Source organism: Schistocerca serialis, chromosome 11 (assembly GCF_023864345.2).
Source record: "Schistocerca serialis cubense isolate TAMUIC-IGC-003099 chromosome 11, iqSchSeri2.2, whole genome shotgun sequence".
Taxonomy (NCBI): Eukaryota; Metazoa; Arthropoda; class Insecta; order Orthoptera; family Acrididae; genus Schistocerca; species Schistocerca serialis.
The window spans coordinates 108,607,291-108,746,646 of NC_064648.1; the positions used below are offsets into that span (position 1 = coordinate 108,607,291).

Genomic DNA, 139,356 nt, shown 5'->3' on the forward strand with positions numbered 1-139,356 from the left:
TACATTTTATTCCATTGCAATAATCTGTAACACCTGAGGGCATAATTACATTAATCCTCAGGGGGGTACACGCTTACTTTGTGTACCATGTGTTTGGCAAGCACAAGGAGCCCTAGCTAATATGGTATTTGCTTATACAACTTCACACATCGGTACCATATTTCTCTAACACAGAATTACACAGCTATCTGATCATTTAACTGAGAGAGACAAATATTTAATTTACTACATCAGTGACAGATATTTACGTAATTACACAGTTGGATAACTTCACACTTATGAAATTGTATTTTGTCTGTACTTTGTGAAATGCTCATATTTTTCTGGAACCATTGTGATACTATGAGAGCTTTGAATGATGTATTTGGTAAAGGAGCATGATTTTTAAAGTAAGTTTGAGGTAAATGACACTACTGACATGAGCAGAGAATTTTTTTTGGGTTTAGAAACTATTGGAGGAAGCTACGACGATTTTGAGATTTGGCTGAGGTTTTATGATGTTATTATTACGATGATGGTGTGTATTATGCTGTTGCCATATGTTTATGATCAATAAGCTGATGCTATATGAGTTATTTGATTATGCTACGTATCTGTTATGATGAAATACTGAAGAAGTGTCGACGAATATTTATATGTGTATTAAGGTAAGGAGTAATGAATAGTGGTTAGGGACTCTGACTTGTGAAAAAGGAAGTTGGAAACCAAGAATCATACTTTAAGAGTTATGAAATGTGTGTAAATGCGTGAATGTATCACAATGCCGGCGAAAATTTTTTGGACACTGTTATATTCATAAGATTTTGTATCTACACATTTGCAACACAAATTCTTGACCCGTGAAATTTTGTATGTGAGACTGCCACTGTAGTGCAAACTGGTGTTGTAAATACACTCCTGGAAATGGAAAAAAGAACACATTGACACCGGTGTGTCAGACCCACCATACTTGCACCGGACACTGCGAGAGGGCTGTACAAGCAATGATCACACGCACGGCACAGCGGACAGACCAGGAACCGCGGTGTAGGCCGTCGAATGGCGCTAGCTGCGCAGCATTTGTGCACCGCCGTCGTCAGTGTCAGCCAGTTTGCCGTGGCATACGGAGCTCCATCGCAGTCTTTAACACTGGTAGCATACCGCGACAGCGTGGACGAGAACCGTATGTGCAGTTGACGGACTTTGAGCGAGGGCGTATAGTGGGCATGCGGGAGGCCGGTTGGACGTACCGCCGAATTGCTCAACACGTGGGGCGTGAGGTCTCCACAATACATCGATGTTGTCGCCAGTGGTCGGCGGAAGGTGCACGTGCCCGTCGACCTGGGACCGGACCGCAGCGACGCACGGATGCACGCCAAGACCGTAGGATCCTACGCAGTGCCGTAGGGGACCGCACCGCCACTTCCCAGCAAATTAGGGACACTGTTGCTCCTGGGGTATCGGCGAGGACCATTCGCAACCGTCTCCATGAAGCTGGGCTACGGTCCTGCACACCGTTAGGCCGTCTTCCGCTCACACCCCAACATCGTGCAGCCCGCCTCCAGTGGTGTCGCGACAGGCGTGAATGGAGGGACGAATGGAGACTTGTCGTCTTCAGCGATGAGAGTCGCTTCTGCCTTGGTGCCAATGATGGTCGTACGCGTGTTTGGCGCCGTGCAGGTGAGCGCCACAATCAGGACTGCATACGACCGAGGCACACAGGGCCAACACCCGGCATCATGGTGTGGGGAGCGATCTCCTACACAGGCCGTACACCACTCGTGATCGTCGAGGGGACACTGAATAGTGCACGGTACATCCAAACCGTCATCGAACCCATCGTTCTACCATTCCTAGACCAGCAAGGGAACTTGCTGTTCCAGCAGGACAATGCACGTCCGCATGTATTCTGTGCCACCCAACGTGCTCTAGAAGGTGTAAGTCAACTAACCTGGCCAGCAAGATCTCCGGATCTGTCCCCCATTGAGCATGTTTGGGACTGGATGAAGCGTCGTCTCACGCGGTCTGCACGTCCAGCACGAACGCTGGTCCAACTGAGGCGCCAGGTGGAAATGGCATGGCAAGCCGTTCCACAGGACTACATCCAGCATCTCTACGATCGTCTCCATGGGAGAATAGCAGCCTGCATTGCTGCGAAAGGTGGATATACACTGTACTAGTGCCGACATTGTGCATGCTCTGTTGCCTGTGTCTATGTGCCTGTGGTTCTGTCAGTGTGATCATGTGATGTATCTGACCCCAGGAATGTGTCAATAAAGTTTCCCCTTCCTGGGACAATGAATTCGCGGTGTTCTTATTTCAATTTCCAGGAGTGTATTTCAGTAAGAAAGGTAAGTGACCTTGATGTAATGCGATTTGGGCGCCGATCTGAGAGGTAGTCGTCTGACAAAAGAAAGCCATTAGGTGGAGAAAAAAAAAAGAGGCCATTATCCTCGCCATTGACATTCCTTTAGAGAAAGCATCGCAAATACGACACGCTTATTACTTGGAAAGATACTTACATCTGCACACCTGATTATGACAAGCGTCTTTCTACGAGAGTTGAGAGAATTTCTACTAACTTATGAAATGTCACATGACTATTGAATGATATTTTTATGCTTTGCTTTTCATAGTTCCTTATTTCATCTGATATCTAGTTTCCAGCTGTGTTGCAGCATTGGTTTTATAAAATAAAATAAAATGCATTTGCTAATGTGAACACTTTCTGTCAACAGATCTATTAAATAATAATTTTGTGATCTACATTCTTCAAAAAAGGAGCACTTGGAAAGGAAAGAACAATAAGAATGGACTAGTAACAGTAACTGTATACATAATATTCTTTTCAAGTACATGGTAATATTTTTTTTACAATAAGTTGTTGTGGTGCACCACTTTAATTACATAGACACTAAGATGTGACACAGGTATTAGACATGGCCATTTTTAGTGTAATATTTCTTCTGCTTGAGCTTTGTCATGTTTAGATATAAGTTTTTGCATTGCTGCTGCTGCTTGCCAGGCATAGTGTTACTGAATTTGAATTTGTGTTACTCTGCTAAGCCAGTTTACTGATTTATTTTTCTTGTTTGCTGCACATTGCCTTATATTAGCTGTAATATTGCAATTGCTCTGCTAATTTATTTTACTGCTGCTTGCTTTGACAGTGTCCATTTTTTTTCATTGCTCTTTGTATTAATTGTTTTATGCTGCTGCGTTGCCTCGTCCCTTAGTTTAGCATCTGAGCTCAGTAGATTTAAGTTAGCTTAAGAGAGGGTAGACTATATAAGAGAATGAGTTGCAATGAATTGAAAGAAATGCATTGAGAAGTTACACGAAAAAAAGTACAGAAAGCAGGTATAGATAGGACTTTTGGGAATAATGATGAACCAAGGGAGATCTCCATGCAAAATACTGCAGTAAAACAAACCCTGTCCTTTCCTTTTGTACTATTTTGCTATGTGTGTATGTACCATTGTGTATTTGTCTTTTTCCTGTCTTTAAATGTTTAGCTAATAAGATTTATGTTGTAGAATTTTTCAAATACTATGTTATTTATCTTGTAAAGATGCTTAGACATTATTTATTCTGTTTTGTTTTAATGCTCATATGTGAAGTTGATGTTTCAAAAGTTATTCTGATCTTTATGTATGTACTTATGTCATAATTCTTGTAACACTGATATGCATGTTTATTTCTATTCTTTTGTAAAGCCTGTTTTACTACAAATGTTATCTGCACTATCATTTTCTTTAATGATGTATTTTGTACCTTTGTTATTGTTTTCTTATGTTATAAAATTGTAATTGACACCAGTTCATCAAATTAAGTAACTTGTAAGTTACATTTCACTGCACACGTTTCTGTTGGTCATAGTATATGGACAATATGTGAGAAGTAGGGACTGTTAGTGTCTGCACGTGTGTTAATAATTCAGCAGGGTACAGGATAACAGCATTGCTGGTTCTAAGGACATTTCAAAAAAATTTTTCTGTGCGTGCACAAGTGGTGGTTTATGGACTTGCTATATTCTCCGCAAGACTCTTTGATGGTGATTGTGCACCTGCACAGTTGCAACAGATGGCTGTTGGCCGTCTCTACAAGGACTGCACTGAGTCGGCACCTTTGATGACCCACCAGTACCATTATTTCTACAAGGACTACAGTGGGTCTGCATCTTTGATGGCCCACCAATATCGTAATCTCTACCAGCACTACAGTGGGTCTGCGCTCTGATGACCTACCTACCAATATTCTTCAAAACTTCGACTGACTCTGCTGTGGGTTTGCTCTGTTGTGGCCCATTACCTGTCTGCATGTCAAGAGTCAGCACTGTCTTTCCGTTGGAAGGACAACACTGCTTCTTCAAGACAGCATGGAAATCCACTACTTCCGTGTGCATTTTCTTTTACTGCTAAGACTTTGAGAAAAACACTGCAATTGTACTGTGATGAATGATCAGGACTGTCTTTATGTACTGTGAGAAAATTTTAGCTTTTGACCAACATTGTATCAATAAGTGGGGGCATTTGATATCTTTGTTATTGTAATTATGAAAAATTTTATCAGATCGTTATTGGCCACTGCCCAAAACAATTTGTAAAATTTTTTGTGGGGAGCATGGGGGCTATGTAAGTAGGCTGTTTCTGTTTTCTTATTGGCAACGTTACGTAGCGCTCTGTACGAAAATCACTGGCTGTCCTGTGTGCAGTCTGTGGCTAGTTTGCATTGTTGTCTGCCATTGTAGTGTTAGGCAGCTGGATGTGAACAGCGCGTAGCGTTGCGCAGTTGGAGGTGGGCCGCCAGCAGTGGTGGATGTGGGGAGAGAGATGGCGGAGTTTTGAAATTTGTAAGACTGGGTGTCAATTATGACTATTAAGGTAAATACATTGTTTGTTCTCTACTAAAATCTTTCATTTCCTAACGATGCCTATCAGTAGTTAGTGCCTTCCGTAGTTTGAATCTTTTATTTAGCTGGCAGTAGTGGCGCTCGCTGTTTTGCAGTAGTTCGAGTAACGAAGATTTTTGGTGAGGTAAGTGATTTGTGAAAGGTATAGGTTAATGTTAGTCAGGGCCATTCTTCTGTAGGGATTTTTGAAAGTCAGATTGCGTTGCGCTAAAAAAATATTGTGTGTCAGGTTAAGCACAGTCATGTATAAATTGTTTAAAGGGGACGTTTCACACGGACTGCCCACGCTGCATCGCGTGGAAACATCCTCCCTCATCACCGATGGCTCACTTCCCGAGTCTAGTAGACAAGGAACTGCAAGCCCATTAATTGTAATGCTGATCGTAGGGCACTTGACCGAGTTTACTACCACTGTCTCCTCCAGCAATACGTCCCGTATGTCCTCGTACTCCAAGCACATTGCACTGACATGGTGAACTTCACCACTCGGCATGACAATGGTGTAAGCTCCTGTCACCTCTTGTCACGCTTCTCCGTCTCCGCGTTCCGTATCACCGCGGGATTTACGTGGCTCCTCTGACCTCCCGCCTGCTGCGTGGCGTGAATTCTGCTCGTTACGGTGGAACCGCTCTTCCCTAGAGCGTCCCCAGCCTCTGCTGCGTTGTCGCGGGCTCCAAGAGGCCCGCCCACGCCTGTCATGGCCACGACCGTGATTATTATTACCGGAAAACTGAGGTCTCCAACTCTGGTTGCGCCTTCGCCCGACATTCTCGTCGCGGTTACCTTCAAACCTAACGGCGTTTTGCTGCTCACCTATATTTCTTTCAGTACCCAACGCTTGCAGCAGGTTCTGAAACCCACTAACTTCGTCCATACCTCTTCCCGCAATTGTAATTTCTTTAGGCAATTTGCGCGGGAGTTTAGTAAGACAGATTCTATTGAGTTCCTTAGGATCATACGGTGCATCAAGGAAGTGATTGCTCTTGACCATGTCTTTGTAGTACTCTACCGGGTGTCTGAACGTACTGTAAACGTAGTTCTCTCGCGTTTAGTTGCCCAATTTCACCCGCTCTTGCATGCTCCGAGACCAGAACTCGCTGAGGAAAGCCGCCTTAAAGTCCTCGTACGTTCGACAGTCCTTAAGCTTTATTTGTAATCGGGGTAGCCGCTTCACCTCTCGGGTGGCTGCACGCGAATTTTATTCTTAGCACATCTCCCCAGGAGCGAGGCAGCGAGTGTTCAAACTGATTGAGCCACATCGAGGGCGCTACGTCGTGGGTCGGGTCGGGGAAAAGAAAATAAGATTGCACTGAGACAAAGTGTCTCCTGCATTCTTCCTCGTCAGTATCAAAATTCATACCATGATCAGTCGTCCGAGTAGGCGGCTCCGGATTACGCCTTAAATTACCGAGTCTCCCTTCAAAATCACGGTATTCCTCTTCTTCTCTGCGTCTACGTTCACTGCTGGAACTTTCTGCTCCCCTAGCCGCATTACTGACAGAATTACTGCCGTTGGCGCTTTGATTTTCCTGCAGCTTATTATGCAGGTCAGCTATCATGTCCCGATTGCATTTGTTAATATCGGCCTGCACCCTTTTAAACTGCAGAAGTGACTGAATTTCTGCGGATTCCGCGACAGGTACTGGCCGTGTCCTATCCGAGTCCGTTCCATTATTCAGCGCGATTTCCTCTACCGTACTCGTCAGGACGCCTACCTGATTCACGACCTTATCAGTCTCGTCTGCTTGCGCCGTTAGCTGCTCACCCTGAGCGGCCACCTGTTCGCTCACACGAGCAACCACTTCTCTCTGTTCCGTGCAGACGCTCTCTAATACTTCTCTAACTTGCGAGTCGGAAGGAAGCACTATTTCTCGCAGGGACAGATCACTTTCAAGCACTGTGACCCGGTTTTCGAGTCTGCTTGTGGCCTCGCTGACTTCGGTTTGCACAGACTGTATCTTCTTTAACATGGAGTCAGCCAGTGCCTGGTTTCCAGCAGTGGCTGTTTCGACTCGGGTTTCTAACGCTTCTAGGCGTTCCTGTTGGTGCCCTAGTTTGCGCTCTTGTTCGTCGAAACGGCTATTAATTGCGCCTATCTGTTCATCTAATTTTCTTGTTAGTTCCTCGCGTAATGCCTTATTTGAGCAATTAATTTGTAAGGTCAAATTATATTATAACGCCTTGTTTGAGTCCAGTAATGTCTTATTTGAGTCTTCTAACGCCTTATTTACCCTCTTCTGATCATCGGCTTGCTGCTTCATGAATTGCAAAACACTTGCCAGCAGTGGGTTCTCGTGACCCGTATTTCCTGCGCTAGCCTGTGCTGTGGAAGTTGGCTCGGATGCACATTCCTGAGTCGCACCCTCACTCGTGCTGGTGGCTTCCAAGGTCGCCTCTGCACTACCTGCCTGGGGCCCGAGTCCCGTTACGAACGCACTGGACTCCATTTACAGAAGCATGCTGAAGATTAGATGGGTAGATCACATAACTAATGAGGAGGTACTGAATAGGATTGGGGAGAAGAGGAGTTTGTGGCACAACTTGACTAGAAGAAGGGATCGGTTGGTAGGACATGTTCTGAGGCATCAAGGGATCACCAATTTAGTATTGGAGGGCAGCGTGGAGGCTAAAAATCGTAGGGGGAGACCAAGAGATGAATACACTAAGCAGATTCAGAAGGATGTAGGTTGCAGTAGGTACTGGGAGATGAAGAAGCTTGCACAGGATAGAGTAGCATGGAGAGCTGCATCAAACCAGTCTCAGGACTGAAGACCACAACAACAACAACAGGCTCCATTGTTTGCGCGGTCAGCTCGCCCCGGTTTGGTACTCCGCACCAGCCGGCAATCCCTGCGTGCTGCACGCACCACCGTTTTCGTCGTGCAACATATCCATCTCTGCTATGCTTTTCGCGCGCACTCTAGTAATAATCTGACTCATTACCTATGTTTACGGTTTTAATCACTGTCCCCTACACACTATACAACGTACAATAAAATAACCCAGAAATATCTAATTAACCGATCTCATGTACCAAAACACCCGTAAATTCAACTATAGGCCAAGACACAACAAAATCAGCAGAACACAACATAGATAGAAGCAACGCTCTATTCAGCACAAGCAGAATTGTGCTCCACTGTACAAGAAAAAAAATTATTATTTCATTCAATTTTGTTAATTTAATGCAACCTAATTACTGATCAAAACGACCTGTGACTCGATATCCAGGCGGGGTCGCCACGTGCAACATAACCTTCTAGTACTGGTGCTGGTAAAAGTCTACCTACGTAGGTAGATTACCGTCGCTTTGACATGTCCTACCGCTCCTGCAAGCTACCATCTATAGTAAATAGTTTCTTAAGTTCGTGTGGTCCACGAAATTACTGGCCCCTGCGAGTTATTGCTGGGTATTAATAATTTCTAGCGGAAGGTTTTAACGGACCAGTAGAAATTTGAACGCAACGGATAACGCATTTTTTTAACCACTACAGAAGGCACCTATACAGGGCTTAATAGGCAGTATATAGCTTTTATTTGCTTTCATGACCCACAATTCGACTGTGGTACTGACTGCCACCTATTCTTTATGATGGACGGAGTAAATAATCAGTCGAGGGTAGAGATTAATTGATATTTATGCAATACCGATGGTATTTCAACAACTAGTCGTGTTTCTCTTGCAATGTACATCATCAAAACCGGTCTCTAGTTAACATGGTTCAGTTTCGCCACGTAATTATGAAATGGGACAGAAGAGCGCAGACCTGGCTTCAATGTAATTTTATACAACCGCACAATTATACCTAAACCCTCGGTTATTACGTTCAGTTGCTATAGATTACTCAGAACAAGTTCCGCAAAGACAATACAAGCAAAACTAGGTCAGGGTGGAAGAGTATTTCGCAAATTTTTATCAAATCAGTGGGCGTTAAAATCCGATACTTTTCCTACTGGCACGAGTATTTTACTTAACGCACAACATCGCCAACAAATCAGATCGTTATGGGGGTGCACGAGAAACATCACTGCAACGCAGTTCAACCCACATGGCCAAGTTTCAGTAGCCAACAGAAACCCAGAAAAATATGGACACACACGATTATTCCTGCCCTATTTTACACTCGCTCACTATCGTATGATTATTCATCGTGTACAATATATTTTCAGACCGAAACTACAATTTATCAATGCGGCGGTTGCTCCAACCGACCACGTGGCGCGAAACCAATTCACAAAGAAAACATATGGAAAATAAATAAAAATCCCAAAAATATTACTGTAAATGGAAGAGCTGATTAAAATACATGGAATGAGTGAATTTCCGTTAAGCATAGAGCAGTAACGTGACCGTGAGCTTAAGGCACATGGTGCGTTGCCTGAACAAGGCACTAACGCAAGGCCTACTGAAATTCGAGTAAATTAAGAAAATCAATTCCCTTATGGTGTTCAGTGGTAATCTTGCATCTGATTTCAACATCTGGACTTCATTACAGAGCAGATTTGAGACAATCTAATACCTATGTTAACATTACCAAAACGGGAGCTGCGTCTCCATGTCTGTCCCGCACCACGACCCAGGAACAAGTGCTCTTCCAACCGAATTCGCCTAACCGTTCCGCTTACAAACGTGGTGTGGATGGCGTGTCAACTTGACAGAGACAGTACGCGCGCCTACGTGTCATCTTTGCCCTGACCTGCAAACTTGGTCTCTGCTAAACTTGTTCACGCTTGGGGGGTTGGTACTACCCTAAGCCAGGGCGACCATTCGTGCAGTGCTACAATCTGTGCCTAAAGCTTTCTGGTAGTTCACACATTCACTCATTTATACCGTCCAGGCCGCACTAAGGAAAAGAAAATGAGAAACGTTGTACACAACATAAAAAAAATCAATAAATAACACTGTTTAGTCCATTCTCTCCTTTTGGACACCAGCTATTACCTGCAAGAGAAGAAACTCTTGCAAATAATTTCTGCGTGCTAGCAATTTAATAAAACATTGGAACGGTACAACAAGTTCCGTTTCAATAGGAACAATGATACATTTCTGGAAGTCTGTCGGTATCTCTCCTGTGTTATAGATGGACCTAATATGTTTAAGCAGCATCATTTTCGTGCTGTCACCAACATTCTTTATTAGTTCTGCAGGAATGTCATCAATACCCATTGCTTTGTTGTCTCGTAGTTCTTTTAGAGCTCTGTAAAATTCTTCTTGCAGAATGTCTTCTCCCTTGTCACCTTCATCTTCTTGCTCTTCTCTTCCTATTACTTCCTCGGAATGAGGTGTTCCGGCGTACAACTCCTCTATGTATTCTTTCCATCTCTTCACTAAGTCTTCACCGAACAGCAATTTCCCCTCTTTATTTTCTATTGTGCCTAAGAGTGTTGTTTTACGTTTGTTAAAAAACTGATTTGCCTTTCTGTAGGCTAAATAAGTTTCTTCCGTTTTGCATATTTTCTTCCACTTCCCTGCACATTTCTGTAGAGTGAAAATTTCATTCCAGAAACGTCCCCCAGGCTGTGGCTAAGCCATGTCTCGGCAATGTCCTTTCTTTCAGGAGCGCTAGTTCTGCAAGGTTCGCAGAGTGAAAATTTCATTCCAGAAACGTCCCCCAGGCTGTGGCTAAGCCATGTCTCGGCAATGTCCTTTCTTTCAGGAGCGCTAGTTCTGCAAGGTTCGCAGGAGAGCTTCTGTAAAGTTTAGAAGGTAGGAGACGAGGTACACCCAGAAGTAAAGCTCTGAGGACGGATCGTGAGCCGTGCTTGGGTAGCTCAGATGGTAGAGCACTTGCCCGTGAAAAGCAAAGGTCCCGAGTTCGAGTCTCGGTGCGGCACACAGTTTTAATCTGCCACGAAGTTTCAAATTTTCATTTGCTTTCCTAGATTCTCTATTAACTAAATTCCTTAGTCTTCTGTATTCAGCTTTTGTTTGTTCATCAGTTGCATTTTTGTATAATCTCCTGTTTTCTATAAGCCATGTAGTGCTTCATTAAAAAAAAGAAACAGAAAAACAGGGGATACTGGTAGTGGTCAAAATCACATATACTTGTCTGCAATTGCAAGTCAAACCATGATACATGAAATCAGCCCCTTGAGTATGGAGCATCCAAACTGACAACGTACAGACAACTGTTTGGATGTCTACCACCAGTGCTGGTGCTATGGTAATGAACTGCTAACTGGTTTTAATCAGTCATTTTTAGCCTACCATGCAGTCTCATTATCATTCTACATTTTGTTTGACCAGTTCTTTAATTAACGGCTAGTTGTCTCATCGTTTCCAGTGTAAGAAACCGCCTGCTCTAATCCAATAGTTTCTGAGTCGCTGAGTTACTTTTCTGTGATGGACATTTCTATTGGTAATTCCGCACCTCTGTGTGATTGGCTGTTAAGAGGCGGTTAACTAGATTATGTGATCAAAAGTATCAAGATACCTGGCTGAAAATGACTTACAAGTTCTTGGCACTAGCCATCGCTAATACTGGAATTCAAAATGGTGTTGGCCCACCCTTAGCCTTGATGACAGCTTCCAGTCTCGCAGGCATACTTTCAATCAGGTGCTGGAGGGTTTCTTGCGGAATGCAGCCCATTCTTCACGGAGTTCTGCGCTGAGGAAAGGTAGTGACGTGGGTCGGTGAGGCCTGGAACGACGTCAGCGATCCACAACATCCCAAAGGTGTTGTATAGGATTCAGGTCAGGACTCCGTGTAGGCTAGACCACTGCACGAATGTTTCCGTCGTGAACCACTCCGCCACAGACCGTGCATTATGAACAGGTGCTCGATGGTGGTGAAAGGTGCAATCGCCATCCCCGAATTGCTCTTCAACAGTGAGAAGCAAAGAGGTGCTTAAATCATCAGTGCAGGCCTTTGCTGTGAGAGTACCACGCAAAACAACAAGGGGTGCAAGCCTCCCCTCCCGCCATGAAAAGCCCGATCACACCATAACACCACCGCCTCCGAATTTTACTGTTGGCACTACACACACTGACAAATGATGTTCACCGGGCATTCGCCATACCCACTCCCTGCCATCGGATTGCCAGATTATGTACTGTGATTCGTTACTCCACACAACGTTTTTCCACTGATCAATCGTCATACGTTTACGCTCCTCACACCAAGCGAGGCGTCGTTTGGCATTTACCGGCGTGATGTGTGGCTTGTGAGTAGCCGCTCGACCGTGAAATCCAAGTTTTATCACCTCTGACTTAACTGTCATAGTACTTGCAGTGGATCCTGGTGCAGTTTGGAACTCCTGTGTGATTGTCTGGACAGATGTCTGCCTATTACACATCACGACCCTCTTCAACTGTCCGTAGTCTCTGTCAGTCAACAGACGAGGTCGACCTGTACGCTTTTGTGCTGTACGCGTCCCTTTGCGTTCGAAAACATTGGACTTAGGGATGTTTAGGAGAGTGGAAATCTCGCGTACAGACGTATGACACAAGTGACATCTATCACCTGGCCATATTCGAAGTCCGTGAGTTCCGCTGATATGGAGTAGCTGGCAGTAGATAGCAGCACACTGCACCTAATATGAGAAACGAATATTTTTGGGGGTGTCCGGATACTTTTGGTCACATAGTGTAGCAGCGCTGGCCCGCCGCAGGACCGACTGACGTCAGCTGCAACGAGGGGCCGGCGCCACGTTTGAAGCTGCCGCTCCCGTCTCTCTGAAAACGCCGAGCGTCCACCGTTGTTTTCTCTCAACATACAATGGCCGCCCCCACGCCCTGACAACTGTGTTCCCCTCGTCTCTTTTAAAACTGTTGCTGTCCACTCTAATCTCATTCCAAAAATGGTTCAAATGGCTCTGAGCACTATGGGACTTAACTTCTGAGGTCATCAGTCCCCTAGAACTGAGAACTACTTAAACCTAACTAACCTAAGGACATCACACACATCCATGCCGGAGGCAGGATTCGAACCTGCGACCGTAGCGGTCGCGCGGCTCCAGACTGAAGCGCCTAGAACCGCTCGGCCACCCGGCCGTCTAATCTCATTCATCTCTTTTATAACGGAATCCCAGTATGTTGACGCGTGAGCTAGGGCTCTCGTGTTTTCGAACTGTAGTTCACGTCCGTTTTCCAAGTAAAGGTCAGTTATGGTCAACTTGACAAGCTCCCTTTGTTTAATATCTTATGCTCAGTACAACGCTCTGCAACTGTGAATTGTTTGACGCATGTAAATGCTGCCACATTTACAAGGAACGCCGCACATGCTGGGCACATGAACAGGTGTGCTGTCTTTATGGGGGTAGGACGTCAAACGGGCCGACTTGTAAGAGGAGAGGCACCACAGGACATTTTATTCAGAAATCACACTCATAGCAGTGGAAGTTCAAAAACATAACAAAATAATTTTCTTTTTACATGTGGAATTTCAACATTTTTCACCCACTATTGGCTGCATTTGTTGCTATAGGTATACTTTTCTTCATAAGTAAGAGAGATTCTACTATGAATTTGGGACAGCATACAAACCATACTTACAGCTGTATGAAGCTCTAGAGTTTACTTAATTTATGAAAAAATGAGTAAGCTGTTACATTTTAAACTTTATGTTTAGATAAAAAATCTAATTTTATTGTCAATTATCTCAGTTTTTACCAGAGTTTTTATAGATTTGGAAAATTCTAGATTTTCATACACCTGTAAGCATGGTTTGTACGCTGCGCCAAATTAACCGAAGAGTCTGTCTTACCTATGAAGAAAAGCCAATAGCAAGTGAAAAAATGATGAAATTTAATTACTTTATTTTTTTGACTTTATCAGCAATAACAAAATTAGGGCGACAGTCTTCGTATTACATTCGCATGTTCTGCGCGGGGTCCCTGGAAGCGCTGCCCCCTGTGTGAGGCCCCGTAGCAGGCTGCAGTTGGTACCTGCCGGCCTCGCAGCCGTTGGCAGCACTGACTGCGTGCCACAGCCCTGCCGCTTCAGGCGTCTGTCGCATTTGTAGCGAGTCGTGTCCAGTGTGACGTTCTGCGTTGGGATTTCGTGCTGGTGTTTCTGCGCCGAGAATTTCTTCTGCTACACCCACATCTTTAATAAGGTAAGGACGACTGTTTTCATGCGTTCCCACAGTACTCAATTATTTTCTTTGTTTTCTTTTGGTTTGTTTTTGCAAAGTCACGATAGCTGTAAGGTTTCATTTAGGTTCACTATGGAGACTATCGCGTATAAAACAAACCGCGTTCGTTTATTACGTTCTCAAAATACTATCGAATTTCGTATTACAAATCTTGTTATTTTAAAGTCCTACCGACATTCCTATTAATTCTGCTGTTCATGGACTTTAGGCATGAGAGAAAAGCATAGGCTCGGACGAGATTTAGACTCGTATTCGCGCCATTTTGTTGAATTTTTTTTCCCCGAAATGTAGGTTCGTATTTGTACACATGTGATCCATAAAAGGATTATTCTGCTTGTTAGGAATAACAGAACAGAATGATGGAACACTGCTTGTGCAAGTAGATAAGGTGCTATGGCAACTTCGACTATAGAGGAATTAAACAATTACTTTCCGTCAGGATAGTGCGTAGACCTTGGGACAGTCTGATCCTACTCCTAATGGCTTGAAATCAAACCAAGCGAGACGCATTTTGACAGTTCCATAGTGGAGCATTGAATCAGATATTTCCCGAAGCAGTCGGCTCCACGAAAACTGCCGAATTTAGTACAACTAATCTGTTCGCGTCTTTCCCCCAGTCCTGCATTAGCAATCGTCAGCACGGTAAGTCACGCAAATGTGCTTTAGTACAGAATGCTGTCCCATTGAATTTCGATATCTTCACTTTTCTAGAGAAATGTTTTTGGTGACAAGGTAGTCTGTTGGGTAGTCAGTAAGACAGATAATGTTACCCTCCATTTCGTCTTTGTTCTATATGTGTAAGTGCAGAAATGAATGAATTCTTACGTTGACCTAAAATTGATCCTCTTGCTAGAAAAGTCGTCAAAATTCCCGGCGTTAGGGGCTTAGTCTTCACTTCTGTTAATAATCGTGCACCTCCAGGCAGTGACTGTGCCGTACACTTACCAAAAAAGTAGTCGGTTTTCTGCTAAGGGGGTATCTGGACGAGTGAAGCAGTGCCCCACGTAAAGGACCAGTACTCAAACACTTTGGCAGTAAAACCAGCCATCCTCAGAATCCTTTCTGACAAGTGTTTGTCATTGCTCAGAACGATATCAAAATACAGAGTATCAGTTACAAATCTCACTGCAGAACTCAACTATTATGCATATTCTTGATGGAACAGTCCATAGCTGTACTTTCGGTTCATAGCGTGCACGTCGGACACTATGAACAGGCAGTTCACCTGTGAACTGTTCCATCAAAAAATAAGCTGGGAGAAACTGAAGATTCACATACATGTTCCTGTCAAACCAAACGGGTGCTCCTGAGTAATACTTTATTACGACAAATAAAGAATTATTCAAATGTTGTGGCTTTAAGAAGAACGCATTGTTACATCTGTAGTTACCTACAGTATAAAGTGTGTTGCTGTTGCGTAGAGAAAGGAATACACAGTTTATATCACAGCAAGCGGATCTCTTGACATTAATACGTTAAGAGTAATTTCATCGTCTTTTGTGGAAGTAAATGAAATATAGCAATGCAGGTGGTTGTAGACAAACTTCCACAAAGAAGGACTGATACGATAGCCACCTCCTCACCTCCCTGAAATATGGGTTGTGTTGACAAATTGGTCTGCATACATACATACGTACATACATACACACATACATACATTGATTCTTGTTGCATAGAGCATTAATACATTTCGTAATGATGTGGGATGTGTCACTTTAACATAAGTTTTCTTTATACAAAATAGTAAATATTTTTATAGTTAATACTTCATGTCTAAAGATTCATCTATTCAGTAGGAGCTGTCATTCAGGAATACTTTTATTTTCTTTTAAATGTTGTTTAGATATCTGCCGGATTTTTAATGCTATTTGGCAAATGACCAAATATTTTTGTGGCAGCATAATTCACACCTTTTTGTGACAAAGTGAGATTTAATCCAGAGTATTGAAGATCTTCGTTTCTTCTAGTGTTGTAGCTATGCACTTTGGTGTTATTTTTGATTTGGGGTGAGTCATTGACAAATGTCATAAATGAATATCTCAAGTTCATTAAATAAATGTCCGCAAGGTCATCTTCGGTGGGCTCCAGCTGTTAGCCTGATGCTATGAATACTTTTCCTCTTAGTGACGAATTGCCCCCAAATACGATACCATGTGTAAGCATTGAATGAAAATAGGCATAGTAGGCTAATTTAATGATATTCATCACCAATATTTTGCAATAACCCCAGTAGCATAAGTAGCTCAACCTAATCATTTCAGCAGATCACTGATGTTTCTTCAAATTCAATTTCTCATCAGTGTACACATCCAGAAATTTTGAATACTCTGCCTTAGCAATAGACTTGCTTTCATAGCCTATATTTATCAATGGTGTTACGCCATTTACTGCACAAAATTGCATACACTGTTTTCTCTCAAAATTTAATGAGTGTCCATTTGCAGAGAACCACTTAATAATTTTGTGAAAGACATTATTTACAATTTCCTTGAGTGTGATTACTGTACTTGTATGATTAGCAAAAAGAACTAGCTTTGCATCTTCATGAATACAGAGTAGAAAGTCATTAATGTATATTGAGAGCAGTAAGGGACCCAAGACTGTGGGACACCATTCTTGATACCTCCTCAGTTAAAGGACTCTGCTGATTTTTGCAGACAATCTGTAGTGCTAATTTCTGCCTTCTTCATTCTTCCAGTTAAATATGAATTAAACCATTTGTGCACTGTCCCATTCATGCCACAATACTTAAGCTTGTGTAGAAGAAATTCATGATTCACACCATCAAAAGCCTTTGAGAGGTGACAAAATATCCTAATGGGTGATGTTTGATTATTCAGTGCATTTAATATTGATCAGTGAAAGCATATTTATAACATTTTCTCTTGAAAAGCCTTTCTGAAAACCAAATTGACATTTTGTTAGTACTTCATTTTTACAGGTACGTGATGCTACTCCTGAATACATTAGTTTTTCAAGACTTTTGAATAAACCTATCAGAAGTGAGACTGGCTGGTAGTTGTTAGCATCAGACCTATCCCCATTTTGGAAATACGCAAGCGTCCGATCCCGCCCATCTGCTTTGACGTCACAAATATGGCGGAAAGGACCATAAACCACGATTCCAATATGGCGCATATAAAGTCGTTACGTACACATTATGAGGACGAAAATACATCGAAAAACACACACACACACACACACACACACACACACACACACACACACTTTCCATAAAAAGCCTAATGACACTAACGGGACAAGCGCGGGAAATGGGGTGTTTTTGGGTGGAGGGTGGGGGGGCAAACTAAATATAAACGAATTTAGACGCCCACCCCCATACAAAACCACACAAAACTCCCCAAATACCACTAAACACAATATTATCTGGAATCGGACACTTCCCTTGACCTATATAGCTCAACAGCAGCTCCCGATCCCATAAATTAGGATCAAACACGTTCCTCGGCCTATATAGCTCAAAAACATCTCCCAATACCAACATACACAGCCATACATTGGGATCGAACACTTCCCTTGACCTGCGCACTGTTAATTTTATCCGTCATATCCATTCCTGAACAAAAACAACCGATTAATTTTACTAAAATTACCACACGATGTATAGCGAACACTAAATTAACCTTCACACAAAATCGTTAACTCACTGAAACGAATTCCACCACAAACACAGCCGACACTCGAACAATTCTGGATAATGAGCAAAAGCAAACTGAGCCCATTACACCACACAAACTAAAACCCTGAACATACCACCAGAGAGCACAACAAACCACAACACGACGACATCTACAAACACGCCACACTCACAAACCAAACTCCGCGCCGTCGTGACGTCACACACAACACCCTTACGTCACGGGTCAAAGCCGACGCGTGGGATCGGACGCTTCTGTCGACCTCTCATTTTTACGCAGTTTTTGTACAGCGTATTTCAGTCTGTCTGGAAAAATACATATCTGGCTGAGACTCTTATTTGTTGGGAACAAGATTTCAGTACTCCGTAGCACAGCGAGAGGTCTAGGTTGGTGTGGAGTAAGGTGGTATGGCTGTGAGACGGTAAGACAATGAACGTGAATGCGAAATAACGGGTGGGGCTACGGGGTTCGTATGTAGCATGTACTTCATCATAAGAGCAAACCAGATGTAAACAAACGCAAGCGCGGTGACTGGCCAGCAGCCGTAGCTCTCTTACCACTGGTGGTGGTCCGCTCTTGGAAGTAGGTCCAACTTAAGTGTTCGGTAGCTTATTAGTATGTCAGTGCGGAAGAACCTTTCAGACATTCTGACGTATTAACAGCCATCAACGTCTATCTTAATCGTACTTTACCTACGTAACTTTTATCTTAAAAATTGTGTACAGTCACAGTCCCTGTAACCAGTACTTGTGCTCTGATTGTCTCGCTGTTCATACGTACCGCGAAAATGGACGACACTGCTTCCTGCTTCGTAGTGAAACACGCGCGTGGAACACCGTTAATGGCGAGAAACAAGTAGTTAATGTTCTTCACAAGATTACAGACAAAAATCAGCTTTTGACTTTTCGAGTAGGACTATGTATCAGAAATAAGGGAGGTGTTAACTGTATGCGTGGCGTGATGGACAGGGTCGTAAACTGACCATCGTGTGTGCCGGCGGGCGGTGGTTCTACGCTCCACGTGGTGCGTAATTTTCTTTGTTTGGTTTGAATACCTAAAGCATATAAATATGAAACTCATCACATCTACATATACATCTACATGGTTACTCTGCAATTCACACTCTAGTGCCTGGCAGAGGGTTCATCGAACCATTTTCATACTACTTCTCTACCATTCCACTCTCGAATGGCGCGTGGGAAAAAAGAACACCTAAATCTTTCCGTTCGATCTCTGATGTCTCTTATTTTATTATCATGATCATTTCTTCCTACGTAGTTGGGTGTCGACAAAATATTTACACATTCGGGAGAGAAAGTTGGAGATTGTAATTTCGTAAATAGATCTCTCCTCAATCAAGACTGCCTTCGATTCAGTGACTCTCAGCCCAACTCGCGTATCATATCAGTTACACTCTCACCCCTGTTTCTGCTCAGAGCTACATGCTCTGCTGCCCTCTGTTCACTTATCGTTGCTTCAGCCTCGCCCGCACTCACACTTAGTAAATTGTGCACTCGACCCGAAACACTGCTAGCTGTGAGTGGAACAGGCTGTGCACATCTTTTAAATCTAAACATCTCCGCTGCACCCCTGAAGTCTGGCTCACTCATTTGCCTCGCATCGGAGGAATCTACTGTTTCATTTTGCACATTTTCGTGGCTAAAAGTGGGGAGCATCCATCTCCCACACGTCTCTGTACCGTCGCAGTCTCTTTTTTGGGCATTTCGTCTACTGACTCCTCACCACCTTTCTTCTTTTCTCCTCGTACTGCTTTTGGAGCGACTACACGTAATTATTTTCGAAAAACGCAAATGAAAATCTTATACAGAAAAAACACTATCTGAAACAGATTCACTTAAATAACATGCTAAATTTTTACTAAGTTCATCACACTGGCTAAACAAGAGTATTCATCACAAGCAACCTAGTAGAATGAAAATGAGCTTCACACGCAATTCCCAGCGCAAAATCATTGTCGCACCGAGGATTAATTACATTTAAACTCCCCAATCAAAAGGATTACGACGAAAAGCTCCCAAAGTACCATAAACACACTTCACACAAAATTCAAAACAGACATCAAAGACGACACTGTTTCATAAAGCAAGCAACAACGCTGATCAACCACAATGAAGAAATTGAGAGATCTGTAGAAAATAAAATTTACGTGTTAGTACACCCTAACAATGTCACAGCATCAACATGAGATCCCTGGGGTGACCGAAATCCTGTGCAAAAGGGTCTCGCCATTATGAAGGCTACCTGTTGTCCGCAAAATTCAGATTTAATGGCAGAGTCGGTGTTCCGAATGAAACCTGTTGCTGACTTCAAATACCAACAGCCACCAGGCAAACAGAGGTTATTTTCATTTCATTGAGCACGCACCAGACACACAAACTTAGATTGTGGCTGAAATTCGTTCATGTACTGGAAAAATAGCCGAGAAAACCACCACCTGCCAAGCTGTTGTATGAGCTAAGGAATGAAATATCCTCGTACTGGATACACAAGGCAACATATTACAATTTTATTGATTGATCGCTATTAAGGGAAGATAAGAACTGAATGATTTTAGGGAGCTTGACTAGGAAGCAGAGTGGCTCTATGAGGTGGTATGTAAAGAGCCACTCGACATTTATGTCTGAATTAAAATATTAAATGGTGCTTAAACTTCGACATATGGTACGTCTCTCTCGAATGCAGCCTCCAAATGTGGAACCCAATCTGCCAAATATGGGGTAGGATTTACTTGATGCAGACACTGACCATCCATACATTATATAGTTTTGAAAAATGCTTGCTTGTTCTGCTTTTAAGTACACTGGGACAGAGAGCAACTACTTTCGACAGTCAACTTCTGAGGACAAAGACCCGTTGCAAGAATTCACTATAAATCCAATAATTAGACAGTACAGTTACCGAGTAAGAGCACCTCTACTCTGTACTTGACAAAGAATTTTATGTTCGGTGTTGGCCTCTAATATGAGACACACTAACACCTGTGCGGAATGAAGTGGTTCTAGCACTACAGATTCCACCCTCCAAAGGGAACTCACAATTGAAAATATTCTTTCCACAACAATATTTGTCTGGTACAGCAGGAGCAAAACTCACAAGCGTGTCTATATTTTTACATGAAGTACCTGTACTTTTAAGTGTGTGGAATATATCGCACAGTCTCTTAACTGTTTCCAAGTTAGCTTTTTTCAATTCCTCAAGTTTCTGGGATACAATGTTGTTCACGCATCCTATCTCGTCTGAAATGTTGCACATGAGTCTACTGCCTTAAGAAATATCAGAAAATTTAAAAGTTCAGCCCAAGAAACAGTATTTTTTTTTGGTGTTCTCCAATGAAATATCGAGGTTGAAGTGGAGAACTCTACTTTTCCAAACAAGTCACAAAAGTGTCGAAGTGTCTTAGAATTGGTAAAAGGCTCGTATTTTGACAGAGTGAAAGTACCTTCCTTTTCCAAGTTAATTAAAATGGTATTGATTATTTCTTGAAGCAAGCTGAAACCGTGGTTATTTCCTACTTTTGGATTGAATTTAAAAACATTTTCAATGGGCATTGTGTGAAATGAAGCCAAAGAAGTGACTGTTGGTTTTCGAAAATTTGTTTCAGCAACGTGGGACACCTATTCTGAGATAGAAAACAAGATTTCAAAGGTTCAATAACTTTCGTAACTCCTGGCAACAATGACAACCATCTAGTTTTAAAACTACCTAGAACTTTGCCGCATCCGGTATCAACGAAATCACAGAATGATTTCAGTTGGTCCACACGTTGAGGGTAAATGTGTGTCGTGCTCAGTGTAACTTATTTTAAGTTAAAGTAGTACGTGAGCCCAGGCACCGATGACCTCAGCATTGATATCCCTGTAACGTTCTTTAACGAAAACTTGTCACATTCGTCCGTCATTTCTGGAGTAGCAAATGATCGATACGAATCGCGAAGCCCGCTCGTAAGTCACTGGCACTCAGCACGATGACGGAAGATGTTGTGTTCACACCTCTCCTCATCCCGTGACCAAAATGCAGCGTCTTTGTTCCATCTTTGCGTTCACCAAAAGCGGTACTGGAGAATCGGTTGACGAAATCCGGTTTTTGGGGCGCCAGGCGAAGGGTGTGTGTGTTGGCAGCTGTATAGCGCGGTTCGAGATAACTGACTGTGGCGTGGGTGGGACACAGGCGGTCCGGCAGTGCCGACACAGACGTAGACGCCCTGCTGCAGCCGTTCCCTCGCCTGCCGCGCGAGTTGGCAACGCCGCCCCATGACGTCAGCGCTGGGTGGGGCAGCCGGCGGTCTGTGCGGTCCAGTTGTGACGCAGCAGCCTGGAGGGAAGCAGCGTGCGACATTGTCCTGCCTACCCAGACAGAGTTTGTGTATCTTGTGTCTCCACGGGAATACCACAGAAAGGTAAGGCAGGAATTTATGGGAGCGGCGGGTGTTCTGCACGCTTTTGTGTGGTTTTTGTCGCGTAACTCACTGCTCTTGTCTAATACTTCGTCTTACTTTGAAAAATTACGACCGCTACGAACAAAGGGGGTGGCTAACAGTGTGTTAAATTACCGTTTTGAGTGTTCAGTACTTTATAGGTCGTTACTTGTGGTATTGCTCCAGTCTGTGAAAACTTGAGCGGGAATAACTTGGAACGAATGGAAAATGACGCCACATTCAGTCGGCTAGTGTTTCGAGGTGCCAGTGTAGATTTCCACGGAATTCACGTACAACAGGCATTTAAAATGAAAACCTCGCGTTCTTGATTATGTTCGTAGGACGCAATTTTACGAAAACCATCAAACGCAGAACTTTGTAGTAAGAGAGTTTTTAGTGCGACAAGGCGTGTAGTGGCTTGCAGGCGTGGCAGAAATTTATTTTTTTAAGGTTTCGCGTAATGTGACCAAATTCAGACATCTAAAATGTTGTCAAGATGTACTCATTCAGAGGTATAATCTTAAATTGCGGTTGTCACACAGTAAGAGGAGTACCGCAGTTGGAAACATTGCGCGTCGCGAGGTAACGTGACTAAGGGCGCCGAAATACGCGGACGTTATTCAGACAGTATTTCAGAATGAGGGCAGCTACTGACTTCCAAGAAACTGCACGCAAGACTCCAAAAACTGGAGCGAGTTTTTCGATCCCCCCCCCACAGCCACGTTATCGCTGTTCATGGAGTCAACTTGGACATCAGACGTATCGTTGTAGTTTATCGGTACCTACCTATTCGCGACGCCGTTTGCAGACAGTATCCCCACACCCCTTAGGGTATCTGCAAAAATTACATCGTCGTACGGCCCACACTTCAGTAGACATGACGTGTCAAAAATTTAGACGCGCGATAAACGGGCTTTTCTTTAAAAAGCGGCGCAAATTAAGCAGACTGTGTTTATCCAGTATTTCAGAATGAGCACTCGCTTTCGAACACACATTAAGAACAATTTCAAACCGTTTGTAAACTTTATCTCGCTTACATGCTTAACGTCAGATGTTACACACGTAAACTCGTCTGCAATGTAATGAGACGTCGGAAGCTGTTTCGTGCGCGGGCGTTGCGGATCCTGAAATCCATTCGCGAATCACAAATCGTGGCGTCACGCCGACACGCTTGTGGCGATGAGACGCAGCACTCGGGTTCATTTGCGTATTTCCACAATGTTCTCGAATTAAGGTTATGGTCAACGAGCAATCTGTAGCTTTCCCCAACACCCTCATTACAAACAGGCGACCATATGCGTAGTAGTTGGCGAATTCTTGAGAATTTATCGTAATGTTTGTACTTCACGAAATAAACATTTCGTATTTTTTATCGCCCTGTCACGTCTCCTCGTTTGTGATTTGCTGATGAAATTTTTTTAGCACTCTACAACGCTGCATCGCTTTGTTGGGCTGTTCTGGTGTTACTATTTGTCTGATGAGAGAGCCCGGTGTGTCGACAAAGCAACGCGTCAGCGATCTGTGAGGCGCGCCGTGTTGTGTGCGGCCTGCGCTTCAGTCGTGTATTATGTGAGGGAGGAATGAATGTCGGTGATTCTGACGCCGTCACTTACCAGCTTCTTCATTTGACGTTGAAATGACACGATTAAAGTGCAGTGTAGATTTCTATGTGCAGCCTGTAACGGCGGCAGAATCTAGATTTAATTTGTGCCATTTCCAGTGCAACAGTTTCGAGAATAGAGGTAGATTTGTTGTTAGTTTCCGTCAGAGGGCTGAATCACGTCAAAATTATAACATTTGTGGGGGCGTTTGCTAATTATGTTTGACAGAAACCTACAGTAAACATTATTTCGTTTAGCCAGATACTGTTACAGAAGCCTTACCCGTTATCGACGGTAAGTCACAGTTTCGGAATCGTGGGTGGCCACCGACGTCGCATTTACAGACACTTCGGCGTGACAAAGTACTGAAGACGACCCGTCTTGAAGAGTTCAAAAATGCCATGTCAGACTGCACATCGTCGTAAAACGCAAATTTGAATACCAAAACCATAAAATTGACAATTTTCTTGGCAAACAGGTAGATCAACACGACGACTGTTCAGTGTGCTCCCCTCATCCACTGCCAGCAAAGAACGCGTGACGTCACAGAAAAGTGACTGTCGTCACACGTGAGGGACACGATGATTTGATAAAAGTTGCACGAATTTTATGTATAATAAGTAACCCGGAATCGGTGCTCTAAATGCCCTTCACTTTCGTGACGTGGAACTGTGTGTGGTGGTTTTCGTATTTATACTCGCCTATCACAAAATATACAACGCAATTCATGCACGCCGTATTAAAGACCTGTTCAAAACGTATCGTGTGTAGCGAGGTAAGATTTGCTGAATTGTAGAAAACTGTGGCGTTCACGGATGAACAGTAGCGGCAGCCAAAAGTTTCCTAAAAAGGCCTCCATGTAATCGCGATTGTGTGGAATCAGCTCTTTAGGTCACACATAGATATCCAATAATAAAGGAGTAAGGTCACTCGTGACTTGGGAGTGTGTACAGTGTTTCCGGGTGCTTTCAATGCATTAGGTGTTCTGTCCACCAGTAAAATGTGATGTTGCATAAACTTTCACACTGTGGTGTCTCAGATGATACTTGGGCTGGCAGTAAACGTGACGCAACGTGGAGACGGTGGCGAGGTGTCGCCCTGACACGTGGCTGAGGGTAACCTGCGTGCAGCAGTAACCGTGCTCTACCACTGGCTGCTTGCAGTCTCAAGTTGAGCCACTCGCAGAGCTCCATCGTGGGCTGTGACTGCTGTATGGCGGCGAAACTCGGTATGCTAATGCGCCCTTGCGGAACCGATTTACACTGGAAAGAAATGTTCCCATATCTAATGCATTGGGGACGGAATGTGGACAGGAAGGGACAAACAAGTGAGAAAGGCAGAATGTCGATATTATTAACCGCCACTTGCAGAACTTGTTCAGTCTGAGCACCGGAGACTTCCGCGAGGTGTTGCACAGTGACAGATTCGCACCTGCTAACCAACATTGGAATTGATTTCCTCCGGCGCCAACTGGTTTCGCGTTAACGCTTTAGCATGTCTACAGTGTTTCGCTGCCTTACCATACTCAGACCACAGTGGACTTGGGTCAGTAGCTGCATTTTACTTACAATCACCCGGTACTTGAATGTCTCAGACGGAGAAAAAACGGTTCGTGAAAATTTCGCTGTCGCCTTGGTGGCCCATGTGGTCATAAACGATTTAGTAGTTAATCAGTTAAAAAAAAAAATCTACAGTTTTCTCAGACTTCCGTCGTGTGTTTCACTTTTCTCAAAGCATCAAGGCTCTGCAAGTACCCGTATTTCCAGTACAGGCGGCTGCCTAAACTGGAGCAGCTCGCAGCTGCTGATAGCGGCCGTCGACATTGACCCGTGGCGTAATGGTGTGCTGCGTGACGTCACACACACTCACGGATACAACAGAACGCGTGGCTGCTATATTATTTTTTGTAAAGTGTGTTGTGGAGAAGTGATGCGTTGCTTAGCCAGAGTTCTGGTACAGGTTGTCAGGTTACAGTATGGTTGTCACTCAGCGGAGCCAAAGAAATGAAATGTTACAGTAACAATTTTTGTGTGGCACGTATTTCACGCATGTTAGATTTCGAAGAGTGTTGTATGTCCGTTTTGGTGACGCACAGTTGTAATCGGCAGGTTCAGTGTTGGGCACCGCTTGTCCCTAGTGTGGAGGCAGGTTTACACCTGTGCAACTTTGCGTGTGCGAGAGACGCACGCAGCCTCTGCACGAAGAGGCGTCTGTGCAGCCGGCCGGCCAGCCGCGCACGCCCCCGACACGTGAGCACGGCGCCCCGCGGGAGCCCCCACTCTCCGGACGAGTACAGACCGCGCTCTCCCGCCCGCGGTGTTTTTCTGTCTGTTTTTTGTACTGCGTCTCACGGTTACGTTGCTGTGTTTCGCGCCCTTTCAAATTTTCGCAAGCCCATTGGCCGAGTGGTCTAAACAGAAACAAAATGGCTCTGAAGATCATCGTGCATACATACCTGTGGCGCGAGTTCTCTGTAACATCCATTATGGCCTCTACTTTGTGTAGTCAGTGATAGAGTGGCCTTCTGCTAATATTTCAAGTTCAGTTGAGTCAGCCACAGCGCAATGAAACCCTATTTTAATCGCTAGATTTTCGAAAATAAACGTTAAGAGAAACAGGGCTGTACTAGAATTATAAACATTATGACTTAAATATAGGAGACAACCGCAATTACGACACACACAGTTTAATTACACAAACCGTGACCAGTTTCAGATTTTCAAACATCCATTGTTAAGTGCTTTTGCAAGCTGGTCAGTACTTGCGTTAACCGCCTACGGCCAATCCAGCGATGCCAAATTTCGTCGTTTAGGTAGCAACAAACATCGATGCTCCCTGAAGGAATGAGTAGTCGAAACAACCACAAGTGCAACATATCGAGGTAAGATGTACCCGCCACAGTTGTCTCACAGTATTAAAACGGCCCATTCAGCTTCGCCAGTCACACTGCACAGGATACATTAACCCTCGGCGAATCTCCTTCATGCGTCGAAATGTGGTGAGGTTTTTCAGTACGGCACACGCTCACATTGCGGAGATAAACTTTTTCAGAAAAGTGTTAGTTGCTTTGTCGCTGAATATCAGCGTGGGGGCGAAATGTCCATCCTCAGTTGCTGCCTCCAATTTGGCGCAAATCTGAAGGCGCCGGCCGTAACAGTCCGCTTTTAATTGTTGTAAGGGATCCAGACGGTACGGTTTGGAGTCTAACCGCCGACGCACTGTCTTCCACACACTTTGCTGCGGCGTTCAGAGTTCGTGGCTTCTGCGTGCTGTTGACTTGTGTGGACTGCGTACAGAAATCTCGTTCAGCCCCCCCACCCCTTACACGGTTTTTTGCAGCTGCCACATTTGGTCAAATACCTCGCATGTTACAACACACGAAAAGTCTTCCCTTGCCTTGTCGGCATTTTGGCAAGGCGCTGAATTCGTAATGGCATGCAATCATATTCGTACATCTAATACTGCGGAAAAATTCGAATTCTGGAAACGAGTGAATCGTTGACGGTAGCCCGCTGTCTCGCCTTTTACCCGTCGTCTTTAGTTTCTGCACCAGTACGGTGCTGAGCAGCCCAACTCATGATCTCGATCCCCTTGCTCATTTTACACAAGGCCAAGGATTCTTTAAATTCTTAGTCAGTCTGGTTGACAACATTGCATTTAAGAATTATTTCAGTAACGTACGTAATATCTGTACACGTAATGTGCCTCCAAGAACACGTGCGAAATGTTAACCATCAAAGTACTTCTGTGCCCTTACAATTAATCACTGCTGCCCCTAATTTTAATTCACAGAATCTGGTACTTTCTGAACACGCTTGGTTACACTTCATGTGCTGACTTCAATCCCAGTACATACACTGTGTACCTTAGTGTCGGGAATCTTTCCGTAAGCAATGAAAGATAATGTACGTAAATGAGTATATGCCTACTTCTATTGAACCCATATTACTCCTCTGTGGTACACAATTTAATTATGTACGTACATGTAACCGATGCAGTTCCGCGTGTAACTGACGTATACAAAGACGCGGTATCGTTAATACGTCGAGTGTAAGTGTTTGAATTCTAAAATTGGATGTAGAAGTTCGTTATGTGGAGATCCAAGTACGGAAAACCACTGCACAATGGCTTTATTCTCCTTTCAAAATAATGCTGAGAAATTTATACACAATTGCTTTCTAACGCGTAAATACCTAGTGTATGGTGAGCTGTCAGTGTTGCTGTTCATTAACTTGTAATTCACGCCCTACCTACCCTTAGTTCATTTATAGTATCACTGAAGCGTCGTTCCTTTCCGTACGTAAAATTGCGATTACAAGTTACGAAATGCCACAGTAGGTGAAGTAACGTCCTCTATAAAGCACTGCAGGACCTTTGCTTGTCTCTGAGTTGCACAGCTGATACAATGAATTTTCGTTACCACTCACGAATAATTCCGTCTCCCGTTTACTGACGATTAAAATGCTTAATGCTTGGGCAAATCTGCTGATAGCAAATGTCGTTCTCCTTACTGTTTATCTAAATATGCCCCCCGACCTTCATGCCTTCTTTCTTCTGTCGTGTAAATTTTGCCAACTCCAAGGAAACAAGACGACCGGCAAGTCAGGGATTTTTGTCTCCTTATCTAGGAGTTTCAAACAGCTGTTTCTCTTTCTTTTTCTCCTACAGAAATTAGTATTGCGTATTTACTTATACTTACTGCGTGTACAAATTATTTCCTCTTTTTACTTATTTACATAAAAATATGCAAATAATCATTACCACCTAGACGGACGTAAAACATGAAAATTATATCTATGGACGGTTAGTCTCTAATTTGGCTAAAAGATAATTACTACCATCTTTGTAGCCTCTTTATTGTAGGTGCTTCAAAAATATATTAATTACATCATGGACGGTGCAGTTTTTATAAACTCACGCAAAGCTTTATTAACGTGGCTTTTCTCGACCGAAATATTTCAGACAGGACTAAAGAAAACGATGGCGTCAACTCTTACCAGTTTTTGTGTGGTGATCCACAGTGCGGACCTTACTGTAGTTAGTTTCTTACTGTGCTTAGTTTGAAGCGTCAGAAATTAAACTTGGTATTTGAATCTAAAGTAAGTGCAGTTTGCGGGGATGACGTCATATAGCGATATTTTGCGCGGTTATATTGTAAGAATTCGTACCTGTAGCTACGAGATTTCGAGGGATTTTTTCCTTGCTCCTGGTTCAATACAAAGCCACTAAATGTGGCACCAGTGCTCCGGTAGTATCAAACCGAATACGGCGACCGGTCAGTCTCTTCCGCATCAACGAATCAGAGCGCAGACAACAGCCACTTACTGGGAACTGTTGAAAGTGACCAGCGCAAATATATAAGGGTTACTGCAAAAAAACAGCCGCCATAAAATAAGTCTGACCATCGTACTCGGCGCAGCACAAGGGAACACACAGGAAAAATTTAGGTTCCTCTTCCGCCCACGAATGGCGCGTGGGTAGGGTGATCCTCGGTAAGGCGTCTGTATTGGCCGCAGTTTCTCGATTTTTCTCGTCGTCGCCATTTCGCTGCAAGCCTGGAAGCTTCGAGGAGACGCGCTGGCACGGCGGAACAGCGGCTTGTGGGCAGGAAGCGGGCGTCCGCGCAGTGCAGACAACTGCGGGTCGCCAGTCCAGGGTCAGCGGGTGACGTCACGCGGCGAGGCTGGTGGAAACCGGCTGCTGCGAGCACACTGGGAAAGGGGGGGGGGGGGGGGCGACGGCGGCAGCAGCAACACTGACGTCACGGCGCAGCGAAGAAAGGCTTCGGTGAACAAAGCACCCACCACCACATTCGGCAAAGTCGTCTCAGGTTTGGATCTGTTGGTGGTTTCTTAGTTTTACTGCATGCCCCATCACGATATTAATTTTGTGGTGCTTTAGGTTTAGATTTGATTGATACACGACAAGTGTGTTGGAAAAGAGCACTGTAACGTATTACGGTTATGCACATGACGGTATACAGTTACATTCATGACGGTGCATTTTGTGTGCTTCATATCGTTTGAAAGCGATGTTTCACGCTGAGCCGGGAAACATTGGCGCGTAACAAATGTGTACGCCACAGGAAGTTTTCAGGCAGAAGAACGTTTCCTTCAACTTGGCCGATCTGCTCGGCGGTCGAGATGACCCGAAGTTACGGGGGGGGGGGGGGGGGCGCACAAACACCGAGAGAAGGTAATTAGCGACTCGGCCGGGAATCGAACCTGGGACGCTAAACACAGACTGCGGACACTGCTGCACCGACCGTGAACACGAGTCTGTCTAGGATACGCCGTGTAAGGCTCACCACCTCTCTTTCCTGCTAGAAGTAGTCAGTGTTTCGAAATTCTTCCGTTCATTACCGCCTTAACAACGTCGCATTTTGTCTCTGGGGGGGGGGGGGGGGGGGATGCGACGACGTTCTACAAAACAATAATCTACTCGCATTTTGACCTAGAACATGCGAATTTCTTCTCAGATGGGTCTCTGATAAAAGCCGTGCTGTCCGTTCAACGGAAACAACGATTGTGTTTTGCGGCATGGAATATCCGCTAGCAAACTTCGGGGTCACGTTATTCTGTTTACACTTGTTTATAAATGAAATGGCCACGCTAGTACTCCGAATTGTGTAGGGAAATCATATTACAAATCGCCTACTTTCAAAAAGAAATTCATAGCTCAGATCCTCAATAACAGAATTGCGGAATTGTATACAAAGAAAGGTTGGTTAAACGAGAAAGTTTATTAGTTGTATCTTGAAATATCGATGCACTATTCGAAGTCTTAAAATTATCGAATAGATAATGATTTCATTGGTAAACAGAAAGAAGAAATCGCTGCAAGGCATGCGAAAAAACTGTCAAATTTGTCCAAGGGTGTTACCAGAGGTAACCAACAAGGATGTTCCAATAATACAGGTTTCACACGCACGTTCTGTGAGCGTGTTATTAATAAAACTTCTATAATGTTTTCAACAGCTAAGACCCAGTTACTGTCAAAAGCGCTGAAATTCAATATCGCACCTGCGATTAAAGAACCAGACGTGGTAGACAATTTCATAGCAGGCCTTAAATTAGGTTTGGAGTGTACCAAAACGCCAAAGAATGTTCAAACGCGGTTAGGCTAAGAATTCTGTGAAATCTTGGAAAATGAATTGTCTGTCGCTCAATCAAAGCATTACGTTATAGACCGGTGAAAAGTATTAATGGTAAACTGGAGAATAATGGCGCCCTAGTTACGAAAGCCGATAAGGGGAACTCGTTAAATATAGCTTCCAAAGCGGAATACATAGAAAAAACAGGCATTTTTCGATCAAAATGGCAGTACTTCTATCGAATCAGATCCTACTCAAGCGTTGCAGAAAGAGATAAGAACAAGTTTGCAGAAAACCAATAAATTAATAGGAGTGTTTCTAAAGAAATGACTCCTGAATATGAACCCGAAGCCGCCCGTACTAACGAGACAATTCAAAGTTCACAAAAACTTCCATCCGATACGTCCGATCGTGGACAGTACAAATCGTACGTACCACAAGCTGGCTATCTGTTTACATTACAAAATTAAGGACAACTTCGCTTTCCAGAAAAATTACTTTCAGAAACTCTGTCGAATGGTAAATAAACTGAATAACGTAATCTGCCATGCCACATCTGAGCTGGCCCCCTTTGAGGTTTCCAGCCTCTGTACCAACGTACCTGTAGATCGGACTTACACTTCCATAAGAAATTGTCAGATATTGAAATTGATGTGCTCATGAATCTCCCGCGCATTGTTTTGAAATACAATTACTTTTCTTTTAATGACAAAATACACCCACAACCGTACGGGTTAGCATTGGGTAGCCCTCTAGCAGGGATTCTTTCCGATATATTCATGGATACGATAGAATCTCAATATTTTGTTAATAATATAGAGATGGCGGAGAAAATAAAGTTGTATGCCGAGATACGTGGATGATATTCTCTTGGTAGTTGACTCGTCCCAAGAAGACACAGATCAGATACTTGTACTGTTCAACGATGTCCACGACAGAATTATTTTTACTCTTGAAAGCGAGTCACCCAGTAGGACGTTGAACTACTTATATCTTACGTTATCTATAGTAGATGATCACATTGAATATGACATCGGTTGAAAAAATGCCACACCTGCCGATTCTGCACACCCGCTGGCGCATAAAATGGCACTTTTTCATTCTAGTATACGTAGAGCGATATCCATTCCCCTATCCGCAGAAGCCTTGGAACACGAACTGGCAACCCTTGAAACAACAGCCCGAAATAATGGCTACGAGCTTGAAATAAAGAGACGGCTCTATGACAGGAAAGTAAATAATAATAAAAGTTCCGCGTTAGGTTATCGTGCTGGAAGTCAGTCCCTTCATAGGTAAAGTTTCATATTAAATAGGGCGTCTTCTAAAGAACCAGGGGTTCAAGACAATTTTGCCTACTAATAATAGGCTGCAGAAGAACCTGATTCACTCTTTAAAAAAGCCTAAATTGTCATTATCCGGAGTTTACAAGATTGCATGTGACAGTTGTCCGAAATTTTACATCGGCCAAACAGGAAGAGCCTTAGTAACGAGATAAAAGGAGCCTATACCTCTTAAAGTTGCGGATGGCAAGCGTGGTTCGACATTCGCTGAACACTTGGTGCAAACGGCTCACGCACTCAACCCTCCGAATAATACTCAGCTCCTGCATTGCGAAGTTCCCGTACTACATGACAATAAATAACCTTAACGACCAGCTGCAGCTGCGAAGCAAAAACTTTTTTGAAGGTGTTCAACCGTTATTCCATCCGCCATAATCGTAGGGAGTAATCAACATGTTTTAGCACTCCCGTTTTGCCGAATAGCTGGGATTATCCGGTATTTCAAACCCGTAGTTATCCCCATGCGGTCAAGTTCGATGTTTAGCTCAAATATGCTAGGTTGGCTTAAAATAGTAAACGCATTGGTCCCTTCACTTTTGACGTCCAACAAATTATTACAAATGTTAAGACAGTCGCTTTGTCTGTGCTCCTTACTGGACAACGTGTACGTCAATTTCGTTAGCCGCACCTGGTTGTTCATAAAATTTTAAGTTTAGGAGTACACGTTGGTACGAGTGTTAACATAGTGTCGCGCATGCGCTCTCGAGGCTGTGGACAGTACCAGTACAACGTCCGTTGCTGCCGTACTGCGGTCGCGGAGTGGGGCCGTGGCTGTTTCCCGGGTAAGTTATTACAATGTGGCGACGTATTTCTGTAATATAGTTTTTAGTTTCTGACGTTGACCAGTATGGACAAATCGTAGTTCCTTTTATTCTGAAGATGGTTGGGTTGCCCCAACTGAAACCTAGGTAAATTTAGGTAAACATTGCAACTGAGGCTGTTGTTAATTTCAAATTAATATTTATACAGCTGCTGACAGGGCCGCGAAATGTTGAAAATGTTGCAATAACCTCATCTCCTCTTCATTACTGCTCACACATAAAGCAGTTTATTTTCTGGAGTTGGGCTTTAAGAGCGTCGTTGGTGGCTGCTCCACACGCCGGGCAGGGCGGCGTGAGGCGCACACAGATTGTCCCTACAGCTGAAAGCAGCGTCGTGCCGTATTCGCGGTGCGCACTAAACGCTGCCGACACAGACTGCCGCATATCGGCGGCCATATTTGTCTGTACGGCATGCAGCCCGTGTTCTTCTCTGGAGTGCGTTAGCTTTTTTCACAAAAACGTAATACCTGGTTTTGGTAGATACATGCAGACATCAGTTTGAAGAGGTACGGGCACAGACAAATTTCGAAATTACCGATACCGGCTGTGTTTTACACATAAGGACGACGTCGTTTTGAGATCTCGTGATAACAGAAGACAGGAATGTGCTGCAGGAAACTCTCGTGCCGACGTCACTCGCTATTGCAGTTCGCTGATGAGCTCTGAATAGAAATGAAAGAAAACTACAGGTTCCCTTAGAAACGTCCTTCCGTGCAAGAAATACAACTGCGTCTTTGCAAAACAAAACGAAAGCTAATCCTACCGCTGATGAAGAGAGCATACTTTTAAACTGGGCCAAGCCATAGATCCAGTCTCATGTGTACGCCGTGACAACAGTATTGTGGGAAATCGTAACCCAGTAGTCTCCGTCAATGTACGATAATTCCAGTTGCATATTCCAGTGTACTCAACGAGATTCTAAATCGAAATACAGTGATACGTAGTTCTGAAATAAATTCAACTCCATGTTTGCAATGTACGTGTTAATTTCATCTCCGGATCACACTTCAGTGCCCTTGAGAGATGCAGACACACTCTTCTCACGATTGCAGCTGTGGTAAACATTACCAAATGGTTTCGCATTCTACGAACCCGGATTGACGTGAGCTGTGGAAGTTTGTGCGGCATTCGGGTTAGAGTTCAGATCCGGCCCAAATTTTCGTTTTTCGCAAACAGCGGCGGTCAGTCCGGAATCGCGAAATTCTAATACAGTACCCAATAAATGTAAAACTGTTTCCCATCTACACGAACCTACCGTTATATATAGGGATATGTTTGTCAAGCCCTAACAACTTCTGTATCGGAAAAAAATCAGAATAAATGGCGATTTCGTAAGTTTTTCATTACTGTGTCAGATGTTACGCTTGCACATGTTCTGTATAAAGGAGATAACTTAAAGTGAATCATTACCACTGCCGGGTTGCTTATACTATTGTAAAACTTGCTGACACTTTAGTTTTGTGAAGCACGATGGATGTAGCTTGCGTATCTAGACACGTTGAAATTTGTGCCGTAAGGCGTGGGCGGATACCTCAGCTGGCAAGACTGAAGGCGTGGGCGGATACCTCAGCTGGCAAGACTGAAGGCGTGGGCGGATACCTCAGCTGGCAAGACTGAAGGCGTGGGCGGATACCTCAGCTGGCAAGAGTGAAGCTTCCACGTTAGCATCCTCATGTGGGGCGTAAACGTCTGGACAGCCTGAATACGCGGGTGTGGTTGACGCTTTGCTGAGAGGCGCAGAAGCAAATACTCCGGCTGCGAGGCTGAAACACTGAGGAGGCACACAGCCACTGAAAGAGAGAGAGAGAGAGAGAGAGAGAGAGAGAGAGAGAGAGAGAGCTGTCTGCCACCGGGGAGCGGCCGCCCGCCGCGGCCAGCCCAGGCTCCACAGAGGCCGGGACTTCCCCGGGCAGCTGGCGCAGTGCGGCCACACCCGCGGAAAAAAAGTACCTTTTGCTGTGGGGGAGAGGAGTGTGCGGCAGCAAGGCTGACGCGGCGACGGAGCGCAGAATGGCCTTCGTGCCCCGAGTACCCTCCGCCACACACCGTAAAGTGGCCGGAAGTAGCTGTTCTTTTTATTTTTGGATCGCACTCCAGCTCAGGACTCATTTTGTACTGCTAGATGAAGAATGTCGTGTCAGAATCAGTTTATCGACGAAGCGTGTTCGTCATAAACGATAGTGAAATTCAAATATAGCTGTGTCATTGCTTAAAAGAGCTATTTTTGTTTCAATTAAATCTTGCGGTCGCTTTAGTAGCTTGCTAACTGTTGACTTTGCTTTAGTGACTTCACATTTTTTTCAGTAATTACAAAAATGGTTCAAATGGCTCTGAGCACTATGGGACTTAACTTCTGAGGTCATCAGTCCCCTAGAACTTAGAACTACTTAAACCTAACTAACTTAAGGACATCACACACATCCATGCCCGGGGCAGGATTCGAACTTGCGACCGTAGCGGTCGCGCGGTTCCAGACTGTAGCGCCTAGAGCCCCTCGGCCACTCCGGCCGGCTTCAGTAATTACAGTTTTTACGTAATTACAGTAATTACGTAACCCAAAACCTGAAAGACGGTAGACATTGTGCTGCACATTACTTTCTATCCATCTGGTCATTTTACACTTTGCCCATAATTCCTTCACGTCCAACATATCGAAAATAAATGATGCACATTGTCTTAAGATACTAACACCTGCTTAGCTACTCTTTGCATCGTAAATATTCTCCTAGACTTGGTGAAGGATGTATTGGCTTCAGTAACCATCGCCCCTACGTTGAAATCGTGATCGTTAATCCCTGTGTCTGTAGTCTAATCGATTCCCATTCTGTGTGGGTTCTCGAATTAGCGGTTCGAGACAGTTGTCGGAAAATGCGCAGTGGCGTTATCTCCTGTCTGATTCCAGTTGCTTTTCTATCACATGGTCGCATCTTTCGATATCCGCCATTCTGATATTCTTCCGATGGTTAAAGCGGAACTAGGACTAACACCGTCAGTAAAACAGTTTTCTGAGAAGACGTTGGGGCCTCTCTGTGTAATCGCCGTTTTTATACCATTGTGCTAAAATGTAATAACTCAGATTCCAAACAAAGTAGGTGCTGACAGGTGTGAATATTACCAAAATAGTATCAGTTTAATAAGTCATGGTGGCAAAATGCTGATACGTAATATCTGCAGAAGCTTGGAAAAACTGGAAGTCGTTGACCTCGGAAAAGATGAGTTTGTGCTGCAGAAAATTGTAGGGACGTGACAGTAGTGACCCTATGACTCCTCTTCGAAGATAAAATTAAACAAAGACAAACCTGTTTTTATTACGTTTTTAGACCTACGAACACTTGACAATGATGACTGGAATATTCTTTGAGATTGTGAAGGCAGCAAGAGTAAAGAACAGGGAACGAATGGTTCTACGCCACTTGACCAGAACCCAGACAGCAGTTACAAGACTTGGAAGGGAAGGACATGAAAGGGACGCAGTGTTTGAGAAGCGACTGAGACAAGATTATAGCTTATCCCCGATGTTATTCGGTCGTTGCACTGGACACTCGGTAAAAGAAACCAAAGAAAAATGTGGCGAAGGAATTAAAGTTCGTGGAGCAAAATGAATGTTTTGAGGACAAAACGGAATGGACAGTGTCGTGGAAGGAAGATATCATCAAGCGATGCAGTGTAGCCGAATAAAATTAGGCAATGCTGTGGAAATTAATTAGGAAACGACACTAAAAGTAGAAGGGTTTTGCTATTGATTCATAACTGATGAGGAACAAGGTAGAGAGGACATAAAATGGAACCTGGTGTGGCCAAGAAAAGTATCTCTGAAGAAGAGAGAGGTTTCAAATTCCAATATAAATTCAAGTTTTTGCAGGTCTTTTCTTGAAGGTATTTGTCTGGCACGCAGCTTTGTGTGGAAGTGAAATGTGCACGATAACGCGTTAGAGAGTAGGGAATAGTAGGTTTCGGATTGCAGTGCTGCAGAGGAATTCTAAAGAGTTGATGGGTAGATGACGTAGCTAATAAAATACTGAAGAGAATTTGCGAGAAAAGAAATTCGTGGCACGACCTTACTAGAAGAATGCGTCGCTTAATACGGCACATTGAGACAGGGGGATCGCCAATTTAGTAATGGAGGGAAGTATACAAGGGGAGGGGGGGGGGGGGCAGCTGGACAGATGGTTTCGACCTATTTGTTGACTTAAAACGATCGACAGAATTCGACTTGTAAATTCGTTGAACGCTGCACATAAGGCTCACCGTACGCTAATTTAATTCTGCTGTGGGGCTTTGGCCGCGTGTAGTTTTGCAGTTGAGTTGTGTTGCTTTCTAACGCTGATGTGGAACCGCGGCCGGTCTTCGCCCTCCCCCACTACTCTGCCCGTCACACACACACACACACACACACACACACACACACACACACACACCTGAAGCGTGTCACACAGGACTCTAGAACTTTTTCCACTGGTGTTCAACACAGCCACCTGTGGTGATATTTTCATGCTGACCCCTCAGATAATCTGCCTTTCTTTGTATGCGCATTTACAGCCGTACTCAGTGACGCTGTAAGGTACAGTTACCTGTTTGATGGCTGGCTTCAGAAATTGTTGTGGAACAAAACAGTGCAGTGGTACTTCAAAGGTGATTAATCCGTCATTTATTCAGTATTCTATTTTGGCAAAGTAAATGTTGAGTATCAAGGCACGTCCCTTGGACCTCATACAACCGCTCTCTCGACGAAAGATCCGTAGCTAAAGGCTTGAAAGTCGCACAGGTCACACCAGTATTCAAGAAAGGAAATGGAAGTAATGCCATGAACTACAGACCCATATCACTGGAATTGATTTGCAGTAGAATTTTGGAAATTACACCTTGTTCGACCATGAGTTACCTCAAGGAAAAGATATATTGACTCACACATATAACACGGATTGAGAAAAATTTTCTTGTAAAGCACAACTAGCTCTTTATTCACAAGAAGTAATGAGCACTGTTGATAGAGGATCTCAAATTGATCCCATATTTATAAATTTCGAGAAGGCTCTTGACGGTGGCCAAGCGACTGGTAATCAAACTGCGCACCCAGGGAGTACCTTCTCAGTTGTGCGACTGGATTCGTGGTTTCCTCTCACAAAGGTCGCAGTTCGCAGTAATTGAAGGAAAGTCGTGGAGTAAAACAGAAGGTGCATCTTTCGTGCTCCGAGCAAGTGTTCAAGGCGCTCTGCTGTTACTGATCTACGTAAATGCTTTAGGAGACAATGCGAGTAACCATTTTAGATTGTATACAAATGATGCTGTCATTTACCGTCTGGTAAGGTCAGCAGAACATTGAAACCAAATGCAGAATGATTTGGAGACGATAACTTGTTGGTGAAAAGTGGCAACTGCTCCTAGGTAAGGAGAAGTGTGAGGCGAAATAGAGAACCGACTGTAATTACCATTACGAACAACTTAAATTGGGAAGAACACACAGAAAATGTTGTGGGGAAGCCGAACCGAAGACTGTGTTCTATTCGCAGAACAGTTGGGTGCAACAGGTCTACTAAAGGGACTGCCTGCGCTACGCTTCTCCCCTGCCTCGCTGGGAGTGTTTGCTGTGCGGTGATGGACGCTGACCAGGTGCGACTGACTGAGGACATCGAGAGTGTCCAAAGAAGGGCAGCTCGTTTGGTTTTATTGCCAAATAGGGGAGAAAGTGTGACGGATATGATACGCGAGTTGGGCTGGCAATAAGTAAAAGGCCATTTCGTTGCGGTGTCATCTCTTCACGAAATTTCAGTCACGAGGTTTGTCTCGCCAATGCGAGAATATTCTTCCGACCCTCACCTGCACGGAGAGAAATGATCAGGGTAGTGAGACAAGTTGTCGTGGGACGTTTTGAAGTGTCCGCCGTTCTCGCGCGCTGTTGGGAAGTGGAACGGGAAAAGAGTTAGTCGGAGGGTAATTCGATGAACCCTCTGCCAGGCTCTTACGAGCGAATTGCGTGATACTCATGTAGATGGAGAAAATGTGGTGTGGCTTAAACTAGATGAATACTTCAGCTGGATAACTTAGTTTTATATTGCATAATGAAATACACGTAAGTTTTTGCTACGAAACATCTTTCTTGGTGCCACAGCGCACACAGACTGATTCCGCCATAAGACGAGAAGCTCATATATATGCCACAGTAGGTGATGCAACGTGCTTTTAAGCGCAGTTGGACCTCTATTATATCGCAGAGTTGTACCGGTAATATAATTTTTCGTTACCACTCACGAATGATACAGGCTCTCGTTTATTTACGCTTAAAATTCTGGATACGTATGCAAATCTAGTGATAGCAAATATTGTTGTACTTACAGTTTATCAAAAAATGGCTTCGATCTTCACGTCGTCTTTCTTTTGTCGTGTAAATTTTGCGAACTGCAAGCCGACAAGTTAACTGGCAAGTCAGCCGCATAATTTGTCTCCTTATTTAAGTTTCAAAAAGCTATTTCTCTTTATCTTTTCCTATTATGAAAATTAGTATTGAATATTTCTTTCCATCTACCGCCTCTACAAGTGATTTCCTCTTTTTACTTCTTTGCGTAAAAGTATCCAAATGATCATTACCGCCTAGCTAGACGTGAATCATGCAAATTGTGTCTGTGGACGGTTACTCTCTAATGAGGCCAAAAGAGAATTACTATCATCTTTTTTCTGTGTGGCTCAAGATTAATAATGGAGGAATCCTATGTACTTAAATGAGAATGAGTCAGCTTACTTATTAATCACATGCTTATTTGATGTTTATTATAGTCACAGCAGTTTATCGTCGCCTATTAACGAGTATCGGGATAGCTGAATACTCGGACCAACAGCGATGGTGAATAATCACGAAAAGTGCGAGGAGAAACCCGGCGCAGTGCAGTCAGGACTAAGCAGCCGACACGGCGGTCACGTACTGTCCCAAAACGTGTGCAGTCGTCACCCAGGAGCTCTCGAAAGAAGAAAGTGGGTGTGGCAGTGTCCGTTCTCACAGTATGAGAGATGCAATAGCCAGCCTTGACGTGACGAATGGCGCTGTTTTCATAAGTACATGCAAAACTTTACGATCGTATCCCGTCTACAAGTAATTCCTGTATTGTCCGGAAAAGAGGTGGACGGTGCAAAGCACAGTTTGCAGTTAAACTGCAAAGCAGGGCCTCCGGTATTAAAACAGGCGCTTACGATCTCAGTCGTGTCGTTACTGAACAGGGCTGAGCGGCGGTAGGCGCAAGCAGAGGACGGAGTTGTTTATTCGGAACGCGGCGTTCTGTCGCGGGAAGCGTTGCGTGTGCTCGCTACGTGGAACAAAATAAGACTACACGAAGCGCGAAGGTCACGGCTTGCAGTGTTCGTTGCTTGTGGTAGGGTCAGGGTGAGGGGGGTCACGTGACGTCAGAGCGGCTGCCCCGCCCCGCCACTCGCTTTCCTACGGCAGGGCGTGTTGTGGGGGGGGGGGGGGGGAGCAGCAGGCGGGAGGGAGACTCCCTCTGTCCTGGAGACGGGAGCCTGGACTGGACTGGACTGGAGTGGGACAAAGGAGCACGTTTTCGTAAGGCGCTTCGCAAAAATCGAAAAGTTTGCAGTGAAAAATGGGCTCGCTATGATTTTATGTTTGGTGCGTATGAAATATTCCTCGGTATCAAATTTCGCTTCGCAAAAATCGAAAAGTTTGCAGTGAAAAATAGGGCTCGCTATGATTTTATGTTTGGTGCGTATGAAATGTTCCTCGGTATGAAATTTAGATGGAAGTGAAACATGCGCGATAACTAGTTTGGACAAGAGAATAGAAGCTTTCGAAATGTGGTGTTACAGAAAAATGCTGAAGATAGATGGGTAGATCATATAACTGATGAGGTATTGAATAGGATTGGGGAGAAGTTTGTGGCCCAACTTGACTAGAAGAAGGGATCGGTTGGTGGGACATGTTCTGAGGCATCAAGGGATCACAAATTTAGTATTGGAGGGCAGTGTGGAGGGTAAAAATCGTAGAGGGAGACCAAGAGATGAATACACTAAGCAGATTCAGAAGGATGTAGGTTGCAGTAGGTACTGGAAGATGAAGCAGCTTGCACAGGATAGAGTAGCATGGAGAGCTGCATCAAACCAGTCTCAGGACTGAAGACCACAACAACAACAACAATGAAATTTAGTTAACAATTTGAATCTTTGTTTAGACTTGTTAGGCGGTCTCGATCTCGAGAAAATGGATCCTGCGTAGCGCGTTCGTTCCCTATCTCTCGCCTCCAGGAATGAAATATTTAGAACGTGCCTCATATCTCATAAACCGCTACAGACATGGAAACGAAGTATTGGCGAATGATCGCACACAAGGAGATTACTTTACCTTTACCGGTTCGTAAACACATCGAACTTTCTTATCTGTGGCGATTCATCTGAAGTTGTGCTTTCTATTTTAGTTAATAGATTCCAACGACTGTAAATCTGTAAGAGTTATCGCAGCTAGCGAAACAAGACATTCCTAGTATGAAAATAAACAGGAAATTTCTTCTCTTATGCTAAAGTGCGCGTCATTTACGATGGCGGCCGAGTTTAGGTTCATTCTGCGCTTCTGACGTCACAAAACAAGTCAGCCAATGAACAGAGAACGACGCTGCCAGAGTTCGACTGCAGTGCAGAGCACGGACGAGTGTCTTCAGTTTTAGAAACGTTCAGTCATAAATAAAGTAATTGAACAGAAGCAATGTCTTGATAGCAGACTTTCTATAAAATAGTTTGGAAAAAGCATTCTTTATACCAATTGCTCCATATTCTATTAATTAATTACACCAAACAAGCAATAAGCCTCCTAATTCAGGCAATAGCAAGGAAATTCTCACTAACCGCTTTTTCACTATAAAGAACAGCAGTAATTATTTCCTATTGTTCAAAATGGTTCAAATGGCTCTGAGCACTATGGGTCTTAACTTCTGAGGTCATCAGTCCCCTAGAACTTAGAACTACTTAAACCTAACTAACCTAGGGACATCACACACATCCATGCCTGAGGCAGGATTCGAACCTGCGACCGTAGCGGTCACGCGGTTCCAGGCTGTAGTGCCTATAACCGCTCGGCCACCACGGCCGGCTATTTCCTATTGTACTTGGATGAAACGTGAATAATTCATAGTCATACCAACAGTGTTTGTCGGTATTTTGCGTGATACTTTAAAGTCCTCCAGGAATTATGTTGAATGACGAGCTGCGTTAGCGTAATGGTGAAGGTGCTTGGCTGCTAAGCAAAAGGTTCTGAGTTCAAACATTGTGCGGTGTTTAATATTTCCTTTATTTAAAAACAATATCGAAGTGTCTTCATGAATTTCATTCGTTTGGATGTAATTATTTGAAATTTCTAGTGGCAACTAAAATCGACTATACGGAAAGTATGCGCTGTGGACTTTTGCCTCTGCAAACACTTCAAAATTTCGTGCAATGATTTACTACACTTAATCTGCGCAATAACTGCGTTGAACATCGAAACAAAATAGTCAGTTGTGGGGGGAAGTTATCAGTGAAGATGATGTGTTAAAATCAAATTTTTGGGCCAGATAGATTATGTGAAATCGAATAAGTGTGTCAAAGCAGTGGGAACACCATGTGTCTGCACAGGCGAGCAGTGCAGTGATGACAAAATCGCGCACAGCGCGGAATGCGGGGAGCACGTCTCTGTAGCAGCGAAAGGGTTAATGCGGCCGTGGTGGCTTTACTTCATAAACTGCGCGCTCCTCCCTAAACGTAAGTTTGCGAACTATACTATACTATGGCGCTGCTTCTCTTGGCGCGTGCAACTGGCAATGCAGCAATCTCCCGCGTCTGGGCGGGCATGCGCGAGCCGCCAAGATAAAAGAATTGAACTATACCACAAATAGACACGATGAGGTTCTTCGTAAGCTATTGAGCTCTCTGGTCGCCAATTACTTGTTTAATGAGACACTTTCAGAATTCTTTCACAGTAGCTGTTCCAAAAATGAATGTTAAAATTATAGTGTGTTTTGGCAAGAAGTACAATTAAACCGGTCAACAAGAGGAATGTGACCGTTACTCACAAAATAGTGATGCTTCTTCGAATTAGGAAAGGTTTACAATTGACACAAAAATAAACCGCCAATGCTGTTGGAATTTTGATTGAATCCCATAACCCATCGTATTTTTAACACTGAGCGACTGGAATGGAAACTTTACAAAGTATTTTATTCCTTTTCTTCATCTGACGAGTATTAAAACTAATGACGAGCGTAGCCGTCGGGCAATACGAGACGCACTTGCCATATACTGGTTACTGACTTACGGCTTGAAAACTATGAGAAAATGTGATTCGGGAATAAAACGGTTGTTGGTGAGAAAAGTAAACAGTTGATAGTTGACACAACACATTGCTCAGTGAGCTGAGAATAATGCGCGCGACAGGAATACGGCTGCTGGCCGTTTGTGTTTTGTGAGAGGAAGAGATCACGTCGTTCGAAAGACATCGCCATGTAATTAGATCTGCCTTCATTGGCAATACAGTTCAACAAGTTAAATACATCAAATCACCACAGACTTTCACGATACTCGTACTTTCGAAATAATACCGACCACTACTTCATTTGTGTAGACTGTTGTATAATTACTTTATTAATGCTGTGTGTGTGTGTGTGTGAGAGAGAGAGAGAGAGAGAGAGAGAGAGAGAGAGAGAGAGAGAGCATAAATGGTCATGAGTAAGCTATCGTTAAAAGAAATATGTCGTATGTCATAGTCCCGCTTTCCTGTTTGACGATGACAATTACCTTTTATTTGTTTTTCCTAGTTCTTACGCTTGGAATTGTCGTAATGCATGCGATCTAATGCGTAGGATTTGGGTCTAAGAATGTAGTCGCTGTCATGTTGACGCCAGGTACACTCAGCTGTGTAATGTCCCTGAGCTGTGGAAGTCATTCCTAAAGCTGAAGACAGCGTCGTGTTTTATTTCGAGGCTCGTCTAAATGCGCTCTGACCTGCAGCCACAGAACATCGCGTATCCAGTGACATACGTACTGTTCTATGAAGTGAGTAAGCTTTACTTTGCAGTTGTTGCCGGTAGTAATACCTTGAATTCAGTATAAAGAGCGGCAAAGTAGAGACTACTATTACAATTACATAGCCGCCCAGAACAAGGTTGTAACAGACAAAACTAAATTCCTTTTTCAGGAAGAAGGAAACATTCTGTTGCACACAGGTTTATACAGCGAATGACAAAGTTACAATGAAACAAGTGTACTGACCTCGTTATTTCACTAACAAGCACTTGTAAGGGTCACATGTAGATTAAAAAACAAGTACTTGAAAAATAATCTTGCTCTACATACCTCATCTGGTGATTCTGCCACTATTAACACCTTCTTTGATACCTCTGTACACTACTGGCCATTAAAATTGCTACACCACGAAGATGACGTGCTACAGACGCGAAATTTGACAGGAAGAAGATGCTGTAAAATGCAAATGATAAGCTTTCCAGAGCATTCACACAAGGTTGGCGCCGGTGGCTGACATGAAGAAAGTTTCCAACCGATTTCTCATACACAAACAGCAGTTGACCGGCGTTGCCTGGTGAAACGTTGTTCTGATGCCTCGTGTAAGGAGAAGAAATGCGTACCATCACGTTTCCGACTTTGATAAAGGTCGGATTGTAGCCTGTCACGATTGCGGTTTATCGTATCGCGACATTGCTGCTCGCTTTCGTCGAGATCCAATGACTTTTATCAGAATATGGAATCGGTGGGTTCAGGAGGGTAATACGGAACGCCGTGCTGGGTCTCAACGGCCTCGTATCACTAGCAGTCGAGATGACAGGCATCTTATCCGCATGGCTGTAGCGGATCGTGCAGCCACGTCTCGATCCCTGAGTCAACAGATGGGGACGCTTGCAAGACGACAACCATCTGCACGAACAGTTCGACGACGTTTGCAGCAGCACGGATTATCAGCTCGGAGACTGTGGCTGCAGTTACCCTTGACGCTGCATCCGCAGACAGGAGCGCCTGCGATGGTGTACTCAACGACGAACCTGGGTGCACGAATGGCAAAACGTCATTTGTCGGATGAATCCAGGTTCTGTTTCAGCATCACGATGGTCGCATCCATGTTTGGCGACATCGCGGTGAACGCACATTGGAAGCGTGTATTGGTCATCGCCGTACTGTCGTATCACCCGGCGTGATGGTATGAAGTGGCATTTGTTACACGTCTCTGTCACCTCTTGTTCGCATTGACGGCACTTTGAACAGTGGACGTCACATTTCAGATGTGTTACGACACGTGGCTCTTCCCTTCATTCTATCCATGTGAAACCCTACATTTCAGCAGGATACTCCACGACCCCATGTTCCAGGTCCTGTACGGGCCTTTCTGCATCCAGAAAATGTTCACTGCTGCCCTGGCCAGCACATTCTCCAGATCTGTCACCGATTGAAAATGTCTGGTCAATGGTGTACGAGCAACTGGCCTGTTACAGTACGCCAGTCACTACTCTTGATGAACTGTGGTCTCATGTTGAAGCTGCATGGGCAGCTGTACCTGTACACACCTTCCAAGCTTTGTTTGACTCAATGCGCAAGCGTATCAAGGCCGTTATTACGGCCACAGGCGGTTGTTCTGGGTACTGAATCCTCAGGATCTATGCACTCAAATTGCGTGAAAACATAAGCACATGTCAGTTCTAGTATAATATATTTGTCCAATGAATACCCGTTTATCATCTGCATTTCTTCTTTGTGTAGCAATTTTAATGGCCACTAGTGTACTGTTTTCCAGCAGCCGTGAGTCGTTTACGCTTCACGTAACGCCACCCACTCACACGTTGTTTACACTGTTTGCCTCTGTTCGTGTGTTCCTCACAGTGATATCTGTACTTCCTCCATGTTGAACTTCAGCTGTCAGGTCGTGCCAGCCGTAGGTGCTCCTATTTCGTTTCTTGCCAAACTGCAACATGGCTGCTAGGAAATGTCACTAGAACACGAAAAGAAAATACTTCCGGAGTCGGCTTCCACATCAGGCTATTACATCACATGTTGACATAAAGTTCAAAACAAGAAATGGGTCTGCAATTCTTTATCACGTACGGACCGATGGAAATATGTTTGCCGAACTACAACATGGCGGACGATGCAAAGCACATGAATCGGCAGACACGCTACAGTTCCATACTCAAGAGACCAGACCTCTACAGTCATGTATAGAGGTGACCGGTTTTTGAGTACTGACCGTAATGAGTGTACCGGTACTTGCTGTGTCCGCCATCCTGCGTATGGATACACCCTCGTTCTGTGCAACGCAAACTTGGCAATCTGACGCCAACACAAGAGTTGGTAGACAGTTCCAGTATCCCTACCTTGCGCCAATTACTGTTAGGAACCTTATTCCATGTAAAACCCAACTTCTGTAAAAATGAGGGTTGCAACCTTGTTCTGGGCGACTATTCTATGTGCTCAGTTTAATCTCAGAACGAACGAGTTTTCTCGTTGTTTTGGTGATACCTGAAGGCAGCGACATGCAGCTTTGACCTTTATACAGGTCATGATGTAGGTAGGATAGATTCAGCTTGCTATTAAGTGGCAGAACAGAAACGAGAGAGAAATACGGGTTCCCCCAGGAATGCTTTTTTACGAAACAGATGTTATTGTACGTTAAGAAGTCGAACTATGACAGTGTTGACGATCAAATAGGTAACATAGTTTGGAGTACGTGCTGACTAAAATACCCTCGAATTTCTGGTCCTGCCCTAGAATGCAGCCGATGTAATACTGTAACAATTACCAACGGAGGGGGGACCCTGTCGGTTTCTGATAGTATCACAGCGGGCATTAGTGGCAACTAAAATACTGATCTCGACAAGATTTCTCTTGATATTATCTTTTCACTCCTGTTACGCTAGCGAATGGCGCGTGGGTAGGGTGATCCTCGGTAAGGCGTCTGTATTGGCCGCAGTTTCTCGATTTTTCTCGTCGTCGTCATTTCGCTGCAAGCCTGGAAGCTTCGAGGAGACGCGCTGGCGCTGCGGAACAGCGGTTTGTGGGCAGGAAGCGGGCGTCCGCGCAGTGCAGACAACTGCGGGTCGCCAGTCCAGGGTCAGCGGGTGACGTCACGCGGCGAGGCTGGCGGAAACCGGCTGCTGCGAGCACAGTGAAGAGGTGTCCACATCTCGCGGTCTTGCGGTAGCGTTCTCGTTTCCCGCGCACGGGGTCCCGGGTTCGATTCCCAGCGGGAATGTGTTTGTAAGGTGCAGTAGCTGCTGTTAATTTTTTCCAGAGGAAATCTGTTTCTACCATGTAGAACACTCCAGAATGATTGCAGCTTGCCGTACTTCAGACATTTGGTGGGTGATGTGATAAATATAATTGATACCTCTTGACTAGCTTTTTCCACTCAACTGATTAGTCATTCGACGGCTCTTCACTGATGAGGGATCTGACTTTGAGCCACGAATAGGTTTTAAGCAGTCCTTTAAGGACTGCATGGTTTTCGGAGGTTGGTGGTTTGAGTGGGGAAGCAGAGCCACTTTGCCGGAGGACAGGAGAATCTCGCGCGTGTCTTTTTCAGCAGGAAGGGCGTCCTGCTTTTTAGCCGGGCGACGTGTCTCATATGTCACCTACAATGCAATAGTGTTGCACAATCGCAGTTCCCCGACTAAGTGCATAATGAAACTCATCGTATGTGTCAGTATGGGCACTGACTCTGTTGTCAGTAATTCTGCCCATTGATCACTTTACGATGTCTGCATACAGGGGGAAAAAAAAACAAATGACGAAAACCGACGTTTGGTAGACACACAGCCGTCCATTTATGTAGCCTCACAGTTGCATTTGTGTGCGCTGATGACGTGATGACGTTCAGAGGGAGCACATGGTCGTAATAAGGACTGAAAACGCCACACACTATGGGTTTCTTACAGTATTTAACGACCGTTAAGTTCTAAATGTTCCTTTCAGCTCTGCAGGAAGTTTCAGTACAGTAATGCAAAGTCTATAGTTACCGCAGATGGATGATGTATTGCTCATAATTACGGACTCGTTATGTATTACCCGAGTTGTTTACGTGTGAGAGCAGCAAGGCTCTTATATTTACTGGAGAAACCAATCAGTTACAGTCTTTTAAAAGGTAGTGTGATTCTTCCTCCTCCCAAACGGAGTCTCATTTATCTACACCATTGAAACGACTGTGAAGTGCATGGCAGTGGGTACATCCATCGTATCACTTACTAGGAGTTCCTCATGGTCCATTCACGTTCAGGGGTGTGTGAAGAATCATTAAAGTGCCTCTGTGTGTGTGTGCAGTAATCAGTCTAAACTTGTCTTCGTGATCTGTGCGAGAGCCATACGAATGGAGTTGTGATGTATTCGCAGAGTCCGGATTTGACGTTGGTTCTACAGACTTTCTAAATGTGGTTTTATGGAATATTGTCTCCTCCACAAATAACCTGTACTCAGTGCAGTCCTTAGCTCCTCGAAAAGCATGCAGAATGGCAATGTTCTGAGCTGATTTAACAATTGCGGCAATCACTCACCCAGACGCAGTATAGAAACATTCCTATAATGCATATAATGTCTCGTAATCCGCACGAAACACGCCGCGCAATGTTTGTGTACGAAATAAAATGTTCACATGCGAATATCTCCTAAAATAAATCACTCACAAATCTCAGGCTTTCACAAAATATTCAGTACTGTAGTCGCTCTTTGTCAACGGCAACAGAAGCAATAAAACCCGCAAATTTCTTTATTTTGGAATAAATTTGATCAGCGCGATTTAACACAGGCGTTTACCAGAAGATGGTTCCCGAACAACTTAATCGGCTCCTAGATCGGAGGCACAAAGCCATACTCGTACGCACGGGATATGCTTAATTCCTATTGGCTAATATGTTAAACAGCCAATCAGATCATTTCGAGCACTTGTGTACTTCAGGTATTTTTAATAACAGCCAGTCAGATTACTGCAGGTAATTTAGACGAGAAATCGCGTAATTCTGAAACAAAATAAAATTTAATGAAGACAAAATTAGATTCCATTCCGCAACATAAATTACTTACAAGTTTAATACTCAACTCCCCTTCTGGATGCCTTTTACAAAACCAAACTAAGTCGGGCATACGCCACAAATTCCACTATTGTACAAGAAACGTTCTCACACGTACATTTACTTAATTTCCATAAAATTTCAACGTATCTCCTCAGACCCTGCGAAACACGTGCGTAGCCGAAACACGTGCGTAGCCGAAACACGTTCAGATAATAATTTTCCAAAGTACTTTTTATTTAGTCAGAAATCTGTGGTAATGAAACGAAAGAAAATTCCGGACAATTAGATTTTATGGACCTGTACTTCTGGTTGTAGTTTCAATTGATACTATAGATGAATCCATCACAGTCGTCCCTTAGGTAAAAATTTATATCTCCGAAAGTACTGAAGTTATTCACTTGAAATCAGCTGGGCCAGCGTGAGAACCAAAATTCTGCTCTCCTCCCAGCTCCGCTTTCGATGTAAGATGACAATTCGTAATAATTAGCTACATTGCAAACCCAGAGAGTGGTTGAAAAAGTGTTCATATAGCTGACATGGCCAGTTTCATCTGGTTGTTTCATTCAACTGATAAAACTGACAGAGTGAGTAAACAGTTGATCAGCCACTCACGTCTTGCTGCATCAGTGACCTGCCAGTCATCCGTGTACTGCTTGCCGTGGAGTGCATCCTTCGTTGGACCAAACAGACGGAAGTCGGAAGGTGCGAGATGCGGGTTGTTCAGCTATGAGTGATCCACCGGTCACCCTGAATGAGAGCACGTCCCCACATCGCAGGAGTCACAGCCGTCTGCAGCTGACCGACACGTGGAGGTCGGCCAGATATGCACAACCCTGCTGCGACGATGACGCTGCTAGGCCAGGCGTTGATCACCAGTAAGCCCTTCTGACGCTGACAGACACCTCGCACTACGACTCACGGTGCTTCTGTTCACTGCCAAATCTCCTCAGACATTCTGCAAGCGGGTATGAACATCTCCGATGCTCTGGTTTTCATCCGAAAGAAACTCGGGTGACCGCTCTCAGCTTGGGTCGCACCTCCTTTACGGACGTCATTTTGGAGGCTGCATACGGTGCTGTCAGCTGATGGAATTCTATGAAGCTGTAGGGGCTGAAGTGGAATATTCCACGATGTCTCACAAATTCCGCATTTTCCCAACAGAAATTGGCCGAGAAAAAAGTGTAGCGTTGCAGATCGAACGCCCCCGTTGGACGATGATTGTGCTTATGTATTTTAGTCTGGTTCCTTGATCTTTATGTGGCTAGATTCTTCACAATGCCTGTCTTCTTCTCAGCATCTGGTAGCAAGAAATGCGTGTGTTTGAGAATAGCTCCTCCTTAGATTTCTCCCTGAGGTCACTGGAAATTTAATATCGATCTCGGCCGAAAACACTAACGTCTTACTGCTATCTGAGCAGCACAGTGAAGTCGCTACCACAGCCAGGACAGACACACAGCCAAACCAGTTACAGAAGTACTGGCTTGCACGTCAACTAGTTCCGAAAATGACGAAGAGATTAAGGAAATGCTTTTTGAGAGAGGAGAAATTGCTCAGATCTTTAAGCGAGATGAAAACTTGTGATGCGGCACTCGAAATTGATAGTCGGAATACGAAGTGGAAGAAAAGTTGGAGGAAAAAGAATTGAATTAAGGGAATGAAAGGGGAAGCTGCCTGGCAGAATTTTGCACAGAGCACAATTTAACCACTGCTAACAGTTGGTTTCAATCATGAAAGATAATTGTGTACATGTTAGGAGTCAGAATGCACCTCACTATTTGAGACATACTATATAGTCCTAATATTTACTATTATTTGGCAAATAAAAATGTGCTCGGATCGAACCTTGTTCTCTCATAATGACTCTGGAAGTTGCTAATGTCCATTCCCATCAGCTGGAAAATTATTTCCTGAACCAGAGATTACGAGTTGCAATTTTCATTTTAATCAGCAACGTGGAAAGAAGTCCCCTCTTAAGAAAAACTAAGAAAGACATTGTTACCTAACAATCTATCCGGAGTACGATATATTGTCTTAGAAATATTGGACCATGGAAGGCTGTCTATTCAGAAAATACTGTCTGAAAAACTAGTTTCGTCGATTATTTGACTATTTCTGGACCAGTTGGTTGATAAAGACCAGATGCCATCAGACATGTGGAATTACAGTGGAAGGCCCCATCACATCAAAAACGCCTCTCAGGGGTGGAAGAAATTGATAATATATCAAAAGCTCAGCCAAATGTTTAGTCATTAATAAACCAAGAGGGCGTAGTTCTTTCGCTGATTAATTGCTAATTCGGATGGAAAAAGAATAAAGAAGTCTGCAATTCATACTGGTTAGCGACTGTAATGATTCCAAATTGATGGCACCGTGAAATCGTTTCTGACTGGTGTGACCCACACACGGAAATTACACTGAAGAAGAAAACATGACCACCATTGGAAATTATATAATATTGAAAAGTAGTTTAATGCAAGTCGTACTCATTGGAAAGCTTGTAAACAACTTTAATGATGGACGAAATGAGACCACTTCCTCACGGTTTTCCTGGGAAACGACACACCGACAGCTAAATACCTGTTGCAATTTGTGGAACATTCGGTAATGAAGACCGGTAGGGCTACCTTAAAGGTCATGCCTCTCCTAGGGCACCATCACGGCACTCCTATTGAGAGAGACTCTATGAAGAAAAACCTGTGTGGGTGGACAGCAAACAGAAAACCGGTGCAGAAGACACAAATGACAAGCAGCCACGTCCACTCATTCGCCCTTCGTCTGCAGACCTGCTGCAGACCACTGCACGGTGTGTGGTCGAACCACTGTTCTCCCGAATGTGAGTCCAGAGTGTCTCACCGCCGCGCCCTGCATATCTACATCTACATCTGTACTCCGCAAGCCACCTGACGGTGTGTGGCGGAGGGTACCTTGGGTACCGCTATCGGTTCTCCCTTCTATTCCAGTCTCGTATTGTTCGTGGAAAGAAGGATTGTCGGTATGCTTCTGTGTGGGCTCTAATCTCTCTGATTTTATCCTCATGGTCTCTTCGCGAGATATACGTAGGAGGGAGCAATATACTGCTTGACTCTTCGGTGAAGGTATGTTCTCGAAACTTTAACAAAAGCCCGTACCGAGCTACTGAGCGTCTCTCCTGCAGAGTCTTCCACTGGAGTTTACCTATCATCTCCGTAACGCTTTCGCGATTACTGAATGATCCTGTAACGAAGCGCGCCGCTCGCCGTTGGATCTTCTCTATCTCTTCTATCAACCCTATCTGGTACGGATCCCACACTGCTGAGCAGTATTCAAGCAGTGGGCGGACAAGCGTACTGTAACCTTTGTTTTCGGATTGCATTTCCTTAGGATTGTTCCAATGAATGGCATCTGCTTTGCCGACGATCAACTATATGATCATTCCATTTTAAATCACTCCTAATGCGTACTCCCAGATAATTTTAACTGCTTCCAGTTGCTGACCTGCTATTTTGTAGCTAAATGATAAGGGATCTATCTTTCTATGTATTCGCAGCACATTACACTTGTCTACATTGAGATTCAATTGCCATTCCCTGCACCATGCGTCAATTCGCTGCAGATCCTCCTGCATTTCAGTACAATTTTCCATTGTTACAACCTCTCGATACACCACAGCATCATCTGCAAAAAGCCTCAGTGAACTTCCGATGTCATCCACCAGGTCATTTATGTACATAGTGAATAGCAACGGTCCTATGACACTCCCCTGGCTTACCTGAAATCACTCTTACTTCGGAAGACTTCTCTCCATTGAGAATGACATGCTGCGTTCTATTATCTAGGAACTCCTCAATCCAATCACACAATTGGTCTGATAGTCCATATGCTCTTACTTTGTTCATTAAACGACTGTGGGGAACTGTATCGAACGCCTTGCGGAAGTCAAGAAACACGGCATCTACCTGTGAACCCGTGTCTATGGCCCTCTGAGTCTCGTGGACGAATAGCACGAGCTGCGTTTCACACGACAGTCTTTTTCGAAACCCGTGCTGATTCCTACAGAGTAGATTTCAAGTTTCCAGAAAAGTCATTATACTCGAACAGAATACATGTTTCAAAATTCTACAACTGATCGGCGTTAGAGATACAGGTCTATAGTTCTGCACATCTGTTAGACGTCCCTTCTTGGAAAACGGGGATGACCTGTGCCCTTTTCCAATCCTTTGGAACGCTACGCTCTTGTAGAGACCTACGGGACAGAGCTGCAAGAAGGGGGGCAAGTTCCTTCGCGTACTCTGTGTAAAATCGAACTGGTATCCCATCATGTCCAGCAGCCTTTCCTCTTTTGAGCGATTTTGTTTCTCTATCCCTCTGTCGTCTATTTCAATATCTACCATTTTGTCATCTGTACGACAATCCAGAGAAGGAACTACAGTGCAGTCTTCCTCTGTGAAACAGCTTTGGAAAAAGTCAGTATTTCGGCCTTTAGTCTGTCATCCTCTGTTTCAGTACCATTTAGGTCGCAGAGTGTCTGGACATTGTTTTGATCCGCCTACCGCTTTGACATAGGACCAAAATTTCTTAGGATTTTCTGCCAAGCCAGTACATAGAACTTTACTTTGGAATTGATTGAACGCCTCTCGCATAGCCCTCCTCACACTACATTTCGCTTCGCGTAATTTTTGTTTGTCTGCAAGGCTCTTTGGCTATGTTTATGTTTGCTGTGAAGTTCCCTTTGCTTCCGCAATTTTCTAACTCGGTTGTTGTACCACGGTGGCTCTTTCCCATCTCTAACGATCTTGCTTGGCACATACTCATCTAACGCATATTGTACGATGGTTTTGAACTTTGTCCACTGATCCTCAACACTATCTGTACTTGAGACAAAACTTTTGTGTTGAGCCGTCAGGTACTATGTAATCTGCTTTTTGTCACTTTTGCTAAACAGAAAAATCTTCCTACCTTTTTTAATATTTCTATTTACGGCTGAAATCATCGATGCCGTAACCGCTTTATGATGGCCGATTCCCTGTTCTGCGTTAACTGTTTCAAATAGTTCGGGTCTGTTTGTCACCAGGTGGTCCAATATGTTATCGCCACGAGTCAGTTCTCTGTTAACTGCTCAAGGTAGTTTTCAGATAAAGCACTTACAAAAATTTCACTGGATTCTTTGTCCCTGCCACCCGTTATCTATGTTTGTCTCCCAGTCTATATACGGCAAATTAAAATCTCCACCCAGAACTATAACATTGTGGGGAAATCTACTCGAAATATTTTCCAAATTATCCTTCAGGTGCTCAGCCACAACAGCTGCTGAGCCAGGGGGCCTATAGAGACATCCAATTACTATGTCTGAGCCTACTTTAACCGTGGCCGGCCGCGGTGGTCTAGCGGTTCTAGGCGCGCAGTCCGGAACCGCGCGACTGCTACGGTCGCAGGTTCGAATCCTGCCTCGGGCATGGATGTGTGTGATGTCCTTAGGTTAGTTAGGTTTAAGTAGTTCTAAGTTCTAGGGGACTGATGACCACAGACGTTAAGTCCCACAGTGCTCAGAGCCATTTGAACCATTTTTTTAACCGTGAGCTACACCCAAATCATTTCACATTCCGGATCTCCGTCAATTTCCTTCGATACTATAGCACTTCTTATCACTATAAACACGCCTCCCCCCTTGACTGTCCAGCCTGTCTCTGCGGTATACATTCCAATCAAAGTTTAGGATTTAATTACTGTTTACGTCTAGTTTCAGCCAACTTTGTCCCTAGTACTATATGGGCGTTATGACCGTTTATTAATGAGAGCAGTTCTGGGACCTCTCTATAGACGCTCTTGCAGTTTACTATTAGCACATTAATATTGTTATTCCCTGTTGCATTTTGCCTACTCCTACCTTGCCGCGTCTCAGGAGGCATCCTATCAGGCCTAGGGAGGGAATTCTCTAACCTAAAAAACCCCCATGTGCACTCCACACATAGTCCGCTACCCTTGTAGCCGCTTCACGTGTAGTGCACGCCTGACCTATTCAGGGGGGCCCTACGTTTCTCCACCCGATAGCGGAGGTCGAGAAATTTGCACCCCAAATCTCCGCAGAATCGTCTGAGCCTCTGGTTTAAGCCTTCCACTCGGCTCCAAACCAGAGGACCGCGATCGGTTCTGGGAACGATACTACAAAGAGTTAGCTCTGATTCCACCCCGCGAGCGAGGCTTTCTGCCTGCACCAATTCCACCAACCGCCTGTACGAACTGAGGATGACCTCTGAACCCAGACGGCAGGAGTCATTGGTGCCGACATGAGCAACAATTTGCAATCGGGTGCACCCAATGCTCTCTATCGCCGCAGGCAGGGCCTCCTCCACATCTCCGGTGAGACCCCCCGGCAAGCAGACAGAGTGAACACTGGCCTTCTTCCCCGACCGTTCTGCTATCCTAAGGGGCTCCATCACCCGCCTAACGTTGGAGCTGCCAATAACTAATAAACCCCTCCCCCCGTGTGCCTGCTCGGACCTTGCTGAAGGAGCAGCCACATGTCCACTCACAGGCAGATCGGGCGTTGCCACACGGCCAGCCTCCACATTGACCCTCCGCCTCGTGCGCCGCGAACGCCGCTGAAACCGCCGCTCCCCTTGGGGAGAGGGTGGCCCAACCGCGCCCGGTACCCGCGAAGATGTCTCGACAGCAGGGACAGTGGGTGACGCATGTGTAACACCTGGGGTGTACCTTGCGACGCACCAGACTCCCCACTGCCGCTACACTCCGAGGCAGCAGCCTGAAGACGGCTGACCACGGCCATCAACACGCTCAGCTGTTCGCGAACAGTGGCCAGCTCCTCCTGCAGGCCACTACTTGCATTTCACGCACGTTTCTCTGCCAGTTACATGGCGCAGACACGTACGAAGATTGTGTCTCCAAAATATGCTGAAGGTGATCGGGATCATGGCTCTCTGTCTACTGATAATTCAGACGCGATCCCGCTCAGTATCTTGGCAAGTTTGTGATTACCTAGAAAACCGTTTGAGTGAAAGAATCTGCGAAAGCTCAGTCTAAACTACAGTCGCATTACGAGTGTCACAATAAAGTAGAACACTACACCACTGATCTCCGGATACATTAAAGATTTATAAGACAATGACGTCTGTTTCTTAGACGAGGAACATGTCGATGCTCGAAGACTGTATGGAAATGTGAACGGCTTTACAGCTTTTACCACTTAGTTTATTGACATGCAACACCACTTGGGTGTAGGAAAATACGGTAACAACACCTTTAAACAACAGTAAAAAGTCGTTCATTATGCGATTACAACGCCAGTGTCCAAATTTTTGAGCCTATAACATTGAGTGCATACTTTGTATGGGGAGGCGAAAAAACCACAAAGCGACATAAAACGGAAACAAATGTACAACTAACTAACGAGGGATGGGAAAGGAAGACTCGGGTTGGTCGGGTGGCTTCCAGAAGCCTGCAGTGTACGTGTTGGCCTGCGACCCTGCGGTGACGTCCGGCGCTACGCTCTGTTCAGCACTGCCTCGGCGTCTCGATCCAAGTCGGGCGGGCGCGACAGAAGCCTTCGGACGAATTCTTAGGCGCTCTGCTAGCACCGTAACGGTCCGGCAGACGTCTTACGCTGGTGGAATGGAGATTCTGATTCGGCACGTTTCGAAAAAAGTGGACGCCGTTCTCGCAAAACCCACTTGTCTGAATTTCGGAAGCCAGTTTACACTGTAGGGTGTGGAACTATTTCACTGACTCCGTCGTTTGCCCCCTCATACGACCAGGAGAGTCAAGAGTGATGTCAGAGCTGTGATGGAGCTTACTTTGGTTTAGCCGTGACGTATCTGTCATCTAATAAGTACCCGAACGTTCTGTGGGGCAAAGATGCTCTACAAACACGTCCACGCCAAAAGGAGATGCTAATTTATATTTGTGCGAAAGTTCCACAACACACGTTCTGGAAATGGAGGCAACGAGTTTCATTCCTAAACTGCTCAACCTGGAAATACCTGGGTACACCATAGCTCGCAACAATCGGATAAAATGGCGACATGATTTATGATTGTATTATGCAGCATTCTTTACCACGGAGGTGGGCGCTGCATCTTTTTCTGAAGAAAGAAGACGCAGGTATCAATCTGTTCAAAGGAGAGTTAAACATACCAATGAATTTAGACTAGTGGTTCAAAACCGCTCAAATGGCTCTGACCTCTATGGGACTTAACATCGGAGGTCATCAGTCCAATAGAACCTAGAACTACTTAAACCTAACTAACCTAAGGACATCACACACACCCATGCCCGAGGCAGGATTTGAACCTGTGACTGTAGCAGGCGCGTGGTTCCGGATTGAAGCGCCTAGAACCACTCGGCCACGGTGGCCGGTCAAGTTTAATCGTGCCTACCCTGAGACATTCACCGAGGAAACTGATTTCTGCATTACATGTACATTGCTTCTGATCAGGTGTCACGGATCTGAGGAACTTGAGATAAGGAGGAAGAAAATTTTTCCTAGTTAGAGGTGCCACCAACTTGGATTTAAATATAAGTCGTGTAACTTTATGCCTGAAACAAGTTTGTTGCTTTGCCAATTTTTTTGCTATGACATAAATAAACCATCTTTTGACTGAGAACGATAACATTTTTAGAAGGTGAAAGCAGTCTATCGTAGCACCGCGCTGGTAGTCACAAACCTTAGGTGATCACGAAGCAGTACGGACCCTTGTCATTTGAAGGAAACTGGTGACGTTGCAATTGATTTAGGGTGGACAACACTTTAACAGCTGTTGTTTCGTACATGTATGCATGCGCCTCGTACAAGTGTTGAGGGTGCAGTGTGAGGGCTGCTCAGTGGCACTGTGTTTCAGGACCACCCACCATGTCGGCAGTTACGGAGGTTCAGAACAACACAACCGAGGCCCTGGCCGCCCTGGTAGATGGGGGTGAAGACGCCCTGGTGACGCTGGTGGCGGGCGAGACGAGGGTGGCGGCTCACAGGGCCGTGTTGTCGGCCGCGAGCCCCGTGTTCGCAGCGATGTTCGCGCACGACATGCTGGAGGCCAGCTGCGGCCAGGTGAGCATCGACGACGTGGAGGGCCCGGTGCTGAGGCTCCTGGTGGCCTACACGTATACCCTGCAGGCCCCCCAGCTGCCCGACACGGCCCACCAGTTGCTGGCAGTGGCCGAGAAGTACGGCTTGTCGGCCCTGAAGGCTGCCTGTGAGCGGCAGCTGATCTCGCAGTTGGCCGTCGAGACCGCAGCGGCGACGGCCGTCACGGCAGTGAGGCACTCGTGCCCGGACGCCACCAGGGCTGCCGTCGCCTTCATAAAGGACCACCTGCAGGTGATGGCCACGCGGGGCTGGGCGGACGCTGTGCTCGAGTACCCGCAAGAAGTCATTGAAGTCGGCCGTCTGCTCGGTGAGCCACCGGCAGAAGCCAGGTAAGCACGATTCCCTTTTTGGCAGTGCTAGTGTGAATTTGACGTCGTCCTTGCTTTGTTCGTCATGGGTTTCTTTGCTGCCTACATTGCATAGCACCTTAACGTCATCTACTTAATGATCGTCAGTCACGATGCTAAGTCTCTCACTGTTTCCACTTCTACTGCTTCTTATCAATTTCGCCTTTCTCTGATTTACTCTGATTCCATATTCTGTACTCATTAGACTGTTCATTCCATTCAGCAAACCCTGTAATTCTTCTTCACTGTCACTGAGAGAATCGGTCATCAGCAAATCTTATATCATTTCACCCTGAATTTTAATTCCACTCTTCAATCTTTCCATTATTTCCGTCATCGCTTCTTCGATGTATAGACTGAACAGTAGGGGCGAAGGATTACATCCCTGTCCGACACCCTTTTTAATCCGAGTACTTCATTCTTGGTCTTTCACTCTTATTTTACCTTCTTGCCTCTTGTACATATTGCAAATTACTTGACTTCTCCTATAGCGTACATGTATTTTTGTCTGAATTTCTAACATCTTGAACCACTTGATATTGCCGAACGCTTTCTCCAGGACCACAAATCCTATGAACGTCACGGAACTTCAATTTTCTTTTCATTCTCCTGTGTATTATCCTTGTCAGAAACGTGGATGCTTCAGCTGTTAAGCTGATTGTGCGATAATTCTCACACTTCTCTGCTCTTGCAGTCTCCCAAATCGTGATGATTATATTTCTTTCAAAGTCAGATTGTATGTTGCCAGACTCATACATTCTACACACCAGTGAGAATAGACCTTTTGCCACCTCTCCCAATGATTTTAGAACTTCTGATTGAATGTTGTCTATACCTTTTGCCTTCTTTGATCTTAAATTTTCCAAAGCGCTTTTAAATTCTGATTCTAATCACCAATATTTTCCATACCGACTCCTGCTTGTTCTTCTGTCACGCCATCGGACAAGTTGTTCCAATCAGGGAGGCCTTCAGTGTACTCTTTCCAACTATCTGATCTCGCCTCTGTATTTAACACTGGAATTCCCATTGTGCTCTTAATATTACCACGCTTGCTTCTAATTCTGTGGAAGATTGCTTTGACTTTTCTATATGCTGCGTCAGTCGTCCCAAGAATCATTTCTTCTTTGATTTCTTCACATTTTTCGTGCAGCCATTTCACGTTAGCTTCTCTGCACCTCCTATTCATTTCATTCCTAAGTGACATATTTCTCTATTACTGAATTTTCCTGAATATTTTTGAACTTATATCTTCGATTGATCAGCGGAAGGATTTCTTATGTTTTCCATGGTTTCTTCGCAGTTAGCTTCTTTGTACCTACGTTTTTCTTTCCAACTTCTGTTACTGTCTTTGTTAAAGATATCCATTTCTCTTCAACTGAACTACCTATTGAGCTGCTTATTATTGCAGTAACTGTAGCCTCAGAGAACATAAATCTCATCTCTTCTTTCCTTAGTACTACTGTATTCCACTTCTTTGTACATCGATTGCTCCTGACGAGTCTCGTAAAATTGAGCCTACTCTTAATCACTGCTAAATTGTTATGACTCTATATCTACTCCTGGGTATGCTTTACAGTCCAGTATCTGATTTCAAAATGTTTGCCTGACAATAATATGGTGTGACTTTAAACCTCCCATATTTCGATTCTTTTCCAAATATACCCCCTCGTCTAGTGATTTTTGAACAGACTATACCAGCTATTACGAGGATAAATTTACTGTACAACTTAACTAGCCTTTCTTCTCTCCTATTCCTATTATCAAGTACATATTCTCGTGTAACCCTTTCTTCTACTCCTTCCCCTACGATGGCGTTTCAGTCCCTCCATGACTATTACATAGTACTGAATTACCTGTTCAATATCCTCACTTTTTCTCTCTCTCCACCTTCAACTTGCGACGTCATCATGTATACCTGAACTATGCATGTTGTTGGTTTGCTTTTGATTCTCATGAGAACATATCTATACTCACTTTCTGCCCTGCCTTTCTATTGATACTGAATCCTACTGCTGTTGCTACTACCCTAGTCTCATGTGACCAGAAATCCGTTTCTTATTTTCTGGCTCCCAACCACATTCGAACTCCTAACTTTCCAGCTCCAGAATCATAGAACGTTATCCTTTCGTTGGTTACTCAACCTTTGATCATTGCCAATTCTTCCTCATTTAGGAGCAGTTTCAGACCTCAAGGGAAAGAGAGTGCCCTGAACCTCTGTCGGCCCCTCCGCCCTCTGTGGAAAGGTTGTTGGCTGAAAGAGGGCGACACCTGATGCTGGAAGTCTTCAGACACCGATGCTGATGATTCTTATTCAAAATTCAACTGATGGTGAGGTTCAAACCTGGGACTGAGGATTTTCCTGATTACTAAAAAAGACGCTACCCCTAAGTGACTGGCCCCAAAGAGCAGGGTATGTCTCCCTGAGATATCCAGTAAAGCAGGAGCTATGAGCACTGGAGCTACTCATGCACACTGGGGGCAAACAAGAAGAGAATACTCCAGCCAGCACAGTAATATTGTCACACTCGATGCAGTGCCTTACAATCACATTTCCTTCTTGTCTCTGTTCAGCTATCGCCCTGAATATTTTCCGTGCATTCCCTTTAACAAAGCAGACAGGAAATCTCTGTCCCCCTGTCTTTTTTGAAGTTCCTTGTGGCGTTACCAGAGGTCGTCCAGGGAATCCTATCAGGTTTCCTGCTACGGGCATACAGCAGATTATATTCGCTGTTCATCTACAGGTGTACGACATATCTCCCACAATGTCAGTATTGATGTGACGTTTTCATCCAGCTATCATTTGTTGCCTCTCTCTCTCGGATACATATGCTCCAGACAAGTCTATTTTGTTTCTTTTTAAATTTAAAAAAAAATCCATATTCAGTAGACTACAGGTTACTTCGCAAGTTTTAAACGTTGTCCATCAGATAAAATTGCATACACTGTGTAATCTATTTTTTTTCTTTTAATGGTGGCCTCTACTGCAAACTGCTCAACACGAAAATTGTTGTTTATGAAACACATCACCACTGCTGTCTTTTCAAGGAATCGAATTGTGGAGACATTACATGCATATATACAGTTCTATTTGCTTTACTGAAATGCAAATTTTGAATATACTCTTGATAACTTTTATAGCATAGCTCTTGTAATTCTTGTCCATCTTCTTCATTCCCTTGGGCTTCACATCAAATAGCCCTTGCATATCCATGACCATATAGTTTCAACAGTAAGTTGATACCCCAACTTATCTCTCTCTCTCTCTCTCTCTCTCTCTCTCTCTCTCTCTCTCTTCCTCCAGTGATATAATTCAGCATCCATATATCAGTTTTCAAATCACCTCACAACCAAAAGTAGCAGCCAGATGACTTTAACTGCTTCTAAATTGTGTCTGATAGTTGTTCTGTCAGGGCAGCAAAATTGTTGGCCCTGATGTTTGGGATTTGGTTTGTGCTTCATTGTGAACAATTTGTTGTTTTGCATCTCAAGCTATGCCATTGGGGTATATAGCAGAAGTGGTGCAGAAAAAGACCAGTTAATTGGTGGTACAGTCACCTTAAGTGAGGGGCTGGTGTTGTTGGCACTGAGTGTTCTGTTGCCCTGGTGGACAGTCCCTCAGCTGTACCGCCTGCAGTGAGCCCCTGTGTGAACACGCCCACCCACACAGTGTTTCTCTGTGCAGCTCGCCGACCGCCACAGGGGGCGGGTCCACCCCCAACTCTGACAGTCAACCCCACAGCGGCCACAGCCGGTCTCCTGCTGCAGCTGCGCCTCCCACGTCTGCCCGACACACCCCTCCACCTGATGACGCAGCCGTCTCTCGCTTCCGGTGAGTTGTGTTGCCACACGTGCCCAAGTCTTACCCTCACAGTACTGCTTATTTTGGCATTAACCAGCCGATATAGTAAATAAAATAAAATACAGATTCCTTCAGTTTTTGGATAGAGGTTACAGTTGCCATTAAACATCATTTATTTCTCACTTTTTTGGCTATGATATTTTGAAGATTGAGCACATGTGCAGAAGATTTCTCGCTCTCTGTATTTGCCGTGAGAATTAAGTTCAGTTCAGAGTCGCTCAACTTTAGCTACGTAGGAAGTGTCACATACAAATCATACCCATTTCCAAAGATTCTTTATATATTGATGTGTTGAATCTAGATTTTGTTTTTAGTGATGATTGTGTCTCTTACAAATTGATTCTGAATTAAATGGGTATGCAAACGGGATGTTTCACACAATTCCACTCAACAAAACTTACGTGAATGGTTGTAGATATAAGTTATTGAAGACACTCAGGAAGAAATGACGAAAGAAAGGTAAACAGAAATAAAAGTAATAATTACAAAGTTATTATTTAGTACCGGTATGAGGATGCAGCTTGTTTCGGGTTTGTCTTAAAATGTAATTTGAATATTCCTTAAATGGTTCCCTAGTGAGTTACATCTGTAGTGACTATTGGAAATCTGTGCCGCACTGGAACAGGAACCCAGATTTGCTGCTTATTGCAGGCAGTCTCCTTGACCAGTCGGCTGCCTGAGCACACCTCCACTTCTGACTCAGCATCTCATCGACACTTCCACTAGAGTTTATCCCGGGGGACTTGTGGGAAGAGTAGCAAAAGGGAAATCGAATCGGTGGATGTTACCCTACTGTAGAGGATGTACATGAGAACCTCTGGCGGTAGTGTTTGCAAACCATGGGTAAAAAACATGATCCACAATGGTAATTCCATCTACGCCAGCGAACGCATCAGCTGGTCTAATGGTTGAGATGTTACCCTACTGTAGAGGATGTACATGAGAACCTCTGGCGGTAGTGTTTGCAAACCATGGGTAAAAAACATGATCCACAATGGTAATTCCATCTACGCCAGCGAACGCATCAGCTGGTCTAATGGTTGAGGTATCTGCTCTCGAGAAGGGAGAAATGCAGTGGGTGTGGCTGAGTGGAGATGCGTACAGCACTGTATGGCTCGTCACTCGTAAACAAACTCCTGTATTCGATGGATGATGGAGGTCACCAGGTGTGATGAGTAGTGGATTTGATTCACAGAGGAGAAGTTTTGCATAATTGCATGGTATAGTAAACTTCTAGTTTCAGAAATGAGCAACTGACGTGGGCAAAGATAGTTGGTCCTACTGAAAAATATATTGACATCTCACAGTGAACTGATACATTTGCAAGATGACTTCATAGCCTGTGGATTTCAGTATCAAGTATGGACCATTTTATACTTCAGTTTTATATATACCCAACAGCAGTTTCCTCAGTGATGGTGCCACTAAACCGGAGTTACTAAATACAGTTTTCCTTAATTCCTTCACGAAAAATTATATATATTAGGTGTTGTGAAACAACTCAAATCACTTAAGAAAGGCAAGTCTTCTCGTCCAGATGGAATACGAATTAGGTTCCTTTCAGAGTATGCAGACACAATAGTGCCTTTCTTAGCAATCATATACAACCGTTCACTTGGCGAAAGGTCTGTTCCTAAAGACTGGAAAGTAGCAAAGGTCACACCAATACTCAAGAAAGGAAATGGGAGTAACCTATTGAATTACAGAGACATATTACTGACCTCAATTTGCTGTAGGATTTTGGAGCATATACTGTACTCGAACATTATGACTCACCTTGAAGAAAATGACTTAATTGATACATAACCAACACGGATTCAGAAAATATCGTTCGTGTGAAACACAGCTAGCTCTTTATTCCCATGAAGTAATGAGTGCTGTCGACAAGGGATCTAAGATCGATTCCATATTCCTAGATTTCCAGAAGGGTTTTGATACCATTCCTAACAAGAGACTATTACATGGTGTATACGGCCCGGAAGATCCCGGAAAGACGCAGGAATTTTTTCATCCGCAAGAAAACTGGGAAAAACGGGAATTTTCTAGAATCCTGGGAGTTTTTCATTGATGTAGTTTTCAGTTAATTTTTTGTCATTTTGACTGTTAATAACCGATACTCTAACTAAGGACATTACTGTATCCCGCTGCTGGAGAATAATACTGCAGCAACAAAATATGAATGAGGGAATGCTTTATATATAAACGAAACAGTGCTCATACAAGTGTCTGCCAACAGCAAAATGTGTGAAAGGCTGTAGGAAGACAATGCAGTGCTTCGTAACAACAAATTACCTCTGATGAGCATTAAGTCACAACTGTTTACATTAGATTCATTTAAGCAGTTACGAGCGGAATCACGCGCATGCGCAGTTGAGTCGCGTCAGAGTAGTACCTTCTCCCGCTTCTGGAAACAAATGTCGCTGTTGGTTCTGCACGCAGCAAACCAGAGTATCTGAACCGGGCTCCAATTTCTGTGGCGAGGGGGGGAAAATTCGTATTGTTGAGGAAAAATAACCTTGTTTCACAAAGGACCTAGCGTCTAGAGCACATTGGTCTTTCGATTATTCAAAAGAGTTTGAAGCTCATCGCTGTTGATTTGTGAACATTTTGGATCACATTCTAAGTTGATTTCTGAATGAATCGTAAGTTGATTTTTGAATGCGTGCATAGTGTACGTGATGTACCTGCCAGGGGAATCCTCGTCGCATCTGGAAATAAACTTTCCTGCAGACAAAAGGGGACGGGGCTACACGAGCTGAGCGGAGTAAAGCCGCACGGGTGAATGTAGTATGTGTGTGTGACTGACTGGTATGCAGATTACGAGCGTATAGCTACGTCCATAGATTCAGACTACCAGAGTGGTAATGAACGACCAACAGCAATAACAGATACGAAATATTAACGTATTATCCAGATACGAAATATTAACGTATTATCTTGTCGCTGTATCAGAGGAAATGAAAGTTTGACAGAAAGTTTTTGACCAGGTCACTACACTAGAGAGGGCAAGTTGTACATTTCCTGGTTAGCAGCCGCTTAAGTTCCATTCTGGGAGTAGCGCGGAAAACGCGTTGTACGAACACGTAATAACGCCTAACCGGAGAATAATCGCTGGATAATCACTAAACCGGTGATTCTGGCAGAGTCAGTAGAGTTAACTGGAGAATGAGCTTTGACAATGATAGGAATAGTTACAGAATTAGGGATGAGAAGATTTTGTTAGAATGAGGAAGGAGAAGAAACGGGGCGGTTCCAAATTTATACAAAACTTTCGTACTACTACTTTTGTACTTTTCGAGCTCATGCTTAAGAAACTGGAGCTTATGAATGAAACATGAAACTATTTCCTAACACAAAGCCTTTCGCTTGTGGTAGGCCAAACAGGCATTTCATATTGGTACTTGGCGAGTTATATTCTGCCATATTATAAAAACGACCATTATTACCAAAACAATCTCGCTTGTTTGGTGTGTGTTACAGTTGCTGCAATATTAGTAAGGCCTATTTTCTTTCGTCCTGCAAACAGTGACAATAGACGTAATGAGATCGAGAAACCACACCAGTCTTTGGTACATTTTCACGTAGCAAAACATTTGACGAATTTTGATGAGGTAACAGATTCTTCCGCAGAAAGGAAAGCACGGCATGTAAAGCTAGAGCAAGATTAGTGAGAAAAGAACGCAAGCATTGAAGAAATATGTACTGTCTTGCTTGTCTCTTGTCTTATCTGGTTTTGTGTATCCTATATTTCATTTTGTCACCCAGAACAGAAAGTTATTAGCTATTAGGCAGTAAAGAATCCAGATTTTCTGAAGAGTTCTTCTTCCGGTTACAAATAATTCCATCCAGTATTAATTGCGAGCTTATTTTGTTTAAAATCAAAGGACATTTCAATTTCCGCTGTCCTGAATGTAGTTCGATGGCATCCGTTACAAAATAGACATTTGAGTCCCACAGTGCGAAGTGCAGTGATGTGCAGTGCAGTAAGAGAATGCTGTGTGAAGAGGCGTGGCACTGCACTTCGGCACACTTAAGACCAAATAACGCGTCTTATATTTTCTCGAACACGTATGTTTTTGTTTCAAATTTTTCAGAATGATGTGTTTTACAAGATGCCCTAGGGTACTTTTGAAAATTCGATTTTTTTAGTGTTCACCGGTTCGCAAATATAGTAGATCCGAGGCCGATGCGCATAGAAGTCTGATTTATAGTGGGCAGTCTCCACATGGCCCGTGTTAACGTTCAGTGATTTTGCTTTTTCTCCTTCCGTTTACTCTCGCGTCAAATGAAAGCAAAGCGGATATCTTTGGCCGGGAGGTATCAAGTGAATTAAAATACATTCACATAATTACTGAAGGCTGATATACATTATTAGTTTCAGACTTTATTTTATTTCCAAGTTTCTGACAGTCAAGCACTAATCGCCTTGCAGAACAATAAGCTATTTTTGTCTGTTTGCTAAAGAAATTTGGCTTTTATTAACCTTTTCTGCAGAGGCATCCAATGTATTTGAAACGAAATTTTTAATTCCACAGTACTGGCTAGTTTAAACTGGTCGCTGCATTTCAAGTGCAAGTTTTCATCTTCTAGCACGTATGGCATTATTCCATAATAATGAACCAAACATGAGATAATGCAGCACTGGTACTCCAAGAAAATTTACATCTGAATCTGGACATACGAATGTGCGCTTTAAGTAGCAGTTTAAATGTGCACATTTTAGTATGGTTCACGAAATTCTGATCTCTTGGAGTACCCTGGGACGTCTTACTGCTTTTACAACGTAATGTAAGATCTTTCAATGTTGTACACGTACGCACATACGGGCTTCCTACGTCATGTTAGCTGCGCAAGCTCGGGGCACCTCTTACCTGGCGCTCTCCGGCAGCTGCTGGAACCAACCTGTTTCCAGCAGGTCGTGGAAAAATATTGCGAATGTTGATTTGAAAAGCGTTAATTTCAAAGTAAATATCCTTTAAGGTAAGTTGCACTATGCGCGAGAATGTACCATGAAATTCTTAAATCACAGTGTTTGACTCCATTTAAAAATCAACTCTTTGATGACAAGCCATGTAGAAGAATTTCGAACCCTGGAGATCAGACATTTATGTCATTAAATATTTTACTGCCACATTTGTGTGATGTCTCTTAAAGTGTAACACGCGCAAAAAATCAACATTATATCGAAAGATTAGCTTCTCTTGCAGCTTATTAACCTTAGTGACCAATATTATATGTGGAAGCTTTGCTTTTCATGTAGCAACACTATGTATATTAATGTAAGCCATTAACTCGTGTGTTACCGCTGCTTAGCAGGGATGTTGCTATTGGCTGACTACATCACGCGTCCTATGCTCTGAATACTCGCTGTCATGAGCTGGCGAGATCACGTGACATGAGCTGTGACTGGCTTACAAAAGCGCATCGCAATCTCGATTTCAGTGATTCGGAAAGTAGCATGCGGTGTTTGGTGGAATTCCATTGTGTGCTGTCGTAATACGAAGATACACAACGCACATGTTGCTGCACATCAAAGATATTTCCAAAATTTGTCTTTTTTCCCTGAGTTTCGTTTTCTAAAGTGCCAGGAAATTCTACGCCCATGTCCAAAACCATAACCATTCAAAGGACTGATAAGTTTTGCACTTCCGAGGGAAAATATACTGTCACTTAAGACGGAAAAAGTGTTTTCACGCGGGAGAAAGTGTATTTTTAAGCGGGAAATCCAGGAAAAATCCGGGAACTTTTTTTCCTTGTCCACGTATACATCCAGTATTAATCAAATTTGATACGTATGAAGTATCGTCTCTATTGTGTGACTGGATTCTTGATTTCCTGGCAGAGATGTCACAGTTCATACTGATAGACGGCAAATCATCGAGTAGAATAGAAGTCATATACGGCGTTCCGCAAGGTAGTGTCGTAGGCCCTCTGCTGTTCCTGATTTACGTAAACGGTCTAGGTGATAATCTGAGCTGCCCCCTTATATTGTTTGCAGATGACGCTGTAATTTACCGTCTAGTAAAATCATCAGACGATCAATTCCAATCACAAAATGATCTAGAGAGAGTTTCTGTATGATGCGAGAAGTGGTAATTGGCACCAAACAAAGAAGTGCGAGGTCATCGACATGGGTACTAAGAGAAATCTGCTAAATTTTGGGTATACGATAAATCGCAAAAATTTAAGGGCTGTCAATTCGACTAAATACCTAGGAATTACAATTACGAGCAACTTAAATTGGAATGACCACATAGATAATATTGTGGGAAAGGTGAAACAAAGACTGCGCTTTATTGGCAGAAACTTAGAAAATGCGACAAACCTACCAAAGAGAGCCTACATTGCACTTGTACATCCTCTGCTGGAATATTGCTGCGCGGTGTGGGATCCTTACCAGGTACGGTTGGCGGAGGACAGCTAAAAAGTGCAAAGAAGGGCAGTTCGTTTCCTGTTATCGCATAATATGGGTGAGAGTGTCACTGATATGATACGCGAGGTGGTGTGGCAGTCACTGAAACAGACGGTTTTCTTTGCGACGAGATCTGTTTACGAAATTTCAATTGACAGCTTTCTCTTACGATGGAAAATATTGTCTTGACATCCACCTATGTAGGGCGAAATGATCAACATAATTAAATAGGAGAAATCAGAGCTCCAATGGAAAGATTGAGGTGTTCCTTTTTCCTACGCGCCATTTGAGAGTGGAATGGTAGAGAAAGAGTATGAAACAGGTTCATTGAACCCTCTGCCAGGCACTTCAGTGTGAATTGCAGAGTAACCATGTAGATGTAGATGTTGATTCCCTCCTGTATAGAGATTAAAGTACTTCCTGCTTTGATTGACAAAGATAATCAGCTGCAGATATCGACTTTGGAATCCACTGAACATTTAAAACCCTCCTGCACCTCAGACAGGCAACAGAAGCACACATATTTCCACTGGCAGTCATGGAAGACACAGAGAATTAGTGTTGAAATTATATAAGGAGCAAGCAACAAACAGAAATTTTTCAATTTTCGTGCATACAAATGATGCGGGTAATAACACGTAATTTGGCACAGGAAGTACATACTTACAAGTAAAAAACATTTAAAAACGCTCAATATAAGATGACACACACCTACATGTGCTACATGCACACTAAAAACATCATTGATAGTGTCGAATTGTATACTTAGTGTCCAGGATAATAGTATTAATTATGCAGCACATGCTGATATCAAAATCAGTATGCTGCGTAGAGAATGTGAAACAAAGCAGAAAAAAATAGAACGCCAGGATGAGATGCAAGACTTGGAAAGGTAAGAAGAGGGGAAATGTTTGGGATGCAAACACAACAGGTTATGTTACAACGAAAAAAGTGAGAAACTTACAGTTAGAGGAGGAAGCAATGGACCTACAGCACACACAATAACAAACTAGGACAGTGAAAAACAAAGAAGAAAGTTTTGGGGGATGAATCGGTAGCTTTCAGAGAAGGTAGAAAAAAATCAAATAGGTAAAAACAGGGCCAAATAGAAATCCTTGGTTAATGCAAGAGATACTGAGTTCAACTGTTAAAAGAAGAAACTATAAAAATTCAGCAAATAAAGCAGGCAAAAGGAAATATAAATGTTTAAAAAATTAATGATGATAAGTGCAAAATGGCTAAGGACTGTCTAGAAGGTGTGTATATATGTGTGTGTGTGTGTGTGTGTGTGTGTGTGTGTGTGTGTGTGTTGTTCTTAGCATGTTAGTTAAAGTAGTGTGTAAGTCTGGGGACCGATGACCTCAAGAACCTGGTAGTAGACAGCATTCCTTCAGAGCTACTAACAGTTTTGGGAGAGCAAGGTATGGCAAAACTCTCCCATCTGGTATGACACAAATCTCCCATCTAGTGTGCAAGATGTATGAGGGAGGCGAAATACCCTCACATTTCAAGAATAATATGAGATTTCAGTTCCAAAGAAAGCAGTTGCTGACATGTGTGAGCACTAATGAAATACCAGTTAAGTCACTGGGTTGCAAAGTATTAACATGAGCTCCTTGCAGAATAATGGAAAAACTCGTACAAGCTGATGTCGGAGAATATCAGTTTGGATTTTGTAGATGTCTAGGAATATATGAGGCAATACTGACCCTACGATTTCTGTTAGAAGATACACTACTGACCATTAAAACTGCTACACCAAGAAGAAATGCAGATAATAAACGGTTGTTCATTGGACAAATATATTATACTAGAACTGACATGTGATTACATTTTCACTCAATTTGGGTGCATAGATTCAGAGAAATCAGTAGCCAGAACAACCACCTCTGGCCGTAATAACGGCCTTGATACGCCTGGGCATTGAGTCAGAGTTTGGATGGCGTGTACAGGTACAGCCGCCCGTGCAGCTTCAACACGATACCACAGTTCATAAAGAGTAGTGACTGGCGTATTGTAACATGCCAGTTGCTCGCCCACCAATGACGAGACGTTTTCAATTGGTGAGAGATCTGGAGAATGTGCTGGCCAGGGCAGCAGTCGAACATTTTCTGTATCCAGAAAGGCCCGTACAAGACCTGCAACATGGGGTCATGCAATAACCTGCTGAAATGTAGGGTTTCGCGTGGATTGAATGAAGGGTATAGCCACGGGTCTGAAATGTAATGTCCACTGTTGAAAGTGCCGTCAATGCGAACAAGAGGTGACAGACGTGTAACCAATGGCACCCCGTACCATCACGCCGGGTGATACGTCAGTATGGCGATGACGAATACACGCTTGCAATGTGCGTTCACTGCGATGTTGCAAAACACGGATGCGACGATCATGATACTGTAAACAGAACCCGGAGTCATCCGAAAAAATGACGTTTTGCCATTCGTGCACCCAGGTTCGTCGTTGAGTACACCATCACAGGTGATCCTGTCTGTGACGCAGCGCCGGCCGGAGTGGCCGTGCGGTTCTAGGCGCTACAGTCTGGAGCCGAGCGACTGCTACGGTCGCAGGTGCGAATCCTGCCTCGGGCATGGATGTGTGTGGGGTCCTTAGGTTAGTTAGGTATACTTAGTTGTAAGTTCTAGGCGACTGATGACCTCAGAAGTTAAGTCGCATAGTGCTCAGAGCCATTTTGTGATGCAGCGTCAAGGGTAACAGCAGCCATGTCTCAGAGCTGATAGTCACGATTTATTCGGAGCTATGTGACATACTACTGGATTTGCTTATCATGTCAGGGTTTTCATGGAAGGTGTTGGATTTGCCTGACACCTTACATGGGGTCTTCCCAGAGAGAGAAATATCACTTGCGTTATCCATCAGTATAAGGAGACGTATCCTGTTCCTTCTTTCAAAAGGTGTAGGATTGTTATGAAAGATACCTAATCCTCGTACCCTAGAAAAAAAGCTTTCCAGGCAATCTTGAATTCAGCCTACAAGTTAATATATAGCTTACTTTCATACTTTTCAGACTTTCGAAAAGACCAAAGGGAGATTTTATTGAAGCTATAAAACCTTTTTGGAAAGGCTACATTCTTTCTTTGTCACCAACGCGCATTGCTGGACAGATATCTAAGAATCTGTTCAAAGTATTTTCTCAAATTGAGAGATGGATTCCAAACCCACTACGGAGGGATGAGCATTCATATTTTGGAACTCTAGAGTTCAAGACATCAAAGTCGTCGTTAACGAGTTCAATAAAATTACTTTCAACGTCTTTATGAAGAACATACTTCAAAGCCTGAGCTGTTTGTCGTGAAATTAGTCGCACTGCCATCTGTACATTGTACCTTGCTTGTCGAGTTACGTTTAAGTGCGCTTCAGTAATGTGGTGTGTTATCGTTAAGTCACTCTTCTGATGCTTTAAAAGTTCCTGTATAGCTGTCCGAGATATTTTGGACCCATCAGGTAGCGTAATGCCTGTATCCAAGAAACGGTTCCGTAATAACTTTTAACAGGTGTGGTACATCGAAGAAAACCCATACACTCGTGGTGTCGTCTGCTTGATTTACGAAATAAGTTCTCTCTGTATCGACAGACAGTTCCTTCCAAATTTTTTCCGTGCATATCACACGTCACAGCAACAACACCGATTCCTGATTCCTCAACCGCCTTAATGATGCTCTGAAGCAAATTACTGGTCATCACAGTGTCGAAATCATAGTAAACTGGTTGTTTCCACTGCTCACACAACCCACGTATCATGCAAACTTGTACATTGGAATGTGGTCCGACTACTACGTCTTCAGACGAATCGTAACATATGCGGCCATCAACATTGATTACGTGAAATGTCAGAACAGCTAGTCTCTCTCTCTCGAGTAGTAAAAGTGTGTGACTTGGCTTTCAATAAACACAGGATATCTTAAAGAATACCCGGTCTGCGTTTAAATTCCTTCGTCCATTTCTGAAGGGTTGCCCTGCACGGCAAACGAATTTTTCGCTTTCGCAAATAAGTGTATGCTTTAGGTGACAGAGCTCTTAAAGTTAATGCATGGGCTATGTCCTCTGAATTCCACTTTACCCTTTCATTTTCGTTTAGTAGACATCTTATTTGCGCCCGTGTAAAACACTTTGACAATACACTATTTACACTTTTGTGCAATACGACTTTTGCTTTCGCGTCAGATGACTCTTCTGCCCGCTTCGACGAAAGAACGCGTCGGAGATCTTTCGTTTTACTTCGTAAGCCTGCATCACATTTTCTTAGTGCCTCTTCTTTCTGTGCATTCAGTTGTTTAAAAGTTCAATCTCGGCCCTCAGTTCCTTAATTCCCAAATCCTTATTGACTACTTCAGTGGGTTCATGAACGCAGTCTGTACATGCGGTTGGGTCGACTTTCTTTTGGTGACACAGTTTCTAAAGCTGTCAAAGATAGCTTTTGCAAACTTCTTGCTCCACAGCGTTGTGCACGTCTTCCAGAACTCTAAAGCATAAATTTAATTTTATTATTCCTAAAATTATTTACCGAGTATGCCTACTATTCCTAAAATTATTTACTAAGTACTATGCAACTGCATTAATTTCTCACTAAAAATCAGCTAAATTGACAAAAGCGGTGAAATATCAGTGGCATAAGCGACTACAATAGCTTAATTTGATAAAATGTAAAAATAAAAGTTTAAGAAGAAATAGAGGTATAACCTCCAACATGGGAGTCAGAAACCGTACCACTACGCTACGAAGTCAACTGGTTAGCGTCAGCTGTTCTTACAGAAGTAAAGGTAAACAAATTACGCGAAATATGCTGATTTTGTCATTTGAATTATATACTAGCTTTAAAATAGTCAACATATCGAGAATACTTAAAAAAACGGCTATTTCTAAGACAAATGTAGCTATTATATCCAGGAGGAAAAGCAAATACACTTGAGCAACATTATTTATTGCCTGTACAACATAGCGAGTCATTCACTCCCGTACAGCAATATAGTAATGCGTCAAAAAGCGTTGCATTTATGTGAATTCGTTTGTATTACGGTAATTTTTCAGTTTCAATTATTGAAAGTGTTATGTATGTGCAGACGTCTTACCCTTGCGTTTGCATCACCGCTTTCCGCAATTTCTTGTCCACGCCAGTTCGGAATGTTTATGCAGGGGATTGCTGCTGGTAATAACTTCTTCCTTGAAGGTAACCCTAGAAGCTCATTTCTCAAATCCCGTTCATAACCTTTGGCCGATAGTGAGCTGACCACACACGTGCAGGTTTCACATTCACTTTGTCCTTGCGTTTGCATCGAACCATCCATTCACGTCGCAAGTGCTCATCCTTGGGAAAAACGTGATACGTAACGTCCGTCGTCGTTCGAGCACGATTAATGCAATGTGCCACGGCACAGTTACAGAGACCCTTGCTCGTGGCTGTCTCAAAGCTGAATGCACGGCACTGCAGCCTCCTCTCCTCTCCGTGACGTCAAGGCGCGCGAGGGCGTCTGCGAGTTTTTTACTCGCTTGGGGCCGGAATGGCCGGCCTGCTTTTCCTATATGCCTCGGTTCCGAAATGCCGTGCCGGCGATTCCGCGGCGCGCGCCTTAAATCTGTGGCGACGCACTGAGCAGACCCATCCGGGCAGCGTTCATTTTTAGGTAAATGAGTTGGCACCACTGCGAGACAGCAGACGATAGCCATCTCCCGAAACACAACATTGTGGAGTAAATTACATCAACACAGGAACAGAAATCAAAAGCCAGGGTTGCTACATCTATTACGAATATACGTCAGAACCGAATGCCTGTTCATCTGAATGCATTTTCATCTACAATTCCCTCCTAAATGTATGGATTATATTCCGAAGCGATTATAAACGAAATGTGCTGTAATTATGCCGGACAACTGAAGACTTGCTCTTCCATTGTGTTTCCTCTAAGAGGTAAAAGTTCCCCTTGATTGGGTGGATTGAAGCGTAACCATTCTTGTGATACGAGTAGTGCTCAGAAGTAACGGGAAACTCGCCATTTCACGCGTTTTATTACTCAGATTCCTACTTCCTTTTTGTCATTGTGTGTACAACGTTATGCGTATCGGTTATTTAGTGTGTTGTCAGGTGTTAGAAAGCTTACTGGTATTTTAAGAGTATCAGCGATTATTTGTTTACTGTAAAAATGGATTACCGCATTTGTATTAAAATTTGCTATGAGAACCAATTAAAATGCATCATGGTTTTAGAAATATCATATACTGCTTTTGGTGAGTATACTAAGAGTGAAATAGGTGTTTACGGCCGGTATAAACCTTTCGAAGAAGATTAGCATGGCGAGAAGGTCATAATAGAAGACGAACTGAGAGTTAAACCAAACGATGCGTAAACCACCACTCAATCGTCTCGGTGACAGATGGCAAGACCACCGAAATGTGAATGTTACGTTTCTGACAGTAATCTTCCGTTTTGACAGTACAGTGCACCACGACTCCTTGTCCCAAGATGAAACGGCCAGTAGGCAGAACTTCTCACCAGCTGAACCCCGATGGCTTGAAGCAACACAGAAAGGTGTCCGGTTTTGTGGCGGAACAATTCATTGTTTCTGCACTGCGATAATGCACCTCCCCATAGTTAATTGCATGATTGTGCATGTTTGGCTACAAACAATGCTGTAGTGATGTCCTTGGCCCCACGTTTGCTCCATGTGACATTTTGTTCTCAAAAATAAAGACAAAGCTTAAAGAGCTGTCTTTTACATAAGAGATGAGATTCAAACTGCACATCTGAGAGAACTAAACGCTACTGTAAGGATTGTTTCGGAATAGTTTTAAGCATTGGAAGAACCACTGGAATAAATGTATAATATGTAATGGGAAATATCTTGGTGAATACGACATTGATGTAGACTAATAAATAAACCAAGTATTGGATTCAACATTCACCGCTGTTGCTTGCACTATCATATTGTCCATTTTGGTGCCAACGTCACGATCCTGTCATCGTCTTCTAAGAGGAATGTCGTTGGTTCACCACACAAGTTTCGTCGACATAAAAGAGTTCTGTTAATTTCCTGACTTGTATCAAGTATCTGCATCGCCAGTCAGTCATCACTTCTCTCTAGAGGGACCTTTCCTTTACTTAGAGGTCTGTTGCAAGTAAATCGCATTTCATGCTTTCATGCTTTCTTCCAAGGAAAATAATTTTTTTGTTTTTACGGCAACAACTAATTTGTGTAATGTCAGCACCATTTTTTAGCCATACAAAAGTCCCTATGGTTGATCAAATTACCGATTTTGAGAAGCTGCTTGCAATGATGGATTTATACTGCAAATTTGTTACTGGTGTTTCTTGGTGGTTCTGGCAAACCGCGTGGTTTATTTTTGGGTGCCTTTCTGATGCGTCCAATAGCAGTAAGGCTGACTTTTGTGTAAACTACAATCCTTTTATTGCGACAGGCAACATTAGCCCCCAGTTCTCTCTGTGCCGACTCTTTAATACAATCCGTGATTGCAATAGAGGTGACTGAGCCATTTTTACCCCAAAGATCGGAATTCTTTGCATTGTGCAGATTTTCCTGTGATGTGGTGCGCTAATCGATCATCTCTGAATAACATATTGTTACATGTCCACAGAGCATTTCAGACGGTGGATTACTGTCGACTGTCGAAGAAGATAGAAACGTGTGGAATAGGTTCCCATGTATGCGAGTGGACCTCAGCTCTTAAGTGACGGAACCCAGTATGTTGTCCTCAGTGGCGAGCGTTAGCGAGAGGCAGGAGTGCTGCAGAAAAGGGTGGTGGGACCGCTGTTACTGTCTGTATACATAAATGGTCTGGTGGACAGGTATCTGCGGCTGTTTGCTGACTGTCCCCTAGTGTACAGTAAGATGTCGTCGTTGAGTGAGCGTACAAGGACACAAGGCGAGTTGGACAAAATTTCTAGTTGGTGTGACGAATGGCAGCCAGCTGTAAATGTAGAGAAACGTAAGTTGATGCAGGTGAGTAGGAAAAACAAAACAACAGTAGAGGTGTTCCGCTAGACACAGAAGCGTCGCTTAAATGTCTGAGCGAGAGTTCGCAAAGTGATACGAAATGGAACGAGGTTGAGAGGACTGTGGTAGGGAAGGCGGGAGGTCGAAATTTTAGGAAAGTGTGGTTGGCCTGTAGAAGAGGCTGCACGTAGGCCGCTGGTGCGACCTATTCTCGAGTACTGCTCGAGTGTTTTGTATCGGCAACAGGTAGAATTAAAGGAAGACAACTAAAGGACTGAGAGCTGAGCTGCTAGATTTGCTGCCGGTAGTCTCGAGTGGCGCAGAGGTATTGTGCGGAAGCTTCAGGAACTCAAATCGGAATCACTGGAGGGGAGGCGAAATTCTTTTCGAGGAACTCTGTTGAGAAAATTTAGAGAACTGTTTTTTGACGCTGACTGCAGAACAATTCTACTTGACACAATGGGCGCGAAGATAGGGTGAGAGGCATTGTCGCTCGTACAGAGGCACACAGGCAGTCGTTTCTCCCTCGCTCTACTTGGGAGCGGAACGGAAAAAGCAGATGACTGCAGTCAGTTGAGAACTTTTTATATGTACCAGTTATTACTTTTGTTTCATATGGTTGCTGCTCCACTTACATTGACTATTTTGTACTAAATGCACCAGTTTTATTGCCTCTGTAGTTTCTAGTTAGTATTTCAATTGTCTTTGAAGCTTCTTACTGGTCTCTCGCTTGGGATTAGCCTTCAACTGTGGGGACAGGTTCTCGCGACATTGGTTCAAGTTCAGCAATGCTAGATCTATACGAGTATTTTGATATTTGTAAGTGAACATGCAATAATCAAGTAACACTATGTGTTTCTATTTCTTACAAACACCTGATTTCTTTCTGGCATGATCTAATTTATGCATAGCATTAGATACAGGAAATACGGTACTTTTTTGAGACTGGTCTAAAGTTACGGTTAAGTGTTTCTACTACTACTGAAACATAAATTTTACTCGAGAGCAACATAGTTGGTGTACGTTTACAGTTCCGAAGACCTTCTTAACTATAAATGTAAAGTGTTACGCTGCCTGTAGTGGTCTGTAACTTAGTTTGTGTCCAGAATTTTCAAAAATTGCAAAAAGTTAAACAAAGTTAACATGACTGATTATAGTAGTTGTGCAGGATACCCTCTGCCACAGACCATATGGTGGGTTTCAAAGTGTGTAAGTAGATGGAGATGAATGTTCCAGTCAATGTATCTCTTGTTGCATGCGTGATTATATGAGCACATGTGACGATTAGTATGAAGCGGGTTGTGTGTGTGTGTGTGTGTGTGTGTGTGTGTGTGTGTGTGTGTGTGTGTGTGTCAGGGAGAGTCCACCTGGTGCCCTTGTTGTATTTGAAATATGTCTACCAACTTATTGTGTACGAAGCAATGACTTTTATATTTTTTGTCGGTATGTCAGAAAATTTCCATGTTACTGGTCTGAATCACTTAGCTGTCTGGTGAGGAAATTGTATTTCAGTACTTGCAGATGCGTTTAGTTTCTAGTGTTCTCTTCCTAAGTGACAGAAGGAATTGGTACCCAGAGAAGGTAGTTTTAGGGGTGTGTTTGAATGTAGATGAAGGATTAGGCAGCAACTGCATGCCGAGGTGAAAGGAGGCGGATCTGTGGAGTGAATTATGAGGAAATGTGCCAAATGAATTTGTAACTGGATGGACTGCACCTATTCTTAATGGGAGATGGCTGAAGTTTTTGGTTATGGGCTAGTGATGTGGATCTGTCTGTAATACGCTGGTTAACCCGTATCGCAGAAGCGAGATTTCTAGATTTGTGACTTGTCGCTCGGAAGAAGTGTATTCCGAATTGTTGGCAGTTTTGCGTCTGTTACAGTTTTTCATTTGGTGTGTGTGTGTCTCGATAGTAGAGAGTAAGTGTGTCGATGTTTTGTGCAGGAGCCTTTCTGATGCAGAGCGAGGCAGGAGGCTGATAGAGGCGGCTGTGGAGGGGGCGGTGGAGGAGGTGCGGCTGTTGCTCACGGCTGGGGCGGACGTGCGGACGAGGGTCGAGGTGGACGAGTGGACCGCCCTGCACTGCGCTGCACTGAGAGGCCACGCGGCTGTGGTGCGGCTGCTGCTCTCTGCGGCGTCCGACCCCAACGCCAGGTCTCGGTGGGGGCTGACGCCGCTGCACTTCGCGACACGGAATGGCCACGCAGAAGTGGCGGCTGCATTGCTGCAGGCCGGAGCCGACAGGTGGGCAAGGAATAATGACGGGAGGACCCCCCTGGACTACGCCAGGCAGCTAAAGCGGCAGCAGCTCGTCGAGATGCTAACAGAGCATTAATACGTGCCACAAGAGGAAATGACATGTACTTCATTGTACATAACATTAAAATAAAAAATTGAGAAAAAGATCGCTTTCTCTATTCATTTCTACCTTTCGCAGTCCACACAATTACTCCAGTAACACCACAACTACTGCAACAACAGGAGATATCTGTAAACCAATGTGACAAACCTTCCTTTTGAGATTTCACTCTGTAAAACATTTCACAAACAATTTCTGCAAAAGCTCAGCAACAATTGACAAATACTCCATCATTCATAAACTTCACTTCTATCTCCCTCTCTGTCTTGCGTTTCTCGCCCCACATACAATATTCAAACAGCTTGCAAGCATACAGCCGACGTCTTTCACAACCGCCTGTATTTCGAAACGTAAACACCCAATCTCTTCCAAGAGACAAATGCGAGAATACCGGTTGTTGTGTAACACGTCGCCCAGCCGCAGTAACGTCACTTCTTCCCACCAGTCCGCTACATTACCTAATTACTGCAAACTATTTGCTAGCAGTGTCTATGTTGCTACATTAAATCACTGCAAACTGCGCCATACTCAAATTACTGCCATATAAGCTGTTCAGTTAGAATGTATCTTCACTTCAGATTTCTCACTGAATTCAGTTCTGTGCATGCACCGCACAAGTACTTTTCGTGTTTAACTGTAATGTCACATTTGTAGCAGTGCTCACACCACTTCATGCTCACACCATCTGCAGCCTTCTTGCCAGCTCACCTTCAAATAAAGGCAATTGAAGATCCACCTCAAATCACTTCTCTCTCACACACCTCGCTTGCTGCTCTTACAGAGCACACTACCATATCTCAGGGAATTATACTCAATCGCGTGAGACATGCAGCCAGTAGTGGAAATATACATGACTTTCAAAAAGTACACTTTTGCGTCTCTGTAGATGTTTTGAAAGCAGACCACATTTGGAACATTCATTCCCCCCTCTGCTGTGATAGAATTAGACTTGGTGTCCCCATGTGTGCATGTGACGGAAGTGGCAGACTGCATTCTGAACAAGACCTTCTGTGGCCCTCATGTGGCGGCGTTACACACGGGAGCTCCTTAACATTCTCTGTGAGGAAGCAGCGACGCCAGGAGACAGTATTGACTTGGTGAGTGACCTCCACGGCATTGATGAATACTTCAGGCTCTGACAGTTGATCCTCAACATAAATAAATGTAATATACTGTGCATACACAGGAAAAGAAATCCACTACTGATCACAAAATGCTCAAAACAGTAAGTTGACTAGCAGTAACTATCCAGAGCCACCCTACGTGGAATGACACCACTTACTAAGAAACTGCGATAGATCTTTTCTCAGCGATTCCATAATCATATGTTTTGGGCTCCTAAACCCAAATTTCGTGCTTCCTGCCTTATATGTCGGCTTTACAACAAAAGCCTCAAAATTTTCCGACTTTTCACACATTTTCCTTTCTTTGACAAAGACTACGTGTTTGTGAAAGATGAAAGCCCTACACAAAATTAAATTGGACAAACTCTTCCACAAAATGCAGCAATCAGCAGTGATCTTCTGACGACGAGCGGCGACGGCACTACATCCTGCTGAAAAACGGCGAGTTCCCAAAATTCGGAATGCGCCTAACGCCATTCATCTGTTGCACTCTATTACTACACTTCGGAATGGTATGGCAGTCTTCAGCAAAGGGAAAACAGCCCAGAACTCCAACTGCGTTCTTCGCATCATCAAACACAGCGGCATATATTCGAAACGTGTTCGTATTTGTTTGAAACATGTTCGTATTTATTTAAACTCGTTGGTTTAAGTGTGTGGTTGGTATCTGAGAAACTGCTAAAATTTATTTCTGTATCGAAGTACGTAAGTCTCAGTCCAGTGCGACAGAACTGTGCAAAAATTAAATTTTGAACGGAAGTATGCGAAGTACACGCTACACGATGCGAAATCCAGGCTAGCCAGTACATCAAACAATTCGCCTGCGAAAGAGCAGGCCGTTTTCAATGTAATTTATACATAACATTTGTCTGCAAAACAGATAACTCAATTTAAAATATTGGTCCTGAATACTGTAAATCCTTATCTTCAAACTTGTAAACAATAACTGCACCAGATCTGCTGTCGTGTCTATTGTGCAAATGAAGATAAAATGTAACGCATCCCGCATTGTGTCAAAACTGCTTGAAAATTCACAAGATAACGCCTTTCTGAAATAACTTACCGATTTGGAAAGTCTGAAATGATAATTTCACAGATACATTCTGGTGTGTGGCGGAGGGTAGTTTGAGTACCACAGCTGTTCCGGCCTTTTCCTGTTGCAGTAGCGATGCTAGAAATATCTTTGAACTACTCGTCTATTAAGAGCTCTGAATGGAAAGTAAGAAACCCGGAGAACATCTGGCGTGCATTTCCTCTCCATGTTACAGTTTTAGGTGGAACCTTTAACCTGCCACCTCTGCAGCGGGCGACATAGGTGGCTGAGACTGAAGGCAGGGCCAGGGAATCGTGAGAAAGTGATCCAAGTGCTTCACTCAAAAACTACCTCGGGCCATTAATCTGAGAAACGAGTCGTGAAGACAGCATCTTAGACTTGCAAGTGACAAACAGATCGGAACTTTTCGAATCTGTTAGGGTAGAGCGGGGATTCAGCTATGACAAGAGCGTTACAGTGTCACTGAATACGACCGTAACCATAAATAGAAAATAAGTAGGGAATATTATTGTGCTTAGCAAGAGCGACGAGAAACAGGCCTCAGCTTTCCTTTCCTCTGCAGCACCAACAGCGCGGGTATCAGTGGAAGGAGTGGAAGAGCATTGTGAATTACGCTTCAGGCAGGTGTGTACCGACCAAATGCGTTTCAAGCCCGGTTTCACATCGACGATTTCGTGGCACTTGCTTTCATTTGAGTGCGCGTCTTGAACGCCAGATCACGAGATAACAAAGGAATTTCCGAGATCCGAATTTCATCGATAAAAATGACGCCAAAGAAACAGTTGTTTCTGGAAAGAGCAACATAACTGTAACATGTTGCATTACTCTCTACAACGTAACGAAAGCCTGTGTAAACATTCGGTCTTGTCTGTAAGGCAGAAACGCTTACAACACTGTTATTCACGTGCAAACAGCAACAGGTGGCGTCAGACTGCCCGCTAGAGGTGGCAAAAAATAACGTAACTGATAGAAATAACCTGTTACTGAAAAGTAACGGTTACTGCGATAACCGTTCCTCTGATTCTGGCAGTTATTTCAATAACTGTCTAATGTCAACAGTGCCTCGCGCCATCTGTTGACTGAAGATCGTACTACGCTTTCCCGTCAACTCATCGGAGATCTGGCTAGGAACTAAGGAGAGGGTAGACCATTTGGAAGGCGTTCTATAGGCCATGGGAATAACTGTGACACTGCGCGCCATCTGTTGATAAGAACTGTGTACTATATCGTGCGCCTTCGTTACTTTTAGCACGAACAATTAAATAAGGTTAATGTCCGAGCGGTGGCTGATAGGAGATGCAGTACAGGCATTGACAAGTACGGTCGTTCCCTTAAGCCATCGCCTCATATGTCAATTTAGCTTGGACAGGTTGTATAAAGAGAGGTACCATAAGGAATTCGAGCGACTATGGAAATAACTGTCAGAGATTGGTATTTTCCTCTGGCAGTTATCGTTATTGGCTCACAGTTCTCGCTCTCTGGCAGTTATCGGGCTACCATTACAGGTAACCTGGAAGTTGGTAACGGAATAACTGTGTGTCTGTGTTCCTGATACAGTGACTCCAGTCTTAGACCCCGGTGATATTACAGAGACGATAGTTGCTGGAGCAAACAAATATTTACGTACTTCTTCGGAAATAGCTGCTGGCCATCGCGAATGACAAATAACATGTCAGAAAGTCTAACATAATACAGTGGAATATAATAGTTATTATCCTCATCATTTGTCAGGAGATTGTCAAAATATGTGAATATATCGCAGTAATTGCTAATATTTACAGAATTGATACACTGTCAGAATTAAACACAGTCACGCACTTTTAATAAATTTATCATACACAGAATACCCGATCTTGACTGTTGCAACCAAGTGCTGTCAAAACTGAAATATAGCAGAATTTTTACCTAAGCTGGTCTATCAGTCTCTGTTACGATATTCATCTACAGAGTAGGAGGGGTCACTGGAAGCGTCTGATTCCACCCGTCTGCTTCGACGTAAAGGTGTTGTGGTGTGTGAATGTCATTACGGCACGGTGTTTATCAGTTGGTTTTTGTGTGTGTGTGTGGGGGGGGGGGGGCTGTCGATCTAGGTTGCAGTGCCGTAATTTGCTGGTGGTAATTAATTTTTTTTCTAGCTGTGATGTTTTGTGTATTTATGAAGTATTGAATGTGATTTAATTTATGTAGGGATGATTGATTTGTGGACTTTTGGGACTATGGTTTTATTTTTCGCAGTTGTAGCTGTTGGTTTTTTGCCATCAGTAGCTGTGGTGAACATATATGGGTCACCGGAAATGACCGATTCCCATTTTCATAGCTGTATGTGTTACAACTATGATGTTGTTGTTTTAGTATGTCATCTGAGGTTGACCTATTTAGGTCAAGGGAAATGTCCGATTCCAATTTTCGTACTTTTAGTTGAGGGTATTGGTGTTTTGGTATGGTCACCTATGGTTGACCTATATTGTTCAAGGGAAGTGTCCGATTCCTGCAGATTTTTGTTTTTTTCTTTTTGTTCTTCATTTTGTGTTTTGGGATCATGCTGTGTTTTTTTTTACTAGCTTGTCCTCACCCTAAAACCCCCAACTTCCTGCAGTTGTCCCGTTGGTTTGATTGTATTTTTGGTGGGAGATGTTATTGTATTATTTCTATGTATCTTCGTGTTTGTTGCCATGTGTATGTAGTGACGTCATAGACACACTTAAAATAGCCATTTCCGGCATATTGATGACGGGTGGAATCAGACACTTCTGTATCAAATAGTCTTTCAAACACACTGTAAACTGTGCTTTATCTGAAACCAAGTTTTTAATGGTTGCTGACTTGCTGGCAGTTTATTGAAATTGCATGTTCCTGAATATTGGACCCCTTTTCCACCAAGGTAAGTGATTTTAGGTCTTTATGTAGATTGCTGTTCCCATTTCTAGTACTGATATTATATATTAAGCTATTGGTTGGAAATACTTGTAACAAATTTCGTTAAGGAATAAATATACTAGGAAGCAGTGATTAGAATACAAAGTTGCTTGAACAGGTTCCTACATGATGTTCTTGGATTGATACCACAAACGATTTTTATTACACGCTTTTACATGCGAAAAACTTTTGCTACGTTTGATAAGTTACCACAGAATATGCTCCCTTATGAAATAATAGAGTGAAAAAATGTGGTATGCCCTTCCCAACTGAATTTATTATCCAGTTGTAGTCCCAGATATGTAACACTGTCAACCTTTTCGATCTGCATGTCTTCATATGTTATAAACACGCTGTAGCTGGAGAAATCGAGCAGTTTCCAAATCTGACATAAAACTTGGATTAGCGTACTCACACTTTCCCCAATAGGACTATCTTTTACAGCACAGGAGTAAACGAATCTGTCACATTACGTAGATTTTTTATTGTATTACAAGGCTGTACACTATATTCTATTATGTGAGCAGCACAAGAAATTAAGCTTCGAATTTAACCTACAGTGCTCAGTTTACATATTACTTCATACTTAAAAACGCACGTTGTTAACATTTTACTTAAACAGTGCTTTGGCGAAGTTCCGCGTACTTTCTGTCGCAGCTGCCAAGATAATATTTCTAATAGCGACCGATAACCTACAAACATATAATATGAAACACTAATAATCGTTCTAACATCAACTGAAATGTACCCGGAGTTAATAAGCTAAGGTTATGACACCATTCATACGACATTCCTGCCATTTCACACTACTCACAGTTATACTGATAACTAAACTGATGGATTCCAACTACGTCGTTATTTAACTGTCGGAGTCAGGCGCGGCTCGTGGTTTCTATACGGGGGAAGGCTGTGTCATTTATTGATCAGAGCCAACATAGACCTCGGGTTACGCTTCAGATTAGTCTGACGTAAACAACTAAGAATTCAGGGGGAGGGGGTGGGCAGATCACGCTCTACCCATAATTTTACGTACTGTATCTTCTATAATCAGGTATTAAATATCATTAGAAGCCAACTTCGTGTTAAAATCTTTGGTTAGTGTTTTTATACGTCATTATTGCATTTTCTGACACTTTGCAGCAAATCATATGAAAAGACGCGTTTCGGAGAGATCTTTAATGCGGGTCTGGAAGCACCAAGTTCTTTCACTTTCATCCTATGGCCGTGTTCCAAGTTTTTACCTATTAATTTGCACACTGAATTCATATTGCGCTTGTTTCACACTCGCGGTATGTTGCAGGTATTCACCAGCAAGTAAAACTCACTAAAATCCTGCAAAATATACTCCGAAAAAGAAACTTGCTAATATCACACGGTATCAACAAAAGCAGTCAGCATCAGCAAGCAAGGAAGGTAAAGTAACGGGACAAATTTCGCGCGTTTTGTCCTCTAACCACTTCTGAAACTCTCGCTAGATGGCAGTACTGGTACGTTACTGTAGTGTAGTGCACTCTGGCGGGATATTTGCAAACTTATTCTAAATGTGGATGAAATAGCCAATAGCAGAAACAAAACAACTATGTAAAACATTATCAAAACAATAATACTAAATGTCGATTAATGACGCATCGAAGCGTAGTAGAGATATGCAGAGACAGAGATTGGATAGCGAAGTTTCGGCCACTCTACATTCCTTTATTACATAGATAGTGGAACCTGAAAAATATGTGGTGGTTGGTACGACACCGTTAGGCTGCAAGCTCTGAGCCTTCGGGTCGCCCATAAAGAGCAGTACTTTGTAGAAGCCACGCCCCCAAACCGCTACTACATGCAGCTTACGGACGTTTCAAGGCGCAGCCTAAACACTACTAACCATTCGGAAAACATCTATCGATACAAACAGTTCCAAAAATGTTGACCGTCGTTATTTTAATCGGAACGGGAAATATGCGAAATTCGTCCTGATAATTTAAATTATGTAATACGTTCTTGCGAAATTTACTTTAACATATATTTTGGGGCGGCTCCGCCTCAGAGCCTTTAATTACGAGCCGCGCCTGGTCGGAGTTATCGGTATTCGCTAGCGAAAAATAACTTGACAGTTATTAATAACCCGTTAAAAGTAACGGTTATCAAAGAATAACTGGAATGTGTGATAACAGTTAAGCTGGCCGAAGTGGCCGTGCGGTTAAAGGCGCTGCAGTCTGGAACCGCAAGACCGCTACGGTCGCAGGTTCGAATCCTGCCTCGGGCATGGATGTTTGTGATGTCCTTAGGTTAGTTAGGTTTAACTAGTTCTAAGTTCTAGGGGACTAATGACCTCAGCAGTTGAGTCCCATAGTGCTCAGAGCCATTTGAACCATTTGATAACGGTTACTCCAGAATAACCGTTTGGCCCACCTCTACTGCCCGCGCAAACGGCCGGCGCAGTCGCCGAGGGAAACTCGCAGGTGGGGGCGCGACGCAGAATGCGGGCAGCGAATCCGGCAGAGGGCCGCGCATGCGCAGAAGCAGCGGCGGGGCGGGAACAGGCGGTAGGGGCCGTCCGACCACGGCGGCGGAGAAAAGACCGGCCACACGACAAGGGGGCCGAAACTAAAGCGGAACGATCACTACCCACATAAAATGTGTAATACTGTTTAGCGATTAGAGCTCCAGTTCTGCTCAACAGTTTCAAAGTCGGTGATGATCGCAGACACCAGCGTCCGGCTGCCATTTAATGCCCCAGTATTACAAAGATATTTTCACCCGCTCTCGCAGGAATTTCGCAGTTATGTCAGAGCACGCTACATCTCTCTAATGGCAGCCCACGATGTACTAACACTAAAGATTACTTCGATCCCCAACCTCTGTTACAATTACTGCGCTAGATGATTTAATACAAGATGTCACGTTTGATGTATTATTTTTGCAGTAAGTCTCAACGGCAGCTGTAGGAACATCAGCTGGCTTTCAGGCTGTCATTACTATCGATGCAGAAATGAACAGCGCAACGGCAGTTCTTTCAAGGGATGGGTTTACACCTGAAAACGTCCAACTCTATCCCAGCAGACGTGCAATTGCATGCTCTGTCGCTGAGACATTCCGCTTAAATATTTACGCGCCATCCGGGACTGACGTTACACATATATGATCGGACTATTTTTTAATCAGGAAGTCCCACGTCTTTTGGTAAATGTGTATATGTGAAGCACACGCTACACGATGCGAATTAGAGGCTAGTCAGTACATCGAACAATTCGCGTGCGAGAGAGCAGGCCGATTTCAGTGTAATTTGTATAAGTGATTTGTCTCCAAAACAAATGACTCTGATTAAAATGTTGGCCCTAAATATTGTTAATCTTTGTGTTTAGACTTCATTCACCCGTTTGAAACATCTAAAATGATATATTTTCACAGATAGATTGTGACACTCGCTGTACCTTACAGTGATGGTAATTAAGTTTGTTGGCCTAGCTGTGCGAACGGAACGCTCCTCTGTTCTGTAACCAGTTACTATTAAGAGAGTGACGGAGCTGTCAAAAACGTACGGCACAGGTCCAGCGCGACAGCCGTCTGGAGGCAGAAAGGGTGCCAGCATCACAGAATCAGCAGACGGATTCGATACGCCCGCGCGTGCGCAGAAGTACGCCTTCTGCTTCTCGCTCGGGTGGCCACCGGCCAAGTGCAGAGTTTCGTAATGCACATTTTGCGCCTTTTGCGGTGAGTAACTCTTCACGAACCCAGTAACTAAAAGATGTAGAAAAAGAGCCGGGAGGACGTATTGTGACCTCTGCACTCCCTCCGCATCAAACAAGAGAGCTCCAAGGGAAAGATCGAGTCCCGTATTTTCTGAGACAGGCAAAAGGCGACTTCGTCAGCGCAGGACATTTTAATTGTATTTTAAGGGCGACAGACTCAAAAGGCGCGACACCCTTCTGTGCTGCCCTGCAAACTCTGCCTGCAGGTCTGGACACGGAAGCCGCAGCTGAGCGGCGCGCCGCCACACGTACTCACTGCACGCACGCCTCGCCAGCGTCGGCTTCGAGGCCTGACAGACTCCACATCACAGCGGGGTGTGACTAACTGTGCAGGATTACGACGCAGCCCCTGTCAGCTTCTCCGACCACCACGGTGTACATGTCAAAGCAAGAGCTCTAACTCGTCCCAAAATAATTGGCAGAGGATACTGGAAATTAAATTGTAACCTCCTCCAAATAACATCGGTGAATATGGATTTCATTGCTCGCTACAAATCGTGGATTAACCGGAAACGTTTCTTCCGTAACGCGAGTGAGTGGCGGCTGAACCTTGCAAAACCCGGTGTTGGGAAATTAGTTACAAATGTCGCCTACAGGATTGAAGTAAAGTGTGAATTTCATTTTGAATTATTTGAAACTTGTAAGAATAATTAGTAATTCTCACTACATCATTGAAAAAAATAATTCGTTGACGTGACATATCAGACTGTAAAATAATACAAAACTTGTTGGCAAGTCCTTCGCACGACTCACTTATCTACAGAATTTTCATTTGGGGAATAGTAAACAGTTACATTATGTATAAAATGCTACACAGACAACCATGTCCTCCAGATAAACTCATGTGTGTTAACTGGAGAAACACTGGCCACGGTGGCTGGAAAGGAACAAGTAGGGGCGAAGCCTTCGTCTGCAGGCGACAGACTAACTGGGCGACATTTCATAAGAAAATTTCCTCCAACTGACAGCAAAGTGTGACCGTGAAGATTGTGTAAAGGGTGTGGTGACAAAGTTAAAAAAGAAACTGGAGAGTGGAAAAGGAAAGAAACAACACACTGTTGTCCAGTGTGTGATGTTGCGCTGTGCATGCCAGAATGCTTTCAACCATTTCACACGAAAGCCAATTACGTATACAAATTATTTGTAAAAAAAATTGTAATTTAATTTAGTTGTGTATTAAGATATTTTTTAGTAAATGCCTTTCAGTTTTTGTTTCCAGACTTCAAAGTGTTGATTTGTTGTTCCGGTGAGAGGCAACAAGGCCATGCTCACTCGATTACGGGGCCAGCGTGTGTGGCGGTGGTGTTATGACGTCACCACAGTGTGTCAGCAAGAGGCGCCTGCCGCGGCCTTCAGTTGATGACAGACTGAAGCAGAGAAACTGCAGGGACACTCACTAAGGTCTTGGTGACGCGACACAAAATAACAACTTTTTTCTTTTCCATTATCGTCACAATTATTGTAACATTTTCAATATGTGGAACGTAATAGTGAAAGTCTAAACCAGATGTTAATCACTTACCAAATGAAAGGAGGAGGTACTGATTTCTGTACGTTTCATAGCGTGCTTTTGGGCAGGGTGTCTTCAGCTTGCAAATAAAACACAGTTGTTGACAGAGAAAATGGTGGCAGCCAAAAGACATTCATAACATGCTGGAAAAAAACAGTGCTATTACTACAATTCATGTGGGGCTCTGTAGAAAACATTTGAGGCAGCAGAATGTAATGTTTAAAACGTTAACCAGATGGTACTTGTTATAAAATGAAAGTAAGAAGTACTCATGATCACTACTTCTCAAAAAGAGTGTTCGAGTAGGGCATCTTCCATTTGCAGATAAAATGCAGTCATCGCCAGAGTAGACTAAAAGACGTCCGTTAAATGCTGATAAAGAACAGCAGAATACTCCTATCACCACATTCCAAATAGGAAGCTGTAGATAATAGCCTTTGACGTTGCAGAGAGTAGTATTAAAAAATGTTAACCACATGTAATTACTTATCCAGTGCTAGAAGGAAGTACTTATTTCTCTTCATTTAGAAGCCTCCTTTCGACGAGGGCAGGGCATCTTTTCTTGGCAAAAAAAAAAATAAATAAAAAAATGCTGTCGATATCAGAATAAATGGCGGCAGCGACGTGGCGCTCGTCAACCTGCTGGTAAGGAACAGGAGACAGCATTTGAGGCAGCAGGCTCTCATTTGAACAGTGTCTGACCAGGTCTGTTTACCTACCAAGCGGAAGAAGGGAGGAGCAGCTGTGTAGCTGGAGGGTGTCCACGTGTTTGTCGTCGCTGCCGGGGAGAGAGAGAGGGGCGCTGGAGTTCCAGCGTCAGGGGGGTAGTTGTGAGTTGAGACGCCGAGCAGGGGACTTCGGGCAGTGCAGGCGTAAAGTTAAGAGCGCCTGCGTTTGAGTAAAGTGCTTTGTGTTTGAATGCTGTGAAACAGAGGAGAGAGATACGATTAACGGTTCAGAATGAAATTAGGTGTAAGCATATCAGAAAAGAGTATGAAGAGGAATGAAGGTAAATTTTTTTTTTTTTTATTTAGTGGCACTGCAGTCGCGCGTAGTTAGATTAGTTTCATTCTTGAATTAGACAGTAAAATCAAGGAAACTGAGATTTTTCATTAGAGGTTGTTTTATTTTCACTGTGAGGGTTGTTTCATGTCTGTCAATTATTTCACTGACATTTGTGTAAGATTTTGGTATCGGTGTCTTCCTTTGACAACGTTAATGTTGTAATATAAAGTGCAGACAGGTATTAATATATCCGATAATGTAAAAACATTTTGTTAAAGGCATACTTCACCACATCCTCGGTCTAAGCCACTTTTATTCAAAGCAGTGTCTCTCTCAGTGGTGTGTATAAAACAGTTTTCCCGCTGCCTGGAGCATTCCATTAGGCTCTCAGCAACTGGAGTCAGATATTTGCAACTGGAGCGCAGAGAGCAGCCAAGCACTGTGTTTCCAAGCAATTACATTACGAGGTGAGATGTTTCCATTTCAGGATCTGTTTGCTACGAAAATTATCAACGGACAGGGAACATTTCACAAACAGCATTACTTGCAGACCATTAACACACGAGGACCACTTTGCTTTTATTAAAGAGATTAATAGTAAAGTTCAGGTTTTAATCAGTTTACAGTTTTTACGGTATCAATACAGTAAAACAACATATCATCACGTTGGAAGACATAAGAGACACGTTATTGCAGGGAAAAGGACAGCCACAAAAGAATGTGCATCATGCGATTAGAAGCATACCAACTGACTTACATAATTTTACCGCGCTGACTGACTACGGATCTCCAGTTACATCGATTAGTGACGCAGCGGGCAATAAACACAATGCGAATAATTCTTGCTGTACAATCCCATTAGAAAGGACTAAAGTTAGAGGAGCAGTTTCAGGAAAAAGAATAGATGTAAAAACCACTCACACACACTTAAAATTTGCTGTTCACAGCCACACAATTTATGCAGATTTTTGGATCGTCCAACTTTTTAAAAACTGAAGCTAAGCTGCGTATGGGTTTTTTAACAGAACATGATGTCATTTCGGACTATGAAGATGCATTACACTTTCAGCAGAGCATTTCAATACACGAATGGGAAATTAACAGATTAGAGCTTTCTTCATACACAAAAAATAACCAATGGTACCCATCATTTGAACTGACACGTATTTTGCCACAGTCAATGCGGATGAAGGATTAAATTTCGACGTTTCGCAGTCAGTCAGACCCAAGGAAGACAGTCGTGAAGCAGCAACTGACGAACCAAACGACACACTCCATTGGACAGATTTTTCAGATCACCACTAATTCAACTGCTATTGATACAACTTTGCTCTCGCCACATTTAATTTTGAAGGATAAAAATCAGCCAGACAAAATAAAAGAACTAGTGTCTTTCCCCAAGTCACAGAGTCTACGTCATCGTTAACAGACAGACACTGCAACAGTTAATACAAAAGAGGCAGCTGAGAAGAGGAAAACGCTACAACAGAAGGTAAGTCACACTAAAAAATTTGAAGTTGGGCAGTAAGTTTTAGTTCAAACACGCCCATTGTCCTAGTAAAGCAAAGAACAGGTGTCAGAAATTTGCATTGCCTTATAACGGACCATTTCGGAATCGACGAATCCCACTTCGGAACGTAGGACATCTTGAAACACTCAGAACGAAAGCTTCGACAGGTCTTCATCACATCACCAATACAAAACCGTTCACTATGCAATTGTTTGATTTTGTACTCCTCATGAAGACAAAACCATACCGATATACTACACTTCGTTTCCTTATAACGCCAACCGTTTGTACATAGTTTCATTGACATGTATGTGTGCATGACAATAACATTTTTATCTCATACAGCACAAGCCATTTCGGATGTTTATTTTCTCTGTTTCATGATTGTTACAGAGTATATATATCATTCCGTTGAAACACGTATGTAACATAGCAGCGATGGCGAGGCATTGTAGCATCTGTGACCAGAGAGTATGCGCTTGACCGCGCGAGTGTTGCGAGCGGTTCTCAGTCTGTGAGTCAGTCGTTGCGAGTCTGTAGCCCTGTCTAGTTGAGGGCAGTACTCTGTCAGTAGTCGTCGCGTGCAGTACGCCAGTAGTCGTCATGCAGCGCGGTCGGTCAGTGGTAGCAGTCCAGTGGGATTGCGTGATGTGGTCTGGCGACAATACTGGTCAAGATGCTGAATGAGGTATACTGTTAATTAAGATAATCATCGGATAATGTAAAGTTTAACTATTGTAACTAATTTTCAACAAGTGCCCCCAATAATAACTTTGATTTCAAAAGCAATTTTACATAAAATTTTCATTTTTATTGAAGTAACTATTTCGTTCCACTTCCCCTAAACAAAAGTTTCAGTTTTCAATTAGATTACAAAAAAAAAGGGAATATTATTATTTGCAATGCAGTTCCTCCAAGCGGTGCGCAACAACAAGAGCAGAAATTTGACTAGGTGTTGCAATGAGGTAAGAATTTAATTTTGATTTTTGCACAGGGCCAAAGACCGATATTTCGGTTTAATTGAATCATTATTATCACTGAGATTTTCTTATCACTGAATGGACTTTAAATTTTTATGAAGAACTTATACTTGAGTCAGATTGCGATTCTCACTTTTATTGTCATTAAATTTAATTGCAGGGAGGTTACGTTTGGCTCCCATTTCTATTAAGTATTGTCATTACATTCCTTTTAAATTTTTGTGGGGAGGTTACACCGTGTTCTAACATGTGACCCCGATCGTTACAGTACATCATTTTAAAAGCAAAGATTACGTAAAAGAAGACATTCCTTCGCCAAAGACAAAGGCATCACAAAAGATAAAAGCAACATGAGAAACAATAACATCGAATTTTGCGCGTCATAATGCATTTTCTCTTACAGGCTAACGTACAGAAGTATGCAACAACGGATTCCAGATAGTACTGATAAAACAGGTAGAGTATGAATATTTGCACAGGTTCGACACGTACTGTCAACTATCGGAGAAGATATTTAATTTCTTCGTCTTCCACTGGGATACTCTAACCCTGAGCTATAACCAGGGTTTCTTCATTGACTGTAAGAATTTTACTCTGTGTCGTATGTGAAGACTTAAGGATTAATTATAGATGGAGCATGTGCAGCAATGACTTATGGATTTTTACAACAAAGATATGGTGAGATACTAGGAAGTGAGGATAGCGAACTTTTCATGATCATTATGCAGACGTTTATGATTTATAACATGAAGTGTGGCACACTGATGTTTAGGAGTGTTAGGTATTGCGTGATGATTTAACCTTTGGAGCATGTTTTGTTGATTATGTTTTGGTGTGTTTCTCTGATGAATAGAATTTCTAATGAAACTCCCCAGCAGATAAAAACTGTGTGCCTGACCGAGACTCGAACTCGGGACCTTTGCCTTTCGCAGGAGAGCTTCTGTGAAGTTTGGAAAGTAGGAGACGAGGTACTGACGGGAGTAAAGCTGTGAAGACGGGGTGTGAGTCGTGCTTGGGCAGCTCAGATGGTAGAGCACTTGCACGCGAAAGGCAAAGGTCCCGAGTTGGAGTCTCGGTCTGGCACACAGTTTTACTCTGCCAGGAAGTTTGATATCAGCGCACACTCCGCTGCAGAGTGAAACTCTCATTCTGGAATGTCTAATGGTTTGCGATAAGGTGTTACAAAGCGGTAAGACAAAACTATGAATTTACAGGAAGATAAACACTTTCTTTCAAACATACGCCTTTTTTCTTTGGGAATAACAACCTGAAGGTTTGAAGACGCTTATTACGATTTACTTGCTTTGATGAAATTTGTGACTTTGCTCCCACTAATCGATTTTCTTCTCATTCACAGAATAATATCATTTATCATTACTTTTCACCCACATTTAATCGACTTCATCGGAAAGAGATCATTTCTTATTATTTTTATTCTGCACGTTCACTTTAGTTGTTCAAATGTATTAAGTACTCTTCTTGATAACACTTAAATTTCGCATTTGGGGTAATTATAAGTAACTGGCACGTGCATAGATTAAGGTTTTGTGGACACATTTTCATTTGCTTTATCGTTTTTCTGTGACTGACAGACAACAGAGAATGCAGCAACGCATTGTTCCTTTCCTTTAGCCTGTATACTTCGGCGCATTTACTCGAGTACATAGAAACACGCACTCTGCAGAAATCACTATTGTACCCTTGCATAACAACACAATGTTTACCTATTGATATTTTCATAATGCATTATACATGTAAAGATTACTGTATTTTAATGTTTCTTTTCTAGCACAGTAAAACAAATTTCGATCATGATTTTTCTGTTTGACATGTTACTACGGACACATCTGTCCAAATTGTAATGTCGATATTCGTGACAAATGTTTGTTAGTCTTTGTCATTTAATCCGAGAATCTACCATACGTAGTTTTAGATAAACGTCTTGGCTTTATTTTCTTTCGCTGTATTGTAACAGAATATACGTACTTTGTAAAACCAGCACATTCATGGACTCGAGTATAGATATTGTCTGCGCTGTGAGAAAGTTGGAGGTATTATTAATGTTTTCTTTACCACGACATGCCGCATCGATTATCGTGATTTTTGGCGACTTCACAGACATTTTGTTAAAAGTAACATGGAGGTACCTTCTGTGAGCGGTCTGGCTCTGACTTGTCACTGGATTTGTCACTGACACATACTGAGTGCACTAAGTCTGCTCGCAGTCGCCTCCCAAACAATCACGATACGACGCTCTCACCTGGTGAGGCGTTACAACGTCACGAGTGCTGGAAGACACTCCAACATGTGCTGCATAGCGTGCTGGGTACACCAACAGCATCGTGTATGAAAAGCAGAAAAAGACATTGCTTCGACGTAATCACAATAAGTCTCACGAGATTTTGTGCAGAACAACGATAAAAAATAAAGCAATGAATGTAATTATTTCCCTCAATTGATGACTTTATAGCTAATGCACAATAATGGAGTAGACCATTTTCTCAACTTGCGCACGCTTCTTTCAAACGAAATGTAACGTATTGTGAGTACACCTGAGCACCAATGTAAACGACATTTGTAACTCGACGTGGCGTTCACCTGAGCACGAAATGGACGAAGCTATCTGCAAAATAATTTATGAGCGACTAGGCGCCACTACTTGCAAAACAATTACATTACGAGGTGAGGTATTTCCATTCCAGGATCTGTTTGCTACGAAAATCGTCAACGGACAGGGATCATTTCATCAACAGGATTATTTCAAGAGCATTAACACATGAGGACCACTTTGTTTTTGTTAAGTAGATCAGTAGTCAAGTTCAGGATTTAATCAGTTTGCACATTTTTACAATATGAGCACAGTAACAGAACGTTTATCACGTTGGAAGATATAAGAGACACGTTATTGCAGGGAAAAGAACAGCCCCACAAGAGAATGTATATCATGCAATTATAAAGATATCAATTGACTCACAAATTCCACCACGGTAATCGACTATGGATTTCCAGTTACATTGATTACTTATGCAGCATGTAATAAACGCAGTCCGAATAATTCTTGCCCTACAGTCCCATTACAAAAGAATAAAGATAGAGGAGCAGTTTCAGGAAAAGGAGTAGATGTAAACCTACAGACACACTTAAAATTTGCTGTTCAAGGCCACGTATTTTATGCACAAGTGCCGCAACACGACGTGGTATGGACTCGCCTAATATCTGGAGTAGTGCTGGAGGGAACTGACACCATGAATCCTGCAGGGCTGTCCATAAATCCGTAAGAGTACCAGGGGGTTTAGATCTCCTCCGAACAGTAAACTTCAAGTTTAACAGACAGCGGAAGCGTTTAAAATCAGAACAGTGTTCCTGGAGCCACTCTGTAGCAGTTCTGGACGCGCGCGATGTCGCATTGTCCTGCTATAATTGTCCAAGTCCGTCGTTGTGCACAACGGACGTGAATGGACGCAGGTGACCAGACAGTACGGATACGTACTTGTCACCTGTCAGGGTCGTATCTAGACGTGTCACGGGTCCCGTATCACTCCAGCTACACCAGTACAGCCCCTCCACCAGCTTGAACAGTCCCCTGCTGAAATTCAGGGTCCATAGATTCATGTGGTTGTATCCACACCCGTACACGTCCATCCACTCGATACAATGTGGAAGGAGATTCGTCCGACCAGCCAACGTGTATCCAATCATCAACAGTCCAGTGATGGTGTTGATGGGCGTAAAGCTTTGTGTCGTGCAGTCATCAAGGGTACACGACTGGGCCTTCGCATCCGAAACCCCTTTTCGATGAGTGGTTGGCACGCCGACACTTGTCGATGGCCCAGCATTGCAATCTGCAGAAATTTGCGGGAGGGTTGCACTTCTGTCACGTTCAACGATTCTCTTCAGTCGTTGATGCTCCTGCTTTTGCAGGATGTTTTTTAGACTGCAGCGATGTCGGAGATTTGATGCTTTCCTGTATCCTGATATCGTAGGTACACCACTGAAATGGTCGTCCCGGAAAATCCCCACTTCATCGCTGCTTCGAAGTTGCTGTGTCACATCGCTGGTGCGCCGACTATAACACCACGTTCAGACTCACTTAAATGTTGATAAGCTGCCATCGTAGCAGCAGTAACCCATCTGTGTAGATGAACTACATTTCGTATAGGAATCTGTAGATATCATTTTTATCAAATGAAGGAAATAAAGACACATCCCTACATCTCAAACGCAGCTTTCGAGCAGGGCATGTTCTGTTTTCAGATGAAAGGCAGTCGACGGCAGAGTTAATGGTGGCAGGCAGGCGGTACTCGTTATGCTGCTGATGAAGACCAGGAGATAAGCGTATTACTGCATGACGTGTATGAATCTGTAATGAGTGTGTGAGATAGTGGCATTTAATTTGTAAAAAATTAGTCATGTAATTACCTACCAGGTCACAGAAAGTGGTTTTCAGTTATCCACATGTTAAAGACAACGTAGGTGTAGTTTATCTTCTCTTCGCAGAATAGTAGTAGCGAGGTCTCTAGAGTTGTGGTACCCGTTGTGGATGTCCTGCAATGTAAGTCGGTGGGTGAACACACGGCATGGGTTATCGACCATCTGAGTGCAGACCTAAGTGAACGAGACACGATGAGTGTGGAATTACTTGTAGAAGCACAGGCTGCTCCTGCAGGGGGACCGGAGGTGGAAATTAAATTTTGACCTTTCGCTTGTAAGGAAAAATTCGAAAGAAAATGTTCGGCCTAAAATGAGAGGAAGTGCTGATGACGTTCGGTCGCATCACCGTATATGGAATCACTCCCGTCTCCGTTAAGTATTCAGTTTCCCCTGAAATTATTCCAGCGTTTGCTCTGAACAAGGTACATCCCCTGAATATCTGCAAAAGTAGCACAGCGCACTTCCATAAAAGCGTAGAGTTGTTTTAAAAGCTTCACGGTTTTATGGCCATTGTCATTCAGCTGCACCCGCAGTACAACTGATTGAGGAGAAAGTGTGTCTCTGACTCTAAATTAAGTGGTTTATAGGTCGTTGCTCTGTTTGACTAGGGCAAGAACCTATTCTCTAGCACTAATATTTTGAGTACTATTCCACGGGAACGGTGACTATGGAACGATCGTTCAATACCCTACGAACAGCAAAGACTTGGCTCAGAACCGAATCGAGACAGACGAGGGAGACTGACTGCGTTGTTCCCGCTGAGCGAACACCGAAACTGCGTGAAAGAATACGGCGAAATTTAAAAAAAGGAAGTATCAGAAACATCTGAGTCCAATCCAAGAACTTAAATTATTGTGTTGTTACGCGAGTGCATTCTTATGTTTAAAATGTTTATTGAAAGCAGTTTGTCGCCAGTTTTCTGTTTTCTCTATCAAGAAATGATGCCTGGTTTGCCTACTCCCAGTTCTTTGCGAATAGTATGACCTGCCCCCTCCCGCCACAATTGCTCTAGTTTATGTCGTGGGTACGCCCTTCGATTTCGCATTCATGGGGACGAATCGTGAGGATAAAGAGTCGCATGCATAAAAAGAGATCATTAACCAGAAAAGATTCTCTCAGAAAGTTCTCAGTTTCGTATGAATCAAAAATTGGAAGCGTATTCTCCGACGAGAGGGTTTCCATCCCACTGCCTCCCCACCTCCCTGAGAAGGTTCTCTGTCTGTGTCGTCTGCCGTGTCACGCACAGAACGCACGCGTAACGTCAGACTTCATTCAGCTCGCTCAAACAGGCAAACTGTTCAGTGTACAAAGATGGAACTGGCGTCAGTGTGTTCTGTTAAGAGTTGCACTATGTTTAGATTTCACTTTTATGTGAGGCAACAAATAGTTAAGACGATTAAAGACAATTTAGAAAAATGCATTTTCTGCGATCGTATTGAATTTACGACATGTGGGAACCATTCCTGTTACTGAAGTTAGGTCAACACATTATGTGAATGAAATCTTAAAATCACATCATTTTTCATCTACTCCAAACCGGGACTGTGGCAGAGTTTTCTAAGACGAGATAATTTTGTTTAAATACGACGCAGAATGGTCTGCTCGCGTGTCAAGGACGTAAGCGATCGCCCGTGGGGTTCGTTACGAGAAGCACATCGCTACGTTTGTAATCAGCCACCTGTTAATTTTTCTGATTGGCCTATATTCCTAACGTAACAAACTGTAAGATTTACGGTGTGAGAAGAGATGATGCTGAATATCCGGAAATGTCAGTTGCACACTTGTTCTGTGTATACCAAAGTTTTCTCGTACATCAGTGTGAAAACTTGAGTCTGCTAAATAGCAACAAAAACATTTTCATTTTCACTTCGTTTGAAAGGTCGCTCATCTCTTCTTTCATGATTTTTTGGAAGGAAATTCGCCATGCAAATAATGTTTTTATTGTAAAACTCGTAGAAGTTTCTACCGTTTCTCTCTTCTGTATTTCTTCGGGTACGTATACCTTCTTGCCTTCCAGGCAATATAAACTTTGCCTTTACTACCAAAAAGTCTGTAAAAGCTAACGTCAACAGAACTTACGCAGCTCGATGTATGCTACAGAGCACACTTCAAGAAACGGATAATGTTCTCGGTTCGTGATCGCTCCTCTAGTTTTATTCGTACGAAATCGGAGGATGTTGGTTGTTTTTAGCGACTTCTTCCACTCATTTACTCAAGCTGAGAAATTTCTCGGGTGAAGTATATTCTCCGACTCGCTTTATTCGTGCGAACCTGGGAATGTTCTCCGCAATTTCTAGTATAAAGTACATTCTCAGTTTTATTCATACGATCGAAGGTCGCGATTCTGTAAGTTGCACCAAACCATGATGACGCACACTTAGAGAGGTAATTCGGCTCAGAAAGTTTTCGCTCTGGTCGGCGGCAAGTACTGGGCGTCCAGCAGGTTGTTTCAGAAACTGTTACATTATTCACTCTAAAGCTGCACATCGAAATGTACAAGTGTGTCCCAAACAGAGCAATACTACTTGTGACGAACGTTTACCCCACAGGAAGCAATGTACTGTTTTTCTCCGACGTTAATACCACATACCTGTCAATTTCTGCGGGTTTTCAGCAGAATCGGGTCGGGCCAAACTGGGTTACCAATCGCCAGAAACGTTGTATCAGATAGTGTTTCCGCGTTTATTTCTGTTTCCTTTCTCTTTAATCTTCTCTCCTCCCACTTTGGGATTCCGAGATCAACCCCTTTTCCTCTTCCATTTTCCTCAGCAGCGACGTCTCTGCAACAGTGCCGCCCTCACTCCAGCCTGGAGAGCTGAAGTCGGCGTCTGAACGAGATCTCTGTCACTGCTGGAGTTTAGCGCGGAACGTGACTAAGTTCTGGCAAGATTAGCACGAATTATCCACAACTGATCTACTGTTTTTTTTTTAACTATTTCCCAAGACAATTTCCAATTAATTTTCATGGTTACTGCGAACCCATGTGGTAATTAAAGTAATTTAAAGAGAAAGCGTGTAATCCATTAGGAGTTGTGGATAATAAGAAACCCAACAGCATATTGAATTCCAGGGCGCCACGAACTCATTTTCAACCAGATGTCTGGATACTTTTGATCAAATAGTATAAGTAAAGTCACCATCGATATTTATTGAAACGGATGTCCCAGCGTGCAGAAAGTGCTAAATCGTCCAAATCTATGACAGATGGGTAGCAAATATGTTTTCTATTCATTAAACAATCGAGCCACAGAATGAACATCAGTGAAGTGGTTAATTTATAGGACGTTTTACGGACAAACCTATGTCACCCCAAGAATACATGACAGCTGTGGCAATGTGTGTCGACAACAGAAAATAAATTCTGTGCATGTGAATCCTCACTCTATGGTCAAAGCGGAGGGTGAAATCGAGCACTAGAACATGTGCATTGTTTTTTTTCTGTTTATGTATCATTAAATGAGGCGTCCCTATCCTCCTTGCGCCAATGAAATTCGCATCCTTAACACCAGTGCAGTACTGCCACGTTATCTTGGCTCCCCATCTCCCTAGAACTGAATTATAGACGCTGTGCGAATTCGAGCTACCGGTATGTTGACTCATGTCGCTGTCAACTTTGGCATTCAGGCCATAGGCCTGACACTGTGGTGATCTGCCACATATTGGCTACAACGTAAAGTATTTTAATGGCAAAATTTCGCAAATTCTGTACCATAGTATGTATAACACATGGACATTGTTCTCATTTAAACCAGTAAAGATATGGGTATTTCTTTCAGCATGATGTCATATTTTTGTGCTACAAACATACTGTTTACACCTTGTGGTCACAAATAACACTGCCCTTCCACAGATGCATTTATAAATGTATCCACAGATAATATAGTTCTTCCAAAGATGTATGATTTTATGTACCTATGATCTTCCCATGAACATAGAATGTCGCCAAATCTTTAGTTCAGATAGATTCCGCTCGTATGTGCTGTGTATTAGGGACAGGCGTTTTGCAGACACCATAACAACTTGCATTTGATACCTGGAATAAGTTGTTCTCTCAGCTTTGACGAGCAAAATGAGCAGACATCACGTCGCAGCACCGTCACGTCAGCGTGTATTCACACTGTCTGTCACGTCATGTAACGTCAATTTGCTTAGTCTGTGCCAGAGTACAGTATTGCAAATGAGGAACTAAGGTTATTAATGGCCAAAGCAAACCTCATAACTTGTGTTCTCTATCAGTTTTGTTTGTTAAAGTGCTGATACATGAAACGTTTTCAAACAGCGACATTTCTACATTACGGGTAAGTGGGCGTCTCTTCTGTTATTGCCAAACCTAAATAATTTTTCGCTTTCAGATATCTCACATTGCTAGTGTGAGAACATTCAGTGCAAAAAAACCTCCAAGTCAGCATCGAACATTTACAATTTGCCACGAAATCAAAGCACAATAATAAAATGAAGATTAATAAGTTACAAAAGCACAATATCCACTATCTATACAACGAGTAAGCGCGGCAAAATTGGTTGACTTACGATGATAGCAGACGATAATACCGTCGACACTTCCTTCCCGGTAAACCGTGACCTGCCGTGACGTGACGTGACGTGACGTGACGTGATGGTCTGTTGACGACTTGTCTGAATGCCGCCATTTGAAATGCATTGTGGAACGTTTTGACATGACGAGACTTGACGGCCATTGTGAACTGGTCTTAAAAAGAGTCATCCCGAGATCATGTGACAATTTCACCTTAATGCTAGCAGCATGCACAGCACGCAATGCTCACTGCAGAGATTTTTCTACTCAATGGCTTTGCCCGACGTCATATCTGAGTCACAGACCTACTTAGAGGCGACATCTGAGGGCAATGAGGTTCACTCCTAAACCAAAGACTGTATCACAAAAAGGAAAGATAATAAACATACATACAATAAAATTCGATTGCAGCTCAAGCGATAAATTACGTAGCTACAAACTATATCGCAAATAAATTGAGGTAACAAAAAGGAAAGTAACAACATAAAAAACCATGCATGCATGAAATAAATTATTATCACAGTTCACGCGTTCAAGTGAAAGAATCATGCATGTCCTTTAAAGTCCACTACAATATCACTCGTAGTAAACTCGTAATCTACATCTACATGGACAGTTTGCAAATCACACTTACGTGCTTGGCAAAGTGTTCATCGAACAATTTTCACCTAAATCCCCTATTATTCCAATCTGAAACAGAACGCGGAAGAAACAAACACATATATCATTCCGAGCGAGCCCTGATGTCTTTATTTTATGATGCTGATCGTTAACCCCTGTGAACGTTGGCGTCAACAAAATGCTTTCGCATTCGGAGGAGAAAGTTGGTGATCGGAATTTCGTGGTAAGGTTTTGCCACAAAGTAACATGCCTTTGTTTTAAATATGTCCGCCCCAAATTCTGTATCATGTCAGTGACACTCCCTCCCCTATTTCTCGATAATACAAAATGTGCTGCTCTTCCCTGAACATTCTCAATGAAGTCCGTTAATTCTACCTGGTAATGATCCCACACTGCACAGCTGTATGCTAGAAGAGGGCGGACAACCGTAGTGTAGGCAGTCTCTCTAGTAGATCTGTTGCATCTTCAGCCAATAAAACGCAGTCTTTGGTTCTCCTCCCCCACAATATTTCCTATGAGTTCTTTCCAGTTTATGTTGTTCGTAACGGTGATTCCTAGGTATTTAGTTCAATTTCCGGCCTTTACATTTCACTGATTTATCGTCTAAACGAAGCCTAACCGATTCCGTTTAGCACTCGTGTGGATGACCTCACACTTTTCATTATTTAGCGTCAACTGCCAATTAATACGAAATGTAAACTCTATGACAGAAAATCATGAATCAAGTCACAGTCCAGCCTGTGACAACATTCCATAAGCACACAATTAGACTACAAGCCACTTGTGACGTACAGTGTCAGATTGTAACAACAAGGACGCTGTACTATTGTAAACATAAGTTATTTTCTTTTCGTCTGATTTTTCGATAAACTTGTGTAATTGATGTTCTGATTTCATTTCTTTTTTGTTTCATGTCGTTATGTTAAGAAAACTGTAAATAAGTTTCAAGGTGAATATTAATGTTGATGTCAAATGTCAAGTAATATTGTAATAGAATTAAAATGTAACAAATGTTGAGACTGTTGTAAGATGTTTTAAATTGTAAGTGTGCGTCTGATCCATATGTAGGCAATGTGTTGGGATATGCAGAATCCAAATCCTCGGGTGAATACCCCGTCTGTCAGGGAGCGGAAAAAGGTGGATGGCAGGTGAGCACGGGAGAATGCGCGCGGGCACTGCACTGCACAACGGGCGCAGTAGTAGTTGGAGTTTGGCACTGGTTTGAGCAACACCTTCCGGAAGACATAGCTTCACTGAGCCTCGGGTATACCGTTCCAACGCCCACACAGCATGGCAAAATTCCATAGGCACTAAATGGAAAAGTATTGCGACGCCAAGAAGAATTAAAGTGCTGATACGTCAAGAGCCCACCGAGCGAGGTGGCGCAGTGGTTAGACACTGGACTCGCATTCGGGAGGACGACGGTTCAATCCCTCGTCCGGCCATCCTGATTTAGGTATTCCGTGATTTCCCTAAATCACTCCAGGCAAATGCCGGGATGGTTCCTTTGAAAGGGCACGGCCGACTTCCTTCTCCCTCTTTGCCTAATCCAATGAGACTGATGACCTTGCTGTCTGGCGTCCTTCCCCAAACAACCCAACCCCAACCGTCAAGAGCCATAGCTGTGGTTGTATGTGTGCTCTGTGCCTCGCCATCTCGCCGCCCGCCAACCGCCGCATCGATACTAGCAGGTTGAAACTTTTAGTACTGTATTCGTATGGATCAGAGAGTGAACTGTGCAATAATAACCTGAAATTTACCAGAACTTTCCCATAATTTAATTATCCTCACAACTAACCTAGACAGGGTCCTTTCCAAATGTGTTGCAATCCCAGTGTCCCAAAATGAAAATTAAAATTTGTGTTAATAATAATTATTTGCAGAACTAGCTATGTTAGAATGGTGTTTAAAGAAATGTTTTGTCAATGAACCAGTAAATGAATAACGAATGTCTAACAAAGTTGAAAGATAACTTTAATATTGATATAGTAATGAAGTTTATTATTTCGAGGCAGATATAAAGGTATTTAAATGAGCAGTAAATAAGATGAAAGGAGTAGTAACTTATATACTCGAAATCTTGAATGCATAATAAATTCAGTAATCATTTCTTTTAATACAGCGATCATAACAGTTTCAAGGCCTCACCCCCTTTTTATTAATTTGAATTCTGAAGTGTTCTAAATTGGTTTGACCAGCAAAAGTTAAAATCAATATAAAAGTCAAAATTTATCAGTGTGATATCTTTATCAAAACTGACATTTTGTGTGTGTCACGAAAGTGCTATTTGTAGGGTAACCTATGCCCGATTTAAAATCAGATTAATAGACAGTATACAGTTTTGTAGTATACATTATAGTGAAGTGTTATGTATTCATGGTTTTTCCATATCAGTACAGAACGTGAAACTATCAGTTCAATAGATTTTTTGGTTCTAAAATTCTACTACACTCCTGGAAATTGAAATAAGAACACCGTGAATTCATTGTCCCAGGAAGGGGAAACTTTATTGACACATTCCTGGGGTCAGATACATCACATGATCACACTGACAGAACCACAGGCACATAGACACAGGCAACAGAGCATGCACAATGTCGGCACTAGTACAGTGTATATCCACCTTTCGCAGCAATGCAGGCTGCTATTCTCCCATGGAGACGATCGTAGAGATGCTGGATGTAGTCCTGTGGAACGGCTTGTCATGCCATTTCCACCTGGCGCCTCAGTTGGGCCAGCGTTCGTGCTGGACGTGCAGACCGCGTGAGACGACGCTTCATCCAGTCCCAAACATGCTCAATGGGGGACAGATCCGGAGATCTTGCTGGCCAGGGTAGTTGACTTACACCTTCTAGAGCACGTTGGGTGGCACGGGATACATGCGGACGTGCATTGTCCTGTTGGAACAGCAAGTTCCCTTGCCGGTCTAGGAATGGTAGAACGATGGGTTCGATGACGGTTTGGATGTACCGTGCACTATTCAGTGTCCCCTCGACGATCACCAGTGGTGTACGGCCAGTGTAGGAGATCGCTCCCCACACCATGATGCCGGGTGTTGGCCCTGTGTGCCTCGGTCGTATGCAGTCCTGATTGTGGCGCTCACCTGCACGGCGCCAAACACGCATACGACCATCATTGGCACGAAGGCGTCCCTCCATTCACGCCTGTCGCGACACCACTGGAGGCAGGCTGCACGATGTTGGGGCGTGAGCGGAAGACGGCCTAACGGTGTGCGGGACCGTAGCCCAGCTTCATGGAGACGGTTGCGAATGGTCCTCGCCGATACCCCAGGAGCAACAGTGTCCCTAATTTGCTGGGAAGTGGCGGTGCGGTCCCCTACGGCACTGCGTAGGATCCTACGGTCTTGGCGTGCATCCGTGCGTCGCTGCGGTCCGGTCCCAGGTCGACGGGCACGTGCACCTTCCGCCGAACACTGGCGACAACATCGATGTACTGTGGAGACCTCACGCCCCACGTGTTGAGCAATTCGGCGGTACGTCCACCCGGCCTCCCGCATGCCTACTATACACCCTCGCTCAAAGTCCGTCAACTGCACATACGGTTCACGTCCACGCTGTCGCGGCATGCTACCAGTGTTAAAGACTGCGATGGAGCTCCGTATGCCACGGCAAACTGGCTGACACTGACGGCGGCGGTGCACAAATGCTGCGCAGCTAGCGCCATTCGACGGCCAACACCGCGGTTCCTGGTGTGTCCGCTGTGCCGTGCGTGTGATCATTGCTTGTACAGCCCTCTCGCAGTGTCCGGAGCAAGTATGGTGGGTCTGACACACCGGTGTCAATGTGTTCTTTTTCCCATTTCCAGGAGTGTATATTATGCAGTGTTACAACTTGTTGTTTTGCATGAATATATACCAACTTGTACAGGGAAGAAACTCAGCTAATGCCTAATTAGGCTGGCGACCGTATTATTATCACATTAGCAGCATCTCCTGGGTTGCTTTTGGTCCATCCTGACGTGTAATTGCGTTTCAAACTTGCTTGACGGATCATTGTTATTACAGAGTGGGTGTAAGTCTGATTTGCCACCATTCAGGTATATGCGGTCGATATCTATACAAGAATCCTTTCTCATAAAGTGAGCTCCGCTCACTTACCATAGCACAGGCTTTATCGAGTACTGTGTCACGCGAACATTACAAGTGGCTTCCCACTGACAGGAGATCCAGTTGTTGTCGGTCACAAATTAATGTGAATACCGAAGATGTTCAGTGGCATGAATTGCAATAATATTCAGTGAAGTAAATAGCAGTGAACGTCAAGTACGGTAGTGAGGTGTAATTTGCGTTCAGTGTGGACAAGAACGTAGAAACAGTAGATGTGCCGAGGGTAATGGAAGATGCGGCTGGCAATGACAGGAGTTCACGCGGCCAGATAACAGATGGTGTTAGCGGTAGACATTTGGCGTACATACAATACCACGAACATGTTAACGAACAGATTGAAATGTCGAGATCGCCTCGAAAACAGCAAGGAATAAAACAGGAAGTAAAGGATGACTTTGTAGATGATAGTGGGTATGTGAACGAATCCACTGACATGTTTGATTCACCACAGATAAAGAAAGAACAGAAAGAAAATTTTGAAGTAGGATCGGAACGCGCAGATTCCGTAGAACAAGACAGTGTGAAAATTTTAAGCATGAACGACTTATTTGAACGATTAACCAAACAAATTGCAGGACAAAGTGATCAGCTTCAAAAACAAGTCAGTAATCAGGTTAGTCAGCTTAAAACACACGTTGACGAGCAGCTTAAAACTCAAAGTAATCAGTTCAGAACACAGAATGATCAGCTTAAAACACACGTTGACGAGCAGCTTAAAACACAAGTTGGGCAGCTTAAAGCACAGGTCGAAGAACAAGGAATTAAAATTAGTAAACGAATTGAACAGGTAGAACAAAAAATGGGTAATTTAAGTTCTGCAGTAAATACTATGAAGTCTGAAATTGACACAATTAATAAAAATATGAATACTATGCACGGGGAAATTGACGACATTAACAGTAGGTTTGATGTTGAAATTCTCAACATCCCAGAGAAAGTAGAGCCTCTAGTTGAAACAAAAGTAGACGAAAAAGTTTTCGGTCTTAAAACTGAGATCGTAAACGAATGCCAACATGGAATCTCACAGTTGAAAAAGGCAGTTTCAGATACTGAAAGAAATTTAGGCGAAAAAATTACTGGATGTGTACTAAAGTGTGAACAAAATACATCGAAAATTCAAGGCAACATTTTCGATCTTGAGAGTAAAATTAAAGATAGACCTGGTGTTGTCTGTAATGGCACACCACTTACGAAGCTGTTGGAAGGTGAGAAACGCTTCGATTCCGCCAAAAAACATAACGGATGACATTGTTGGATTTCATCAAAAATTGCGAGAGGATGTTTCCTAAACAATTGTCTGGTCAGGAGAAGATAAACGTAGTAATTAGCGCCTTAGCAGGTGACGCTAAGCGCTGGGGAATTAACTTGAATACAGAACCAATGACGTTGGCAGAGTTTAAACAAAAGTTTACGGAAGAATACTGGTCTGAACAAAAACAGAATCATTTGTGGCGCGAGTTTATCATGGCCAAACTTCATGACAACAGGGACAGGAATTCTTTGAAAGGTTTCCGTGAATACTGGTACCCAAAGTTGATACACTTAAGAGGGAGAAGATCCGATTCTGAAATCGTATGGGAGCTATACAGGGTGTTACAAAAAGGTATGGCCAAACTTTCAGGACACATTCCTCACACACAAATAAAGAAAAGATGTTATGTGGGCATGTGTCCGGAAACGCTTAATTTCCATGTTAGAGCTCATTTTAGTTTCGTTCTTCCACCTACGCTCAATGGAGCACGTTATCATGATTTCATATGGGATGCTCTACCTGTGCTGCTAGAACATGTGCCTTTACGACACAACATGTGGTTCATGCACGATGGAGCTCCTGCACATTTCAGTCGAAGTGTTCGTACGCTTCTCAACAACAGATTCGGTGACCGACGGATTGGTAGAGGCGGACCAATTCCGTGGCCTCCACGCTCTTCTGACCTCAACCCTCTTGACTTTCATTTATGGGGGCATTAGAATGCTCTTGTCTACCCAGCCCCCGTACCAAATGTAGAGACTCTTCGTGCTCGTATTGTGGACGGCTGTGATACAATACGCCATTCTCCAGGGCTGCATCAGCGCATCAGGGATTCCATGCGATGGAGGGTGGATGCATGTCTCCTCGGTAACGAAGGACATTTTGAACATTTCCTGTAACAAAGTGTTTGAAGTCACGCTGGTACGTTCTGTTGCTGTGTGTTTCCATTCCATGATTAATGTGATTTGAAGAGAAGTAATAAAATGAACTCTAACATGGAAAGTAAGCGTTTCCAGACACATGTTCACATAACATATTTTCATTCTTTGTGTGTGAGGAATGTTTCCTGAAAGTTTGGCCGTACCTTTTTGTAACACCCTGTATAAAAAGCTTCCAGAAGATTCGAAGAGATATGTGGGAAGCAATCATCGCAGCTTCCAAGCACTTCTCGAAAGGGTCAAAGACGAAGACCACTGGCGCGGAAGTCGTGCCAATTATCAGAATTTTAGTAGCAGGAATAACTGCATTAATGACAAGAGGAACGACGGCGATGGTTATCGCGTCAACATGATACAGAGAGGTAGAGGCAGGGGAAGAGGGAGTTATCCAGTTCGCGGTGGAGGGTACACCGCGCAGAATAGTAATGACGCAGGAAACTGATTTCCGCGAATGTTGCGGGCCAGACGGAAGCGGACAGAACATACTGGCCCCGATTTAAGAAACATTACCGGACTGACAGTAAAATTATGAGACAGGTTAGGGACAGGCGTGGAACGACGCAGCATGTTGTTGCGAAACAAGCGTCAGGTGCGTGCGCAGATGATTCATCTTCGCCCCGCAGTGCGCTACATGTTAACAGGCGAGTGGAGCATCAGAGACCAACGGCCCAGCCTAGCAGAACAGGTGTTCGAAGAGTAGCCGCGGGCAAGGCGGCAGAATTAGGTACAAACATTGCCGTAAGAGCTGGTGAATACATTACGAGTGGTAATTCCGTGGCGACGGAAATAGTGGATGGAACAGTGGATACACAGAGAGGTGCGGTTAGCAGTGTTAGCAATGAAGTAAATGGCGAGAATGAATTAGCAGAAGTAACTGATTGGCGTGTGCAGATCGAAGATCTGTACAAGGGCCTCAAGCAATGTGAGTGGGAGGATTTTAAGAAGGAGTATGAGACAAGGAGGGTAATTAGTGAAAAAGGAGATAGTAGGGACGTCGATAAGGTGACGTGGCCCAAATTTAAAGAGGAAAGCGTAAATAGCGTCGTGGAAAGCACACATGCTGCCGATAGGACAATGGCTAAAGATAGGAAGGAATTGGAGGATAAAATCCTAAGCATTGACAAGGAAGTAACTTCTGTTAACGATCCGCCAACAGTACAAGCTGTTACCGAAAGGCACCATGGGGAAGGGGCAGGTAATTACCTAAGAATAATTGAAGTCCACGAGGATTACACTAAATATGAAGTAACAGTGGATGTGAGTAAAGTTGATAATGAGGCCGTTTTGCCAAAAGAGGATATTGAGTTAAAATCAAAGTCTGACGAAGATGCAGAGGAAGAACTTAGTGCCTGTCTCAGAAAAGCTTTTATGTTAGAACCTGAAAGCGATCCAGAATGGTCGGATTCGGACGATAGTTCAGATGACGAGTATTTCGGTACTAGTGAAAGTAATGGGAATACAGCCAACTGCGATATTGTATCTACTGTTGACGAAGTTTCAAAACAAAACCCAGATGTTGAGACTGAACACAGAAAAAAGGGGCCACGGGACGACTCAGTGTCAATTTTGCAAAGAGTTCAAGTAAGCAAAGACTTTGAACTTCAGAAACCTAGAAAGCCAGCAGATATAAATGGTTCACAGGTCAGGAACGTATCTTGGGACGATGTCACAGTCGACCAAGGTGCGTTGTGGAAAAAACAGGAAGGGGGATGATTTAGAGTCTGGGGCAGGTTTATATCCTACTTTGAGAATGTCATGAACACCTTATATCATGAAACTACTGGGTTCCCACCGGAAGAAATTTTGTTAGGCAGCAGAAGTAAAAGTTTAATTGAGGAAAAACTAGAGTTTCCACCTTTTACAAGCTTGGGATTGAGTAAAAAGAAAGAATTAGTCAGAAAAAGGGTAAAGCAAAAGGCTGAATCTATATCTAAAAGACATGATAAAAACCTGAAAGTTTCAGAATTTAAAATTGGAGATTATGTTCTTTTAAAAACCCACGAAAAATCTAGTGAACTGAAACATGAAATTTCCATAATTTAAATATATTTATAATGGACTGTATATAAAACAGAACATTCCAAACAATAATGCTTACTACCTGATCTACCCAAAATCCAAGAGACCTTTAGGTGTAAGAAATGTTGTGGACCTGAAACTGTATGTTCCTAGGAGTGAGTGACCTAAGTACAATCAGAAAGCAATTTGCAGTAAATGTGCTGTATCTTATGCTGAAACTATTTTATTCTAAATGTAACAAATCTTTGTAAATGTATGTATACTAATGTCAGTGTGCTAATGTACTTATGTAAGTTTCAGATTACCAAATGTACTATAAATGTAAAGATGTATGGAGAAAAGGGCTGAAAAGAAAGGCTAAATGCTGCAAGCCAAATAAAAGATGGGACTGCCAAAAATCAAAGAGGGCAGATAAATAGTCAAAGGAGAATTGTAAGTGTGGTACAGGTGATGTGATAAAATGATGTGAAATAAACTGCCCAAATCTGAATAATAGGCAGCAAATATATGTAGTAATTTTTCTAAATAGTATTGTGTGTTTATTAGTAAATAAGGAGATGGACTGCCATTCAATGCAAACAGCAACTAATTGTCTTATAGCGTATATAGGTATTTGTATATGCTTTGTAGTTAAGTGTTTGTGTTTCAGATTTTGAATTTATTTCTCTGAGAAATTTAATAATAAGTAATTTGCTATTTAAATCATGTTGTGATAGGAGGTTGGACTGTGCCAAAGGCACTTAAGTAAATGATAGGTAAATGCTCTCGATATATTAAAAAGTATAGACCTATATGATGTGAGTGAAAGGAAGTTTTGTGATATAACATTTTATGATGGCACATACACGCAAAGATTCAGAACCCCTGTATAAATATAAAGTTCAGTGTTCCCATCAAATTTGCACTTAGTGAAATTTACTGGAAACAGGGGCATGTGTAACAACAACGACACTGTACTATTGTACATATAAGTAAATTTTTTTTCCATCTGATTTTTCGATAAATTAGTGTAATTGATGTTCTGATGTCATTTCTTTTTTGTTTCATGCCGTTGTGTTAAGAAAACTGTAAACAATTTTCAATGTGAATATTAATGTTTATGTCAAATGTCAAGCAATATTGTAATAGAATTAAACTATAACAAATGTTTAAACTGTTGTAAGATGTTTAAAATTGTAACTGTGCGCCTGGTCCATACGTAGGCAATGTGTTAGAATATGTAGAATGCAAAACCTCGGGTGGATACCCTGTCTGTAAGGGAGCGGTAAAAGGTGGATGGCAGGCGAGCGCGGGAAAATGCACGCGGGCACTGTACGGCACAACGGGCTCAGCAGTAGTAGTTGGAGTTTGGCATTGGTCTGAGCAACACCTTCTGGAGCGAGGAGGCTCTCCTGGAAGACGTAGCTTCACTGAGCCTCGGGAATGCCGTTCCAAGGCCCACACAGCATGGCAAAATTCCGTAGGCACTAAATGGAAAAGTATTGCGACGCCAAGAAGAATTAAAGTGCCGATACGTCAAGAGCCATAGCTGTGGTTGTATGTGTGCTCTGTGCCTCGCCATCTCGCCGCCTGCCGACCGCCGCATCGATACAAGCAGGTTGAAACTTTTAGTACTGTATGCGTATGGACCAGAGAGTGGACTATTCAATAACAGCTTAAATTTTACCAGAAATTTCCTATCATTTAATTATCCTCACAACTAACCTAGATAGGGTCGTTTCCAAATGTTGTGCAATCCGAGTGTCCCGAAATTAAAAATTAAATTTTTAGTTAATAATAATTACTTGCAGACCTAGCTATGTTACAATGGTGTTTAAAGAACTGATTTGTTAATGAACCAGTAAATGAATAACGAAGGTCTAACGAAGTTGAAACATAACTTTAATATTGATATAGTAATGAAGTTTAATTATTTCGAGGCAGATATAAAGGTATTTAAATGAGAAGTAAGTAAGATAAAAAGAGTAGTAACTCATATATTGGAAATCTTGAACGCATAATTTCTGTAATCAATTTTTTAATACAGTTATCATAACAGTTTCAGGGTTCCCCCCCTCCTTTTTTTTATTCATTAGAATTCTGAAGTGTTCTAAATTGATTTGACCAGCAAAAGTTAAAGTCAATATAAAAGCCAAAATTTATCAGTGTTTTATCTTTATCAAAATTGACATTGTGTGTGTGATTCGAAAGTGCTATTTCTAGGGTAACCTATGCCCGATTTTAATCTGATCAATAGATAGTACGAAGTTTTGCAGTATACATTATAGTGTAGCGTTATGTATTTATGGTTTTTCCATATCAGTACAGAACGTGAAACTATCAGTTCAATAGATTTTCTGGTTCTAAAATTCTACTATATTATGCAGTGATACTACGTGTTGTTTTGCATGAATATACACCAACTTGTACAGGGAAGAAACTCAGTTAATGCCTAATTAGCCTGGCGACCGTATTATTATCAAATTGGTAGCATCTTCAGTGTTACTTTCGTTCCATGCTGACGTGTAATTGCATTTTGAACTTACTTGACGGACATTGTTATTACAGAGTGGGTGTAAGTCTGATTTGCCACCATTCAGGTACACGCGGTCGATATCTATACGAAAATCCTTTCTCATAAGGTGAAGCCCGTTCACTTACCATAGTACAGGCTTTAAGGGGTATTGTGTGCCCCACGCGCACGTTACAAGTGGCCGTGAACGAGACTTTTGAACATTCCGCTACTCCCAATCTCCTCTTCACCCTCCACCACATCATGACTCCACTGGCGTCTGCCAGGAATCCGTGCTCTCCACTGTTTGTTAATGTCTCCTCTTCATATTACACAAAGACTGATAGGTTCTCTTCGTCAAGGACAGCTGTATTGCAGACGCCATGCGTGTAAAAATTATCTATCACGGGACATCGACGTTTGTTGACACCAGCAAAGCCGATTAATGCTTAACATACAACCACACGGCTGGAGAAAAACGGATTCCGAAATTTTCCTCACCTGAATGTTGTGTTCCGTGTTGTCCTCGTCTGTGTCGTACCGTTCACCTTGACTGATGAGTAAAAAAAATGGAAACTTGGAGCAGGTATTAGATACCTACATGGAGGACTTCAGGCAAAATTCACCACACTTCAGTCAAAACTGTAAATAAATAGAACAAATGAGGGCAACTGGGCTAAGTTGTGTTTCATTGACGGTGCATTGGGAACTGACCAATGGTGCATTGTCTCTCGTTTCACTAGTACCGATGCTGTAGCGGCTCATATGTTGCCCCATAATAATGTGACAGACGCTTTTGTCACGACATTTACACATTTACTACTTCGGTCGAGGACTTTTTGTAATCACGAAAGATATTTTACATCTTACATAGTAACACCATGGTTAAACGTCTACTTAACTTTAAAGTTGTACGTTGCTACCAACGCATTCCGTCATTTTGCCGTTTCCAGCAGCTTCTATGGGCTCTTGAGAATTCGACTATCATTATGTCATTTGCTATGACATACTTACGTTAATTAAGTGGTGACTAATTTCTTGACTCATTTTTCATTTACTTTGATCTTTTAAGACATCTTCACACATTAAACATGGACTTGTGATTTTCTTCGTTTCTAAAGAAGTACTATCTGGTACGTCGGCTAAGTATGATAAAAGTGTATGTAATGTTTTAATTTTTTCTTGTTCTCATCCTGAAGACTGGCTAGTCCAGAGACTGTGTTCATGAGTACATTTTCTGTGAATATCCTTTCATTTTGAGTAAAGACGTCCCTATGTCTTAACTTACGTTCCCGCATCGCGAAAGTAGCATCAGATCCGCATAGCTAACGTGTACCGATTATGAGCACATTTAGATGTAAATCGCAAATGCAGACAGTAGTAATGTAAAAGTTGAATTTATTTTTTCGTTAACTTTCCGTCTCCTGCAACCGACACAGCTTTGTCGCTGCCTCAGCGACTGATTGTTGCTGTTAGCATGGGAGAATGTTGTCAGTTTTAACTCTCCCGTTAGTATTGGCGGTTATTTGAAGTAAATGAGAACGGTAAAGAAATTTACATGCACGAGTTCATTACCGAAATGAGAGTGAATCCATACTTGACGCGGCGACTACATTTATATAATCAACCCACAGCACAGCGTCGCGTATCGCTCCAGTTGCCAGATGCGTGTCCACTCCCACATGTGGCTCACACTGACGGTCGCTGGCCAGTCTCTCCGTTGTAACGCATCCGCACACTTCCTGTATCGCACTCCGCACATTCGTGGATGGCGTTCTGTCTCAGCTGCCTCGAGCTCTACGCTTCTGAGAAGGAGGCGATTCTGTGAGAAAATCTCCCGAAAACAATGTGTAGAAATCGTCACAATGTTTTTATCCTAGCCAATTAACATATGTGATACTTTTATTATGCTCACTTGGTTGACACGCGTTGTACGGAATAGGAACAGCTGTAATGGGTGGAACATATTTACACTCCATGGTTTTGAAGACATATACACTCCTGGAAATGGAAAAAAGAACACATTGACACCGGTGTGTCAGACCCACCATACTTGCTCCGGACACTGCGAGAGGGCTGTACAAGCAATGATCACACGCATGGCACAGCGGACACACCAGGAACCGCGGTGTTGGCCGTCGAATGGCGCTAGCTGCGCAGCATTTGTGCACCGCCGCCGTCAGTGTCAGCCAGTTTGCCGTGGCATACGGAGCTCCATCGTAGTCTTTAACACTGGTAGCATGCCGCGACAGCGTGGACGTGAACCGTATGTGCAGTTGACGGACTTTGAGCGAGGGCGTATAGTGGGCATGCGGGAGGCCGGGTGGACGTACCGCCGAATTGCTCAACACGTGGGGCGTGAGGTCTCCACAGTACATCGATGTTGTCGCCAGTGGTCGGCGGAAGGTGCACGTGCCCGTCGACCTGGGACCGGACCGCAGCGACGCGCGGATGCACGCCAAGACCGTAGGATCCTACGCAGTGCCGTAGGGGACCGCACCGCCACTTCCCAGCAAATTAGGGACACTGTTGCTCCTGGGGTATCGGCGAGGATCATTCGCAACCGTCTCCATGAAGCTGGGCTACGGTCCCGCACACCGTTAGGCCGTCTTCCGCTCACGCCCCAACATCGTGCAGCCCGCCTCCAGTGGTGTCGCGACAGGCGTGAATGGAGGGACGAATAGAGACGTGTCGTCTTCAGCGATGAGAGTCGCTTCTGCCTTGGTGCCAATGATGGTCGTATGCGTGTTTGGCGCCGTGCAGGTGAGCGCCACAATCAGGACTGCATACGACCGAGGCACACAGGGCCAACACCCGGCATCATGGTGTGGGGAGCGATCTCCTACACTGGCCGTACACCACTGGTGATCGTCAAGGGGACACTGAATAGTGCACGGTACATCCAAACCGTCATCGAACCCATCGTTCTACCATTCATAGACCGGCAAGGGAACTTGCTGTTCCAACAGGACAATACACGTCCGCATGTATGCCGTGCCACCCAACGTGCTCTAGAAGGTGTAAGTCAACTACCCTGGCCAGCAAGATCTCCGGATCTGTCCCCCATTGAGCATGTTTGGGACTGGATGAAGCGTCGTCTCACGCGGTCTGCACGTCCAGCACGAACGCTGGCCCAACTGAGGCGCCAGGTGGAAATGGCATGACAAGCCGTTCCACAGGACTACATCCAGCATCTCTACGATCGTCTCCATGGGAGAATAGCAGCCTGCATTGCTGCGAAAGGTGGATATACACTGTACTAGTGCCGACATTGTGCATGCTATGTTGCCTGTGTCTATGTGCCTGTGGTTCTGTCAGTGTGATCATGTGATGTATCTGACCCCAGGAATGTGTCAATAAAGTTTCCCCTTCCTGGGACAATGAATTCACGGTGTTCTTATTTCAATTTCCAGGAGTGTATAATGGATAGAAAAATTGCTCTGGAGTCAAGGCGAAGTCTTAATCATTTAAGTAGGTTTAGCGGATATGTTGTCTCTAGCCACTGCTTGTGAACATATAATAATCAAGTTGACAGCATCATCGTTTTTTTTTTTTTTTTTTGTGGTCTTCAGTCCTGAGACTGGTTTGATGCAGCTCTCCACGCTACTCTATCCTGTGCAAGCTTCTTCATCTTCCAGTACCTACTGCAACCTACATCCTTCTGAATCTGCTTAGTCTATTCATTTCTTGGTCTCCCTCTACGATTTTTACCCTCCACGCTGCCCTCCAATACTAAATGGGTGATCCCTTGATGCCTCAGAACATGTCCTACCAACCGATTCCTTCTTCTGGTCAAGTTGTGCCACAAACTTCTCTTCTCCCCAATCCTATTCAGTACTTCCTCATTAGTTATGTAATCTACCCATCTAATCTTCAGCATTCTTCTGTAGCACCACATTTCGAAAGCTTCTATTCTCTTCTTGTCCAAACTATTTATCATCCATGTTTCACTTCCATACATGGCTACACTCCATACAAATACTTTCAGAAACGACTTCCTGACACTTAAACCTATACTCGATGTTAACAAATTTCTGTTTTTCAGAAATGCTTTCCTTGCCATTGCCAGTCTACATTTTATATCCTCTCCACTTCGTCCATCATCAGTTATTTTGTCCCCAAATAGCAAAATTCCTTTACTACTTTAAGTGTTTCATTTCCTAATCTAATTACCTCAGCATCACCGGACTTAATTCGACTACATTCCATTATCCTTGTTTTGCTTTTGTTGATGTTCATCTTATATCCAACTTTTAAGACACTGTCCATTCCGTTCAACTGCTCTTCCAAGTCCTTTGCTGTCTCTGACAGAATTACAGTGTCATCGCCAAACCTTAAAGTTTTTATTTCTTCTCCATGGATTTTAATACCTACCCCAAATTTTTCTTTTGTTTCCTTCACTGCTTGTTCAATATACAGATTGAATAACACTGGGGTGAGGCTACAACCCTGTCTCACTCCCTTCCCAACCACTGCTTCCCTTTCATGTCCCTCGACTCTTATAACTGCCATCTGGTTTCTGTACAAATTGTAAATAGCTTTTCGCTCCCTGTATTTTACCCCTGCCACCTTCAGAATTTGAAAGAGAGTATTACAGTCAACATTGTCAAAAGCTTTCTCTCAGTCTACAAATGCTAGAAAAGTAGGTTTGCCTTTCCTCAATCTAGCTTCTAAGGTAAGTCGTAGGGTCAGTATTACTTCACGTGTTCCGATATTTCTACGGAATCCATACTGATCTTCCCCGAGGTCGGCTTCTACCAGTTTTTCCATTCGTCTGTAAAGAATTCGCGTTAGTATTTTGCAGCCGTGACTTATTAAACTGATAGTTCGGTAATTTTCACATCTGTCAACACCTGCTTTCTTTGGGATTGGAATTATTATATTCTTCTTGAAGTCTGAGGGTATTTCACCTGTCTCATACATCTTCCTCACCAGATGGTAGAGTTTTGTCAGGACTGGCTCTCCCAAGGCTGTCAGTAGTTCTAATGGAGTGTTGTCTACTCCCGGAGCTTTGTTTCGACTCAGGTCTTTCATTACTCTGTCAAACTCTTCACGCAGTATCATATCTCCCATTTCATCTTCACCTACATCCTCTTCCATTTCCATAATATTGTCATCAAGTGCATCGCCCTTGTATGGACCCTCTATATACTCCTTCCACCTTTCTTCTTTCCCTTCTTTGCTTAGAACTGGGTTTCCATCTGAGCTCTTGATATTCATACGAGTGGTTCTCTTTTCTCCAAAGGTCTCTCTAATTTTCCTGTAGGCAGTATCTATCTTACCCCTAGTGAGACAAGCCTCTACATTCTTACATTTGTCCTCTAGCCATCCTTGCTTAGCCATTTTGCACTTTGTGTCGATCTCATTTTTGAGACGTTTGTATTCATTTTTGCCTGCTTCATTCATTGCATTTTTATATTTTCTCCTTTCATCAATTAAATTCAATATTTCCTCTGTTACCCAAGGATTTCTACTAGCCCTCGTCTTTTTACCTACTTGATCCTCTGCTGCCTTCACTACTTCATCCCTCAAAGCTACCCATTCTTCTTCTACTGTATTTCTTTCCCCCAGTCCTACCATTTGTTCCCTTACGCTCTCCCTGAAACCCTGTACAACCTCTGGTTTAGTCAGTTTATCCAGGTCCCATCTCCTTAAATTCCCACCTGTTTGCAGTTTCTTCAGTTTTAATCTACAGTTCATAACCAATAGATTGTGGTCAGAGTCCACATCTGCCCCTGCAAATGTCTTACAATTTAAAACCTGGTTCCTAAATCTCTGTCTTACCATTATATAATCTATCTGAAACCTGTCAGTATCTCCAGGCTTCTTCCATGTATACAATCTTCTTTTATGATTCTTGAACCAAGTGTTAGCTATGATTAAGTTGTGCTCTGTGCAAAATTCTACTAGGCGTCTTCCTCTTTCGTTTCTTAACCCCAATCCATATTCACCTACTACGTTTCCTTCTCTCCCTTTTTCTACTGACGAATTCCAGTCACCCATGACTATTAAATTTTCGTCTCTCTTCACTATCTGAATAATTTCTTTTATTTCATCATACATTTCTTCAATTTCTTCGTCATCTGCAGAGCTAGTAGGCATATAAACTTGTACTACTGCGGTAGGCGTGGGCTTCGTATGTATCTTGGCCACAATAATGCGTTCACTCTGCTGTTTGTAGTAGCTTACCCGCATTCCTATTTTCCTATTCATTATTAAACCTACTCCTGCATTACCCCTATTTGATTTTGATCTGTTTTTTTATGGAAGCGAAATTCAAACTCAGTGCGAGAGAACCTGTTTTACTTCGGTGCAATGAATCTAACTGTTCACGTCGTGTTTCTACAAATTGTATTCGTTAAACGGCAACAGATAAAAACGATCTGTTAATTCACTGAAAAGGCAATGACAAGGAAAAAGCTCGTGTCTTAGATATTGTTGTGTCGTGTCGCTGGGCAGCGTCGATCGGCAGAACGCAGACCACCAACGCTTTAATTTACTGTGCCTGACTGGTTATACGCCGCTCGTTGGCGCATGTGAAACTGTGGACATACACCACGTTTCATGTGTTCGACCGTAGAGATACACGGAGCATGCATCCATTCTTGCAGTGTTTAGGCTCGAAACCAAATGGATTAGACAGTTACATTGTCTATACATGGAATCAAGTACTGATTTCAACAACTAAGCATGTTGTATTAGTGTCACACATGTAGTAATTGAATTATCCTACTATCCCCAAGAGTCGCAATGTTAATTCGATAACTATCCTTGTTACGTTTGGCCAGGTGGAACGCCAGCAAACTTTTCAAATAGTGCCTTGACAATTCTTTTTTTTCATAAACGACAGAGTTGCAGCAATTCGATGGATACCTGTCGCTGTTGGACTGTGGCTCATTTAGCTGGCCGCTTCCGCAGAATAGGTTTGGCGGGAAGCACGTAGCCTTCTGGCCATTTCCTCAGAGTGCGTGTCATGTGTGGCATTATGCTTTAAGAAGTGACATCAGCCATGTGCGATTTTTACACGGAATAAAGAGCTATGACTTGTGCTTAAGCCAGCACAGATACCGACACAATATCGAGATACGAATCGTGATGTACCAGAAAACGCTACTTGGCTTTTGTTTCACGTGCGTTTGTGGCGGTCGGCAAGCACTTCCATTATAAGACACAGCGGCAGCTCATCGCTGTCAGCCCGTCTCTAGAAACGCAGATGCAGATGTCTGGACCTGATCTGGAAAATCTGCGTATGTTCTATACACATCGCGTTCCCTGATACACAACGGTGATGTTATAACATCTGCACTCGCGTCCTCTTTATTACGACGACTCTAAAACGTCACATATGCAGCCCCTACCTTACGCTCTTATCACAAATGATACGTTTAGTGTTCCAAAATATTCTTGTATTATCAAGTTTAAGCGTTTAAAAGGGGTACTCCTTGTTGAGCGAAGATTTCATATACGTTTTTGACATATTAATGCGGTATAACTAAGACGTCGTTTTCAACTTTGCGGGTTACAAATGCCAAACGAACAAATTTGCATCGGTTTGATTTTTGTCTCGGCAATCGAATTCCGCAACATCTCTTGCCAAAGTGTTGCATCTTCCCCCGCAAAGTAGTTCTGCCACGTCTTACACATTCCGGCCACGTATCAAATCAGTATCAAAGTTGCCTTGATAACGACACAGAATAAATTTTTCATTAATATCTGCTTGTACCAAATGTGTTGTGCACTCTCCGTCGTGTTTAAAGAGTACTGACTAGAAAACTGTAGTAGAAATTGGCGCCAAACGTACACGTGCGCAATCTTTGAAAACCGTCGCCCAGTTTCGGGAAACACGGTTGCTGTACTACAGTCAATGTGTACTACTAGAATTCATAATTTGTCATTGATACACTGACTTTTACGTAACATAGTGTCTGTTGTACTCAGCAGGTTTCCATGAATAATGCATAGAACGTCTCTTTTGCTTCGTTCACACAGATGCTTCGAAGTACACATCGAAACTTTCAGCCACTATTAAAGTTTCGGAGCCAGTGCAGATATAGTTCTGGAGGAAGTATTCAGCTGCTTTCAGTTTAGTCAGAATTGGTAACATATTGGTGGTATACGAAGTTATGTTGTCTTCTGGTCAGAAGAAACTGATAGCACCTCTTTGTTCTGACAGATTTACTTCACCGTTCCTGCACCTACAACCACCACGTCACTCTAAGTTACTCTTCTGCCGTAGCATTATAGTCGGACCAGAAAGAAATAAAATACACCTGATATCAGTATACTTAGCAAAGTCATTCGTTTCCGTGTGTGTTACTCACCTCTCGCTGTGTGCACTGCTCTGCTTGGGAACTGAGGAAGCGTCGGTAGCAAACTTTTGTCAACGGCCGAATCTCCGTTTTCAAGCTGGAAGTCTTCCGTACTAGCGAGACGATGAAGCGATTTGCCAACTCGGGGTCAATCGGTCTTTTAGTTTCATTGCTTAGGGGAATAGACTGAAGCAGCACAGTGTTGTCTCCCTTAATCCACAGAAAACGCGATAAGAAATGTTAAGTTCTTCCGATTAAAGCACAGCTAAGAAAAGCCTTGAGCTTATCATCGTAATCGCAGTTCTTCCCATTTCACCGCCCTGTAATTCGTCAGAGTCAGGTAACGGACAGTTAAAATGACGCAGAGTTCACAAGAAATTGCTGCGAAAACAGCTGTGGGCCGGAAATTCCGTTACAACAGGGAATGGAGTTGCTCGCGACGGTATTCTTGCGCCAGACGCTGTTCGTGCTCTTGTCGAGCTGAACCTTAGTAGCAGTTCAGGATCACTGTAGAAATGTCCATCGCCATTTTGCCGGCAGCGCGTCACTACCGTAGTGCTGCCAGAGAAGGTGTCGACGTCTGCGACGCTGTTTCCCCACGTCGGGACGCAAATGATTCGACGAACTGCTCTGCAGAACAGCCGCTGTACAGGGTAAAATTATTTTTGCGAATCTGAACTGTGCGCCCTCTCTGATGACAGGAAAAAAAGCCCTTTTCTTATACAAAAGAATATCTGTATTCATCGGTTTTTCGTTGATAACAGTTCTAACTTTGCGTAAAAACGCTAGGCGAAGCATGGCAGAAGAGGAAAGTAGCAAACGACGGTAAATGTTAGAAATATGGCGCATTTTCCAGAATTAGCTGTTCCTTTCGCTTCAGTTGGGTTACATGTATTCAAGTCCCTGGAGGGCGTCTATCGTTGAGACGTATGGTGACGTCGTAACATCGACATTCGCGACTCATTCACTACGAACGAACCTGCACTGCCTAACACGCCACCCCTGTAGTCGAGTGACCCTGGCCTCACATTCTTATTACTAAAGTGCGGAAGAACCATTTTTCCGCATTTTAATGAGTTTCATGTTTGCTCTAGTATAGGCCTAATACAGCTTGAAAACTCGAACGGCGGACATCTTTCCGACTGGTTTCAACTCTCCCGGTTACAGCTGCCAACTATATAATTATTAATCGGTGGGTCTACTGATACAGCGACAGGATCGCGTGAGACGTGTAGATGACATGTTTACATCGCTGTGACGTCTTCTTTCCCGATATGGTGCTGTCATCTCCTGCACATTCCGGTCAAATATAAAAACAGGCCCGTAATCGTCTTGTTGACAATGTGGAAACACGTAAAGTTATCATTTTTGTAACCTCTTAACAAGTATGCCATCCATTCTCCATCGTGGTTGAATAGTCGATACCACAAAGCCACCAATCAGAATATGTTCGCAATCTATATCTACATTTAATTCAAAACCGTGCACCAGTAAGCGTAACATTGATGGCTCAATAAAGTATCTTCGAACGCTTTAATGGACGTGGATAAACCTTTTTGTGCAATGTCCTTTTCCTGCGTATATTTTCACTGCCACCCGTAACAAATCCGTACCCTCCACCATTTGGCAATGTCTCCTCTCGATATTAGGAAAGCACCGACAAGTTCACTGTATCAAGGTCAGTTGCACTGTAGAGACCATACGCCTAAAAATTATGAAGCTCTCAACATGGAGGCTTCTTCAGACTAGCAGAACCTATTAAGGTTTAGTATGTAACCACGACTTGAAAAAAGCGATTTCCGAAATTTTCGTCTTCTGAATGTTGTGTCCCGTGTAAACGTCGTATCTGTCGTGCCGCTGACCTTGGCTGCTCAGTAAACAGGCCACATGGAAATACGCAGTAAATACTAAATTCTGGTCGACGGCTGCGTGGTTCCATAGATCATTCATTGCCCATATGTTGTAGGTATATACTGAGGTACAAAGAGAAGTTAATGTCACCGTATTTAACAGTGTCTCAGTCATCACTATCGATCACAGACGATATCAAAGAATACCGTCATTACGCACGGTAATAGGAACAATGTGACCAACGCAGTTAAAAATTATGCTTCGTTTTCAATGCTCTGGCAATTGACCAATGTCTTTGCTTTCAGTAGTACCGATTCTGCGCTGTCTCATGTGTTGTCTCATAGCGTGACTGACGCCCTCGTCACGACGCTTATACGTTTGGTACTTTACTGTAAGTCTTCGTAATCAAGAAATGTACTTTACATCCATTTCCTTAGCGCCTTTCTTAAACGTATCATAGTTATCGTCTGCTGAAATTTAAAGTTACAGCTCACTACCAACGCGTTCCGCCATTTTGCCGTTTTCATCACTTTCTGCCAGAGATTAAGTGCACTGGACTCCTGAGAATTCGACCAACATTTCGTCACGTCTCGTCTGGCATATGCAGGGTGCGGAAACACAATTTGACCAAAAGTGTAGGGCACAAAGACAGCGTCAAATGAAGGAATCTCAGTATAGAAGCTAGAGGTCGTAACTGAATACCTAAGGCGCTACGCCAGCATGGAAACGGTGGTCAGTTTGAACATTTGTTATACATGATTTTGTGAATTAAGTGGTGGCTCATATTCCATTTACTTTGGCCCTTTTAAGGAATATTCAAAAATGAAACATGAACACGTTATTGTCTTCGTTTCTGAAAAAGCACAGTCTGGTGCGTCAGCTCAGTCAGATTTACGTGTAAGTGATACTTGAAATTTATCTTGTTCTCATCGTGACGTTTGGTCCCGTTTATGTATACATATTCTGTATATTACCGATCGTGTAGAGTAAAGCCATCTGTATGTCAGATTTCAGTTATGTTCCTGTAGCGCTGCAAGTATGCAGTTGTTTGAAACCAAATGTATTACACAGTCACAGTATCTGTAGCTGGAATCGAGCACTTATTTTTACAACTGAAGTCCTCGTTGTGCCAGTATCACACACGTAGTAATTCATTTAACCTAACTTCCGCAAGACTCACATTGTTAATGCCATGACTACCCCTGTTCATTTGGCAAGGTGGAATGACAGCAAACGTTTCAAACACTGTCCGGAAAATTCCATATTTTGAAGAACGACAGAATTACAGTCATTCCCCTATATTCTATACACGTCACGGCAGGCCTCGTTTCGTGACACACAAACACTGTCGTCGTGACATGGACACTCGCGTCTTACTATCCAACGCCACATAATGCAGCCCCTACAATCGACAGAGCTCGGCCTTATACTCTTGTACCTAAGCTGATACGTTCAGTATTCCCAAATATTCGTTCTATTATGTAGTTAATCTTTTTAAGGGAGTGCCTTTTTGCTCTGCTACAGCTTTAAACACTCTTAAAAAACATCACTGGCGTACAACTAACCAATCGTTTGGCACGCAGCGGGTTCAAGTGCCAAACGCACAAATTTCCATCGTTTTATTTTCTGACCCCACAATCAAATTGTGCAACCTCTGTTGCCGAAGTGTTAACGTTGTGGTTCCATCCTCATGCAGGAAGTAATCCTGTGATTTCTTACACATTCCGGCCAAGTATCAAGTTGGCATCATAGTTGCATGGATAATGAAAGAGATGAAATTTATCATATTAGGTGCTAGTGCGAAATTTGGTGTCCGCCCTCCGACGTGTCTGAATAGTCCATAATAGAAACCTGTATTTGAAATTTGCGGGAATCGTTTATGTAGCTAATCTTTGAAAACCAGGTCCCAATTAGGGCAAAAAAAGTTGCTAAGCTGAAGTTACTGTGTACTACTGGCGTGTTTTATTTGTCTTTGGTAGACTGACTTTACGTAGGAAAGCCTCTCCGGTACTCAGAACATTTCTGTGAACGACGCATACTACTTTTGTTTCATTCAGACCTATGCTTCGATGTAAATATCGAATCTTGTAGCTGCTGTTTTAGAGATTATCCAAATACGGTTCTGGAGACGATATTTAGCAACTTTCAGTTTACTCAATATTGGTAACAAATGAACCTACGTTGTTGTCATGCCGTAAGGAACTGATAGCACCCATTTTTTCCGACACATTATGTTTAATCACTTCTCCACGTACACCACAACATCGACATTACGTTAGTCTTCTGCACTAGATATACACTGAGACCAGAAGAAACATGACAGAATCATTGTAGTAACTTCGTCACATTTATTTTTGTGTTTAATATTCAGCTCTCGATGTGTGCACTGCTGTGTCTGGGAAGTAGGGGCGCGCCTCTAGTTAAGCAACGGCCGCAAACTTTTGCCCACGGCTGAATCTCTCTTTCCAAACCAGAGACGCTATCAAGCCGGGTCGCGCCTGCTAACGAGGCGATGAAGTGATTGGACCAACTCGTCAAATGTTCTGCCTTTTACTTTCATTTCCTATGGGAACAGACTGAAAGTGCATAGTGATGTCTCCCTTAATCCACAGAAAACACAATAAGAAATGTTACGTTCTTCCGAATAAAATGGTTCGAATGGCACTGAGCACTATGGTGCTCAACTTCTGAGGTCATCAGTCCCCTAAACTGAGAACTACTTAAACCTAACTCGTCGTCGTCGGCTGATACTCGTATCCGAGTTTTCATTTCTCTGCTGAGATTTCCTTTGTCACGGTTCACGCGTGGAAGTGTCGTTGATGGCTCAGCAATCCAATCCTAGCGTGGAACAGGCGGCCACAGACATTACAGCTGATGGAAGGTGGAGTACGTGGCTGAGCCTGGAGGAGTTTACGTCTCCGGCGTTTGTCATTCTCCATTCTTCGACGTTCCAGCTCACAGTTTTGAAGAGCATGTCCGACCCTCGCAGGATTAACTGTTCCCTTCGCTTCATTTCCGTTACGTATACTCTGGTCTTGGGGGAGGTCTCTTGCTGATACACTATGGTGACGTCATAACATCGACACTCGCGACTCATTCGTTATTAACGATCCTGCACTGCCACGTATGCTACCCCTGTAATCGAGTGTGTCTGCTCTGACACTCTGCTTCTCAAAGTAATGCAATGACTATTCTGAAAGTTCCGTGCGTTTATGGAAAAACTTTTTTTCTTTAATTTTACTTTCCAGTGTGTCTCATTTTTGTTCTAATGTCGGCCCCGATACATCTTGAAAAAGCAAACGGCGGAAATCTTTCCGATCGATTTTGTTAAAAAATGTTCAAATGTGTGTGAAAACTTATCGGACTTAACTGCTAAGGTCATTAGTCCCTCAGCTTACACACTACTTAACCTAAATTATCCTAAGGACAAACACACACATCCATGCCCGAGGGAGGACTCGAACCTCCGCCGGGGCCAGCCGCCCAGTCCATGACAGCAGCGCCTGAGACCGCTCGGCTAATCCCGCGCGGCCCGATCGGTTTTAACTCTCCTGGTAACAGCTGCCGACTATACAATTATCAATCGCTCTGTCTTCTGATTCAGCAAAAGGATCACGCGAGCCCTGTAGACGACGTGTTTACACTACTGTGACATTTATATTTCCTGTATGGAAATGGTGCCGTGATCTCATCAACAGTCCTGTCGTATGTAGAAACGGACCCAAACACGTCTTGTTGACATTCGGAATCAAGTAAAGTTATCATTTTTATAACCTCTTGTCAAGTATAATGTCGATACTCCTTCGTGTTTGACAGTCGACCTTGCTAGTTTAGTGGATCATGTAAACGTTGTCTTTGTTTTATTGCCCACACTGGTGCCTCAGTATGAACATGGAAACTTTCAGCGGGTACCTTATTAAATTCTTGTAGTTGACCTACGTTGAGGCGTGAGGCAGTGTAGTTAAAACTGTAAATATATGTCATAAAGTTAGACTCTGGCCAGTAGAAATAGATGACGTGTGTTTGTTTCCGTATAGTATTATTCTTGTGCCGTAGGTATGTAAGAGGATAGCAAGAGGACTTCATGTGTCCGTATTTTTGTCTCTCTGACTCAGATTCATCTACAGGGGCGTGCTGTAAAGTAGTGCCTGCGATTTTTTTATGGAAGTTGTTAAAAGTCTGTAAATGAAACAAACGTTATTGATATTCCACGTCTGTATTCTTCGAGTCCACGCGGTGTGTGAGAAACTGTTCAGGAAACCGGAAGCTACGACCACAGCCACCCACCCACTCGGCGGCAGAGGCTGCCGCACATCAGCAGTGGCCGGCGACACAGCGCCCCGTGACTCTGGGCACAGCGGTACGGATGGGTCCTTACTCGATCAGATGTATTCTGGCCATCCCTAAACGCCTAAAGTCTTGTTCGTACACCAGCGATCGCCTCACTCTTCTTACCACAAAGAGCGTAATTTCGGTCGCTCAATAAAGCAGCTGCCAACACTTTAACGCACGTGGATAATACTTTTGTACATGCCCTTATGTGGAACCTCATATTCTTCATCATCATCATCATCATCATCATCATCAATACTACTAGGGCAAGGTTCGTTGCAGCCCACTCTCCATTGTTGCCAAATTTATTCAAGATGGCGGCGCTGACGTCATCCAATATGGCGGCATGTAGACTTGACAACAGCCGATGACGTCATCCAAGATGGCGGATTTTGGTGGGAAAATAGGCCAATTGTGCTATGTCCACTAACCTAACCTCCAGAAAAAATGGCAGGAATTTTGAATTTTGGCGGGAAAATAGACCAGTTGTGCTATGTCCACTAACCTAAGCCTCCAGAAGAAAAAATGGTGGCAAGTTTGAATTCCAACAGGATAATGCATGCAAAACCGTACTTGTCTTTATTATTATTAATGATTATTATTTATTAACATTCATTATCGTTTATTGTCATTTAAATAGACCAATTGGGCTATGTCCACTAACCTAAGCCCCCAGAAAAAATAGGCCCCAAATTCAAATTCCAACAGGATAATTCATGCAAAACCGTACTTGTCTTTATTATTATTCATTATTATTCATTATCATTCATTATCATTTATTATCATTCATTATCATTTATTATCATTTATTTTCATTTATTATTATTTATTATTATTGACCTGCCTCCACTAGAAAATTCCCTCCAAATTCTAATTCCAACACGATAATGGCTGCAAAACCTTACTTTTGTTTATTACTATTCATTATTATTCATTGTCATTTAGTAACATTCATTATCATTCTCTGCCATTTATTATCATTCATTGTCATTTATTATCATTTATTATTATTATTATTTATTATTATAGGCCCACCTCCACTAGAAAATTGCGCCAAATTCAAATTCCAACACGATAATGTTGAAACGGAACTTGTTGTACCATCCCAATGTTTTATTAAATTGCTAGCACGCAGAAATTATTAGCAAGAGTTTCTTCTCTTGCAGGTAATACCTCAGCTGGTGTCCAAAAGGAGAGAATGGACTAAACAGGGTATTTATTGAAATTTTTCTGTTGTGTACCACGTTACCCATTTTCCTTTCCCTTGTGCGGCCTGGATGGCATAAATGAGTGAGTGGCTGAACTAGCAGAAAGCTTTAGGCACATATTGTAACACTGCATGAATAGTCGTTCTGTGGTAGGGTAGTACCAACCCCCCAAGCGTGAACAAGTTTAGCAGATACCAAGTTTGCAGGTCAGGGCAAAGATGACAGGCAGGCGCGCGTATTGGCTCTGTCAGGTTGGCGCGCCACCCCCACCACGTTTGTAAGCGGAACGGTTAGGCGAATTCGGTTGGAAGAGCACTTGTTCCTGGGTCGTGGTGCTGGACAGACATGGAGACGCAGCTCACGTCTTGGTAATGTTAACATAGGTATTAGATTGTCTGAAATCTGCTCTGTAATGAAGTCCAGATGTTGAAATCAGGGGCGAAATTACCACTGAACCCCGTAAGGGAATGGATTTTCTTAATTTACTCGAATTTGAGTAGACCGTGCGTTAGTGTCTTGTTCAGGCAACGCACCATGTGCCTTAAGCTCACTGTCACGTTATTGCTCTGTGCTTAACGAAAATTCACTCATTCAATGTATTTTCATCTGCTCTTCCATTTACAGTAATATTTTGGGGATTTTTATTTATTTTCCATATGTTTTCTTTGTGAAATTGCTTTCGCGCCACGTAATCGGTTGGAGCAACCGCCACAGTGATAAATTGTAGTTTCATGTGCCTTAAGCTCACGGTCACGTTATTGCTCTGGGCTTAACGGAAATTCACTCATTCAATGTATTTTAATCTGCTCTTCCATTTACAGTAATATTTTGGCTTTTTTAAATTTATTTTCCGTATGTTTTCTTTGTGAACTTGCTTTCGCGCCACGTGGTCGGTTGGAGCAACCACCGCATTGATAAATTGTAGTTTCGGTCTGAAAATATGTTGTACACGATGAATAATCGTACGATAGTGAGCGAGTGTAAAATAGGAAGGAATAATCGTGTGTGTCCATATTTTTCTAGGTTTCTGTTGGCCACTGAAACTTCGCCATGTGGGTTGAACAGCATTGAAGTGATGTTTCTTCTGCACCTCCATAACGATTTGATTTGTTGGCGATGTTGTGCATTAAGTAAAATACTCGTGCCACTAGGAAAAGTATCGGATTTTAATGCCCACTGATTTGATAAAGATTTGCGAAATACTCTTCCACCCTGACCTAGTTTTGCTTGTATTGTCTTTGCGGAACTTGTTCTGAGTAATCTATAGTAATTGAACGTAATAACCGATGGTATAGGTATAATTGTGCGGTTGTATAGAATTACATTGAATCCAGGTCTACGCTCCTCTGTCCCATTCCATAATTACGTGGCGAAACTGAACCATGTTAGCTAGAGACCGGTTATGATGATGTACACTGCAAGAGAAACACGACTAGTTGTTGAAATACCATCGGTACTGAATAAATATCAATTAATCTCTACCCTCGACTGATAATTTACTCTTTCCATCATAAAGAACAGGTGGCAGTCAGTGCCACAGTCGAATTCTGTGTCATGAAAGCAAATAAAAGCTATATACTGCCTATTACGCCCTGTATAGGTGCCTTCTGTAGTGGTTCAAAAAATGCGTTATCCGTTGCGTTCAAACTTCTACTGGTTCGTTAAAACCTTCCGCTAGAAATTATTAATACCCAGCAATAACTCGCAGGGGCCAGTAATTTCGTGGACCACACGAATTTAAGAAACCATTTACTGCAGACGGTAGCTTGCAGGAGCGGTAGGACATGTCAAAGCGACGGTAATCTACCTATGTAGGTGGACTTATGCAACCATCAGTACTGAAAGGTTACGTTGCGATTTGTACATACTTGTCTATTACTCATACGTAAACTCATACTGGCCATTACTATGTACTTGGTTTTCATTTTAGCAATTCACTATCACCAATTAAGCGATACATCATAGTGAATAAAAATACACACGAATGAGGAAACATGAAAAGATGTACATAGAAACACATATGTGCTCATTAGAGAGCCGTCTTCCCACTGGAAATTCATTTTATTGAATAACTTTGCTTGTAAAAAGAAAAACAGATACCTTTGGTTCCAATAGTATGAACAATTTATAGTGCCTAAAACTGAAAAACTATATGCTTTCGTAACATGAAATTTCATGTTCTACAACTTTGATTACGTTTTCCATTTGGAGTAGGCATTTTTGAGTTATAGGAGTTGAAGACGATTTTTTAGACAAGTTGCTAAAAATGAACGAACTTTGACAACTTACTGCAGCCAGATGGCTACACCGATATTGGCATTTACGTAATAATTCGATGCAAAATATAATGCTCCTTCATTTTGCTAGTACTGAAATTCTGAGTGGGATGCATTGTGACCGAGTAATAGGTGAAAACCCGAGAAAAGTACCCAAATTTTGTGGTTTTCTGTCCACCTAAATTGTCTTGAGGGTTTTGGATTCTACATACTCTCAACTATATGCAAAAGATGATAAAAATTAAATATTCTATCTCAGCTTTTGGAAGCAAACAAACCCCATTACGGACTAATAGAGATGGAATTGCAGCAGAATAATGAACAATTGGATTATTAAACTAACAACTAAGTGCAAGTCAGGTCAATAGTTTGTGAAACAGCCGAGTCTCAGTATAGAAATAAACTTGTAAATACTTTACATGTACTGTTACAAAACCTACAGCAGTTCTCATTTCACAAGACATCTATGGTTCTCAATAATTACATTATTTCATTCAAAAAGCCTGGAGTCGCTTGAATATCGAGGCAGACATTGAATTTTACATATTAATCATATGCCAAAACACTCTCGTGCTATCATTTGCCAAAATCTTGTTTCGATATCTCAGACCATTAATGACGTACGAGGAAATTTTGAATAAGTCGTTCTAGTTTTTCACTGACACACGAGTTCGTGATGGAGCGCTTTTCATACATTCTATTATCTCGAGATTGGAAACAGACAGCGATATACTTCCAAGTTTAAAGAATGATTCAATATATTATCTACATTTAATACACAGAAACATGTAATCTGACACGAATCAAACACAGGTTCATAGCGGTACCTATTTTTCACTGCAAACTAAGAATTTCTTGAATACTTTACCTACTAGCGAAGTATCACAATAAATATAACCATTAACGAAATGCTAGATGGTTCATCATGAAGCTGGCGCATTAAGCTATGAGATGCACGAGAATGAGCATTTACTACCGAATAGTTTCTTTAAAATCGTTTCAGAAAGATCGCAGATTGGCCGGCTTGAGCGGCAGTTAAGCGAGCCGGACTGGTTCTGCACCGAGTAGGTCTGTACTGCCATTACACTGTGGTCACCTGCTCACCCGCCCAGCACACACTCGTAAACTGCACTTCCCTCCACTCACTCTGTAGTGAAGTGTTGAGAGTCGCCACTTTTTTTAAACGCACTTAAACTTCAGGTTTCCATAGTGTAAATTTACCACAGTTTTCTGTGATTAAATTTTCACAAATGTAATAATTAAACAAAAGCGATATTTTGCCAACAAACTTTATTTTAGACAATTTGTTTCAGGAAATCAGTCTTTGTACTGATTGTTTCGTATCCTACAAATAGAAACAAATAAACGAGCATTTAGCGGTATAAATCATGTGTTTGGTGAAGCATCGTGTCTGTATGGTCATCACAACCCACTGGATCATATTAAAGTCGTCGGCAAACGTTTAGTTCTGAGTAATTAAGTGTATAACATTATATCTGTACTTTTGATTTCTATATGTAGTGCCATTGTTGCTGAAAGGTCACGTTTCATTTGATTTCATCTTTTGGTATATTTCAACATGCCAGGAAGGAGAAACTGCCAAGAGTAGGTGAGAGTGCTCGATTACAAAATGAGTAAAAAATGACTTACTGGTTTAAGTCTTACTTCTGTCTAGATGAAAGTGTGTCTAACATTACTGTATCAGTTGAGTGAATTACTTCCTTCATCGACAGCCGCTTGTCGAAAAAAGCCACCCCATTCTCACGAAGTTCCAGAATTTCTGCAGATGTGCGTCAGTTCCTTCATCAATAGGGAATACATGCCATCACCTTCCTCCCTTTTTCCCAGCCTGGTTTGAACCCAACAATATCTGGCTTGTGCTCTTCATTATACTCCCCTAATCCTAAGAGTGACAAACACTGCCTGTCCAGTAGCTCAAAAAACAACTGCATCCTCCATGTGCATAATGTTGTAACAGTGCAGTTCAGACAAACATATTCTTGTGATGCCATATGTCATAACTTAAAACAAACAGTTTAGCCCATAATTCAGAACAGAAATAATATAGTTCCATGGTACTTACATAAGAGAATAACAATTACTTAATAAATAATAATAACAAGAAATGCAAACAATTACTTAATAAATTGAAACTTCGAGTTGTCAGACATTTTTAATTTGAATGAACACCTTGACAAGAAATCAGACAGCCCACCTCAAGATTTGCACATAATTACCATCTAGTGTGAGTGCCTGGACTTACACTAGGACTATTCTGTCTGCATCATGTAATTAAGTGACGTTAACCAATGTGCAGTTCCAAACATGTACGCTTGGGGCTCTGCTGCATAGGCTTAGTACTACATATTAGGTAATCATGTAAAACAGGCTTAAAACCATACCACCTACAAGCGACGACTTCAAGCGACTACAAGTGGAAGACAGTTTTTGACAATGTTGGTTTTCAGTGATTAAGCCACATTTTGTGTGTCTCAAAAGATGAATCATCCAAACGACATTATAGAAGAATTTCGTGGTTCACCTAACATTAACGTCTTTTGAGCCCTGTCCTCTTCAAAAGTTTACAGACCACTTTTCTTCCTTGAGAAAACTGTGGTTTCGTCTATCTACACACACGGCAGCTGTGGCTTATGCCCTGAAGTACAGCAAGCAAGTGAACAGTTCATTTTGCAATAATACGATGCTCCACCTTACTTTCTTTCAGACATTTGTGGCTATCTCGATGCCGAACTGCCTCAGTGTCGAAATGCACATGGTTCCCATCGTGACCGTCTTCTCCAATGGCCCCCAGGGTCACCTCTCTTAGCTTAATTTGATTTCTTCTTATGGGGTTAAGTCAAAGATCACCACATTCCTGCTTCCATTGTCACTTAATTTGGAAGAGTTGAAAGGAGGGACTAATGTGGTCCCTGACAATGTAAAACTGCCTTGGACAGAGAAACGGCCTTGGACAGATTTGGAAGCATAGAGAACATAACATTATGGATAAAATAGAAAATTCTGTTTCCAGTTCTTCAGAAGGATGAGAAATGCACTGAACTCTTCCTAAGACTGACATGAAAGAACGTGAGAAACCAATTTAAAAAATGGATTGGGCTTGTATGCTGCCAGTGATAAAAATTTCTCTGTATTCCTATCTGATAGTAAATACATAGCAGATGATGTGTATATCTGACACTGAAAAATTTCACTTGAGTACTAGTCACGAGCGGCATGACACCAGTATATGATGTACTCGAGAACTAGATAACCTTAGGGTACTGCTAATTATTTTGAGCAGCTCGAGCTAATATGAAGCTAAAACATTTTTATTCTTTCATTTTTCTAAAGTGCGTTTGCGGAGAAAGACGTGTTCCCCTGATTGGCATGTGGCAGAGACCAAGTGAACTAGTTGTGACATGTTTACCACAAGCAGCCAGAGATGCTAAACAGATCTATGAATTTCGAGTCAAAAGATTCCAACACGTCCTTCACTCTTTACGTAAATGTAAACAGTGGCGTAAATGTGCACTTTTGCTAAACGTTAGGGATTTTAACAACTGATTAGCAGCCAAAGATTGCTGTGTAGACAAGTTCCACAAGGTGCATTTTAGTTGTGTATGTTTTTACTTGTGGTAAATCTATCAGCAATGAACTTTTTGTCAAGCCTGTGTGGAATGTGCAATCCGATCTCTACTCAAATGTGAATATCACATGAGTGATGAATGCACAATGGAACATGATGTAGACCCGAACAAGTTTTTAATGATCTGAAGGTGACAAACTTAGCTGTTGAAACTGGTAAATAAAGAACAGGTTAGATCGAAATCTTGCCTATAGACTACTTCTTTAAAGTACGTAGAGATCTATGATTCTCATTTCTCATTATAAGAAACTTCAGAGAAGTAATGTGCCAGTTTAAGCTTAGGGAACAGATGTATAATGAGCAGGTTACTGGAAACATGTGGTGAAGTATCACAAAAGTACCATCAGAAAACAAATTTTGTGAACAAAGAAAACAAAAATTATGTACACCTGCTTGATATGTATTTATGTAGAAATCGATAACTGGCTGTAGTACCTTTTCAACATAAGGAAACTTTTGAAAGTGGAGTATTCTTATTTGAAATTAGCAAATTAGAATAAAAAGTGATTGATGAACTTTTGTCATAGACTTTCTTCTACCAGTATAAAGCTTACAGTAAACGCACAATTTAAGAAAACACACAGACTCAGAGAGGAACAAAGCACAAACTGAGTGTGACTTTACCCTCTGGATTCCTTCCTGGACTTTATTTCTAAACTAATTTGAAGTAAAAATGTGAAAATGGGCAGTTAAATATTCATCTAATGCAATTTGCGCATTTCTTTAACACAATTATTTTCTTTCAACATCTAAAGTTTTCTGTCATTGTTAGCACTTTTTAAAAAGAGGACATTTAAGCTTCATTTGGCTTCTTATTTTTTTCCTGAGGATCGCAGTTCCATGTGACTTTTCAATATAAATATGTACATTACTTGTAACAATTATTAACAAGATATTTACATGAAATAATTGTATTTTGAATGCTATTAATCGCTTCCTGAAGCAAAATTAAATCAATCCAAGAATAATAATAATTACCTACAGTTGAAACTGCATACAGTTTCTGTTATTCCACTTGCTGTGGCATCACATTGGTTGCAAGTCACTCCTGCACCCCACAGCAGTTAAATAGGAGCAAATATTAAAGTTACTCTATAACGAATTTGGAATTATGCTTTGTGCAGGTGCACTTAAAGACACTCTAATACAATTCATTTGCATTGTTAAAAACTACACTTAATCTCTCGAATATCGTTCATTTCCTTTATTAAAAAGTATACTTGATCTGAAGTTATACTGTCACCAGAAACCTCCTTACTTCCTTCCTTGAATCCACTAGGTCAGTGTCTAACGCTTTGTACTCTGTAATGGAGACATTGGGCATCTGTGTACACTCATATTTAAATCGCCATCACCTGGTGGCGAGTGTGCCACAGAGAATTGCACTCTTTGTGGAAACAATAAGGTCACTGACCAACAATTAGGATATACATTAAAACAAGAAGTGCACTTTCTTGCAAGCATATTTACATCAGCATTACAATCCAAAACTTTTCATTGTGTGATATTTTTTGAATCTCTTCAGGGTGGTCTGTTTCCACTATCATTTTACTCGAATTGTTCTCAGATGAATCACTGTCATTATATAGACTACTGACATGGAAATCGTTGTTGTTCCAGTTTTCACTTTAAGATTTCTGTAAAAGCTCTACAATCTCTACCTTAGAAAGGAATGTATATGAAGAACTAGCCATTTCACACCTACTTACTTGAACATGGTAATTACAACTTTTCTCTCAACATTATGGCTATAGTTCGACACTGAGTTGACACAGACTTCCCTCAATGGGAAGCAATCAAGTTCGAGAATGGCGCATGTAAGAGCTATGAAAAGCAATATTTGGAATATCGGGCGCCACTGGCCATTGGAGTGGGAAGGATTGAGAGCACTGAAGCTGCCAAACCTAAAATCCGAATATACTGCCAGTTCTGTATTTAGTTTCACCATTTGTAGAAATGAGAGCGCTAATGTGCAACTACAAATCACATTCCATTAATTATACAATAATACTTACTTACTCAGACAGAAATCTTAACTGTGCATCATATAATGGAACATCATCGACAGTATAAATGAACAATGACATGCCCACAACTGCAGTGGTCAAACGTTCCATTGCTAGCAACCCCAAATGTAGAAAGTTAATATTATATTGCTGTTAAAATACACACCATATAGTCACAGTCAGGGCACATGCTGTTTGGAATAAAAGCACCCATGATGTTGTCAAAGTTACTTGGTACTCACCAATAATGAAATCATGCTCCACATCTCTTTTTCTTTTCTTTCGCTTAAGTACAGTAACATTATTATTGTGATCAAACTTTCACAACTATCTCTCTGCATTTGAAAGAATATGTAGGATATTTTCCTAAATGCACATAAAATTAACTATTACTTTCTTTAAGTAGGCTATAATATAACTTATTTGCAATTATACAGTTGCAACATAATGTTTAGAAATCAGTCTTTATAAGTGCCAGTTGGACTGGCAGACACACCACTTCCTGTGGCTGTAGCACATTGCTCGATTTACTTCTGACACTAATTAGTGTGGGTGAAGGAAAATAGTGACAAATAGTTAAAACGACTTTGCCTTTTATGAAATAGTTAAAAGTGGCTTCACTTAAGTGATGTCACAGTAATCGGGGTGCTACAATTTCTGCGTAGTTACACAGTTTTCTATACAGCATCAGTGTCAACTGAAATTATTTAGGCAGGTATTATGTAGTAGTACAGATCGTGGCATTCGAATTGATTGAGTCAAGAATTAATTACACATGAAAGAATATGCAAAGGATACCAAAACAGATTTCAGACAGGAATTAAATGGAAATTACAAATTCGCCATTAAAAGTATTGCCATTAAAACATGAAAACTGTTTTATAAATCATTTCTTAACTACAAAAACAAATGTTGAGTACTTCTTGAATCATGTACCAAGCTCCATTTAAAGATGAGGAACACAAATTTTGGATGCAAACCCAGTTTGCCTGAAACTGCAGGTGAAAGATACTGGCTTGTCAGCGTTATAGTGCATCTACAGTGTCCTCAGAAATACAGTTTTAGGGTACTTATATGAGATGAAGGATGCTGTTTACAGATGTAGCAATCATAATAAAATTTCTATCTGTGAACCAATTTCGAATAACAAGAACAAATGCTGCATAGTTGTGGAGCTGCATATTGGACACTATTTAAAAATCAGATACTCATATTAAGGATGCATTATAAGTTCTAGTGAAACTGCAAATGACACTTCGATATTTCACATGTGGCATTTACCTGTCATCTCCCCAATATTTATATCATGTCCCCAAATACAAATTTTTTAATTCCGGAATGTTCTGTTGGATGCTGTTTACTATGACCAGAAGACACATTTGAAAGCTAATATTTTTTCATCCTTGCACCCAATGTCAGTTAAAAATGACAAAACATTAATGTTATTCTATAATAAATTTTGGAGTTATGCTTTGTTTAAGTGCACTATAATATAATGTAACATTGAATATCCATGTTGCTGTATTAAAAGCTAGAGTAAAGTTGAAAGTATATTGCCATCAGTAACCTTCGTTACTTCCTTTCTGAAATTCACTGGATAGATGCTCAAATGTATGTCGCCAGTACTATGATCTGAATACATTTTCCAATAATGCATTGATTTTCAACATTTTTAGAATTCAATGAGCTGCAGTAATTCAATTTCACATATTTACACACAACCAGAACCTACCCATGTACCAGAGAGCATGGATACGATACATTTCCACCACATATATTAACCATTTGTGCTCATATCTGCTATCTCAAAACTTTGACTATGAACAGCTTCGAAAGTAGGAAATTGATATATGCTTCTATTGAAATAATTTAACTAAGAACACACAGATCATGTTGTAAGAATTGCTGCGTACTCACCTTGTACTCAACCTACCAATTTCCGTGAGCAGCTTTTGTAAACACACATAAAATAAAATAACAGGTTTCTAAAGTATAATTTTTTTCATGTAGTGCCAAACATTTTCAGAAAACAATCTTTTTAGGTGCCAGATAAATCTATACACACGCCACTCTTCTGAGATTTTAACAATTTCTTATGTTCATTGATTTAGACATAGTGATTAATTCTTATTTTAGCTTTTGGCACAACTAAATGACAACTGTAGACAGTTCCTGTGTACCTACATCTACATCTATGCTCTGTAAGGCAGCCTGAAGTCAATGGCACAGGGTATGTCCAAATACCAGTTATTAGTGTTTCTTCCCATTTCATTCCCATGAATCATGAGAAGCATGAATGTTTGAACGCCTCTGCATGTGCTGTAATTATTGTAATCTTGCCCTTAGTATACCTATGTGAGCGATGCATAAGGGGTTGTAATATATTCACAGAGTCATCATTCAAAGTCGGTTCATGGCACTTTGTTAGTAGCCTTTCTCAGGATAGTTTATGTCTATCTTCAAATTGTGCAGTTCAGCTTCTTCAGTATTTC

General features: G+C 42.8%; 1 protein-coding gene across 4 annotated transcripts; it reads left to right on the forward strand.

Moving 5' to 3' along the window:
* Positions 1-13,834: 13,834 nt before the first annotated feature.
* LOC126426949 (protein roadkill-like) lies at positions 13,835-79,023 on the forward strand. Of its 4 annotated transcripts, none has more exons than XM_050089060.1 (4): positions 13,835-13,947; positions 57,801-58,374; positions 62,075-62,221; positions 78,571-79,023. In XM_050089060.1, the coding sequence occupies exons 2-4, from the start codon at positions 57,812-57,814 to the stop codon at positions 78,959-78,961; spliced, it is 1,101 nt and encodes a 366-aa protein (XP_049945017.1). In that variant the 5' UTR covers positions 13,835-13,947; positions 57,801-57,811; the 3' UTR covers positions 78,962-79,023. The 4 variants fall into 4 exon arrangements, with proteins under 4 accessions (XP_049945017.1, XP_049945019.1, XP_049945016.1 ...); XM_050089062.1 differs by lacking the exon at positions 13,835-13,947 and adding an exon at positions 21,879-22,062 and having other exon boundaries at positions 78,588-79,023; XM_050089059.1 differs by lacking the exon at positions 13,835-13,947 and adding an exon at positions 21,883-22,062.
* The last annotated feature ends 60,333 nt before the right edge of the window (positions 79,024-139,356 follow it).

Coding starts and splice junctions, on each gene's coding strand:
- LOC126426949 (XM_050089060.1), top strand. CDS start 57,812: ATGTCGGCAGTTACGGAGGTTCAGAACAACACAACCGAGGCCCTGGCC. Junction 58,375..62,074: donor GAGCCACCGGCAGAAGCCAG/GTAAGCACGATT, acceptor TTCTCTGTGCAG/CTCGCCGACCGCCACAGGGG. Junction 62,222..78,570: donor GCAGCCGTCTCTCGCTTCCG/GTGAGTTGTGTT, acceptor TGTTTTGTGCAG/GAGCCTTTCTGATGCAGAGC.